A 121,896-nucleotide genomic window follows, 5' to 3' on the forward strand; every position below is an offset into this window, starting at 1 on the left:
ACACGAACATCCTCCAATTGGAATTGCTCCAAAATTCATCGGTTTGATCACTTTTTGCTTCAGTGGAAGTCAAATGTCCTACATTGAAAATATAATCTAAAGTATTAAAATTCTACCAAAATAACCAATAAATTAATTCTAAGATTAGGGTAAAATATATTGTATAATATCGACTCATCACAATTCATGGCAAATATCAAATTCACATCATTCAACAATTAAGGATATAATGCATACACAATTTATGTAGAATCTAAATTTCAAAAAAAGTACAGTTGGATCATGCATTATGGTGAATGTTGATGCTATCAGGGCTGCAAAAATATCGAGATAAAAACTATTGTTTTGAAAGAACCTGATTGCGTGATGATATTGATGAACTGTTTTGATGCAAAAAAATTTCTTCAATTTCGGCTTTCTATCTCCAATGCTTGTGTCATGTTCAACACAAAAAATTTAAATTGAATTAATAAAAGTATATGAATCAATAAAATCAAAAATTAATCAATTAAAAATAACTGAAACGTAATACTCCCCTGATTGAAGACGAATAATTTTCACGTTAGATTTCTAAGCGCAGCTGTAAGATCATGCTGATAACATGTTGTGACCTATATTTAACTGACAGGAGAAGGGGGCCGGCGACACAAAGAGATGTATTTGTAGGGTTGTGTAGAGGAATGTGTGTTATTCCCCATATGCAGTGCCTTTATTTATACTAATAAGAGAGAGAAGAAATTATTCTCCCCAAGGAATACAAGTCCATATAGGAAAAAATAACTAAAATAAAATATAATTTAAGATTTACACAATCACACTTAAACTAGAAGGTTATAACAGTTTTGTAAATAAAAAGGTTTATCCAAATTATACTTTGTCAGGATAAAATGTTGGCTCTTGACTTTAAATTGACTAATTAATATGGTCTTCGTTCTCTTATTACATGAGCCATACATACATTTTCGTACGCAAAAATGCATGAGTCGCACAGAGCTGAACCTTTAATACCATTTTCTTTTGTTAATTTAGGGTTACATCTCCTGACTTCCAGATAATATCAAATAACATCTATATTCCTAAGGAAAAAGAAAATAACACGTATGTTTTATTTTTATTTTTTATTTTTTATTTTTTTATTTTATTTTATGAAGAAATTGGCTGAAACTTCTCTAAATTATCTAGGGTTTTGGCCCATTTTGGTATGATGCATATAACTACTGTATATACAACATCAAATACCAATAATTCAAACCAAAGACCTGACAACATAAATATAGAAATTAATGACAGTTCGTGAGGATGGAGGCAGTTTAGGCCCACTGAGGGTAGCTACTCCACTAAAATTTTCTGTAGAGGAAATAAATGAAGATGCTTACCTAACTTCAATTTATCATATTTAAGTACTTTAATTGATTAGTTGAACATTTTAAATAATATGTATAATAAGCTATCATTATGAAAAATTATCTACAAGCTGGGCTAAGAAAATTTGAGAAGAAAAGAAAAACAATAAAAATATAGAAGAAATTCTACTGTCATGAATTTTTTTCTCAAGTCTGAAGATTAAGGTCTCTCCTACCAAAGAAATTTTTTATCTCCGTCCCTGACTGATTAGGAAGAAAAGTTATATACAACTCATGTATATTTGGAATTTTAGAGATTTGCTAATGCTACTTCGTGGCATATTATATTTGGAATTTTGTTGAATTCTTCGCAAAATATATTAAAATCCAGATCTAGCAACTAAAAACTCGAAGTACATCGGATTATTATAAACGTTCCGAAAGTTTCATCCTTGTAAATTGCATACGTAGAAAATGAAACGAATTATTGATGATTGATGAATGATATAATGCAGGAAAAAAATTGAGTGTCTCGGGAATACAGTCAAACAATTGGTTGATTTTGTTTTTTTTTTTTTTAAATATTCAATTACGTACGTGTATTATGACAGTTAGTGTATCGAGCCGTATCTTTGGCACACTGAAAAAATCTCTCCTACTGTAGTGGCATGGCCAAAAAAAGAGAGAGAGAATGGGAAGTAATGGATGCTAGTCGTGGGTAGCTAAGCATGACTTATTTGGTTGGCTGTTAGAAATTTCAGCAGAAGATAATATCATCAACTTGAGCTCATAACAAGAAATTTCAGATCTGTAGATCTCTATCTATCTATACATAAGATGCCGTTGTGCATTGGAAAATGGTAAACCTCGTCCCAAGTCATTTGCTCCTATTGTATCAATTGACCTCACATAATTCGGGCCATTCTCAGAAATGGACACGATGTTAGCATACATTGCTTTTATTTAATTAATGCATGTTAGCGTGATATTGACAATATTAGTAAAGCGCATGACTTTCTTTCTGGGCAATATTCAAGAACGTATGATAAATATCCAAATTTGTGGTCCGAGTGATTAAAAATTTATTGATCATTGGATTTGTTACTAATATAAACTAGGGTGGACGGTTAATTTAGTTTATGAATTATCATTGAGTGAAAATTAGGTCTATAAACTTTTTTTTTTAAAAAAAAATCATTCTTTGAATTATAAAAATTTGCCAAATATATCTCTAATATTAGGTTCGAAGCTACTATATTCAATTTTCTGTCAATATAAGTCACGTGTTTGCATGTGATACACATTGGAGGGTAGATTGATAATTTTTTTTTTTTTTTTTTTTTTTATAAAAAAAGGTATATGAAGTTCACTTTGGAGGGTAAATTAGAGATTGGATTCGCAACCTATATGAAATTTTAAGGACATATTGGCGAGAAAATGACGGTATTACATTCTAAAGTGTGTCCAGTGACTTAAGGTGACGAAAAATTAGATAGAATAGCTTTAAATATAATAGTAGGAATACAATTATCAATTTTTAATGAATTTAGAAACTTATTTTACCGAAAAAATAATTTAAAAACCTTATTTTCACTAAGGTGATAGTTGAGAGACTAAATTGACACTTCACTCTATAATCAAAATTTCAAGAGAGAAGGGTATCCCGCTGATTCAAAGGCAAAACAGCTTTTGGCACTTAGTGAGCGTTTGTAAAAATTCGGTTACTTGATACTCAAGATCGGAATTCCTTGCTTTGCCTTGTTTTTTCTTTTTTTTTTTTTTTTTTTTTTTTTTTTTTTCCTCTAGACCTTACAATTTTTTTATTAAACGACACATCATGTCAAGCAGTTGCCAAATTTAGACCCACATGAACAAATAATTCAATTCTTGTTTTGCTATATTAAATGAGGTCTAATGATCTCTGAATATACATGTGTGGCAGAGTGGTCCTGCTCCCACTTGGCAGTCCTCCCTCAATTATTATTAAAAATAATTTCAGCACATCGTCTTTCCTATTTCTCACATTTGCTTAATTTTTATTATTTAGTTCTCTTTTGTTTTAATCAATTGAGAAGTCTGGATGAACTAGGAGAAATTTTTCCAAGTGCCGGGAACACCATGACACATGGTGTTCCCTCACCCATTAGCATTTAGTTTTATTTATTTATTGAAATATAAAATTGAAGGATATCCAAGATGTCAAATGCTAATGGGTGAGGAAACACCATGACACATGGTGTTCCCGGCACTTGGAAAAATTTCTCATGAACTAGAGTGTACCAAAATCACTTTTTGTCAATTATTGAACGAGACAAACGGCGGGCAGGCCGATTTGATGGAGGCGTGAACAATTGGACATTGCTCAATTTAAGGCCATAGAAATTGAACTGTTATAGCAATGTGAGCATATCTGTTGTTCTAAAAATTGGCCATCCTCAGCACACGGTACAAACACAAAAACAAGAGGACGTGATGTCGTTTTTTCACGCTACGTTGTATTTTGGTAGTTTTACCTTGAGATGATTAGTTAAATCTAAAATATCTAATTTGAGGGAAAGTCAAAAGTTGTTTTGAAAGAGGAATATTTCACAGACATCCTAGCTAATTAAGAATATTTGAATATTTTGTATAACTTTTTTTTTTTTTTTTTGAAAAAAGGGGGACAACTATTATCCACCTATTTCAAGGATTGAAAAGACTCACAGAGCCATTTCATTGTATAACTATCATTTTGGAGTAGCTTCCATTGTACAAAAATTAGATTTCTACCGACAATTTGAATGACCTAAGGGAAGGATAATAATGAATTAGATGATCAAGCTATGCATAAGACTTGGTCATTGGTTTACCAAGGTAGCTTTACTCTCCAAACCCACACACTATATTAAAAAAAGAACCAAGACCTCAGGAATTAGCTATCAACTACAAAATTAGTCTACTTCCTTTTGCCTAGAGCAATTAGAAATGGTTAACTCCCCTATAGAAAAACCCCTCTGTACACTATTTCTGAAATTTTAATAAATAAAAAAAGAGCAAAAAAATAAAATAAATACAAGCGAGGGACGAAGCCAAAATTCGCGAAGAAAAGAACAATACAACATCAAAAAAGGAAAACTGGATGAAGAAAGAAAAAAATTCCTCAAACTATAATCCCAAACCGAGCCAGGGGAAACTGTTGATAAATCATTGGATGATCAACTCCATAATTAGCTAAGCAATTTGTCACCTGAAGTTGTGATACATATTAATTTGAGAAGTGGAAGTCAGGCAAGCCAGCAAAGTCTGAAAACAAAGCAGAATGAATTACCAACTTAGGAGAATCATGCCAAACTAAATTAGGAAAAGATAGGCCTATGGTACCAAAGTTATTTGGCAACAACATTCCCCTCTCGAAAGATGTGTGAACAACAAAAATTCATCTAATGAATGCGGGCCAAAAAAGTAAATCATTGCGTGCGAAGAAATCAAGGAGGATCAAATCATCCAAACCGAGAATATAAGCAACGCTAGAAGAGTCACTTTCCAACCAAAGACACGCCAACCCCTCTGAAAAGAAAATTTTACACTAATAATAATTCTATAAAGTGCAGCAAATGAAAGAATTGTGATGACCAATACCATGACAAAAACTACCAAGAAACTGACCATGACAATCCCTAAAACGCCCCACAAGCAGCAGGATCAGGATTTTCTTTCGACAAACCATCTGCATTAAGTTTAATCCAAGGATACCAAGGATGAGACCATAACATGGGAAAAATAGTAGGGGCCTTGAGAAAAATATGTTGAATCCCTAAGAAGAAATGATACCAGTATCTAAACCTTGAGAGTATCTTGTAATAAACCTCCCATTGTGGACGAGGTCAAAAATAATGGACATGCAAAGACAATGGAAATATATTGAATGGCCCTAAAATTAAACTTATTTGAAGCTTTCTAAATAGCTGAAATAGTAAAAAAAACTCGCAAAGACTCAAAGATTGTGCAACTGATGGGAAAAGTGGTTATGCAAGACTGTGCAACTAATGGGAAAAGTGGTTATGCACAAAAACATCCCAAAAAAATAGCCAAAGAATCTGAAACAAGCAAAGATGTACCAAATTAATATGCTAACCACTTCCAAAGTTGCTTAGAAAACTGGCAGCTGGAAAAAAAAAGATGAGCAGTACATTCATCATAAACATGACAAAGACAACAAATGGATGCCGAAGAAGTATCAAGTCGTTGCATTGTAACATCGCTAGGAAGTTTATCATGAAAAAAAGGCCGAGTCAAAATAGATAGTCGAGACGGAATGAAAGATTGCTAAATAACTTTTGCCCAAGCACAATCATTGTGTCTCATTCAAATTAGATCATAATCAGAAGAGAAGGAAAAACTCCTAGAAAGAGATGGCTTCCCAAATCAATTTGCCATCAGTCGTTGTTAAGGGTACAAGATGATGCAAAATTTCATTGAAAAATCTATAATGACCAACTCAGGAAGAATTGTAAAAGAAATGACTAGATATAATGAAGGGCGAATAATCAGCTTGTTCATCCATTTATCAAACTAAAAACAAACTGGTCTTCCATCTCTAATAATCCAACTACTATTGATATTTAGAACAAGTACAGCACCTTCAAACCATGCTACACAGATGACTACAAATAGACATCTTATTTTGTAAGGCGTGAGAGGAAAAATTTGGCGGGCAAAAGAACCTCACAAGGAAGAAGATTGTAAAGTAACCCCATCCAACATTGAGCAAAACCGTCAAGTTCAAAGTAGTTAAATCACAAGACCACCTTTAATTTTAGGCCCACAAACCGTATTCCATTTAATAATTACCAATTTACGAGAAGCCAAATCTCTAGACCAAATAAAGTATCGTAAAGGGAGAGATGCTTCAAAAGGCAAGCCAACCACTAATATATTGAGAAACTATGCAAAACTAAACTTTAATAAACTGACTGCACTAATTGAACTCGTCTAGCCATAGAAGGAAGTTTTCCTTTCTAACCTGAGAGACGGGCTTTAGCCTTATCAACCAAAGATTAAAAGTAAATTCTCCTTGGCTTACCACGAAAAATTAGGACACCAAGATACGTGAAAGGAGCAACATCTAAACGAAGCCCAAAATGTCTCGAGACAAAAGTCACATGATGAGAAAAGGTGAACCCTAGATAAAAAGTACTTTTATATGCATCAATAAATTGTCCAAAAGCACGACCATACTTGACAAGGAAATCCCGCAAAGACTGAAAAGATCGAACACTCCTATAAGAGAAAATAAATACGCCATCAGCGCATAACACATGAGTGGGAGGGCAACAACCCTGCGGAGTTGAGATAGAAGTAATTCGCTTAATAGAGTAAAGCAAATTTAAACCTCGGCTAAGAGCTTTTCTTGAACAGAAAGTTTGCAACTGCAAGTGGTCGTACTGAGTGATAGTGGTAGACACCTCGAATTTACAGATAAGCCCCACAAAGTTACAACTAGCATTGGATATAACCATCCACTTAAAGAAATCTTATACAAAAGCAATATTAGCCAATTCAATGCTATCCCAACATGGCTCATAAAAAAAACCAGAAAAACCATTAGGTCCGAAAGCACTCGAATGATCCATGAAAAAAAGAGCATTTCTAATTTCATCAACTGAGAAATATTAGAATTTTCATCTCCACTCACCATGGTAACACCACAAACATCCTCAATTCTGCAACAACATGTCCCTAATTCTACGATTTTATAAATTTTAAAAGTATGAATTGACAAAAATGCCCCTATAGTCAAGGATTTTGACTTCCATTAACCATTGTTTAGAGAGATGTATGACTCATTCTTTTAGCGTATTTGCGTAGTAATCATCACAACGAACGTGTGGGCACAAGGAGAATCAAAGGAGATTTTACGGGCTTACAAGGTTGAAGGGTATTATGGTAAATTCACAATTTTAGATATTTGACCCTTAGTTATTTTATTATTTTCTTATAAAATTTTTTGTGTTGTCGGTCCCACACCCACTTTCGACTCCACCTATCCCGTGTCCCTTATCTCTTTTTAACTCTCTCTTTTTAATTTTCAAACTTTTGGGTCCACTCTCTTGCTGCCATGTGTCATTTTTCTCCCTACATTCCCAGCTCCCTCTTTTCACTCACCCTCTCTTATTTTGCCACCTCATCATATCTCCCTCCTAATTCCCATAGCCTTCTTCCTCTGCAAACAATAACACCAAAACTGGCAAGCCCTCACTGTTCCGGCGAGCTTCACAACCACCAACAACCATCACCATCGACCTGCACCTCCCCTTTCCCTTCGTTGAAAACTTCATCACGCTCTCTTTCCTTCTGTACACGCTGCACACGAACACGAGAGAAAAATCTGGTGATTCCTCCCATTCTCGACTTGGTAAGGTCTCTATTGTTTTAGTTTCTTATCTCTAGCTCAATTTTGAGCTTACAAAAGAAATTTGGTGATGATTAGTACAAGTAACACCCTTAGAACACAAACCCATTTTTTTCAGTGAGAACCTGACGGCTTTCGATCCGTTTTTTGGCAAAATCCGACCACAACCGAGGAAACCAATGGTACTATTCGAATCTTTGTTCCCTGATCTTTGTTGTGGTATATTACATGACTAGGCTTGGTAAAGTGTGTGGTTGTTTGGAGTTGGGGGTTCATCTCGACCATCATTTTTCCAGATTTCAACCCTTATAGCGGCAACCAGCCGGAGAAGAAGAATGGAAGAAAAAAAGGGCCTTAGGCCCAAAACTCGATCCAAAACCTTTGGCCCAAATCCTTAGCCCAATTGGCCCAAATCTTTGGGTTGATGTTCTAGCCCAGCCCGGTTCCAAAATGGGCTCAGAATATTCCTTAGGCTAATTCCGACGTCCTTGGTCCATTTTTGGCATCCATTTGGTGAAATTCTAAAGTTTTAATGTAGTTGACCACTGGGGCGTCTTGGTTGACTTTTTAGGGTTGATTGTTGACTTTTTGTTAAATTTTTTAGGGACCCTCCTTAGCGTGTTTCAACATCTTGATTCCAAATCCGCACTCTGGTTTCCTAAATTTAGTTGTTTAAATTGAGTTTTACTAATGGGTCACAATATTATGCTTTCGGAGACTCCGGCTTCCTAGCTCGAACGGATGTGACATCGCAAGTAACTCGGAGTGGGTCCTTTCTTGTATGTAGTATATATAACTGCTAATTTCCATTTATACATTTCATAAAGAGTTTTCTACAATACGCCTAGATTAGTGTGATGTTTATAAGATTTAGCACATTGACAAAAATTATGAAGTTATGTTACATCTTACGGGATGTACAGGTACGCGTATTATTATTGATGCCATACTTATATTTACGGCTATGAATACTATTATGTTGACTAGAATTATAGAATCGCTATAGCATGACTATATTTATGTTATCTGCTCATCGTTTGCTTACCAGTGTTAGCACTCACCCGGGCTAGGGCCAGTCTTTCACATGTATGTACACATCGCACCGTATGCTCAATTTAGATCCATTATAGGTGTCAATGCTGTCCTAGATTGCTATGGGCAATTAGGACTTATATGTGCTGCGTATAGTGCTAGTCTTCACATGATTGTAGTACTAAAGCATATATCATTGTTACACCTAGTCCTATTCTTGTCAGATTATCTTTGCATGAACTCATGTGTCAGAATGTGTCGATGAGCACTCGAAATGATATGTTTACTTTTGCGAGCTTATGTGATTACGGACATCATGTGTTTACTTACGAAATATTATGCCGTATTAAATTCTTGAGATATTGCAGGCTACGGTAAGTATTTTCTTACTATACGTAGTATGTATATTTTGGAAACTATACTTGTTTTACGGCGAGGGGTTATTATGTTTTTGAAAAGGTTTTTACAAAGCTTTATTTTCTGTACTACTCACCTTTGTTTTTCACCCCTTTAGGTTTTAGTGCTAATTTTTCGTGTCGACGATGATTCTTGGCAAATCTTGGTATAGGTGGTTACCTTCAATGGTATAATTCTCATCCTACCTTACTGTACTTTACTTATGCTTTGATATCACGTGTGAAGTGGGTTCATTCCTGCTCACAAGCGCACTTGTACATTTAAGCACTTTTAGGTTCAAATTTATTCTCATTTTCCACATCACTAAACTTTAAGACTTTGTCACCTTCCTGGTGTCGGCCAGCATAACTCGATTCAAAGTCCAGGTAGACATTTTGGGTCAGGGTGTGTCAGCTTGGTATTCGAGCATAAGTTTGGGTAGCATTGTATTCATCACATGCGTGATGTGAGCATTCTTGGTTTTTGAACCTAAATGTCGAATCTTACCACCTCGTCAACACGAAAAACATGTTAGCTTTTTCTTAAGTTTTGGGTTACTTAGACAACTTATCAACATTCTAGAAGAACATTTTGGTGAACGCCTTTAGACTTAAATTGGAGAACATCCCTGCCAAGAAAAATCCCAAATTGAGATGAGTTGATGGCCCAAAGTTGAGAGTTACCAATCAATTCCACTACCTTTATCTAGTTATCATTACCAGTCATTTCGAGTTCGGAAACCAAGAATAGTTTTGATTCCTTGGCAATAGCCGTTAGTATACCCCATAGCAGAATTCGTACGAAGCTTACTTTCATCGAGATTCTAGAAATGTCTTAAGTGACAACCTGGTGCTAAGTGGTAGCACTCGATGGAAGAACATTTGGGGGATAACCAATTTTGGTCTTCGATGGCACTAATCTTTTCAAATGCACTAATGATCATTCCAGATCTTTAGGAGGAAGATCGACTTCGATTGAAGTCTGTTCTAAAGTAGATTATTAGCAAATTTCATTTTCTGACCTTATGACATTCCAACCAATACTAGTTTCTAGAATTTCTTTTGGTGCTACACTCGTCACTTCGATGAGCATAGGCACATGTGTTCAAGTTGTTATACCTACAGCTAGTAGGAATCCCCGAAGTAGTAAGTATTTTCCCTAGAATTATGAAACCACCTTATAGGATCAATTCTTAACCAATTGTTCGAAACCATTCACCCGAGCGGGCTCTAACCTGTAATCAGCCTACGGTGGCACTACTAATTGATGATATTATCCAATATCTTGGAATTGTCAACCAATATTCAGGTGGTATGATCTTTGATACCAGACACATGCTAGTATCTGGAAGTGATACACTTGGGCCAGAATGTCGGTTCACAGTCTTAGGATAACAAACAATATCAAAATATCTTAAATACGTTAATTAGCGGAGTAACTGATAGACTGATTAACAATGACTACCTAAGTTGAAGAAATTAAAATCATGGAAACTTAAGGCAAGCCTTGTAGGAGGACAGTGAACTCGTAGTTGTTTTAACCACATTACCCATTCCTGAGGTCACTTTCACAGACAAACATTAGAATTAGAGCATGAATTAATTCCCACTGGAAGAGTGAATGGAGTATCGAGAAAGCTCTAAAGACCTTTTAGTACGTGTTGTAGAGAAAGGAAGTAGTATGGTACGTTTCGAGGACGTATACCTTTGGCGTCATTTCTCAAAATTTTACCTAGAATATCACTAAATCTTGAAGTGAAGTACACCATCGATCCACTTTCTCGTACTACACCAATTTCCTTGCATCTTTTCGAACAACTCCCACATTATTGAGAGAACTTCATTACAAAATCTTATCAATTAGGAATTTATCCAACTAAACACCTTATCTAGGGAACCTCAAACCTATTTGCGAAGGCGAAACACTAAATCTTAGGATCATGCCTAGATTTTAACAACACAATCCGATGTTGATTAAAACCGTTAACCCATACTTCGAATTGTTGGTCTTTCTGATAAACTTCTTGAGCACTAGTTTTCTTCCATAGCTTGTCCAATTCGTAGTGGTCTTACTAATGACTTTCCCACCTACCCTAGCAACGAGAGCGAATTTTCTGAACACCGATATGCACCTTTATACCAAATTGCTCAACTGTTAACTTTGATTAAATTGGTACTTTTCTTGGGAGACGTGATCTCAGTAGATAATTTGGAATTGTACATTTTATCGACAATTTGTTAGCGATTTTTCGGCTACATTGTTTTTCCTAACTTATCGACCGAGGAAAGTTAGTTTAGTTTGGGATATTGGATATGAATAAAATTTTTGACAACTTAAGTGTTGTATATTCCCAAGCATTATTCTTACATTTTTCGAAAACGTCGATAATTTGGAAATCCACAATGACATTTTATCTGCATGATTTGGCTAGGTAGGTGTAGCATGACGGGATATCACTTATGTTTCCCAACAGTAGGAGCCATAAGAAATGAATAATATTATTCATGACTTAGAGTCGACAATTACCATCTTTACTTGAAAACCGGATGACACTTCTCTGTTGGGAAATGTGTCCAAAATTTTTATCAACCCTAGACCTCTCAAATACATATTCATTTGAAAAGATTTAGATTTCTGACAATGGCGATAGAAGAACTAAATCAACATCTATGATTACACCATCATGCATCATCCCGGTTGTGCAAATGTAATTACTGTTACAGCATCAAAAAACACATATACCCTTGCACACTTTTAGACTGTCCTATCTCATTTCAATTGGAATTCATGAGTATTTATATGACGTTACTTACAAATCATCAAGAAATCATTCGAGTGGTTATAATCACTTCTTGTATCCAAATGGAACTAGGGATATATCACCATAAACTCTTGGTACGAGATATCTTGTACCTGTGGAGATTATGATGATGTTTCGGTGATTATTGACTGACTTGACAAGTAACCTCACCTTTTGTTGATCCAGATGGACTACATTTTAGACCACTTGGTAAAATTCTTCATTCTTCAAATTATTAGATATTCTGATGTTTCGATCAATATCTACTCTGATTATGATTCCCTATTCACCTTCTTATGCTGGAAAGCATTTAAGTCAACCATGGGTACGTGTTTACTCTACTACTTGTCATATTATCTTTAAGGAAAATAGATTGTTCAGAAGAATTGCTAAGACATTGAAATTTTAGTTGTGACGATTAATTCCTTAATCACCTAACAAATACTTTGTTGAACGAATCTTTACCATTGGTGATTGAATATTCTAGAAGCTACCATTGTAGCGAGAAGTAATACATTTAGTCTAATTACCTTGTGTTTTAGATTTGATGGACTTTTTTTGACTCTCAAATTCTTGAATGTTCTTTTAGCCTTCTCGACATAATTTTTCACTAAATTTGAGAGAAATTCAATATGAATCTACTCACTATGGCATTGTTAACTACATTGTTTGGCTATATGGTATGTTTGTCACTATTATATCTCACCACGATGCGTGTTTTATTTCCAAGTATTGGGAAGCCTTCTTGAAGGCCATGTGTATTAAGTTTTGTCACATACCACATTTCATCCTCAGACTAATGAATAATCTGAATGAACTATCTGGACCTTAGAGAACATATTACTTTTGTATGTTTTACAGTTTTAGCTAGTTATGATAGACACTTATCTTTGTTAGAGTTGTATGTAACTACGGTTACATTTATGGTTTTGGGTATGGCACCATTTGAGACGTGGTGCATAAATTTTATGCATAATACATAATTGACAGGTGATTATTGCAAATAGGTATTCGAATAATTAAGATTGTGATGTAGCAAAATTGTGCGCTATTGACGATGTCACCTGAGAAGGTAATGCGTGAGCGAGATGGAGGCGTTAATCAAACGATGTATGTGTATTACCCAAGGAGGGGTAAGATGGTAATATTGCATCCTCGGGAATTATTTGCTTGCTTATCGTGACAACAGTGAGTTGTCGGTATTGCGGGATACAGACCATAATATTGATAACTTATTTGTTGGATTCGTTAAGCAAGTGAACAAATAGGCCCATCTATGTTAGCATTGGTAATTTTTTTATTTAATTATTTATTTATTGTTTGGGCTTGACCCAAAGATACTACATACTTATCTTTGGAGTACTTGACACAATGAGTGCGTAGGTGAAAAAAATTTTATGTTCAATTTTAATCTCAATGCAATTATTTTAACTTTACGTTATTGTATAAATGTATTTTGATAGGATGTTATTATACATATATAAATATTTTTGACTTTATGTTTTTATAAAAAAGTATTATATTATAGTATTGTACTGAAGGAGAAGGAAGGTTTGAGTTTGGAGGCATGGAAGAGGAATCATTGCAATCTGATCGCGATGAAATGGCATTCTTTTTTATGTAACCACTCTAGCTTGATTTCTTCCTTATATATATATATTTTTTTTTTTTTTCTTCCTATCTGTTGGAGTATATTATGTATAGCAAATTATTTCAAATTTTGGGGACGAAATTTTTTAAGGTGGGTAGATTGCAACAACCCATCCCTAATTCTACAATTTTATAAATTTTAAAAGTGTGAATTGAAGAAAATGCCGCTAGAGGCAAGGATTTTGACTTCCTTTGACCATTGTTTAGAGATGTATGACTCATTATTTTAGCGTATTTGTGTAGTACTCATCACTACGAACGTGTGGGCATAAGCAGAATCAAATGTGGAGTTACGAAGGAGATTTTACGGACTTACAAGGTCGAAAGGCATTGTGGTAAATTCACAATTTTAGATATTTGATCCTTAGTTATTTTATTATTTTCTTATAAAAATTTATGTGTTATGGGTCCCACACTCAATCTCCACTCCACCTATCTCGTGTCCATTCTCTTTCTCTAACTTTCTCTTTTTATTTTTCAAACTTTTGGGACCTCTCTTTTGCTGCCATGTGTCCCTTTTCTCCCTACATTCCCTGATCTCCCTGTCTTGTTCTGGCACCTCATCCCATATTTTCTCAATTCCCTCAGCCCTTTTCCTTTGCAAAGAATAACACCGAGACAGGCAAGCCATTGCCGCTCCGGCGAGCTTCACCACCAGCAATAACCATCATCATTGACTTGCACATCCCCTTTCCCTTCGTTGAAAATGTCGTCACGCTTTTTCTCTTTGTGCGCTTTGCACGCAAGCACCAAAGAAAAACCCAGCGATTCCTCTCATTCTCGACTCGGTAAGGTCCCTATTGTTTTAATTTTCAATCTCTAGCTCGATTTTGAGCTTACAAAAGAAATTTGGTGACGATTAGTGTAGGTAACACCCTTAGAACTTAAACCCAGTTTTTTCGACGAGAACTCGGCTACTTTCGAGCCTTTTTTTCGATGAAATCCAGCCACGACCAAGGAAACCAAAGGTACTACTCGAATCCTTGTTCCCTGATCTTCGTTTTGGTATATTACATGACTAGGTTGGATAAAGTGTGTGGTTGATCGAAGCCGGGGTTTATCTCGGCCATCATTTTTCCAGATTCCGACGGTTGCAACAGCAACCGGCCAAGAAAGATGAAGGGGAAAAAAAAAGGCCTTAGCCCAAAACTCGGTCCAAAACCTTTGGCCTAAATCTTTAGCCCAACCCACCCAAACCTTTGGGCTGATGTTCTAGCTTAACCGAGTTCCAAAATGGGCTCAGAATATTCTAGGAATATTCTCAGAATATTGTTTGGAATATTCTTGGAATATTCCTTGTGTTGACTTTTTTAGAATTTTCTCAAAACACCCTTAGGCTAATTCCGACGTCCCGAGTCCATTTTTGGCATCCATTTGGTGAAATTCTAAAGTTTTAGTGTAGTTAACCACCGGGGCGTCTTGGTTGACATTTAGGGTTGACCATTGACTTTTTCTTAAATTTTCTGAGGACCCTCCTTACGCATTTCGACGTCCTGATTCCAAATTCGCACACCATTTTCCCAAATTTAGTCATTTAAGTTAAGTATTACTAATGGGTCACAAAATTATGCTTAGGTGCGATTACTATTGGAGACTCCGGCTTCTTAGCTCGAACGAATGTGACATCGCAAGTAACTGTGAATGGGTTTTTTCTTTTGTGTAGTATATATCATTCTTAGTTTCCATTTATACATTTCATAAAGAGTTTTTTACATTACACCTAGATAAACTTGACGTTTATAAGATTTAGCACATTGACAGAAATTATGAAGTTATGCTACGTCTCATGGGATGCACAGGTATGCATATTATTATGAATGCCATAATTATATTTACGGCTATGAATACTATTATGTTGACTAGAATTATCGAATCACTACGACATGACTATATTTATATTATTTGCTCATCGTTTACTGCATCAATGTTAGTACTCGCCCTGGCCAAGGCCAGTTTTTCACAAGTATGTGCACATCACACCGTACGCTCACTTTGGATCCACTGTAGGTGCCAATCTTGTCCAGATTGCTATAGGCAATTAGGACTCATATGTCCTGTGTATAGAGCCAGTCTTCATGTGATTGTAGTATTATAGCGTATATCATTGTTGCACTCAGTCCTTTTCATGTCATAATATCTCTGCATGAACTCGTGTGTCAGCATGTGTTAATGAGCACTCGAAATGATATGTTTACTTATGTGAGATAATGTGATTACGAACATCATGTGGTTGCTTACGAAATATTGTGCTGTATTGAATTCTTGAGACCTGTAGGCTACGGCAAGTGTTTTCTTACTATACGTAGTATGTATATTCTGGAAACTATACTTGTTTTACGGTGAGGGGTTATTATGTCTTCAAAAAGGTTTTTACAAAGCTTTATTTTCAGGCCCACTTATCTTTGTTTTTCGCCCCTCTAGGTTTTAGTGCTGAGCTTTCATGTAGATGAGGATTCTTGGCAAATCTTGGTATAGGTGGTTACCTTCGATGGTATAATTCGCATCCTACATTACAATACTTTACTTATTCTCTGACATCACGTGCGAAATGGGTTCATTCCCGCTCACAAGTGCACTCTTACGTTTAGGTACTTTTATGTTAAAATTTATTCACATTTTCCACAGTACTACACTTTATGGCTTTGTCACCCTCCTGGTGTCAGCCAACATACCTTGATTCGAAGTCCAGGTGGACATTCCGGATTGAGATGTGTCAAATTCCACTCGGAGTGAAGGGAGAATTTTATAAAGAGGGTTAAAAGTTTACCACGTGATCAACAATATCAACAAGATAAGCGAAGACTATCACCATCTAAAAGAGTAGTAATTCTAGAAGAAGAATGCCTACCTTAGGCATAAGCATGGGAAAAAGTATGTTACGATCACCCTCAATATGCCATAACTCGAGCATCAAGGACAACCATCTTGGCCACAACTTCTTCATTAAATCTCCTTTGAGAGTTCCATTAAAAGAAACAATATTTAAGTTTTTCCATTGCAATAGTGACATTTTTATGGATATCACAAAATACATTAGGATTCCAATATTGAAGACAACGCTTAAGAATTATAAGCTTGCGTGACACAATAAACATAGGACACCCGTGAGCAATACTTGACTTCCAACACTTAGTCCTCATATCGGTGAAATTAGAATGTAAAGTCCACATGAACTAAAATAAAAAAGGTCGGGGTCCCCCAGGAAAAGCATCAAATGCTGAAAAAACAAGACAATTGTGATATGAGACAACTCTTAGCAAAGCAGAACAACTAGCAAGGTTCTAAAAGACGCTAGTCACTAGTTAGACGGTTGGTTGGGGCCTAGCACCTAGGCGGGACTTAGGCGGACTAGACGGATTTGAGTAAATTAATTATATAATATATAAATTAGTTAAATTTAAACATTAAATAATATGTTATTTAAAGAAAAAAAAAGTGTGTATATATATATACACACATATGCTATATGAGAGTTTTAGGTACATAAGAATATATTATGGATTTTATAGTATAGTCTTAAAATAAAATAAGAATAATAAAACATTACAAAAAATTAATAAATAAAAATTGATGTTGCGTTAAGAGAGGAAAGAAATCAAAGCATATAAACAAAAGTAGTAAAAATGAAAATGGTGGGGACCATGGCAAAAGAAAGTGTGCAACTATGAAATAGTGGAACAATTTTAAAAGAAACTAAGGGATTAAAAAGATAGTGGGAATAGCTCTGGTCATCTTCTTTCTCACAGAACCTCGACTTTACAACAAAAGAAATTCAGATCCCAAGGTTTTAAGATTTGACAGCCTAGCCCCCATCTAACCCTGCCCAGACCTGCATAGCTCCATCTAGTCCTGCCTAATCCCACCTAGGTGCCTGCCTAACATGTTTTCTAATTTTGTGGTTGCTTAGAAGTTAATCATGGCGGTCGTCCACTATCCAGCGCTAGGCACCGCTTAGGCCGATTTTTAGAACACTGATAGCTAGTGTGAGGTCGTATCTCTAACATGTGTGTTCCAAAAAGAGAATGGTAAGGACGCATTTACATGTGACCACAAACATCTCAATTATTAGTGTAAGTATAGAAAGAACCAAGAGTGTCCTTATGAGTAAAATCTCATAGCTCGGTAATATTATGAAAATCTTCACACATGAGCTCAAATGATAGCATTAAAATCACCAATTGTCATCTAGGGTGTAGTAGTATGAGAGTGAACTTTTCCAAAAGATCACACCACAAGTCCAACGACAACGACGACTAGAAGTGGTAACTGCATAGACAATAACGAAATGGGAAAGGACACCACAAAAAAAAAAGCTTGAAAAGTAATTTGTTGGTCTGCAGAAGAAGTCATAGAAGAAGCAACAATTCGTAGAATACAAAACCTAAGTATTAGTTAGCAAGTTACCTCTATTATTAATGGTAATTAAAAGAAGACCTAAAGAATCCCAATACGTAGGAGAAATAAAGTCAAAAGTAACCACAGGTTCAGAAATGCAAACCAGATCTGAATAATGAGAATGGAAAACATTGGAAAGCTTCTTACGGGTATCAGAATTACAAATACCATGAAAATTTCAGTAAAGTAGCTTCATTTTGAAGTAGAAATAACTTGTCTTTCTGCTCTAGTGATATAAGTTCCTCTAGCCTAGTAGCGTCAACTTTCTACTTCTTTTCAAGTTTCTTTTGTTGTGATTTACTAAGCACATGAGTAAAAGCATCATCACTAGTATTAACTAGTAATAAGAGAGGATCCCTATGAATAGTATTAACTAGGGGACATATGGTTAGGAAGATAAACTTGACATGTTCTTTAGCATCCTCGTTGATGAGCATTGTCCCTCTTTTCTAGCACCTCATTATGATCTTTCAAGTGTCTATATTTGTTCATAATATGACCTATAAGGGCGCAATGACCACAAGTCGGAGGTAGATTCTCATAAATAATGTCAACAGAAAAGCCATGTTTCCGTTCAAGCATAATAAACGTAGGTAAATCTGTAGAAAGATCCACATCCACTAGAAATCTAGGATAATATCCAAATAAGTTTTCCTTTTTAGCATGATTGAGTACCCATACCCCAAGCAATTTCCATACGAATACGAAGGTGCCAATCTTCTTGGCTTAACCCATCAATTTGAATCCATACATGTGCACTGAGTTTGAAAAAGGATGTCACTAGGTTGAAATCCGGTTGCCATTAAGATAACCTAAAAAGGCCAAACTGAAGCGTACAAGTTCCAACACCCCCACACACTCCGCATGTCTTCTTCTTTGGAGAAATGAAGATCAAAATATCCCTTAGGACGTTACCCAACGGAACCAATTGCCAAGAATTTGGAATCCTCCATAAAGATGCCAGATCATTCTGTTTAAGTGGATATTTAATGTTGGGTTAGTAAAAATGAAGGCCCAAGAATACATAAAACAAGAGAGAATTGGGCTCAGACAAATCGGCAACCCAGGAGGATTTAAAAATCATCATTTGCCAAAGAATAGGCAGTAAGCCTATGTGAGAAGTGATGGGCGATAAAGGGCAGCTCACCCCAGCAAGAAGTACTTTTCGAGGGCATGGATAGGTAAATAAGTGGTGGCTCACCACGTTCTGGTGGCCATCACCAAAAGGCAAGGCTTAGACAGTCAGGCTAAAAAGTCTATAAAAGTAGCAAGGGACACAAGAGACAAAGACACTCAACCAATCAATCAAAAGACATCCCACTTTGCTCTCAGACAAGCAAGAAACCAAAAAACTTTAGCTTGTCTAGACTTTGTTCTTCTAGTCATAAATTCACTACAGAAAGCCATCTTTTATCAAGTTTTAGAAGCTCTACTACTTTTTCCCACGTTGTAGTATCGAATACCTTTTGTAAACTCGTTTTACCTTTCATTCTCCAAAGATTACAACCCTTGTAAAATACAAAGAGAAGTGGTTGCAAGAGGATGAACCTTACCTGACAAGGTTATAATCTTGTCCGAGTCTCTTTTGTTTGTGCTTACATAAAGTAGATATGTTGTTTAATGCATCTTCGTTCATGTTTTAAACCATTTTCAATTGCTTTTTGTTCAAAGTTTTATTTCAATGATTAATTGGACTAAACTAATTAACCTTGCTTTTTAATTTTCACTATAATCAAAGAAATAGTTGGAAGGGCCTTGAACTCCCTTTATCTAGACATATAATATCATGAATAAAAGCCCTTGTTTACAAGGCAGGAAAAAGAAAACCTTATACAAACTTAACCCATCTGAAACAATCCAGTAAGATCAAGAAGTCTAAGTAACTTGTGGTGCAAGTAATTAACCCAGTTAAATAACCAAAAAGAATAATCTGTTACACAAAGATAACAGTGGCATGCTCAAATCCATATTAGTTTTGATTGTGAGCCTTAAGACCTAACAAAGGCCCCACAAAGACACCATTCAAACTAATAGCAAACTCATATTGCAGCACATCAAACAACAAACCTTGCCCGACAAGCTAGACCCTGGGAAGTTGTGGGATGGATAGATTTAGTTCGAACATAGTTTTTGGCATGCTCGATGGGACCCTATTTTGTGATATTGTATGCCAAGACGAACGAAGGATCAAACGTTCAGGTGGAAGGTTGAATTTGGGCAACCTCTTTATCCAACATAAGAATGCATGACAGATCACCCATAGGACTTTCCTTCACTACACAACCCTAGAATCTTAGAGAGCCCAACCTCTTCTGAGAAGTTGGGTGCCAAGGTTACTAATGAGGATCTATAAGGAACCATGGTGTAGGTATTGAGAAGTATGGAGAATATCCCTCTACAGACCAGATGAGAGGTTAGTAGGTTGTGTTTTTTAACAAGAACTCTACAAAGAAAGTTGGAGTTAGAGTACTCCACACCGAATGATGGTTACACCAGGGAAAGAATCATGGAGGCAAGCCTAAAAAAGGAAACAACAATTCCTTCATTCCCTTTACTTGAAGAAAAGAAGAACAAAGGGAAAATGAAAGAATAATCTGAAACCAGTCGGCGAGAAGAATAAGAGTTTCAGGAAATAAGCTTACCCAATCCTCGACCACCACCACCAGATGTTGGAAGGCATGTAAAATAGGAATGGATAAAGATTGATGCGTCTAACTCGATGAAAGAAACAAGCGGAAATAGCTTATCAATAACTGAGGGCAAGCCTCTTCCTTATAGGCCATCATTATTGGCAAATAAGGGAGAATGAGAAGCTAGATGGAGACAGCCACACACACAGAGGGAATCTTTCTATCCCCCGCACAATAATATGGCCAACCAACAACTCAGGAATGAATTGGCAGAATTGAGGAGGATGGTGGTACAAAATGCTCAACCGCAAGCTTGCTCGATGTTTAGGATAACATATCAAAAACCTTATCTTGAGTATATTGATGAGCAGAATCCTTTCTCTCTCATTTTCAAGAAGCCCGCATTCCCAACTTTTAGTGTGGAAGACTGTAATGTGTCTTCCAGAGATCTTACTTTCAAGTTTTCAAATCACTGTGCAGTGTTTAAAGACAACCCCAACTACAAACTAAGACTGTTTGGAAACTCACTGGTAGGCTTGGTTTCCCAGTGGTACTCTCTGTTACCCCTTAATTCCATTGCCAACTGGGGGCAGATAGAGATGGCCTTTCATAAGCTATAGGATGGAACCTGAAATGACCATTAATAATCTGGTGGAAGTGAAGTAATATGAGCATGAGTCTACAGAAGATTTTATGATGAGGTTCATGAAGACCAGGATGAGATGCCAGTTCCCAATCAACTATGCTCAACTCATAGCCATTGCTCAAAAAGCCTTGAGACGACCCCTGAGGATGAAGTTTTATGATGTACAGTTTAACGAACTTCAAGAGCTAGTGATTGTGGCCACTAAATATGATAAGTTGTTGGTAGAAGAATAGCAAGTGAAGCATTCATCTACAGTGACCCCTTTTATAAAAGTGAAGTACCAATACATCAGCTCGAGTTTGAAGGCCTAGAGGTGGGAGAAAATGATAACCTCTTGAGAAAAGGGATAAAGTTGTGTGCTGCAGAGATGACCACTCTTTTCAAACCTTTGAAGGTGAATGCATTGGTTCAACCTATCAAAAATAAAAGATTGTGACGAACGATGGATGTTTTGTACTTATGAAGCCTTCAAAGTATCAGTCATATTTCTTTGACTTAACCAAGGCCAAGACCCTATCAAGGAAAAATTATTGTTGGGGAAACCTCAAGCCAACATGATGATTGACATAGATCTATTCCCTAAAGCCCCAATCAATATGATAAATCTTAATTAGGTTGAGAAAGGGAAAGGAAAAGTTACCTCAGATGAAAGAGGAGAAAGAAAGCAAGCAGTTAGGCCAACATAAGGTGTCAGAAGGTTGCTCGACAGACCCCAAACAACTGTGGTCAAATGAGTGGTTTTGTGTAGCAAATGTCAGTGTGAGTGTGAGCTCGAGGTGCCATCATTGATCGAGAGTTGGTCAGAATGAGAGAGATAGAAGAACATGATGCTTGTATTAGTATTCTTCAGGCTGCTGAAATAAAGAAGGGGACTACAAAGAATGTGTTCCAGAGATAGAGAGGAGATTCAAAGCCTAAGGGTCTGTCTGAAGTGTTCAGAAATTTTGAAGCTTTAGAATAAATAGAAGATAAGGAGGCGAGGTTACCACGTTGGGTGGATGTTAAGGCTCTCTAACCAACCAGCTACAGCAACATAAGACAAGGAAGCTTGAAAAAACCATGAGCCTGATACCACCAGTTACAAAGGTAAACTCAGCTTGACTAGGTTGAAAGTGGTACGTGGTGGGCAAAAACGGACGACCAATCAGAGAGATTGGAGCATCTATGATAAAAAGGGTTCAGAAGCAACACAAGGCTCATATGAACTCACTTAAAATGCCTGTTGTTTCAGAAGCTTCTGAAAATGTTAAGTTCGAGAAGTTTACCTAAGAAAAAGAGAGACAACTCAATTGGAGAAGCAAAAAGGAAGTAGAAAGAGCTAATAGCAAGGCTGAAGGCGTATGGGAACATGTTCCTCAAACCCTCACCTAGGGAAGTACACAAAATTAAGAAAAGCCCAAGAGAGTATGATTATGGTACCCATACCAGGCTGTAATCCATTACCTATTTGTTTTGGAACTATTTCTCCTGAGATAGGGATGCATCCACTACCACAAGAGGATATTTCCTTTAGAACTCCAGGGCAGTTGTATGATTTTAATATCATAAGAGATCAGGCAATATTCGAGTTGATGTTAACCAAAGATGCTCAGGCATGGATGGATCAGTTTCTGTGCCAGATTAGGAAGAAAAAGGAAGGGACACCTGGGCCTAGCAACTTTCATGTGAACATGACCTATGTACTATCAGCCATGTTCTATGCAGAACCAGAACAACCATCAATAATTAAAGATGATTATGTGGCACAAGAGCCAATGATGGCATTTGTAAACATTGAAAAAGTTAGTAAAGAAGAGTTAAGCTTGGCAGACTCGCCTGATCGCACATAAAGAAAGCCTAAGAGAATTTATTTTGATAAGATGGGGTTCAAAAATCCAAGTCTAGCCTTAGCAAACCATCTAAAGCCTATATATATGACAGCTCATTTGGAAGAAGTTCATTTCAAAAAGGTGTTGATAGATAGGGGCAGCAATTAATGTGCTACCACTCAAATATAGAGACTTTATAGAGGTGAAGAAGACCTTATTGCTACTGATCTTATAACGTCTAGTTTTATTGGAGCCATCAACAAAACTCATGGGATACTGCCCTTAGAGGTAGACTTCAGGTCCAAGAAGATTATGTTGGCATTCTTTGTCGTAGACATCAACTCTACTTATAAGGCGTTGCTAGGAAGGGATTGGATACACCAAAGTTTATCATTCAAGAGAAATGAGACATGCTGTTTATCATGAACCTACCACCGCAGAACAAGGATTTTGGGAAATGGTGGAGGACGAGTCACGGTCATTTCTCCCCATAACTAGTGTTATTGAGGCTAATTTTTACAATCCTAATGTTGGGATTCTTTAATATCTAGGTGCTGATCAGAACGGCTGCCCTACCAAGGTGACGGCCCAAAAGCTCTTAGAACAAGGATTGTCTCTCACTCAGGAGGAATGGGACATGCCTCATGTTGTCCTTGCCTGACAACATCTATGATGACGGACCAAAAAAAAAAAAGGATCAAGTAACAGTTGTTAGATCCTTAATCAAGGTTTTGCTAAACTACGAGAAAGAACGAAGAGAGATCATGGAAAGCTCAGCCAAAGAAATGGCTGAGTGGGGAGAAGGAACTTCAGGCACCAAAGATGACCAAAGAAATGAAATTTTGGAAGAATAAGTGAAGGCAGCCTATGCATATAGCAAAATGTATATATGACTTTTTTTCTACAAAGCCCGATAAACTAGCACCTGAAGTTCAAGATCTCTTGCAAACCATTAATTTAGGAACTGAGGAGGATCCAAGGCCAATACAACTCAGTGGCCTGCTAAAAATCAGAGATCGAGGAAAGATAGTTGATCTTTTGCATGAGTTCGAAGACTGTTTAGCATGTCATTATACAGAAATACCTGGATTAGACTCTGGTTTAGTGAAGCACATAATGCCTATTAAAGAGGGGTACAGACTTGTAAAACAAGCACCAAGAAGGATGTCGAAAGAGATAGGAGAAAAGTTCAAAGAAGAAATTAAGAAGCTAGTAAATGCAGGCTTTATTAGGCCTGCAAAATATGTAGAGTGGTTGGCCAACATTGTACCTGTAGTGAAGGCTGTAATTAATGTCATTCGATGTTGTGTTAATTATAGAAATATTAACGAAATAACTCCTAAAGAGGAATACCCTATGCCTATGGCGGACCTATCCATCAATCCAGTTGCAAAACACAAAGTTTTATCTTTTATGGATAGGAATGCTGGATATAATCAGATAAAAAAGGCTAAAAAAAGACATACATAAGACAAGATTCAGGTGCCCAGGACATATAGGAACTTATGAATACGTTGTCATGCCCTTCGGGCTGAAAAATGCTAATGTTACTTACCAAAATCCGATGAATGCTATTTTTCATGATTTGATCGGGCATAGCATGGAGGTATACATTGATGACATCGTGGTGAAGTCTAGATCTGAAAATCAGGACCTGGAAGATCTCAGAATGAGAACCCACAAGTTGAAGATGAATCCTAGAAAGTGTGTCTTTGGGGTTCGATTGGGCAACTTTCTGGGTTCCTGGTCCATCAAAGAAGTGTGGATGTGGATAAGGACAAGGCTAGGTTTATAATGGAATCACCTTCCCCCATTAACAAAGTACAATTGCAAAAGCTGCTAGGGAAGATTAATTTTTAAGGAGATTCATTACTAATCTAGCAGGCAAGATCCAACTGTTGACTCCTTTGTTGAGATTGAAGAATCAAGACAAATTTGAGTGAGGCCCTCAACACTAAGAGGCCTTTGACAAAGTGAAGACTTGTCTAGCCTCCCCTTAAGTGCTCATGCCTCTTCAAAAGGGGAAGCCTTTAAAGCTCTACATCTCAGCATCTGAGAAATCGAAAAGGAGTCTATTGGCTCAAATAATGAAAGGGGAAAAGAACATGCAATATACTACCTCAGTAAAATCCTCATTGAGGTAGAAACAAGATATACCTTAATTGAAAAGCTATGACAAGCCTTGTACTTCACTGCCATCAAATGAAGGCAATATATGTTGCCTTCCTATATCCATATAATTGCCAAAATAGATGTGATCAAGTACATGCTGTCCAAGCCAATACTAACTGGAAGAATTAGGAAATGGATCCTAGCACAATCAAAGTTCAACTTTCAGTATGTACCTCAGAGGGCAGTAAAGGGACAAACAATTACAGTCTTCCTAGCTGCGCATCAAGAATCCAAGTAGGAACTTGTCAATAGCCCTGGAACTCTAGAAGTGGCTAGCCTCTAGATCCCACCTAGAAAAGCTCATTCGGGCAAGGAGGAATTAATCCAACAAGAAGTAAAAAGAATAACTAGATTATTGATCACTTCTTGGAGGTTATATTTCGATGGATCTTACACATAGTATGCTGCAGGAGCAGGAATTGCCATCCTTGATCCAAAGGGATTCAACATTGCTACTCATTCCTTCTGGATTACAAGGATACTACCAATAACAGGGTAGTGTATGAGGCACTGATTATTGGCTTAAAGATTCTAATAGAATTGGGTGCAGCTGAACTAGAAGTATATGGTGATTCTGAGTTGGTGATTAATCAATTAAATGGATAGTACAAGTGCAGACATATCACAATGGTAGGGTATTACTTGGCGGCTACTCAATTGTTAGATTATTGGGGCAATGAAGTAACAGTTAACCATATTCCTAGATAAGAAAATTTGAGTGCCAACAAATTGGCACAGATGACTTCTGGAGCATAGGTTCAAGAGAGATGGCCTGAGCTGAAAGTAAAGATCCAAGGGAGAAGTCTCTCTTCCATCTTTGAAAGGGGATTTAGCCTAGATATAATGGTTAAAGAAAATGAGATAGAAGACTGGAGAACAATTATCATTCAGTACTTAAATGACCCTTATTTTCCCATTAGTAAGAAAATCATACAGGCAACTAAGTTTGTTATGTGGGATAAAACTTTGCTGAGAAAGACTCCAGATGGGCTTTTGTTGAAATGCTTGGGTTTGGAAGAATGATGCGAGCATTATACGCATACAAATTAAACCCTATTTGTGACAATTGTAGTAATGATGTAAGTAGGGATCGTTCTAACCGGGGATTAACTAGGGATGCTAAACACTTGACTTAAATAAATAAAACTAATTTTTAAAAGACTAAGACAAACTTAAAAGACTCAAAACAAGTTCAAAAGACTCCAAATACTTTAAAAACATAAAATAAGACAAATCAAATGATTAAGACTTAACAAAATAAGGGGGGGAAGTTTGATTTGACGAAAATTGAAATAACAAAACAAGTTAATAAACTAAGCAAATTGTAAAACGAATAAACGTAAATATGAATGTGATGAAAATATGGATGATGGAATAGCCAAGGGGTTCTTCTCCACACATGTTACACTTGCAATACAAGATTGATTTTCGGTTGGTCTTTCGATAAATTATAAAACTCAATGCTCCAAGTTAATTAGGTTCGCTTAAATTAACTTTCAGATTTCCCTAGATTCATTGGATTGAATGGAATACGCATTACAACCAAATTATTCTTAATCAAAGTCCCTAACTATGGAATACGCATGATAGAGACATTCAACAAAGATCATTAAGTCCAACGGAAATCATAAACATTGACGAGGCATTCGTTACTATGGAATACGCATGAAACTTATGCCAAGAATTCGTTTAACGCGATTGTTTATAAGCGTCATATTCATGCATGAAAATTAAGCTTGCAATCTCAATGAACATACATAAATACGTTATCAATCAAACAGTTAAACGAATTGAATCCACAACTTATGAAATTCCAACCAAAAGTAATCAATTCATATTGCAAATATAAACATAGTTTCGAATCACCCCCTAGCTAAAGGGGGTTTAGCTCCTCATAACCTTGAAATCAAAGAGACAACTAAACATTCCAACAACTCAAACTTGAATTGTATGAACGTTTAGGCACTCTTCTCTTCCATTACAAAACAAAGAAAATTGAATTTAAACTTTGAAATCAAAGAAACACCTAAACATTCCAACAACTCAAACTTGAATTGTATGAACGTTTAGGCACTCTTCTTCTTCGTTATTATGGCACAAGGTCTAAGGGATGTTGTTGGTGTGTTGAATGGATTGGGGAATTATGGAAATGGATGAGGAAAGATAGAAAATGGAAAGAAACCCACGGCAAGGCTTGGAATTTCAAGATGTAAAGATGGTGTGTGTTTGTGTTGTGGTGTGAGAAATGGAGAGATATGTAATGGGGAGTGAATGAGAATGAATTGAGGTGTATTTATGAATGAGAATGCAAGGGTTTTTATAGGAGGAATGGAGGTGTGAATTAGTATTTGTTTAAGCATGCATGTGGATGGTTAATGATGAAAAACAACAAGGGAAGCATGTGAAAATGGAATTGCATGTGAAAGCCACGGCAAGAATGTTTTCTTGCTGAAAAATGCATGTGAATGCATGGCTTTTGCATGTGAAAGCCACGGCAATGATGTTTCCTTGCTGAAAAATGCATGTGAATGCATGGCTTTTGCATGTGAAAGCCACGGCAATGATGTTTCCTTGCTGAAAATTCATGTGAATGCATGGCTTGAATGATGAAGAATAAAGGGTGCATGAGTGAATGATTGAATGTGCATGTGTTTTAAAGAATGAATGGTGGTATAATGATGAAGTGTGATGAGTGATAAGTGTATGATATGTTGAGTGATAAGTGAATGGTTTGATAAGTGATAAATGAACTAGTTTAAAGGGCTAGGGTTTAAGTACATAGAATGGGCCTAAAATAGGTTGGTTTGTATGGCATAATGTGTTAAGCCCAAGGCAAGGTGAATGTAATTGGGTTAGGGCCATTGTTTTGTGTCTTCAAGTGCATACAAGGCCTTCAAATTCGTCCATCCTCTTGGCTCCATGGATAAGCTATCCAATCCATGCCCAAAAATGCTCCAAATGGCCTCAAAATGCACTTTCTTGCTCCCTAGGCCCTTAGAACCTGAAAACACACAAAAGAAGCATAAAGGACTAAAATAACGAGAGAAACATAACGTAAATGCACGAGAACAAGCCATTTAAGTCGCATGAATATGCTCCTATCAAATACCCCCACACTTAGCTTTTGCTAGTCCTCGAGCAAAACAGAATAAAAACAAATAAACAAAACGACACTAAACACGTAAAACACAACCTAAACCTTCCAACAACCGTCTTAGGGATTTCCAATGCACATGACATGTTAAAAATCATCATTCTCACAGATTTTAGTCATCTTCATACTTAAGTACATTCTTAATCATAGTTACCATATACTAGTTCACAATTAAGCATTTAAAACCATGTTTTGAATGTAGTAACATGCTTTAGAGAATTTGCTCACTTTCTTTCAAGATATGCACTCAATTTTTACTCAGATTCTCTAACTACACACCCTAATCTAGTCATATGTGAGAAGATTGATGTAAACATGAAAACGACACTCACATATATGTATCACAAAGAACGCAAATTCTGGAGTTAATAATCAAGTTTAGATATGATCTCATGAATGGAATGCTACTACTTAGACGCGAGAACCAGTGACACCATAAGCTCATACCAAGTTCAAACTCCACAAATTGAAATACACAACACTCAAGATAGAAGTCAAGGGTTGTAACGGGGCTTGGGGTATGTGGATAACAAAGAAGGGATATGGAAAACAAAGGTTCTTAAAGAAATAGTGAGCAAAGCATTTGAATCAACTTAGAATTCACTTTTGAATGAAAACTCAACTTTTGAACAAAAAGGGAGAATTTAGACAATTTACGCCCAGAATTGGTGTTTTGGAACCTTTCTTCAATCACTTATTCTTTTCCTTTTTTTTTTTTTTTTTTTTTTTTTTTTTTTTTTTTTTTTTTTTTTTGTTTTTTGAATCTCAAAACAAAAACACTTAAACATTCTCTCCCCCACACTTATTTTCTTTCATAATGTAACTCAAAAGGAATTCAATTAAGTCATGCTCACTATCTTTTAAGAACAAGGGTAAGGACGGTCATATTCTAGGTTAGGCGAAGATAAAGTGGGTTAACAAAGAACATGGGTTAACATGGCTCAACGGGGGTAAAACTTACAACATATACGAAATGTGGGAAGCGAGGCTATTTGGCTATGGTGGCAACTACACAACTTCATCTTGATATATGTTATGCAAATCAATAACATGCTTTGAATGAAATGGGCATGAGTTCTAGCATTTGGAACTATATGATGAAACGCCTTCTAAGCAGTAACCAAGCAAAGAATAATGAGATCATGCAACGATTTTAGAAAACAAGAAATCACAGATTATACTCTCCAAAGAACGTTATAGGCTCAAGTCTATCAGGATTGTAGCATTTGTTTGAGTTCCTTCCTTCAGGCATGTTACAAAAACTAAATTTTCTTTTATGATTGCATGTGAAGTCATACATTATAACCATAACCAAGCATATACCAAGAGTAAATCAAACTTTTCTCTATGTTTATAACTCTTTTTAACAGTCATGTAATTACAAACCAAATCCTTATCATTGTGTTGGAAGGTATTCTAAGACACAAACACACACACAAAAACAACTCTTTTTGGGTTTTTCAAAATAATTTTTCAAATTTTTATGGGATTTTCGAATTTTTAAGACAAAACACACTAAAACAGTTTTTAAAACAGTGAGAAACAACATGTGAAGTGATAGGTGATAAAATCCAACGAATTTGTATCAAATATACTTAGTTACCCCCCCACACTTAAATCAAACATTGTCCTCAATGTTTTAAGCATAGATTCACACAAAGCATAAGTAAATACACAAAAAGCACTTAAACATACTAAACATGGCATAATATAATTAACAAAGAGAAGAGTTTAGGGACGCAAATCTGGTTATGGAGTGTAAATTCCATCTTCTCTTTGTTGATTGCAATGAGGCTTGATCTTGATGATTCCACAGGTTTACTCTCGAACTGGTTTCCGCCCATCATTGATTTTCCTTTGTGTTACTTCTTGAACTGGGCAGCAGGATGGTTCTTTTGGTCTCCCCCGAAGGTCTGAGCTTATCCCTTTTATCTGTTTCTTTGTTCAATCTTTCCAATTCGTATTGAAAAGGGTTGGAGGATAACTCAGCCTATGTTTGTCTCCACATGCTTCAATGTATCATTTGCACTTGCCTTACTCGCTCCCCTTTGCAGAAGTGGTCCCTTCTCCGGAAGTGTATCAACCGTTGAAGATGACTACTCAAGAGCAACGCTAGGTAAGCAATCAGGAATAGATTCCAGGCAGTTGGCTCCAGAACGGAAGACTGACTCCAAGTGCCGGCTGATTGCTTGTTTTACTTTGCCATGCGAGTAAGAACAAGGACAAAGAAAAAGACAGGGAAAGAGCATGATATGAGATACTTTTGCTTTTGACCTTGATGATATGAGATACCTTTGCTTTTGAAGAAGCGGTGAATGAATCAGCACATGTATTTGTTGTGCTGCTTCCTCCTGGGTCATATGTACTCCAGGCATCTGGTATCATCTTTGGGGAAGAAGAAAGAATTGAGTCTTTCGAAAGGCTTTGCTGGGAGTACGCCCTCAGAGGTGAGGGAGGGTTGGGCATTTTTCTTCAGGTTTGCCCTGCCATAAAAGACGAAGGTCGACATATATAGAGATAATATCAAGTGGTGGTACTTTTTACCTTTGTCGACAAACGTTTTTGATCCCGCAAATCTGGCTTTTTGAAATAGTGGCGCCTCTTCGATCTCTGAACACCCCTCTTCGATTTCTGAACACGCCTCTTCGATTTCTGAGCAGGCGCCCCTTCGCTTTCTGAACGACACGTGGTAGTGCAGATGCGGCTCCTTTTGACAAAGCTGCACGCGTCTTCCGAAAAGCAGAGAAAGCGTCGCCGAACTTTGCGCTTGTCGGCTAAAGATGTGTAGTTGTGATGATGGCCTCCACGTGTTGTCTGAAAAGAAGAAATCTTTTGACAAAGTTGAACGCGCCTTCTGAAAAGCCGAGAAAGCGTCGCCTAAATTACGCCTGAAATTCCGGCTTTTTGAATTTGTGGACGCGTTGCCTTGGCTTTTTTATTGAGCTATCGATCACCACAACAAACACACTCTGAAGACTTCCCATTCTTGAAAATCGACTCCGGCCCTTTGAAATTTAACTCCATCCCTTCTCTTTGAACACTTTTGAAAAATGGCAAACTCATCGAACCTTAGCTTGGAATTGAGCCTTAGCAGTGATACGGGCGCGCCGCGTCAAGGTAACGTATGGCGCCCTTCTTTCTTTTCTTCTAACGGTCCTCTCACAGGTGAAGACTCCGTGATGCAGGACGCCACAAAAGCTACAATAGTAGCTAGGAACCTCCTCACTCCGAAAGATAGTAGGCTGCTGTCAGGACGGTCCGATGAGTTGGCCGTTCAAGAGTCCCTCGCACTTAGTGTTCAGTGTGCGAGTTCTGTGTCCAACATGGGCCAACGCCTGCTTGCCCGCTCCCGTCAGGTGGAATCATTGATGGCAGAGGTGGAAAGTCTCAAACAGGAGATCCAGCAGCTGAAGTATGAGAATAGAAGTTTGCACGTGCTTGCAAACAACTATTCGTCGGGCATGAAGAGGAAGCTTGATGAGCTGCAAGAGTCTGAAGGTCGGATTCACAGTGACCGTCAAAGGTTTTCGTCTTTCCTCCAGAGGCACCTTTTTCCTGGCTCATCCAGCGCTTGGCCAAGTATTGAGGCCTGGAATGCTCTATCTTCGATGCCTCCCGCTCCGATGCCTTCTGCTCCTACGCCTTCCGCTCCGATGCCTTCTGCTCCTATGCCTTCCGCTCCTACGCCTTCCGCTCCAAGAGTAAAGCCACGTAGTGGGGCCTCAAGCAAACAACCTTTATGAAGCACCATCTTTCTTTATTTAGCAGTGCCTATCAATAAATCAAACATTTTCTCAATGTTACAATCATAGACTCACACAATTAATAAACAAACAAACAATAATAACTAAACAACCTAACAAGGCAGAAACGAAATAGCAACAAAGAAAAAAAAAATTTTTTTTTTTTTTTATTTTTTTTTATTTTTATCAAATTTTCGGAGTTTTATACCAAGACACTATAAAACACACTAAAACACTCTAAAAATGCTTAAAACAGCAAGAAACAACATTCTAAGTGATAGGTGAATAAATCCCACGAAATTCATGCAAATACAAATTGTTTACCCCCCCATACTTAAATCAAACTTTGTCCTCAATGTTTTAAGCAGAAAGTCACAACAGAGCAAGCAAATAAACAAATACGAGAAAGAAAGCAAAGTAAAGGCAGTAAAGAAAAAGAAAGGAATAAAAATAAGTCTCTTAAAAGGGGTTTCCAAGTTCTTCTCTATTCGGATGCATGGGTTGCCTCCCACGAAGCGCTTTCTTTTACGTCTTGCAGCCGGACGGTACCTCCGTTTAAGCTTGACTAGGTTCCACGACATGGAGGGGTACCTCCTCCACGACATGCTCCTCAAACGTCTCGTAATAGGGCTTCAATCGATGCCCATTCACTTTGAATTCTTGCTGCGTCCTTGAACTTTTGATTTGCACTGCACCATGAGGGAAAGCATTAGTAACAACAAACGGGCCAATCCATTTGGAACGCAACTTACCAGGAAACAAACGTAGGCGAGAGTTAAAAAGTAACACTTTCTGCCCAACTGTGAAGGTCTTGGTTCGAATCATTTTATCATGGAATGCTTTGGTCTTGGCTTTGTACATCCGGGCATTCTCATAGGCTTCATTCCGAATCTCCTCAAGTTCATTCAATTGGAGCTTCCTATGAACTCCCGCTGCATCTATGTCCATGTTGAAAATCTTCACGGCCCAATGTGCCTTGTGCTCTAACTCTACGGGCAAATGACATGGCTTACCATAGACGAGCCGAAAAGGTGACATCCCAATGGGTGTTTTGTATGCCGTACGATATGCCCACAGTGCATCATCTAAACGTAAGCTCCAATCCCTCCTTGTTGGTCCAACGGTCTTCTCCAAAATTTGTTTGATTTCTCGGTTAGACACCTCGGCTTGGCCATTTGTTTGAGGATGGTAAGGTGTGGAGACCTTATGGTTGACATGGTACTTTCTTAGCAACGCCTCAATGGTCCGATTGCAAAAGTGAGACCCTCCATCACTTATGATTACTCTCGGCATTCCAAACCTAGCAAAAATGTTAGTTTTCACGAAATCTGCAACCACCTTAGAATCGTTAGTACGGGTAGCTTTTGCTTCCACCCATTTAGAAACATAATCAACGGCTAGCAAGATATAAGTGAAACCATAAGATGGAGGGAAAGGGCCCATGAAATCAATGCCCCAAACATCAAAAATTTCAACATTAAAGACAGGGGTTTGCGGCATTTGGTCCTTGGTACCTATGTTACCCATTCGTTGGCAACGATCACAAGACATACAAAAGGTTCTAGCATCCCTAAATATAGTCGGCCAATAAAAACCACACTCTAGAACCTTGAGGGCAGTGCGTTGTGTGCCAAAATGACCACCACATGCATATGTGTGACAAAAGCTTAGAATTGAGTGAAATTCAGAATCATGCACACATCTACGTACAATTTGATCTGAGCAATACTTCCACAAATACGGGTCATCCCAAACATAGAAACGTGCATCATTTTTAAGCTTATCACGTTGGTGCTTGTTTAGTTCATTTGGAAATTGTTTAGCCACCAAGTAATTCACTAAATCTGCATACCATGGTTCACTTACCTCAATGGATAGCAGCTGCTCATCGGGAAAAGTTTCAGGGATAGGTACGGCATGTTCATGCTCCTCGTGGATCATTCGGCTTAAATGGTCAGCCACTACATTCTCGCTTCCTTTCTTATCCCGGATTTCAATATCAAATTCTTGAAGAAGAAGAATCCAACGGATAAGCCTCGGCTTTGCTTCCTTTTTCGTGAGCAAGTACCTCAAAGCTGCATGATCAGAATAAACGATTACTTTAGTACCAATTAAATATGAACGGAATTTATCTAAAGCAAAAACCACAGCTAGAAGTTCTTTTTCCGTCGTGGAGTAATTCAATTGGGCATCATTGAGAGTCCGAGAGGCATAGTATATGACATGCGGCCGCTTGTCTCTTCTTTGTCCTAGAACAGCTCCTAATGCATAGTCGGATGCATCGCACATGAGCTCGAACGGAAGGCTCCAATCTGGAGGTACAATAATGGGGGCCGAGACTAGCTTCTCCTTGAGTTGGTTAAATGCCGAATTACACTCTTCATCAAACTTGAATGGCACATCTTTTTGAAGCAATCGGCAAAGAAGGTTGGACATCTTGGAGAAGTCCTTGATAAAACGCCTATAGAACCCTGCATGGCCAAGAAACGAACGTACCTCTCTAACCGAAGTAGGAGAGGGTAAGTGACGTACAAGGTCTATTTTCGATTTATCTACTTCAATTCCTTTTTCTGAAACAATATGTCCTAAAACTATACCTTGTTTCACCATAAAGTGACATTTCTCCCAATTCAAGACAAGGTTAGTTTCAACACATCGTTTCAAAATTAAGGTCAGATTATCCAAGCAATTATCAAATGAACTCCCAAATACACTGAAATCATCCATGAAAACCTCAATGATCTTTTCAACAAAATCGGAAAATATACTTACCATACACTTTTGGAAAGTGGCCGGTGCGTTGCATAAGCCAAATGGCATGCGACGATAAGCAAATGTTCCAAAGGGACATGTGAATGTGGTCTTCTCTTGATCATCCGGGGCTATCACAATTTGGTTATATCCAGAGTATCCATCAAGAAAACAGTAAAAAGCATGACCGGCTAACCTTTCGAGCATCTGGTCGATGAATGGCAAAGGAAAGTGATCTTTCCTAGTCATGGCATTTAGCTTCCGGTAATCGATACATACTCGCCATCCAGTCTGAATGCGTGTAGGCACGAGCTCATTCTCATCATTCTTGATAACAGTTACTCCGGACTTCTTGGGAACGACTTGAACTGGAGAGACCCAATGGCTATCGGAGATAGGGTAGATCACTCCGCAATCCAAAAGTTTGATTATTTCCTTCTTCACCACTTCCATCATCGGAGGGTTGAGACGGCGTTGAGCCTCTCGAGTTGGTTTAGCCCCCTCCTCAAGAAGTATACGGTGCATGCATGTGGTAGGGCTTATTCCTTTAATGTCGGCCAAAGTCCACCCTATGGCCGTTTTGTGCTCTCGCAGCACCCTCACAAGCTTCTCCTCCTCCATTACCGTGAGACTTGATGAAATGATGACGGGCAATGTTTCGCCTTCTCCCAAAAACACATACTTCAAATGGTCCGGCAACGGCTTAAGTTCAAGCGATGGTGCCTGAACAACAGAAGGTAGCATCTTAGTGGAAACTAAATTTGAAAGTGAGAGTGGAACCTTACCATATTGTTGTGGCAATGACTCAAGGGCTGCCACAACCTCAATTATTTCTTCACTAGAACCCATTGCAAAGAATTCCTCCTCCATGCCGTGGCCTTGCATTGGCCCAAATCCTTCATTTTTGCGCTCTATGGCCTTAGTGATGGTTGTTTCCAAGGCGTCCTCGTTCAATTCTTCAAGGTATACCTGCGCCAAAGAATCGATAACATCAATGGAAAAACAAGAATGGTCATCAACGGGATATCTCATAGTTTCAGAAATATTAAAATCAATCACTTCCCCATCGAATTCCATTGTCAAGGTGCCTTTGTATACATCAATCTTCGTTCGGGCCGTCTTCATGAATGGCCTACCAAGGAGAATCGGCAAAGATGTAGAATGGGCTGAATCTTCCATGTCTAGGACGTAGAAATCAGCCGGAAAAATTAAATGGTTCACCTGCACAAGCACATCTTCCAAAACTCCTTTTGGATACGCGTTAGAACGATCGGCCAATTGTATAATTACACCATCTTGTTTTAATTCACCCAAATTCATAGATGCATAAATAGAATAAGGCATGACATTTATGGATGCACCTAAATCAAGCATGGCATGTTCAAAATGATTATGTCCAATCACACAAGGAATCGTGAAACTACCGGGGTCTTTGCACTTGGTAGGCAGTTTACGTTGCAAAACAGCGGACACATTCTCGCTTACCTTCACTACCTCTTTGTTTGCCCTTCTTCTCTTTGTATTGCATAGGTCCTTGAGGAATTTAGCATACTTTGGAACCTGTTTGATTGCATCGAGAAGCGGTATGTTCACTTGCACCTTCCGGAACGTTTCAAGAATGTCCTTCTCGCTTTCTTCCCTTTTTTCTTGCATGAACCTGCGAGGAAAAGGTACATTGGGCAGATTAGGACGTGAAGTACATGAATTTGAACTTAAATTACCTGATTTGGCCGAGTTAGGGTGATCTGCCTCAGGATGTGTCGTCTCTTCATCTACTTTCTGGGTAGATTTGGGATTATTTGGCTCGGTCCCAACTTCTTTTCCACCCCTTAGGGTGATGGCCTTGGCGGATTCGAATCCTCCCTTTGGATTGACTGTGGTTGAGCTAGGAAGCTTTCCTTGCTCTCTAATCTGTCCAAGGAACTCAGAAATCTGCCCTATTTGTTTCTTCATATCCATCATCTCCTTTTCGTTATTTTCTATCCGGTTGTTTTGATTTTGCAACCCCTGCGAAATAGAGGTTAGTAATTGCATAGCTTGATTACTTTCCAAAGATGTACCTGAATGAGATGATGCCGAAGGTTGTTGGGATTGTTGGGGTGCATACGGCTTGGAATAAAAACCAGGGGGGTTTGGCCTAAATCCTCCTTGTTGGGCAGCTTGTTGTGGCTCCCTCCATTTGAAGTTTGGATGGTCCCTCCATCCTGGATTATATGTGTTAGAATATGGATCGTTCCTTGGTTGGTTTTGATTCCCATAGCCCATGGCATTGGCAGATTCCCACCCACCATTCTCGATTAGTTGAGGGCACTTGTCGGATGGATGCCCTTGAATTGAGCACACGCCACAAACTTGGTGTTCTTGTGCTTTTGGACCAATCACAACCTGAGAAACAAGAGAAGTAAGATTAGCAAGTTGTGATTGAATTTCAGAAATAGCACTCACCTCATTTACACTTTGTTGCCGTGGTGCTTCCCTTTGGCCCACTCCTTCATATTGTTGGGCGTTGAGCGCTCGGTTGGCTATGAGATTCTTGGCATCCCTTGGTGTTTTGTCCACCAATGCTCCTCCCGCTGATGCATCAAGCATTTGACGTTCGATAGGAAGGAGGCCCTCATAGAAATATTGAAGGAGAAGTTCCTCCTTCATTTGATGTTGAGGACATGAAGCTACAAGGCCCTTGAAGCGCTCATAATAAGCCGGGAATGTCTCACCATGATTCTGTTGAATACCACTAATTTTCTTCCGTAGGAGAATCACTCTCGAAGTAGGGAAGAATTTCTCCAAGAAAGCACACTTCATACTCTCCCACGAAGCCACAGTTCCCGGGGCTAGTTCGTAGAGCCAATCTTTGGCCTTGTCCATAAGTGAAAATGGAAAGGCCTTCATCTTCAATATACTCCCATCCACATTGACGGGGGTCATGCTCGAACAAACCACCTCGAACTCCTTCAAGTGTTTGTTGGGGTCTTCCATAGACAAGCCATGGAACTTCGGAATATGGTGTAACAAACTGGATTTGAGTTCAAATTCATCGGTCTTGCCTTGGGCAGCCGCGGGGTATTGAATGCAAAGAGGGTCTGCATTGGCCAAACCCGAGGCCGAAAGCTCCTTGATGGTTCTATTATCTGCTGCCATGGCTTGTTCTTCTTCAAAAATCTGATCCGTGGGCTTTTTTTCTACACCTACTTCGTCTTCTTCAAGCCCAGGTTGTGGTGGAGGTTGTGGTGGCTCTTGTTGACTCCTCGTTCTCCTCAAAGTGCGTTCAAAATCACCGTCAAAGTCGGAGATGTTCTCTATAATAGGACGAGAGCTACGAGTCATACACAGTAACTAAAAAAAAAAAAAAAAAAAAAAAAAAACAAGGAAACAAACAAACTAAGAATATGAAATAAGAATGCACGACAAACAAAATATAAAAATAAAGACAAGGGATTAGCAACTTTGCTAATCCCCGGCAACGGCGCCAAAATTTGATGCGAGCATTATACGCATACAAATTAAACCCTATTTGTGACAATTGTAGTAATGATGTAAGTAGGGATCGTTCTAACCGGGGATTAACTAGGGATGCTAAACACTTGACTTAAATAAATAAAACTAATTTTTAAAACACTAAGACAAACTTAAAAGACTCAAAACAAGTTCAAAAGACTCCAAATACTTTAAAAACATAAAATAAGACAAATCAAATGATTAAGACTTAACAAAATAAGGGGGGGGAAGTTTGATTTGACGAAAATTGAAATAACAAAACAAGTTAATAAACTAAGCAAATTGTAAAACGAATAAACGTAAATATGAATGTGATGAAAATATGGATGATGGAATAGCCAAGGGGTTCTTCTCCACACATGTTACACTTGCAATACAAGATTGATTTTCGGTTGGTCTTTCGATAAATTATAAAACTCAATGCTCCAAGTTAATTAGGTTCGCTTAAATTAACTTTCAGATTTCCCTAGATTCATTGGATTGAATGGAATACGCATTACAACCAAATTATTCTTAATCAAAGTCCCTAACTATGGAATACGCATGATAGAGACATTCAACAAAGATCATTAAGTCCAACGGAAATCATAAACATTGACGAGGCATTCGTTACTATGGAATACGCATGAAACTTATGCCAAGAATTCGTTTAACGCGATTGTTTATAAGCGTCATATTCATGCATGAAAATTAAGCTTGCAATCTCAATGAACATACATAAATACGTTATCAATCAAACAGTTAAACGAATTGAATCCACAACTTATGAAATTCCAACCAAAAGTAATCAATTCATATTGCAAATATAAACATAGTTTCGAATCACCCCCTAGCTAAAGGGGGTTTAGCTCCTCATAACCTTGAAATCAAAGAGACAACTAAACATTCCAACAACTCAAACTTGAATTGTATGAACGTTTAGGCACTCTTCTCTTCCATTACAAAACAAAGAAAATTGAATTTAAACTTTGAAATCAAAGAAACACCTAAACATTCCAACAACTCAAACTTGAATTGTATGAACGTTTAGGCACTCTTCTTCTTCGTTATTATGGCACAAGGTCTAAGGGATGTTGTTGGTGTGTTGAATGGATTGGGGAATTATGGAAATGGATGAGGAAAGATAGAAAATGGAAAGAAACCCACGGCAAGGCTTGGAATTTCAAGATGTAAAGATGGTGTGTGTTTGTGTTGTGGTGTGAGAAATGGAGAGATATGTAATGGGGAGTGAATGAGAATGAATTGAGGTGTATTTATGAATGAGAATGCAAGGGTTTTTATAGGAGGAATGGAGGTGTGAATTAGTATTTGTTTAAGCATGCATGTGGATGGTTAATGATGAAAAACAACAAGGGAAGCATGTGAAAATGGAATTGCATGTGAAAGCCACAGCAAGAATGTTTTCTTGCTGAAAAATGCATGTGAATGCATGGCTTTTGCATGTGAAAGCCACGGCAATGATGTTTCCTTGCTGAAAAATGCATGTGAATGCATGGCTTTTGCATGTGAAAGCCACGGCAATGATGTTTCCTTGCTGAAAATTCATGTGAATGCATGGCTTGAATGATGAAGAATAAAGGGTGCATGAGTGAATGATTGAATGTGCATGTGTTTTAAAGAATGAATGGTGGTATAATGATGAAGTGTGATGAGTGATAAGTGTATGATATGTTGAGTGATAAGTGAATGGTTTGATAAGTGATAAATGAACTAGTTTAAAGGGCTAGGGTTTAAGTACATAGAATGGGCCTAAAATAGGTTGGTTTGTATGGCATAATGTGTTAAGCCCAAGGCAAGGTGAATGTAATTGGGTTAGGGCCATTGTTTTGTGTCTTCAAGTGCATACAAGGCCTTCAAATTCGTCCATCCTCTTGGCTCCATGGATAAGCTATCCAATCCATGCCCAAAAATGCTCCAAATGGCCTCAAAATGCACTTTCTTGCTCCCTAGGCCCTTAGAACCTGAAAACACACAAAAGAAGCATAAAAGACTAAAATAACGAGAGAAACATAACGTAAATGCACGAGAACAAGCCATTTAAGTCGCATGAATATGCTCCTATCAAAGAATCAATGAGGTTGATGGCTGAGGTGCATAAAGGCATTTGTGGAGCACACCAAGCCACGACAAAGATGAGATGGTTGCTGAGAAGATATGGTTACTTCTGGCCTGACATGGAGAAAGATTGTGAAGCTTATGTTGAAGGATGATTGTAAAGCTTGTGCTAGAGGATGTGAAGAATGTCAAAGGCATGGACTTCTCCAGCACACACCATCAATGCCCTTAAATCTAGTAGTAAAGCCATGGCCTTTCAGAAGGTAGGCCATGGACTTTATTGGGCAAATATACCCAGCTTCCAACAAAGGACACACCTTCATAATTATGGCAACTGATTACTTTACTAAGTGGGTTAAGGCTTCAGCTATGAAGACCATTAATTTAGCCAATGTGAAAAGATTCATTAAGACCAAAATCATGCACAGATATGGGGTGTCGAAAATGATTGTTGCAGACAGAGGGCCATCGTTCATCTCAAAAGAAGTAGAAGAGTTTGTAGCTAAGTTCAAGATAAAGATGATCCAATCTAACCTTTATTATCCCTAATCTAATGGTCAAGCAAAAATTAGCAACAAGATTTTGGTGAACATCATTAAACGGATGGTGGCAGAGAGCCCAGAAAGGTGGCATAAAAAGTTAAGAAATACTCTTTGGGATTATAGAACCTCAAAAAGAGCGGGAACTAGGATCACTCCTTATGCATTGACATTCGAGCAAGATGCGAAGCTCCCTATAGAGATCAACGTGAGTTCTGTAAGGCTTCAAAACCAATTTGGTCTACATAGTGATGAATTCATTCAGTCCATGTGTCAAGGAATTGAGGATTTGGATATTGGCCGAATTGAAGCTCTAAACAAGATCCGAGAAGGGAAGAAGGTTGTGGCCCAAGCCTACAACAAGAAAGTAAGGTTGAAAACTTTTAAAGAATGAGAATTGGTGTGGAAAGCAGTTCTACCCTTGGGAGCTTAAGTTAGAAGTTTTGGGAAGTGGAGTCCCACTTAGGAAAGCCCTTTTACAATTACCAAAGTATTAGATAAAGGATGAGGTATTACTTGATAGATTTAAAGGGAGAATAACATAAACATCCAATCAATGCTAAATTCCTAAAGAAATACCACCCAACTCTTTGGGATGTTAGAGACTATTATATTAGTGAGGTCTAATACTTGGAGAAGAAATAAAGGTCATTTTTGTATGTTTGAAGCAGTTGTTGATGTTAGAAAAGAATAAATAAGTAAAATTAGTGAAGCAATGAGAGATCTTTTCATTCAATAAATGGGAGAAGTACATAGGCACTAGCCTAACAGGTTTACATCTTTAGCCAATGCAGCTATCCTAGAATGATAAGTCTGCATGATGGTGAAGATGCGACCCAACTTTTCTAAGGCTATATTGATGTTGGCTAACTAAGCTTCAGACTCCTCCACTTCATGGTTGACTCTTTTCACTTCCACGATTTTTTTTTAAAACCTGCTTACGAAGGTCATTTACTTAGCCTTCAAAACAAAGAGTTATTCATCAAGCTTCTAGATCTCAGCAACTACCACACTTATTCGATCCTTCATGGCCGAACCTTCTTCCACCAGCTGTAGCAGAGTAATGGAGGTCCTAGTGTGCTTCTCCTTGTAGCACCTCACTCTATTTGCTTGCCTCTCGGCCTTGAGATGTTGACCCTTCAAAGCCTTCAGATGTTCGAAAAATGAGATGAAAGACTCATACTGCATCTTCGTCGTCCGATGGGCTTGGTATAAATCAGTGAGAGCTCTCTCAGCATCTTAAAGAGCTTTGAGGCTGAATGAGGTAGAAAAGTCCCTCTGCATCAATTCTCTAAAGACCCTGCGTTGATCTTGAAGGTGTTGAGGTTCAAAGGGTTGCCTTGGTTTCAAGTTCACTATGCTAAAGCCAGCTATAAACATATGCACAAACACTCCCTCTATGGTACACTTGCCTCTAAAAACCTCCACATTGCCCCGAGCAAATGCGGCTAAGTTAAGAATGACCATCATTGTTAGTGGCACAAACATTGCCAACGGAACTTCGAACTCAATGGTTGCTTGTTCATATTGTTTGCTTTGATCATCATCGAGAACTTTACTTGTCACATTAAATCCATGTGAGGCAATGCCAATGGATTTGAGAAAGAGCTCAATGGTTCCAAACAAGAAGCTTGAGAGTCCCCTAATCAACCACATCCTTTGGTCATTCCACCACGTTTGGACTGTTCCACCAGCTAACACAAAATCTAAGAGATCTTGAATGTAGGCTCCAAGGAAAAGAAACACATATAGGAGAAACCATGGCACTGAAACCTGCATTGAGCACTTCAATCTTTAAAAAATCAGAATAATGTTATACTTATCACATTTTTCATACCACATTTATATGTTGGAGAATGAGGTATGAAAAATGTGGCAAGAGTAACTTTTTTTTTTTTGGAAAAATCATGAATTGTTGTAGCACATCTGGTAAGACTGACATGATTGCCACCCGTTCATGACACGTCGTCAGAATGTTTTGAACATGAAATACATTGAAATTTCGGAATATATATAACATGTCAAACTATCTGATAATAAAATGAGTTTACTCATTATCCAGAAAAACAAATTGCGAAGGGTGAATGTACATTAATTACCTTTTGAAATGTAGTTAGTCCGTTGAAAAGAGCTAGCTGGGGTAGAAAAGCATATGTGGTGATGGGGATAGGCCAAATCGGCCAAAATGCGTAGTGAGCCTAAGACAAGCCCATCAAAGGACCCATGGCACAGGTTCCATATGTAATTGGCCTATACTTAGAGAAGGCCACTTCAAGGTCGCCTATTGCCCATCGCTTGTTTTGGTCCAAGACATCAATAAGGTTCATTGGGGCATCCCCATAAAATGCTGCCCTAGTTGGATGGCAGAATATCGACTTCCATCCCTCACAATGCATACGATAACCCGTGAAAAAATCTTCCACTAGTGAACCATATCTCACACCAATCTACACAATATTTACACTAGAACAAGAAGCAGTTTTAAGTTTTTCTGTTAAACACTACAAAAGAACTTACCTTCAAAACTAAATCTGAAAGCTGCCCTCATTAACGTACCTTCGAGCCCTAGTTGGTACTAATCTCAAAACTGCAAGCAGCAACACGGTGTGCTAACTCTGTAACCTCTGGAGACTGAATGGGATTGCTCACTACATCGGTTGGGCAAAGTTGAGGGATTTCAGGAGGTAGATGATGGTTCTCCAAAGAATGCTCGTCTAGAGAAAAAGCTCCCAGTCCCTAAATAATTTGGTCCCAGTAGCCCATCCATTCCTACTGGGTTAATTTTATACAAACGCTTGTGTTCGCATGCATATATGTCGTTCTTGTTGATTCCGTGAAACCGTTGAGGAAACTGCACAAACCCCATTTCGGGATCTGATGATAAGTAACATAATGCACGATGAGGTGTTTGTGAGTCATTGGAGTAGGTATCACAGTCTAGGGTTAATATTATTGGAGCGTTGGTCACGGTAGCTGAAACTCGAAGCTTTGTTAACACCAACAAAAGACACAAAATGGTTAATCAGCTAGTGAAGAAGGTTAATCGTAAAAAGATGGTTTTATGAGAAAATTATGTATAGATATGAAAGCTTACGAGGGCATTAAGCGCACCAGCTTTAAAATGATGGAGTGACGTCCTTCTTTTTTCTCTAGAGACGTCTATTAGGTTTGGCATCAAATGGTCTGAGATGTCTTTGTCTTTGCTATTGTCCAAAGGGAGATTATATTCACACATCCCAAATTACTTCTCCCACACATTTTTAATCTTTTTAATATTTATTTATCAAGTGCTAGTGGTGTGTAGAAAATATTAAAAAATTAAAAAAGTGTGGAAGAAGTAATTTGGGGTATATGAATATAATCTCTCTTGTCCAAAACAACCTGCTCATGGTATTGAGACACACATCTCAGCACTAATGGGTTACATTTGTGCCGTACAAACTTTTAAGGATTGTGTTAACAGACTTAAGCGTTAGGGAGAAAAGTGACATAAAAATTGAATTTTAGTGCATGTTGCCCTAAATAAGTATTATATAAATAACTACAAACTCAATATATTAGAATCTGATGGATGATACGTCTTTAGCAAATTGTCTACTAAAAATATACCATAATTGTAATTTTCTTTTGGGTAGAAGATGTTGGGGGCATAACTCCACGGAAAGTAAATAACTGTGCCAAATAGAATAATTACTGTTGCTTTTGAGGTAAGCCTTTTGTTTTTAATAATTCAGAGGAGGGGAGATGAAGAATCAAAGTATTCTTTCCAGGTCGTAAAAGTGCTTTCACTTGAGTTAGAAAATACTTGGATAACTGTGGGATGATCTGGTTTGATAAATTTATCCGTCCATTTGCTAAAAGCTTGAATTTCCCACTCTCCCGTTATATGTTCAGGACCAACCGTGCCGATCTCAATTACATTGTTTATCATTACTTTCACACCTTGGTACATATCCTATGCCATGATTCAGAACATGTAATTAATCAATCTAGTATTGGTAGTTGCTCCATAAAGTAATCTTATTGATCCTAAAAATTACAAAGCCTACGTGGCGCGCAGCCCAAGTAACTAATGAGCTAATTACGTCATTCGGTTGATGCGGGGCGTGCCAACTCGTCGGCCGAGCTTGGTCAAGGAGTATAATTTGTTGATATTGCATTGAGCGCGTTGCTAACTTCTTGATCTTGTGACTGCAGTTGAGGAAAGAACAAGTCTCGGTCTTTGGGTTCTCGAGCTTGAAGACAAGGCTGCTAGTTCTGCGAGGTTCACGAATCGTCGGCACCGGATTCGGTCACAGTGATTATATTCGTAAGAGTTTAAGCACATCCAATCGACACCAGACTATATGGACACAAATACTTAAATGAGATGTATGTCTTAATGGTAAATGTGGTTCGGCCGTCGGAATGCCGAACTCTGAAGCTCACTTGTGAGTATCCAATCATAAAACCACTTGGCACAATGCATCGAATGTAGTAACTTGTAACACCTTACTTCGATGGGAAGGCTAATAAGATGACCTCTGCCAATAAGGATTCAGAAACCCTTCTCGACTGAGACTTGGATAGGTAACCAGTCGGCCTCGACGCAATGCTGTTTATCCAAACTAAAGGTGTTCGCCGGTTGCCTTCACAATGCTGTTTATCCAAACTGAAGATGTGTTGGTGGAAAAAAAAAAATAAAAATCTCAAGATGTTTGAGAGGTTTGCGCAGGGCAGTTGTGTGTTGAATTGGAGGGGGCTTGAATGATGCACTATGCTTTTTATTTATAACAACAAATCCTCCTTACGATCGATTCACACACGGACTAGGACCCCTTATTCTGATCTGACTCTATCTCGACCAATCCTACTCTTATTAGGACTTTGAACTCACCCCCCCCCCTTTCAGGCCGTATCCACTGCCGGCCGAGAATCCATATTGCATTAGGACCCCTTATCGTACTGGGACTTTGACCCATCACTCTTTCTTGCAATAGGACTCGACCACCTTCACTGAACGACCTAGGACCGCCAGGCATTGGAAAAGCTTTGGGCCGAACCTACGCTCGGCCCAATAATTCTATTTTGGGCCTAAACATTGCCCCCTCACTTCTGAGGTCTTCGGCCTAAAATCTTTTAACTGATTTTTGACCTTGAAGAAGCGAACCTTACAAGATAATTATGGGATAATGAAAAGCCTCACACACCCCAACTGTCGAGCGCATTTATGAAACACGATCGTACGATCTGAATTCCCCTGCACATCTTGTCGCGTATCAATCCCTTGGTTAACCTAGCAGCCCTTAATCATGACCCTCGAAAACATGTGCCAGCCGAAACGTCTCTTCCAGATTAATGCAGTAAATCTGCCGCAACACGCAATCGTATGCCCTTAAAGCACGAAAAAACTCGATCATATCCCCTAGATTCCCAAGATATCTATAATGATTAGTGATTTCCCGATTGATTTTGCCCTAAAATTTGAAAATCAAACAGTTTTGAAGATCAAACATGTGACCTTCCTCTCGAAATGCCTATAAATACCTGAGTCCCTTCCATTTGCATTTTACGCCTTCAGAAACTTTGAAAATCCTCTTGCCATTTTTGCCTTCAAAATCCCAGAAAATCTCTTAAACCAGCAATCATTCCTTCAAACCCAAACAATTCTAATCTTCATCAATGGCTTCCTTCATCTCACAACTTTCTGATGAGTGCAACAAATGCAAAGCCTTCATCGACTGGAGTGCCATCAAAACTCTGCGCTTCAAGAGTGATTTGAGCACCACTCATCAAATCTTGGGGCCACTCTTCAAGGATGCAGTACCATCGTCTATCACCACGCTCTTCAAAGGTCACTGCCTGACACCCTTGTTGCAAGAATTTGATTGGTCAAAATGGGACATAACAAAGCCTCAAGAAGCCTGGCCTATGACCAATGCCAACTGGGCAGCCTGGGTCATTCGGATGGAAAACTTTTTCGGGCAAGAATGGAAGGCTTTTGGTATCTATGATGCCATTAGACTCTCGACCATAGAGCTAGCCATGAACAAAGAACTTCTTATGGTAGCACTAAGTCTCTGGTGCTCGATCACCAATACCATGATCCTACCCTTTGGCCCTCTCGGCCCCACCATCCTTGACGTCTTAGCTATTCTTGGGACTTCTCCTTCTGGCATCCTGATAGATGCCGCCCTCTTTGGATGCCCATCGAATATCGACCTCAAAGCGCTTTTCGACGAACAGGCCGTCGAGACGCTAAGTCGAGATGGTCAAGACCCTTCAAAAGAAGAGGTTCATAAGTTGTACAAGAACTTCTATAGCTACCACACCCTCATCCTCCACTTCGTTGGCCGAGGGGAGGTGAGTCTTCGGAAGGGGGAACACGAAGCCTTTCTATTTTACTAGTACAACAAATTTATTTGTTGTACCAAGTCAAACAAGTGCCTGGTCGAAAATATGCCAGTGGCTAAAGCCCTGGCTAATGGTCACACCTTGGCGCTCAGCTCGCCCGTTCTCGCCAATCTTCTTCGCTGCCTGGCCAAGGCGACCATTAACAAAATTGACCCAAACTAGAACGGTCATCTCTGGATCTTTCAACTCTGGCTACAGGTCTACTTCACCACATTTCGACTAGAGATTGCCAACTTCCAACCCACTACATCACTTGCCCTTCAGTTAGCATCCCGGCCGGCACCTCCCTACTAGGCCGAAGAAGTCTTCAAATATTTCTTTGGCCTAGATGTCCTCTCTGACGACGAGTGTTTAGTGTGTCGTCGTTAAGAGTACCCCTCTTCCATCAAGCTTTAAACATTAGCATAGAATGAAAGTAAAGATGCTGATCTTCGTCAAAATTGAGGGTCGATCGTGTTAACACGTGACTTTTCCCTTGGTTGCGACTCTTGCCGAGCGAGTTAAGAGGTCTACCACCCCCATTTCATTGCCCAACAACTCGGCTACCTCCAAGGTTGTCTGATGCTTCTCCTTACTTCCCGTTCCCTCCTAAACCAATAACGTCTTTCTGGCTCTTCAGAGAGGGACAGTGCAAAACATTCTACCTCCAACCAACTTTTCCTGAATCTCTCGACACTGACAACTTTGACGATTGCTGGGAAGAGTATACTCAGGCCTTTTTTGGGGTTTCAGTCGAAGGCGTGGTCAACAAAATTTTCGGCAATTGACCTAAAAAAACTTCTGCCCCCAATATAAAGAGACGACCCGAGGTATACGGCTGACTTTACCTCTATTTTTTTTGTATTGTCATTAAACCTCTTTAATCTCGCTTTCTCAGATGGTCGAGGGTCTAAGAAAGCGAACATGATTGCCGTAACTACGGCCAGAAAAAATCTATCCTCTCCTAGAAAAACAAAGTCGCTGTGCAACCCCCGCAAAGCAAACGGCCTCGGCCGAAAGCCGAGACGGCAGGTGAAACTCCTCGATCCTCAAAACGTGTTAAGAAATTGGCGAAGAAGGCAGAACGAGAGATTCACGTGATCTCCAGTCACACTACGGGAACAAATGCTCCTAGTGTCTCTCCTCCCGCTCCGGTCGTCCAGGCCTCGACGGAAGAATGACCAACACCAACCTGCCAAGCAGCCCGACCAGTCCTTGGGGCCGTGGCTGATCTAGTGGCTGCTCTGCTGGTCGAAGAACCTGCAGTTTCGAGGTTAACAGTTACGCCCGTCCTGGAAGAAATGGCCTCATCTGTTAGGACAAATCTCCCGAAAAAACAATCAATGATCATCTTGGAAGAGGTATGATTATGTCGCTAGTAACTCTCTTCATTTCATCAGATTCACAAGTATTAACTGCTTTTTATTTCAAGACAACGAAAGCAACGAAATTCTATTGGTGAACCGTCATCGACCAGTCAAACTCCTACCATTAATCCCCCTCCATTGGTTGAGGAGGCTGACCCAATCCACCCTCCTGCAGCAGATCACGGGAAGAGGCCACTTGTTGAGCCTAAAGCGACGGCTGAGACATCGATCCATCCATATGATCAAAACCTCGACGTTCCTCCTCAAGAGGTCACTTCGGCTTTTGTAAGGCTCAATCCCATTCTCTCGTTAAGTTTACTATAACAAATCTGAACCTAGAAAATATTAAATGTCAGGTGCCCGACTATTCTTTTCACTGACAATTTTACGTGCCGAATGGTGTTATCTATATTTCTTGGCCACCTCAGTGGCCGTCGAACGTGGATACCATCTATCGGCCACTTGAAGAGCAACCTTAAACACTGGGCTTAGCCATTAAGCTCTCTGGGTTCGAGCAATGAGCCAGGAGACATGGCCGAAATCTCCTGTCGGCAGGTTTAAAGCAAATTCCTTTATGTTATGTTCCTTATAATTTTTTTCTTCTGCTTAAAATCCTTTTCTGTGCAGCTTTCCTAGGAGGTTGAGCTTGAGGGTCTTTTTCTGAGCATTTCTGGAGCAGTTAGTTCTTCTACTGCGTCGCCTGAGCTTACGGAGACCACAGCCGAATCCCTTGCTTTTGCCAAGCTGCAAGAAATTCTATCTCTCTCTGCCTCTCAGGTCCTTCACTGCAAGGGCCTCGATTCTGTAAAGGAGTGCCTGAACGACCTTGCGGACGACGATTTCTAGATCACTGAAAATGTCGTCTATTTGTCTGATCTTTTAGAGCAAACCCGGCATCATTTTACCACTTTTGAACAAGCTCTACGGGCCGATGACAAGCTTAAGACCGCAAAGATTGCTCATGAAGCCAGCCGGTCAGAGGTGGAGGCAATAAAAATGAAGAAGGCGTAGCTGACCGATTTTGATCGCCAAATCTATGACCTTCAATGTCAAATTGCCGAGCTTCAACAACAAAGGTCGGTTGTTGCTTTAGAACTCGAGAGGGATTTCGAGATGAATAAGGCTCGACTGTCGAATTTTACAGCTGGCATAAAGCAGATCCAGCAGCTCCAACTTAACAAGAAGACGAGGCAAGCAGAGATCATACTTAGCGAAGTAAGGTGGCTGAAGTTGAAAGCCGCCCTTGAAACCTTTTTCCCCTCGACCCCCTAGAATTTTTAGGAACCCTTTATAAATGTATTTGTACGTCCTTTTATAAGTTTAATAAAATGATCTTTATTCTCGCATCTCCTATGTGATCGGATAGTATTTCTTCAAAAATTTCCCATTGATTGGTAATTTGTGAATTAAGCCAGTTCGATCTTTGAGATGGTAAGCCCCCTTGCCGAGGACTTTATGGACTACAAACGACCCTTCCCAATTCGGTGAACACTTGCCAATTCTGGGGTCTTTAGTTCCCACAGGCAACACAGTTTGCCAAACCAACTCTCCTTCGCCAAACATTTTTTGTCTGACTTCTTGATTATAAGCTCGCTCGGCAATCTTCTTCTGCGCCACTAATAATTTATAAGCGTCAAGCCAAATTTCTTCTAAGTCTTCCAACTCTTATCCCATGGCTTGACTATATTCGGCACTGAACAAATTACTTCGTTCGATCACTCGCAATGAGTTTATACTTAGTTCGACCGATAACATAGCGTCGTGTTCATAGGTTAACGCGTATGGAGTCATTCCGGTGGCTAATCGGGGTGAAGTTCGATAGGCCCATAATGCTTCATTTAGCTTCAAATGTCACATACCAGGTCTCTCTCTTACCATTTTTTCAAGAATGCCGATCAAAACTTTATTACTTGCTTCGGCATGCCAATTCGCCTGTAGATAATACAGCATAGATTGCTCGAGTTGAATATTTAGATTTGCCATGTACTACTTAAACCTGTCGGCTATAAAGATTGTCCTGTTGTCAATTATGATCGTTTCTGGTACGCCGAATCTAGTTACAATATTTTCTTCAACAAAATTGCAAACTTCTTTGGTTGTTAACTCGATGTATGATTTTGGTTCGACCCACTTGGTGAAGTAATCGGTTGCCACTAGTATCCACGCATGTTTTGCTGCTCCAGAAGACGGCGTGATTTTGTTGATTACGCCCATTACCCATCCTCTGAACAGCCATGGTTTGGTAAGAAAGTGGAGTAATTCGGCCGGGACTCTCTGTCTAGGTCCGTGAATCTGACACTGTATCCATCCTCGTGCGTATTCAATGCAATCCTTCAATATACTCAACCAGAAATAGCAATGTCGACGAAGTAACCAACGCATTTTATGTTCGGATTGGTGAGCCCCACAAATCCCTTCGTGTACCTCGGCAATTGCTTGGGCGGCCTCTTGTGGGTCGAGGTATAATAACAATAAACCATCCTCACCCTTTCGATATAACTCATTCTGGTATAACACGTAGTTTGTGGCATGGACTCTTGTCATATGGCCATGTTTGTTACTAGGGTTGTCGAGATATTGTATAATCGCCCTTTTCTAATCATCTGGCAATGTCTCGACAGCACATACTTCAACGGGGTCTCCTTGTTTTAGTAATGATGGTAAAGACATCACTCGTGTGCGTATTACATGGTTGCGCTGGAGAACTTGCTGATTAACCAAGGCTGGGTAAGATCGTCGTTCTATCGGTGTTACCCGGCTTAGCTCACCCCCTAGGAGTTGTGCTCCGGAGGCTATTTGGGCGAGTTCATCTACGTCAGTGTTTTGAACACGTGAAATGTGCTCAAATGTAACTCCCTCAAATGACTCAGCCAAATAGGTGGCGACCATGTGATAGGGCGCCAAAGTACAACTCATGCAATGAAAAATATCGTTGAGTTGGTTAATCACCAGTTCGGAATCACCAAGGACAATGACACGGGATGCTCTTAAGTCATGAAGGACGTGAAGGCTGATGATAAGAGCTTTATATTCGGCTTGATTATTCGTACAGCTGAAGTCCAACTTGAGAGATAGATACCAACGGTAATGGTCGGGAGATTGAATAACGATATCGATACCAACCGAGGCTGAAGTGCTAGAACCATCAAAGTGCATCGTTTAGTAGTTGTCTCGTGTTTCGACTAATCCGATGTCGACTTCGCTGCCCCCGAAACCATAAGGAGAAAGGTGTTGGGCCAAAAAATTGGCTAAAGCTTGACCTTTAATGGCTTTTTGGGGTACATATTGCAAACTGAACTCGGACAAAGCCATTATCCATTTCCCAATTCGGCCTTTGACTATAAGCCAAGTAAGCATGTAACGAATAACATCCGTCTGGGTAATGACTTGTGTAACAGATGGAAGCATGTAATGCTGAAGTTTTGACATTGCGAAAAACAAAACCAAGCAAAGTTTCTCGATAGGTGAATAATTAATCTCAGGCGAATTCAAATTTCGGCTTAGATAAAAAATAGCTTGTTCACGCCCAGCATCGTTATCTTGCGTGAGGAGGTAACTGATGGATTCGTCGGCCGCCAAAATGTATAGTTTGAAAAGCCTTCCGCATCGAGGGGGTACGAGTACAGGTGGCGTTGTAAGGGAGACCTTGAGTTGCATGAAAGCTACCTGATGTTCGTCTCGCCACTCAAATCTATTTGAGTTCTTAAGTTTCAAGAGCATAGAGAACGCTTTCATTTGACCCGCCGAATTAGCAATGAAACGGCAGAGAAAATCTATGTTCCTGAGTAACGACTAGAGTTGCTTCTTGGTTGCCGGGGGTGGGGCGTTAATGATTGCGCGAGCTTTATTTTCATCTACTTTGATGCCACGATGATGCACAAGAAAACCTAAGAAGTTACCGGCCGATACACCGAAAATGCACTTGGCTGGTTTCATTTTGAGATTATGCTGGTGCATACGAAAGAACACTTGCCGAAGATCATCCAGATGTGTTCGGCGACTCTTCAATTTCATTACCTCATCGTTGATATATACTTCTATAACTGTACCGATCAAATCATGGAAAATGGTATTCATGGCTCGTTGGTATGTGGCATCGGCGTTTTTTAGGCCGAATAGCATGACGACCCATTCATATATGTCAAGTGCCCTCGGGAAATGGAAAACGATTTTGTGAAAGTCAACTTCAACGATAAAAATCTGATTGTAGCCGGCATGGCCGTCCATGAAGGACAATATTTCATAATTGGCTGCAGCATCAATTAACAAATCTGAGATCAGCATCGGGTATTTATCCTTAGGAGTGGCCATATTCAAATTACAAAAATCAATACAGATGCGTAGGGCGCTGTTCTTCTTGAGCATCGAGACAATATTGGCTAGCCACTCGACGTATTAAGCGGTCTAAATAAACCCGACTTACAAAAATCAAACTAGTTCATCTTTTATGCCGAGCTATACTTCAGTCGAGAATCGACGCGAGAGATGTCGGAAAGGCTCATAACCAGCTTTGATACGTAATTCATGTTCAACGAGGTTCCGATCGAGGCCCGGCATCTCATGGTAACTCCACGCAAAGCAATCTTTAAACTCGTGTAGCAATTCACAAAGTTCGATCTTCATGGAGTGAGGTAATAACACACTAATGAATAACGGCCGAGGGTCCTCAGTCGTTCCAACATTTATTTCTTCTAACGGATCCTTGACTTGGGGTCGACTGTCTTCGAGTTTGGCCGGTGCAGCCTAAACTTTATCTAACGATAATACTGGGCCGTTGTCTCCCTTGGCCAAAAATTCGATTAAGTTTATGCCTGAGTATGGATGCTTGGAAATAGCATACCAATAAGCCAACAGACGTTCCATGGTGGATGAAATCGCGACCCGACGCCTTTCTTTTTGGGCGTCAGTCATCGTTGTTGGTAATTAAGTCTGCCAAGCCAAGTCTTGCCGAATCCTGGTATACAATCTCGGCGTCTACCTTGATGGCTTTTTGAACAGAGATTCGAGTTGACCGTCCATCCTTGTTGAAACCCTATAGAGTAATGTAGCCGACGTGATCGTCATAATAGCGGGCCTGAATCATGTTGGTCTCAAATGGCTAATTATCGGCTGGGTGGACCATAATCGATTTACCATCCCAAAAGATGAGAACCTGATATAAAGACGAAGGAATGCAATTCGTCTGATGAATCCATTCATGGCTAAGTAATACATTATATTCGGTCTTTGAGTCAATTATAAAGAATGCAGCCATGTGGTTGTAACCTGCAACGCTTACCTCTAACGGAAGCACTATTTTGGTTTGGGACTTGTCGCCAACGAAGCTGCTCATTGTTATTCCTGACGGTATGAGCTCATCATTGGAGCGACGTAATGCCTTCATGATGGATATAGGCATGATGTTGACTGTGGCTCCACAATTGACAAACATTTTAGAAATTGGGTATCCTTCAATATGAGCCATAATGTACAACGGCTTTAGATGTTGGAGATTAACAGAAGATGAGCGGGGGAACAATTCGGCCAGGGCTGTTTTAAGTTTGTCGTCTTTACTAGCTTGCCCATCTCCTTCAGTGGCGATGAAATCGACTTGTGTTGCTTCCTCGGCAACCACGTCCCCGTCCAAGAAATTTAGCTGGTATATAGTTAGTAGAAATTTAACAGGTAAAATGTGAACATGCTAATTTCCATGTTTTCAAAGATTGAGGAACCCATCGGGTCCTGATCGTCTTCCTCCGGGTGATCGAGGGCAGTATCATGCTTTTGAGCATTCTTGTCATGGTCGTCTTCTGCCTCATCGGATGCTTGCTCCTGGGGAATAGCACCTGGACTTGGTTTATTATGGTTATCGTCTTCGAGGACGCTTGAAGTTGAGGTTTGATTCTGTTCTAGCAACGTTTTACGGGCTCGTTCTTCATAGGCGATTCGAGCGTTCCTCGTGTCTAAATATGCATCTAAACGTGCCACACGATCTTTCTCATCGGTCGTAAGGCTAAAGAGGCCGAGAAAACTTTGAAATGATATCGCAAATGCTGGAGATCTTCAAGTGAGAAAGGAAGCTCAGCGATATATATGTCTGTGTATAGGTCGACCTCAAGACTGAGGACTCAAGCCTCACGTATGTGCTGGAATCTAGCTTTTATTGTTGGATCAGTGGTTTTCTGGATAATTTGTTCAGCGTCGGGACAAGTTAGTGCCAGGTCGAGAGCTTTTTAGCACTCATTAGGCAGGCCGTACAAGTCATTGGCGGAATGTTTCTTGTGAAATTCTCACATGTACTCCAAGGATTCACCGAGGAATAGAGGATGTAAATTCTGCCGGACTTTTATTAATGGTTCCTGCAGGGGTAAAGGGGAAGCTTGCTGTCGACTTCTTGTCTGAAATGCTCAAGACGAGCCTTCATCTCCCCAGGGCGAAGAAGGAGTTTGATGCATTTTTTGGATTATGCAATGGTGGTTTCAAAATTATGATCAACTGTTTTTTTTCTCTTGAAGTAGTTCAGCCATAATGGTCGGGGTTGGTCAGCCGTCGTCGCTTCCCGCCGTATCTTTTGGTTACCACCTGGTAGTCGAATTGGCTTGTGCTTTCTGTCGTCGGGCCATGCAGTCTATTCGCTGGCGACGACGTTTCTGGGATTTAAATAACACCGTATACATGCCAGTGAGAGAATTATAACTATACCAGCATTGGTTGTGTGGCTTAGGCGGCTTGAAAGTTTTTTGACTTGCCGATGAACTCAAACCGCTAGAGTTACGTGAGTAATAGTCCTTATTATAAAATGATGCGTCAAAGTCAAGATGTCGTCTAACTAAGGTTAGACCATGTGGTCGTACTTGGGGGCTGAGTCTCTCGAATACTTTCAGGCGTTGGCTAGCACTAAGTTCCTTTGGAGGTGTCGCTGCGGCCGTGGTCGGTCGCCATGAAATTTGAGCTTGAGGTGTTTTCTCTTTAGGTTCGGTTGGGACAATGCGTGTCTTACAACGGTTGCACAAAACCATTAGCCCATCAACTTCTTTGGAACCGGAACCTAACATGGATTCAACTATGGCCGGCCCCGAAAACTTCGTGAGTGGTTTATTGGAGAATAAATCAATCTTGAGTCGCGGTTGGGAGTTCTGCTTAAGGACATATTGTACTGGGACAAACTCGGCCTTTCCTTTCCTTTTGTTTTTAGGTAAATGAACATCTACCATGCCAATTGTTGTCGAGGGAAAGGGATTAACGTCAACAACCATTTGTTTCTCAGGAAATTTTAACTTACCTTTATCAATCCAGCTTTGAATCGCATCACGGAACACGACGCAATTGTTGGTGGTATACTTGTTTGAATTATGGTACTTGCAATACATTTTGCCTTTCAACTCTTCGACCTTAGGAATGTTATGTCCTGGCTGAAGTTTTATGATTTTACTAAAAACAACTGGTCGAAAATTGCATCAGCCTTGGTGATATCGAAAGTATAGACTTTCGATGTTTTAATCACCTCTTCAGAGGCCGAGCGGGTTTTGGCATCCTTGGAATTGATTTGAGCTAATGCCTTGCAAACGTATGGTTTGTCTATTACTATCTCAGCTGCGTCTACATTGGCGTATTGGGAATCCTCGCTTTCAGCCAATGCGTAGCTAACCGTAGGATTCTTGTATATCATTCCCCGGGACAGGGACTTTGAGATCTTTTCCTCTCAAAGCAAATAATCATACTGTTCAACGTGCTGAGCCAGTTTGTACATATCTTGGATATTTAACCCCAGGAATTTCTTTTTGTATTCCACGTCCAGGCCGTTTAGAGCGATTCTGACGAATTCAACTTCAAGGAGAGATACTCAGCACCAATTTCTGGATGACTTGAACCTTGTTAAGTATTCTATTGGTGATTCGTCTGAGGCTTGAGCCATCCTAGCTAATGATGAAATTGACATTTCCATCCCCGGTCAATAGAATTGCTCATGGAATTTTTCGACTAGTTTCTCCCAACTTTGGACGGAGTTACGTGGGAGGTTGAAGTACCAAGCAAATGCTAAACCTGTTAGTGAGAAGTTGAATAGTCATAGTTTATGAAAATCGATATTAACGTCTCCACATTACGCAATGAACCGAGCCACATGTTCTAATGAAGATAAGGATGATTCTCCAGTGAAAAGACTGAAGTCTGGGATTTTGAAGCCTTTAGGATATTCAAACATCTCCACATAAGTCGGGTACGGATGGATGAACTTTGGGAACTTCGGCCCCTTTTTTAAAGCCGAATCGATCATCCTTTGGACCTCGGTCATATTGATAGATGCTGTTTCCACTTCATGGTCGGGTCCGTCTGATCTACTGCTTGATCATCCTCTTTTTTCCAAGTTAATTGGTTGGAGCCGAGTGGATCCTATCTCGGCTTGTCGTGGAACATTCTTTAATGGAAGTTGTCGAGGTTGGTCGACATAGCCATCTTCGAAGGCTTTGCTGACCAATAGTTTAAGCAATCTAGTTTGCGTATCACTATTGCTTTGTATTGCGTCGAGCAAATTGTTCATTTTCTGGCCAATTGATTGTTCGACCTGCCGAGATTGCTCATCAAGTCGTCTTCGAAGAAACGACCTAGTCGGGGGATCAGAACTTTCCCCCACCATCTTTGTCGCAATCTTCCACTATTTCTTCGATGAAAATGCCTGTAGTTTTGTTGGGAATTTCTAGGTTGCGAGGCTGGCCATCGAGACAAACTTCCTTTTCTTGGTGTGTTGCACTTGCGGCCTTGGGTGGCATAGTAATGAAGGGATTTTGTACCTGTGACAAATCTTGGCCAAGGCCCTATACTGGCAGGTCGGTCATTGACTTTCCCATGACTGTTTTCTTTTTTACGGACCATGTCTCAATGGTCATGAACTCCGAAGTTTTAGCACTAGGTCCCACTGGGCATGCCAAAATGTTGACACCAAAAATTACAAAGCCTACGTGACGCACAGGCCGAGTAACTAATGAGCTAATTACGTCCTTCGGTTGATGTGGGGCGTGTCAACTCGTCGGTCGAGCTTGGCCGAGGACTATAATTTGTTGATATTGCATTGAGCGCATTGCTGACTTCTTGATCTTGCGACTACGGCCGAGAAAGGAACAAGTCTCGGCCTTTGGGTTCTCGGGCAAAAAGACAAGGCTATTAGTTCTGCGAGGTTCATGAATCGTCGGCGCCAGATTCAGTCAGAGTGATTATATTCGTAAGAGTATAAACACGTCAAATTGACACCAGACTATATAGACACAAATACTCAAAGAAGATGTATGTCTTAATGGTAAATGTGGTTCGGCCGTTAGAATGCCGAACTCTTAAGCTCACTTGTGAGTATCCAATCATAAAACCACTCAGCTTTCAATACACTGAATGTAGTAACTTGTAACACCTTACTTCGCCGGGAAGGCTAATAAGATGACCTTTGCCAATAAGGATTCAGAAACCCTTCTCGACCGAGACTTGGATAGGTAACCAGTCGGCCTCGACGCAGTGTTGTTTATCCAAACTAAAGGTGTTCGCCAGTTGCCTTCACAATGTTGTTTATCTAAACTGAAGATGTGTTGGCGGAAAAAAATAAAAATAAAAATCTCAAGATGTTTGAGAGGTTTGCGCAAGGCAATTATGTGTTGAATTGGAGGGGGCTTGAATGATGCACTATGCTCTCTATTTATAGCAACAAATCTCCTTACGATCGATTCACACTCAAACTAGGACCCCTTATTCTAATCTGACTCTATCCCGACCAATCCTACTCTTATTAGGACTTTGAACTCACCCCCTTTTCAAGCCGTATCCACTGCGAGGCGAGAATCCATATTGCATTAAGACCCCTTATTGTACTGGGACTTCGACCCATCACTCCTTCTTGCAATAAGACTCGATCACCTTCACTAAACAACCCAGGACCGCCAGGCATTGGAAAAGCTTTGGGTCGAACCCACGCTCAGCCCAATAATACTATTTTGGGCCCAAACAATAGGTTATGTCGAACTCTCCAGGCTCTAAGAGTACTTCGACTCCTCTCGACCTTAATCTTGAATTCTTCCCGTTCATTAACTCCGGTGTTCTTTTTCGTTTCAGCAACCATTTCTAGCCTCCAGACCTCGACGCCTCCAATCGTCAGGGGTCAGTTGGTCTCCAGAGTCCTCCTGACTCCTCTCGACCTCGAATTCTCCCAGACCTCGTACGACAACATGAAATCCTCGCAGGGAGTGTCATATGTCGTCGTAAGACACTGCTCTAATTGCAGAATCGATACTCTGTTGTGCAGCACTTCGGCAAAGTAAAAGGCGACTCTTTCGATTGGATCTTCCTGGTCTAAGACTGATTCCCTGTGCCAAATTAGTGATTTGACGGTGCGTTCGGTGTCCGACTCGGTAAGCCTGGTGCAATCGAGTAGGTTTTAAGCAGTCGCGGGGCTAACTCAATCTCGGGCGACCCTAACGACACCCCTACGGTGTTATATTTGAGTGAAGGATGGTCTGCTGATTTGGATTCTTTAAGCAAAACCTGGTGTAGTTGTTGTGGCAACAACAGAGTTCACGTTGGTAATTAGTTCTAGGTTTCGAAGAATATGACTCTGTTAAGATCGAACGGTGGAGAGCAAGTGTTGATGAGTCGACTCGGGAATTGGGGTTGAAACGGATTGGAGGCATAGAGACCGAAATTAGCATTGTTCCTCTGCCACGTGTCTGGGCTTTTCTCTTGGGTTGGGCTTTTGTTTAGTGTTGGAGAAAGCTAGCTAACTTTTTGTTATGTGTTTAAAATGTATTTGGGCCCTTTCATACCAATTAAAAAAATGGTTATAGGAACCGTGGACCTGCCCCGTTACATTTTAAAACGGGTAGGGCCAATTCCTCCAAATTTAGGCCCGGCCCGGCCCGTGCCCAGCCCTAACTTTGGCTTTTTTTTTCTAACAAGTAGGCATTTTTATATTTATATCAATTGCAATTTGACATGTGTGTTAATTTTTTATTTTTGTATTTTTAATCAGTTACTTATGTGTATGAAAAAAATTGTTATTTACATAAATAAAAGAATAGTCAAGCAATGACCATGTTAGTATTATTTAGAATGTTTTTAAGAAAAATATGATGTTTCATTCATTGAATAAAAGACATTACATAGACCCATTCATGAAAAGTTTAGCCCCAAAAGGTCTTTGCAAACTAGAAAATGAATAACAATTAAATATAACCAATTACAAAACAATAAGCAGACTTCAAGCACTTCTTCAAAAGCAAGCACACCAAAAACCAAAAATTACAAGAATCAATAGAACATCTAAGTTTCGTATTACACATTATTTTGCTATATATATATATATATATATATATTAATATCTACATAAATTTCAAGGCCGACCTTAGAGGTATGCCAGGGCAGCCACCGTACAAGAAGAGGTTCCCAGCATAGGTAGTATTTCATGACAAATAAGTTTGAACAGCTTATTGTTCTCCCACCAACTATTTGGAAAATATGATATCCTAATCATAAGCATACGTATATTTGACAAACATAAATATGGTAAAATAACATTTATTAACATATATACTGGCTATTACGTACCTTGATCTTCTTAGCCTCAGAAAACCGAGAATGATCGGTAGCAAAATAAGCTTCTGGGTTACACTCCACAATCTTGTTCTTCCTGCAAAAAGGCAACCAGTGGCTTGCATATAGAAACTGAAGGTTACTGTTTCATTCAATATCCTAAATAATTACAACAGATTTGTTATATATAGTCTGGAACCATCAAAGGGACCAAGAGAAAGCTTGGATTGAAGATATAAGAATTTTTGCCGAGACAAAACTTTGTATGAATGTCTGCTAGTTGATCTTGACTACAAACGTATTGAATCTTGATAATTCGAGCAAGAACAAGTTCACGAATGTAATGGTAGTCAATTTCGGTGTGTTTAGTCCCGGCATGGAAGATAGGGTTAGAAGCTAGAGAGATCGCATAAATATTATCACACCAGAGATGAGGAATCTGTGGTAATGAAAGACCAATATCTCTGAAAAGTTTACATATCCATGTGATTTTTGCAAAAGTCTGAGCTAAAGACCGATACTCAACTTCAGTTAAGGATCGTGCAATAGTGGACTGCTTCTTGACACTCCAACTAATTAAATTAGAACCAAGAATGATGCAATAACCACTGGGGACCTTCTGTCAAAGGTACACCATCCCCAATCAGCCTCAGAGTACGCAATAAGATGCAAAGTTCCTGGTTTGAACCATAATCAATGTGTAAAAGTACCTTTAAAAACGAAGAATCCTTTTCGCAGCTTGAAGATAAGAGTCTTGTGGAGCATGCATAAATTGGCATACTTGGTTAACCGCAAAGGATATGTTTGGTCGAGTCCAGGTAAGATCTTGCAAGGCACCAATGATGGATCTATACTCTGTGGGGTTAAACAACAGTGAAGCTGTGTGATCGAGCTTAGATGTGCCTAAAGGAGTGGAACAAGGTTTAGCTTCATCTATATGGTTTTCTGAAGAAGGTCAAGTAAGTACTAGCCTTGATGTAGAAATATGCCTTCAAAAGATTTGTGCACCTCAAGTCCCAAAAAGTAATGTAACGGACCCAGGTTTTTGACTAGAAATATAGTGCTTAGTTTCTGGATAAAATGTTAACAAAGAGTGGCATTAGGAGCGGTGACTAAAATGTCATCAACATATACAAGAATGATAACCAAGGTTGGAGCTTTTAAGACAAAAAAAAAAGTATCAGAAGATGTTTGCTGAAAACCAAAAGAATGCAACACTTGGAATAATCTGTCAAGCCAAGCCCTGAGAGCCTGTTTAAGGCCATACAGGAACTTTTTAAGTATACAAACATCTTCTTGTAGATCCCCATGTAAAAAGGCATTATTGATGTCTAATTGGTTTAAAAATCATTGAAATTGAGATGCAAGGGACAATAAGATTCTGATGGTAACAGGTTTAGCAGTAGGGCTAAAGGTTTCCTTATAGTCAATGCCCTCTTGCTGACGAAACCTTTTTGCAACGAGCTGAGCCTTGTATCAGTCGATAGAACCATCAGGATGTTTCTTAATCTTAAACACCCATTTACAACCAATAACATTTTGATTTGGATATGAGGGAACAAGAATCCAAGTTCCTGTAGATTGCAGAGCATTAAACTATTCTTTTATGGCAGATCTCCACTGAGCATGCTTTGAAGCTTGTAAATAAGTAGATGGAACAAAGTCTATGGAAGATTGAAGAGGATGCTTAGTTGCTAAGAATGCCTTTGGCTTGAATATCCCTGCTTTGGACCGTGTAAGCATAGGGTGAGTATTTGGTGCAGTAAAGGGGACAATAGGGTCAACAGTGGGAGCAACATTAAAGTCAATAATAGCAGCTAGTGAAGCAGCATGTGAATTAATAGTTGGTGCAAGGGAATTAACATGTGCATCAATAGACTGAACATATGAAGTAACAACATTTGAATTAGCATTGGAAACACTATGGATAGAGGACAGTGAACCAACTCAAGAACCAGCATTTGAATCAGTTGATGTAATAGTGAAAGATGCCTCAGACCTAGAAGAACGAGGAATAGTGAACTGCAAATCCATTTTAGAAGTATCAGGGATAGATACAGCAGACATAGGAGCTGCACTTGTGGGAGAGAACTGAGATTGATGAAACGAAAAAGTAGATTCATCAAACACCACATGACGAGATATATATTCCCTCTGAGTCAATGGATCCAAGCACCGATATCCCTTATGTTGGAGACTATACCCTAAGAACACACAATACTTACTCTTGCTGTCCAGTTTTGAAATTGTATAAGGCTTAAGCCAAGGGAAACAACTACAACCAAACACCTTCAGTCTACTAATTAGGTGGAATGTGAAACAATAATTCCCAAGGAGACTACAATATGCCAAAAATAAGGAGTTTATTGATCAAATAAATCGCAGTGAAAAATGCCTCCACCTAGAAAACATGAGGAACATTAAAAGCAACCAATAAAGTTTGAGCAATCTCTACAAGATGACGATGTTTCCTTTCTGCACAATCATTTTGTTCAAGTGTGTGCGGACAGCTAAATTGATAAATAATGTCATGTGTTTTAGGAAAGGACTGTAAATCATTGATAGTAAATTCACCCCCTAAATCTGAACGAAGAACTTTGATTTTATTGCTAAAGAGATTTTCTACAATAACTCTTGAACTCAACAAGTACATAATACACTTCAGATTTTGACTTTAAAGGAAAGAACCAATTGTATTTACTAAAATCATCAACAATCAACAAATAATACCGATAACCACTCACTGACATAACAGGAGCTGGTCCCCAAAGATCACAATGTAAAAGTTCTAAACAAGAAGAGGAATAAGAACTAATATTACTAAACGATTACTTGTAACTTTTTGCAAGAGCACAGTTGGAACAAAAGAAATCCACTGAAGTGCTTCCTTGAAAAGTAAGCTTATTATGTGAAAGAAAACGCCTAAAGATGGATGAAGATGGATGACTAAGTCTGCTATGCCATACTCAAACCGGTGCTTTAACACTTATTAAGGCAGTAGATGACGTAGCATAGGAGGGAGATGACTGAGATGAACACTATAGGGGATAGAAACCACCCTTAACCGATCCCCGCAAAAGCGTATTCCCCGTAGAACAATCCTTTACAAAGGATCCATCAATATTAAGTGTCAAAGAACAGTAATTATCCTTGAGAAATTGATATACAGAGAGTAAATTATGATGCATTGATAGGAGCATATTTAGGCGACTTACTTTGCTTGTTCTCGTGCATTTACATTGTGTTTCTTTAGTTATTTTAGTCCTTTATGCTTCTTTTGTGTGTTTTCAGGATAATAAGACATGTTTGACGAAAGGATGCATTGTGGAGTGTTTTGGAGCACTATTGGGCTAAGGATGGATAGCTTATACTTGGAGCCCAAGTGTTGGATGAAATTGAAAGCCTTGTATGCACTTGAAGACACAAAACAATGGCCCTAACCCAATCACATAACACCTTGCCATGGGCTTAACAGAAACACCATTCCTTGCCATGCAAGGATGAGCAATTTGGGTCCATTTCATGTACTTAAACTCTAGCCCAATCCACAATCACTTCAAAGCCATGCAAAACCTTTCAACACCCTTTAATCATCCCCCTTTAAGTTATGATTTTATTTCCTAACCCTACATGCATTATTTATTAGCATCTTCACATGCATTCACACACACTTTACACATTCAAACACTAGCCAAAACCGTGAGCTCCCATTCCCTTATGCCATTTTCAGATTTCCACCCACTAACCTAGTCATCAACACATGCATTCCCTTCACATTCACCCACATGCACTCCCACTCTTTAATCATATGCACTCCCATCATAAATCCATCCCATTTTCAGCCATTACACTTCATCATTGCAGCCATATTTCCAACCCACATGCACATTCAATCATTCACACTTGCACCCTTTATTCTTCATCATTTCAGCCATGTATAAGTAGTCTTGCATTTACAGAAAATCCACTTCCTTTACACATGCATTCATCATCATCACTCTAGTTTTAATTCACATGCAAAACCATCAACACATGCACCCATCACCAAAACACTTATCTTTGCCGTGAGTTCCCTTGAAATTCCAGCTTTCCCATTCATCATTTCACCAACAATTCAGCCACATTCCACATGCATAACCAACCTAGTGTCACTCCCATTCATTCCCTTTAATCATTCAGCCACCATCATACATTTATTCTCTTCCCAAACACATACACAACCTGCCATCATTCCAGAAAACACACTCAATGCCGTGGGCTTTCAATGCAATTCCAGCATCTTCACATGCAATTCCAGCTTTCACATGCTTTCCTAGATGTTTGTTCATCATTAATTAGCCACTTGCATGCTTAAACAAACAGCCATTTACACCTTCATTCTCCTATAAAAGCCCTTACATTCACTCCCCATAACATCTCATTTTTCATACACAACACACAACACAAAATCCTCCATTCTTGCCGTGCATATTGATAGGAGCATATTCATGCGACTTAAATGGCTTGTTCTCGTGCATTTACGTTATGTTTCTTTAGTTATTTTAGTACTTTAAGCTATTTTCGTGTGTTTGTAGGCCAAAAGGGCTAAAGGAGCAAAAAGATGCATTTTGGAGACGTTTGGAGCACTTTTGGGCTAAGGATGGAAAGCTTATGCTTGGAGCCAAAGTGTTGGACGAAATTGAAAACCTAATTGAAGACCAAAGTGTTGGAACCTTGTTCCCTTTAGTTTTAGGATATTTAAACCTTTCCTATATCCTTAGTCGTGCATAACATTCCAACATTCCACTCCTTCATTCACCACTTATCATATCATACACTTATCTTATCATCACCACATATCATTCATTTATTACTTATCATATCATTCATTCATCTACATATCAATAACCACTTATCATTCATTTATTACTTATCATATCATTCATTCATCTACATATCAATAACCACTTATCTTATCACTCAACATATCATTCATTTATCACTCAACATATCATTCACTTATCACTTATCTTATCATTCACTTACCACTCAACATATCACTCAACATATCATACACTTATCACTCATCACACTTCATCATTATACCACCATTCATTCTTTAAAACACATGCACATTCACACACACTTCACACAAACAACATTCACATGCAAACACAAGCTTTAACCAACAAACAAAACATACACACACATGCACTTACTCCTTCATCATTACACCACCTTTCACCATTCACACACACATGCACTTACTCCTTCATCATTACACCACCTTCTCCATCTTTATTCCACATGCATTCATCATAATTCACCCTAGCTACCACCATTCACACACACATGCACTTATTCTTTCATCATTGCACCACCATTCACCATTCACACACACATGCACTTACTCTTTCATCATTGCACCACCATTCACACACACATGCACTTACTCTTTCATCATTGCACCACCAATTCAACACATGCATTCACACACCAACAACCTAGCTCTTTTTCCATCATTATTTCATCCACATGCACTCTCAATCATAACAACCACATTCACTCTTAAACAATCACCCACATATTCTCCCATTCCCCCTATAAAAACCCATGCATTCATACACAAAAATCACATCTCATTTCATACACAACACACCACAAACACTTCCATTCCTTCTCTTTGCCGTGAGTCCCCTTAGAATCCAAAAACCATTTTTCCATTCCCCTTCCACTTCTCCACCACTCCTCTTCCATTCCACACTTCCATCCCCCAAACCAATTATCCCTAGACCTTATGCTACAATAAAGAGGAAGAGAAGAGGGCCTAAACGTTCATACAATTCAAGTTTGAGTTGTTGGAATGTTTAGGCGTTTCTTTGATTTCAATGTTTAATTTCAATTCTCTTTGTTTTGTATGAGGAACTAAACCCCCCTTTAGCTAGGGGGGGATTCGAAATATATGTTTATGCTTGCATTTTGATTTGATTACTTCTAATTGCGTTTCATAAGTTGTGGATTCAATTTGTTTAACCGTTTGATTGATAACTTATTTATGTATGTTTATTAAGAATGCGCGCTTAATTTTCATGCATGAATATGACGCTAGAATATAAGTGAGTTTCACCTAATCGTTATGAACTTATATTCACAAGTAGTGAAGGTTGCTTATAAACAATCGCGTTAAACGAATTCTTGGCATAAGTTTCATGCAATCATAGTAACGAATGCCTCGTCAACACTTATAGTTTTCATGATGCTTAATGATTCTTGCTTGTTTCTCTATTATGCAATTCATGTAGGGAACTTGTGAGGAATGCTTTGGGTTGTCGTATGCAATCATCCAATTCATTAACTTAAGGAAAACTTGACGGTTAATTTAAGCGGACCTAATTAACCCGGGGTGTTGAGAATTCATGGTTTATTGAAATGCAATTGGAAATCATTTTATTATGCAAGTGTAACATGTATGGAGATGAACCCCTTAGCTAGCCATACCATCCATTCATTTCCGTCAATTTCATATTTACAATTTGTTTTCTTTACAATCTATCCATTTTAGTTTAAATTCGTCCAAAATCAATCCCCCCATATTTCGTTTAAAGTCTTAGTCTTAATCTTTCTTATTTTTAATTTTGAATTCTTCGAGTTTAGTATAGCATTTTAGTTTGTGTTTTTAAAAGCATTTTGAGTCTTTTGATTTGTTTTAGTGTTTTAAAGTTTAGTTTTACATTCTTTGAGTCTAGTTTAGTGTTTTATATTATGTTTTTACGTTTTTAAGTCAAATCCAAGTGATTAACAATCCCTCCTAATCCCCGGTCCAGAACGATCCCTACTTATACTTATACTACAATTGTCAAAAAGAGGGTTTAATTTGTGTGCGTATAAATCTCGCATCAAATTTTGGCGCCGTTGCCGGGGATTAGAAAATTTGCTAATCCCTTGGATTGTTTGTTTCTGTATTGTCTTTTAGATGCTAATCCCTTGGATTGTTTGTTTCTGTATTGTATTTTAGATTTAGTTTTTTTTATTTTTTTTTTTATTTTTTTTTTATTTTTTTTTTTATTTGTGTTTTGTTTGTTAAGAACAAGATGGCACTTGATAATGCTTCTCTTTTGTCACAACTCATGGAAAGGTCCCAAATGCAAAGAGTTGATATATTTAATCTTCAATCAAGGAATAACGTGTTTTCCAATACTTACAATTCGGATTGGAGTGATCATTCAAACTCTATGTGGTGGGAACCTCAAAATGCTCAACATGGAGGATATTGGCAGCCACCACAACCTCATATTCAATATGCCCAACCAAATTTAAGTTCGTCAATAAATTATAACCAAAAGCTTGATGAATTAATTTGTTTGGTGCAGGGCTTACAAAATCAAGACAATGAGGCTCAACAAGAAGGATATTGGCAGCCGTATGAGGAGTTCTATTCAACACCTATGCAGCCACCACAACCTGCCCAAAGTAATGTAGGTAATTCAAATGATAATGATACGATTTTTCAATTACTTACTACTCTGGAAAAGCAAATTGGGCAGATAGCGGAGTTCGAAGGACAATCTTGCGACCAAGGCGAACTCCCTAGTTCAACCATTGCAAATCAGAAGGGAGAATTTGAAACTGCCAAGGAAATCATGTTGAGAAGTGACAAGGAGGTTGGAACGGACCCTCAACCATCAAAATCAAATCACAAGGAAGAGGAATACACCCAACCCACGGAAAGGGTGGAAACACCTTTACCGGAGGCTCCTATTGCTCCTATGCCATCTAATACAGGTATGGTTGTTCCAAATTTCATTATTTTTAACCCTATTCCTTGCAGATTCATGACTTCCAAGGAAGAAGAAGGTGAAAAAGACATCTTGGAAGCCCTTCCAAAGGTGACAAGTAGGGAATGTCATGAATCCATCAAAGAGGACGTTCTTGAAACCACAAAATCCAAAGAAGTTAAATTTGATGACATTGGACAAGTAATAACCATCACTTGCAATCTGGCCAAGTCCAATATCCCTGAAACTTTCAAAGGAGTGGTATTTGTCATTGAGTTCTTGTCGGACAAAACAAGTAAGTATTTTTTTCCAAATTCCATTAGATTTTATACTAACTTGCTATTTTTTTTGAATCAGGCACCTACACTAGAATTCAAACCAATGCCGGTTCACTTCAATTATCACCTTCCATTCAAGGACCAATTTCATGCCGTTTGATTTTATTTATGTTAAAAAAAAAAAAAAAAAAAAAAAAAAAAGAAAAAAAAAAAAAGAAAAAGAAAGAAAAGAAAGATACTAAACATGGAGAAAGGTGGAGCTTCACAAAGGTTGTTTGCGTGAAGTCCCACTACGAGGCGCAGAAGCGGAAGGCGCAGAAGCGGGAGGCATCGAAGCGGAAGGCATCGGAGCGGGAGGCATCGGAGCTAGAGCATTCCAAGCCTCAATACTTGGCCAAGCGCTGGATGACCCAGGAAAAAGGTGCCTCTGGAGATAAGACGCAAGCCTTTGACGGTCACTGTGAATTCGACCCTCAGATTCTTGCAGCTCATCAAGCTTCCTCTTCATCCCCGACGAATAGTTATTTGCAAGCACATGCAAACTTCTATTCTCGTACTTAAGCTGCTGGATCTCTTGCTTAAGTCTTTCCACCTCTGCCATCAACGATTCCACCTGACGAGAGCGGGCAAGCAGGCGTAGGCCCATGTTGGACACAGAGCTCGCACACTGAACACTAAGTGCGAGGGACTCTTGAACGGCCAACTCATCAGACCGTCCTGACAGCAGCCTACTATCTTTTGGAGTGAGGAGGTTCCTAGCTACTATTGTAGCTGTTGTGGCGTCCTGCATCACAGAGTCTTCACCTGAAAGAGGACCGTTAGAAGATAAAAAAGAAGGGCGCCATACGTTACCTTGACGCGGCGCGCCTGTATCACTGCTAAGGCTCAATTCCAAGCTAAGGTTCGATGAGTTTGCCATTTTTTTAAAAGTGTTCAAAGATAGGGGTTGATGGAGTAAATTTTCAAAGGGTCGGAGTCGATTTTCAAGAATGGGAGTTCTTCAGAGTGTGTTTGTTGTGGTGATCGATAGCTCTATAAGAAGCCAAGGCGACGCGTCCACCATTTCAAAAAGCCGGAATTTCCGGCGTAATTTAGGCGACGCGTTCTCGGCTTTTCAGAAGACGCGTTCAACTTTGTCAAAAGATTTCTGACAAAGCTGAAAACACGTGGAGGCCATCATCGCAACTACACATCTTTAGCCGACAAGCGCAAAGTTCGGCGACGCTTTCTCTGCTTTTCAGAAAACGCGTGCAGCTTTGTAAAAAGGAGCCGCATCTGCACTACCACGTGTCGTTCAGAAAGCGAAGGGGCGTCGTTCAGAAATCGAAGGGGCGCCTACTCAGAAATCGAAGAGGCGAATTCAAAGATCGAAGAGGCGCCACTATTTCAAAAAGCCGGAGTTGCGGGATCAAAACGTTTGTCGACAAAGGTAAAAAGTACCACCACTTGATATTATCTCTATATATGTCGACCTTCGTCTTTTATGGCAGGGCAAACCTGAAGAAAATGCCCAACTCTCCCTCACCTCTGAGGGCGCACTCCCAGCAAAGCCTTTCAAAATACTCAATTCTTTCTTCTTCCCCAAAGATGATACCAGATGCCTGGAGTACATATGACCCAGGAGGAAACAGCGGATTGAAGCATGTGCTGATTCATTCACCGCTTCTTCAAAGCAAAGGTATCTCATATCATCAAGGTCAAAAGCAAAAGTATCTCATATCATGCTCTTTCCCTGTCTTTTTCTTTGTCCTTGTTCTTACTCGCATGGCAAAGTAAAAGAAGCAATCAGCTGGCACTTGGAGTCAATCTTCCGATCTGGAGCCAACTGCCTGGAATCTATTCCTGATTGCTTACCTAGCGTTGCTCTCGAGTAGTCATCTTCAACGGTTGATACACTTCCGGAGAAGGGACCACTTCTGCAAAGGGGAGCGAGTAAGGCAAGTGAAAATGATACATTGAAGCATGTGGAGACAAACATAGGCTGAGTTATCCTCCAACCCTTTTCAATACGAATTGGAAAGATTGAACAAAGAAACAGATAAAAGGGATAAGCTCAGACCTTCGGGGGAGACCAAAAGAACCATCCTGCTGCCCAGTTCAAGAAGTAGCACAAAGGAAAATCAACAATGGGCAGAAACCAGTTCAAGAGTAAACCTGTGGAATCACAAAGATCAAAGCCTCAATGCAATTACCAAGGAGAAGATGGAATTTACACTCTATAACCAGATTTGCATCTCTAAACTCTTCTCTTTGTTAATTACATTCTGCCATGTTTAATATGTTTAAAGTGTTTTTTGTGTAGTTACTTATGCTTTGTGTGAATCTATGCTTAAAACATTGAGGACAATGTTTGATTTAAGTGTGGGGGGGTAACTAAGTATGTTGATGCAAATTCGTTGAATTTTATCACCCATAACTTCAAGTGTTGTTCCTTGCTGTTTTAAAAATGTTTTTAAACTGTTTTAGTGTGTTTTGACTTAAAAATTCGAAAATCCCATAAAAATTTGAAAAATTGTCTTGAAAAACCCAAAAAGAGTTGTTTTAAAGTTGTTTTTGTGTGTTTGTGTCGTAGGTCACCTTCCAACACAATGATAAGGATTTGGTTTCTAATTGCATGACTGTTAAAAAGAGTTATAAACATAGAGAAAAGTTTGATTTACTCTTGGTTTATGCTTAGTTATGGTTATAATGTATGACTTCACATGCAATCATAAAAGAAAAATTCGTTTTTGTAACATGCTTGAAGGAAGGAACTCAAACAAACGCTACAACCCTGTGAGACTCGAGCCATTACCTTCTTTGGAGAGTTATTTTCTGTGATTCTTTGTTTTCTAAAAGTTGTTGCATGATCTCATTATTCCTTGATTGGCTGCTACTTAGAATGCAATTGTATCATGATAGAACTAAATGCTAGAACTTATATCCATTTCATTCAAAGCATGACATTGAATTGCATAACATATATCAAGATGAAGTTGTGTAGTTGCCACCATAGCCAAATAGCGTTACTTCCCATATTTCGTATATGTTGTAAGTTTTACCCCCGTTGAGCCTTGTTTAGCCTTTATTCTTTGTTTACCCACATTATCCTCACCTAGCCTAGTGTAGGACAGTCCACACCCTTGTTCTTAATTGATAGTGAGCATGACTAAAATGAATTCCTTTTGAGTACATTATGCAAGAAAATGAGTGTGGGGGAGTAAAAGTTTGTTCTTACGTTTATATGTATGTTTTGAGATTCAAAAGAAAAAGAAGAAAAAAAAAAAAAGAAAAAAAAAAAAAAAAGGAGTGAAAATAAGTAAGAATGAACTCACGAGCGTTGATGGTTGAAGAAAGGGTCCAAAAAAGTTGAATATGGCCCTAAGTTTTGTGTGACTTTCCCTTGGGTGTTCAAAGTTGACTTCTGCGTTCTTAAGGGAATTCTAAGTGCCTAATTCAATACTTTGCTCACTATTGCTTTAAGAATGTTTGTTTATCCTTCACCTTTCATTGTTAGCCAACACCTTTAGCCCCGTTACACCCCTTTGACTTCTATCTTGATCGTTATGTGTTCAATAATGTGGAGTTTGAAATTGATATGAGCTTATGGAATCACTGGTTCTCATTCTAAGTAGTAGCATTCCATTCATGAGATCATATTCATGTCATTATCGTAAATCCAGAAAATGCTTTCCTTGTTATAACATATGTGAGTGTTCGTCTACATGTTTACATCAATCTTCTCACATATAACTAGTGTAGGGTGTGTAGTCAGAAAATCTGTGTGAAAAACGAGTGCATATCTTGTAAGGATTTGAGCAATTTCTCTAAGGCATGTTACTGCATTCGAAATGTGTTTTAAATGTTTAATTGTGAACTAGTATGTGGTGACTATGATTAAGAATGTACTTAAGTGTAATGATGGCTAAAATCTGTGGGAATAATGATTTTTAACTTGTCATGTGCTTTGGAAATCCCTGAGACGTTTGTTGGAAGGTTTAGGTTGTGTTTTACTTGTTCGTTTTGTTTTGTTTCTGGTTTCTTTTGTTTTGTTTTGCTCGAGGACTAGCAAAAGATAAGTGTGGGGGTATTTGATAGGAGCATATTCATGCGACTTAAATGGCTTGTTCTCGTGCATTTACGTTATGTTTCTTTAGTTATTTTAGTACTTTAAGCTATTTTCGTGTGTTTGTAGGCCAAAAGGGCTAAAGGAGCAAAAAGATGCATTTTGGAGACGTTTGGAGCACTTTTGGGCTAAGGATGGAAAGCTTATGCTTGGAGCCAAAGTGTTGGACGAAATTGAAAACCTAATTGAAGACCAAAGTGTTGGAACCTTGTTCCCTTTAGTTTTAGGATATTTAAACCTTTCCTATATCCTTAGTCGTGCATAACATTCCAACATTCCACTCCTTCATTCACCACTTATCATATCATACACTTATCTTATCATCACCACATATCATTCATTTATTACTTATCATATCATTCATTCATCTACATATCAATAACCACTTATCATTCATTTATTACTTATCATATCATTCATTCATCTACATATCAATAACCACTTATCTTATCACTCAACATATCATTCATTTATCACTCAACATATCATTCACTTATCACTTATCTTATCATTCACTTACCACTCAACATATCACTCAACATATCATACACTTATCACTCATCACACTTCATCATTATACCACCATTCATTCTTTAAAACACATGCACATTCACACACACTTCACACAAACAACATTCACATGCAAACACAAGCTTTAACCAACAAACAAAACATACACACACATGCACTTACTCCTTCATCATTACACCACCTTTCACCATTCACACACACATGCACTTACTCCTTCATCATTACACCACCTTCTCCATCTTTATTCCACATGCATTCATCATAATTCACCCTAGCTACCACCATTCACACACACATGCACTTATTCTTTCATCATTGCACCACCATTCACCATTCACACACACATGCACTTACTCTTTCATCATTGCACCACCATTCACACACACATGCACTTACTCTTTCATCATTGCACCACCAATTCAACACATGCATTCACACACCAACAACCTAGCTCTTTTTCCATCATTATTTCATCCACATGCACTCTCAATCATAACAACCACATTCACTCTTAAACAATCACCCACATATTCTCCCATTCCCCCTATAAAAACCCATGCATTCATACACAAAAATCACATCTCATTTCATACACAACACACCACAAACACTTCCATTCCTTCTCTTTGCCGTGAGTCCCCTTAGAATCCAAAAACCATTTTTCCATTCCCCTTCCACTTCTCCACCACTCCTCTTCCATTCCACACTTCCATCCCCCAAACCAATTATCCCTAGACCTTATGCTACAATAAAGAGGAAGAGAAGAGGGCCTAAACGTTCATACAATTCAAGTTTGAGTTGTTGGAATGTTTAGGCGTTTCTTTGATTTCAATGTTTAATTTCAATTCTCTTTGTTTTGTATGAGGAACTAAACCCCCCTTTAGCTAGGGGGGGATTCGAAATATATGTTTATGCTTGCATTTTGATTTGATTACTTCTAATTGCGTTTCATAAGTTGTGGATTCAATTTGTTTAACCGTTTGATTGATAACTTATTTATGTATGTTTATTAAGAATGCGCGCTTAATTTTCATGCATGAATATGACGCTAGAATATAAGTGAGTTTCACCTAATCGTTATGAACTTATATTCACAAGTAGTGAAGGTTGCTTATAAACAATCGCGTTAAACGAATTCTTGGCATAAGTTTCATGCAATCATAGTAACGAATGCCTCGTCAACACTTATAGTTTTCATGATGCTTAATGATTCTTGCTTGTTTCTCTATTATGCAATTCATGTAGGGAACTTGTGAGGAATGCTTTGGGTTGTCGTATGCAATCATCCAATTCATTAACTTAAGGAAAACTTGACGGTTAATTTAAGCGGACCTAATTAACCCGGGGTGTTGAGAATTCATGGTTTATTGAAATGCAATTGGAAATCATTTTATTATGCAAGTGTAACATGTATGGAGATGAACCCCTTAGCTAGCCATACCATCCATTCATTTCCGTCAATTTCATATTTACAATTTGTTTTCTTTACAATCTATCCATTTTAGTTTAAATTCGTCCAAAATCAATCCCCCCATATTTCGTTTAAAGTCTTAGTCTTAATCTTTCTTATTTTTAATTTTGAATTCTTCGAGTTTAGTATAGCATTTTAGTTTGTGTTTTTAAAAGCATTTTGAGTCTTTTGATTTGTTTTAGTGTTTTAAAGTTTAGTTTTACATTCTTTGAGTCTAGTTTAGTGTTTTATATTATGTTTTTACGTTTTTAAGTCAAATCCAAGTGATTAACAATCCCTCCTAATCCCCGGTCCAGAACGATCCCTACTTATACTTATACTACAATTGTCAAAAAGAGGGTTTAATTTGTGTGCGTATAAATCTCGCATCACATATCCCTTCATTTTCTGCATATTTTCTCTTCATTCCAACCACTCCAACCACTCCTCATCCCCCAAAAACTCACCTTAGACCTTGTGCTACAACAACGAAGAAGAGAAGAGTGCCTAAACGTTCATACAATTCAAGTTTGAGTTGTTGGAATGTTTAGGTGTTTCTTTGATTTCAATGTTTAAATTCAATTTTCTTTGTTTTGTAATGGAAGAGAAGAGTGCCTAAACGTTCATACAATTCAAGTTTGAGTTGTTGGAATGTTTAGGTGTTTCTTTGATTTCAAAGTTATGAGGAACTAAACCCCCCTTTAGCTAGGGGGTGATTCAAAATACATGTTTATGCTTGCAATATGAATTGATTACTTTTGGTTGGAATTTCATAAGTTGTGGATTCAATTTGTTTAACCGTTTGAATGAATATGACGCTAGAATATAAGTGAGTTTCACCTAATAGTTACGAACTTATATTCACAAGTAGTGGAGGTTGCTTATAAACAATCGCGTTAAACGAATTCTTGGCATAAGTTTCATGCGTATTCCATAGTAACGAATGCCTCGTCAATGTTTATGATTTCCGTTGAACTTAATGATCTTTGTTGAATGTCTCTATCATGCGTATTCCATAGTTAGGGACTTTGATTAAGAATAATTTGGTTGTAATGCGTATTCCATTCAATCCAACGAATCTAGGGAAATCTGAAAGTTAATTTAAGCGGACCTAATTAACTTGGAGCATTGAGTTTCATAATTTATCGAAAGACCAACCGAAAATCAATCTTGTATGCAAATGTAACATTTGTGGAGAAGAACCCCTTAGCTATTTCATCATCCATCTTTTCATCACATTCATCTTTACTATCTGTTTTAAATTATAATCTGTCCGTTTAATTTAATCTCGTCCAACCACAATCACCCCCCCTTATTTTGTTAAAGTCTTAATCATTTGATTTGTCTTATTTTATGTTTTTGAGTATTTGGAGTCTTTTAAACTTGTTTTGAGTCTTTTAGTTTGTCTTAGTGTTTTAAAAGTTAGTTTTATTTATTTGAGTCAAGTATTTAGCATCCCTAGTTAATCCCCGGTTAGAACGATCCCTACTTACATCATTACTACAATTGTCACAAATAGGGTTTAGTTTGTGTGCGTATAAATCTCGCATCAAATTTTGGCGCCGTTGCCGGGGATTGGCAAATTTGCTAATCCCTTATCTTGAGTCTTGTTTAAATTGTTTAGTTTCTGTTTTGTTTTAATTTTTTTTTTTGCACCGTGTGTATGTGTTTTGTTTTTTTTTTTTGCCAAGTCTATTAAGTTGATTACTTATCTTGTTTACTCTTGTGTGTAGGTACTAGTTTATGACCCGTAGCTCACAACCTGTTCGTGAGCATATCTCCGACTTTGACGGTGATTTCGAGAGGACTTTGAGAAGGAAAAAGAAATCACAAGCATCTAATCCTCCTAGTCCCGAACCTGAATTTAAAGAAGAAGTACCAACCATGGCAGTGGACAATCGGACCATCAAGGAGCTCTCTGCCTCAGGTATGGGCAATGCCGCTCCTTTATGCATACAATACCCTACGGCAGCTGAAGGTAAGACAGAAGAATTTGAACTTAAGTCTAGTTTATTACATCATATTCCTAAATTCCATGGGTTGTCCATGGAAGATCCTAACAAACATCTTAAGGAATTTGAGGTAGTTTGCTCATGTATGACACCCGTCAACGTTGATGGGAGTATTTTGAAGATGAAGGCCTTTCCATTCTCACTTATGGACAAGGCCAAAGATTGGTTGTTTGAATTGTCTCCTGGAACTGTAAATTCTTGGGAAAGTATGAAACGTGCATTCTTAGAGAAATTCTTTCCCACTGCAAAGATCATTCTCTTGAGGAAACGAATTAGTGGCATTCAACAAAATCAAGGTGAGTCGTTCCCATCTTATTATGAACGTTTTAAATCACTTGTTGCTTCATGTCCACAGCACCAAATGAAGGAGGAGCTGCTCATTCAATATTTCTATGAGGGACTCATTCCCATGGAACGTCAAATGCTAGATGCTTTGGCGGGTGGTGCATTAGTGGACAAGAATCTAATGGATGCCAAAGCTCTAATTGCCAACCAAGCACACAACGCTCAACAATATGAAGGTGTTGGACAAAGAGAGGGGCCACGACAACAAAGTGTGAATGAGGTAAGTGCAATTTCTGATATTCAGTCACAATTGGCTAATCTTACTTCTCTCGTGTCTCAGGTTGTCAAGGGGTCAAAACCACAAGAAAACCAAGTGTGTGGCGTGTGTTCAATGCAAGGGCATCCATCGGAGACGTGCCCTCAGTTAATAGAGAATGGAGGTTGGGAATCTGCCAATGCCGTGGGTTTTGGGAACCAAAATCAACCACGCCATGATCCATACTCTAATACCTACAATCCGGGTTGGATGGACCATCCAAATTTCAAATGGCGGGATCCTCAACAACCCCAACAACAAGGAGGATTTAGGCAGCAACCACCGGGCTTTTATACAAAGCCATTCATCCCCAATCAAAACCAAGTGCAATCTACCCCAACAACCTCAGGTATGTCTTTGGATAATGATCAAGTTGTTAAGTTACTTACTACTTTGACGCAGGAAGTACAAACTCAAAATAAGGAGAGACAAATCCAAGACAAACGGGTGGATAATTTGGAGAAGCAAATGGGTCAAATTGCCGAGTTTATGGGGCAAATTAGAGAACAAGGCACATTGCCTAGTTCAACCATTATGAACCCGAAGGAAGGATTTGAAACCGCTAAGGCCATCATGTTGAGAAGTGGTAAACAGGTTGGAACAGACTCAAATACATCCAAATCAAGTCAAGACGAGGAGGACAAGTTGCTGCAAGAAGAAGCACGGGGAGCAAAGCCCACGGCCAAGGATGACCAAACCTTGCCGAATTCATCTAGTCCTCCTAAACCATTCCAAACCACCAAGGTAAGTCCCAATTCAACTTTTTCTAGTTCTATTCCACTAAATGTGCCCTTTCCTGGCAGGTTTAGGCAATCAAAGAAGGAAGAAGCTGAGAAGGACATTCTAGAGACCTTTCGGAAAGTTCAAGTTAATATTCCGCTCCTTGATGCGATTAAGCAAGTCCCGAGGTATGCTAAGTTTTTAAAAGAACTTTGTACAACAAGGAGAAGGATTTCAAACAAAGAGGTGGTTCAAGTAAGTGAAAATGTCTCTGCTGTGTTACAAAGGAAATTACCCCCTAAATGCAAAGATCCGGGTAGTTTTACAATTCCGTGCGTTATAGGTAATACTAAGTTTGAACAATGCATGTTAGACTTAGGGGCTTCGATTAATGTTATGCCATACTCTATTTATGCATCTATGAACTTAGGTGAGCTTAAAAATGATGGAGTGATAATTCAATTAGCCGATCGTTCTAATGCATATCCAAAGGGTGTTTTGGAAGATGTTTTGGTACAGGTTGGTAACTTGATTTTTCCAGCGGATTTCTACGTGCTTGACATGGAGGATTCACCCCATTCCACCCCATTGCCGATTCTATTAGGGAGGCCCTTCATGAAAACAGCCCGCACCAAGATAGATGTGTTTAAAGGAACTTTAACGATGGAATTTGATGGGGAAGTCATTGATTTCAATCTTTCTGAAAGTATTAAATTTCCTAAGGACGATCATTCTTGCTTTTCTATTGATATAATTGATGATTTGGCGCAGGATTTTCTCGATTGTTTGGAGAGGGATACACTTGAAACAACAATTTCACAAGGAATTGGGCAAAAATCTGGTTTTGCCGTGCCTAGAAGTGTGGAGGAGGCCGAGATAGTGGCTGCCCTTGAGTCACTACCTCAACACCATGGTAAGCCTTCTAACCCAATTTCAATTTCAGTTTCCACTAATAAGTTGTTACCCTCAGTGATTCAGGCACCCGTACTTGAGCTTAAACCGTTGCCCGATCATTTAAAGTACGTCTATCTGGGAGACAACGAGACATTGCCAGTCATTGTCTCCTCATCACTCACCGCCATAGAGGAGGAGAATTTGATCCGAGTGTTGAAAGAGCACAAGACGGCCATTGGGTGGACTTTGGCCGATATTAGGGGAATTAGCCCGACTACGTGCATGCATCGCATACTTCTAGAGGAGGGGGCTAAACCAACTCGAGAGGCTCAGAGCCGTCTCAACCCTCCAATGATGGAAGTTGTGAAAAAGGAGATTATCAAACTTCTTGATTGTGGAGTGATTTATCCGATCTCTGATAGTCGTTGGGTGTCACTGGTGCAATGTGTTCCAAAGAAGTCCGGAGTGACAGTGGTGAAGAATGCCGAGAATGAGCTTGTGCCAACCCGTATCCAAACAGGTTGGCGTGTGTGCATTGATTATAGGAAGCTCAACGCCACCACAAGGAAGGATCACTTCCCTTTGCCGTTCATTGATCAAATGCTTGAAAGGTTAGCCGGTCATTCTTTTTATTGTTTCCTTGATGGTTATTCTGGATATAATCAGATTGTCATAGCGCCGGATGACCAAGAAAAGACAACTTTCACGTGCCCCTTTGGTACTTTTGCTTATCGTCGCATGCCTTTTGGTTTATGCAATGCTCCGGCCACGTTTCAAAGGTGTATGGTAAGTATCTTTTCAGATTTTGTGGAAAAGATTATTGAGGTATTTATGGATGATTTCAGTGTGTTTGGTGATTCATTTGATGATTGTTTGGAAAATCTCACAATAATTTTGAAACGATGTGTAGAAACTAACCTTGTGCTTAATTGGGAAAAATGTCACTTTATGGTTAGACAAGGCATAGTTCTAGGGCATATTGTTTCTGAAAGAGGAATTGAAGTGGATAAATCGAAAATAGATCTTGTGCGCTACTTACCCTCTCCTACTTCGGTTCGAGAGGTTCGTTCGTTTCTTGGTCATGCAGGATTTTATAGGCGATTTATCAAGGACTTCTCCAAGATCTCAAACCCTCTTTGCCGTCTCCTCCAGAAAGATGTGGCATTTGACTTCAACAAGGAGTGTGAGAAGGCGTTCAATCACCTCAAAGAAATGCTAACTTCGGCCCCTATCATAGTTCCACCGGATTGGAGCCTTCCTTTTGAGCTTATGTGCGATGCTTCCGATTACGCATTAGGAGCTGTTTTGGGGCAAAGGAAGGAAAAGAGGCCGCATGTTATCTATTATGCCTCTCGGACTTTAAATGATGCACAATTGAATTATTCTACCACTGAAAAAGAACTTCTTGCTGTTGTATTTGCTTTAGATAAATTTCGTTCTTATTTGCTTGGTACTAAAGTTATTATTTATACTGACCATGCAGCATTGAAGTATTTGTTCACCAAGAAAGAGGCCAAACCACGACTCATTCGTTGGATGCTTCTTCTCCAAGAATTCGATATCGAAATCCGGGACAAGAAAGGAAGTGAAAACGTGGTGGCTGACCACTTGAGCCGTATGGTGCATGAGGAGGATGCCGTGCCTATCATAGAGACATTCCCAGATGAGCAACTGATGTCCGTCAAGGTAAGTGAACCCTGGTATGCTGATTTGGTGAATTATTTAGTGTCTAAACATGTTCCTAGTGAATTACTTAAACACCAATGTGATAAATTGAAGAAAGAGGCACGGTTTTATGTGTAGGATGACCCGTATTTATGGAAATATTGCCCTGACCAAGTTATACGTAGGTGTGTGCACGATTCTGAGTTTAATGCTATTCTAACCTTTTGTCACACTTATGCTTGTGGGGGACACTTTGGCACTCAAAGAACAGCACTTAAGGTGTTAGAATGTGGTTTCTATTGGCCTACCATTTTTAGGGATGCTAGAACATTTTGCATGTCTTGTGATAGATGCCAAAGAACGGGCAATATTGGTCCTAAACAACAAATGCCGCAAACCCCCATTTTTAGTGTTGAAATCTTTGACGTTTGGGGTATTGATTTTATGGGTCCCTTTCCTTCTTCACATGGGTTTCTGTATATATTGCTTGCTGTGGACTATGTGTCGAAATGGGTGGAAGCAAAAGCCACCCGAACTAATGATTCTCGAGTGGTTGCAGATTTTGTGAAAACTAACATTTTTGCAAGGTTTGGAATGCCACGAGTGCTAATCAGTGATGGAGGTTCCCATTTTTGCAATCGAACCATCGAGGCATTGCTCAAGAAATACAATGTCATGCATAAGGTGGCCACACCTTATCATCCTCAAACGAGCGGGCAAGCCGAGGTTTCGAATAGGGAAATCAAGCAGATTCTTGAGAAGACCGTGGGGTCTACAAGGAAGGATTGGAGTTTGCGCTTAAACGATGCATTGTGGGCGTATCGCACTGCCTACAAAACCCCCATTGGGATGTCACCTTTTCGGCTCATCTATGGGAAACCATGCCATCTTCCCGTCGAATTAGAGCATCGTGCACATTGAGCCGTCAAAACATTCAATATGGACCTTGATGCTGCAGGTTTACATAGGAAACTTCAATTGTGTGAGCTTGATGAAATCCGAAATGAAGCATATGAGAATGCCCGGATTTACAAGGAGAAAACGAAGGCATTCCATGACAAGATGATTCGTGCCAAGACGTTCTCTATTGGGCAGAAAGTGTTGTTGTTCAATTCTCGCCTTCGGTTGTTTCCGGGTAAGTTGCGTTCCAAATGGGTTGGTCCTTTTATTGTCACTAATGTTTTCCCTCATGGTGCAGTACAAATCAAAAGTTCAAGGACGCAGCAAGAATTCAAAGTGAATGGGCATCGATTGAAGCCCTATTACGAGACGTTTGAGGAGCATGTCGTGGAGGGGGTACCCCTCCATGCCGTGGAACCTAGTCAAGCTTAAACGGAGGTACCGTCCGGCTGCAAGACGTAAAAGAAAGCGCTACTTGGGAGGCAACCCATGCATTCAACAAAGGAAGACTTAGAAAGCACTCCAATTCCAGATTCCTAAAAACTCTTCTCTTTGTTGCTATTTCGTTTCTGCCTTGTTAGGTTGTTTAGTTGTTATTGTTTGTTTGTTTATTAATTGTGTGAGTTTATGATTGTAACTTTGAGAAAATGTTTGATTTATTGATAGGCACTGCTAAACAAAGAAAGATGGTGCTTCACAAAGGTTGTTTGCTTGAGGCCCCACTACGTGGCTTTACTCTTGAAGCGGAAGGCGTAGGAACAGAAGGCATAGGAGCGGAAGGCATCGGAGCGGAAGGCATCGGAGCTAGAGCATTCCAGGCCTCAATACTTGGCCAAGCGCTGGATGAGCCAGGAAAAAGGTGCCTCTGGAGATAAGCAGAAAACCTTTGACGGTCGCTTTGAATCCGACCCTCAGATTCTTGCAGCTCATCAAGCTTCCTCTTCATGCCCAACGAATAGTTATTTGCAAGCACATGCAAACTTCTATTCTCGTACTTAAGCTGCTGGATCTCCTGCTTGAGACTTTCCACCTCTGCCATCAATGATTCCACCTGACGGGAGCGGGCAAGCAGGCGTTGGCCCATGTTGGACACAGAACTCGCACACTGAACACTAAGTGCGAGGGACTCTTGAACGGCCAACTCATCGGACCGTCCTGACAGCAGCCTACTATCTTTTGGAGTGAGGAGGTTCCTAGCTACTATTGTAGCTGTTGTGGCGTCCTGCATCACGGAGTCTTCACCTGAAAGAGGACCGTTAAAAGATAAGAAAGAAGGGCGCCATACGTTACCTTGACGCGGCGCGCCCGTTTCACTGCTGAGACTCAATTCTAAGCTAAGGTTCGATGGGTTTGCCATTTTTCAAAAGTGTTCAAAGAGATGGGATGGATGGAGTTAATTCTCAAAGGGCCGGAGTCGATTTTCAAGAATGGGAAATCTTCAGAATGTGTTTGTTGGCGGTGATCGATACATCTATAAGAAGCCAAGGCGACGCGTCCACCGATTCAAAAAGCCGGAATTTCCGGCGTAATTTTGGCGACGCTTTCTCGGTTTTTCAGAAGACGCGTTCAACCTTGTCAAAAGATTTCTTCTTTTCAGACAACACGTGGAAGCCATCATCGCAACTACACATCTTTAGCCGACAAGCGCAAAGTTCGGCGACGCTTTCTCTGCTTTTCAGAAAACGAGTGCAACTTTGTCAAAAGGAGCCGCATCCGCACTACTACGTGTCGTTCAGAAAGCAAAGGGGCGTCGTTCAGAAATCGAAGAGGCGCCACTATTTCAAAAAGCCGGATTTGCGGGATCAAAACGTTTGTCGACAAGGGTAAAAGAACAATACCACCACTTGATATTATCTCTATATATGTCGACCTTCGTTTTTTTTTTTTTTGCAAGGCAAACCTGAAGAAAAATGCCCAACTCTCTCTCACCTCTGAGGGCGCACTCCCAGCAAAGCCTCTTGAAACACTCAATTTTTTCTCCCCCAAAGAAGATACCAGGAACCTGGAGTACAAATGAGGCAGAAGGTAACGGTCGATCGAAGCATGTGGAGACAACCACAACAAATACATGTGCTGCTTCATTCGCTGTTTCTTCAAAAGCAAAGGTATCTCATATCATCAAGGTCTAAAGCAAAAGTATCTCATATCATGCTCTTTCCCTGTCTTTTTCTTTGTCCTTGTTCTTACTCGCATAGCAAAGTAAAAGAAGCAATCAGCCGGCACTTGGAGTCAGTCTTCCGATCTGGAGCCAACTGCCTGGAATCTATTCCTGATTGCTTACCTAGCGTTGCTCTCGAGTAGTCATCTTCAACGGTTGATACACTTCCAGAGAAAGGACCACTCCTGCAAAGATTGAACAAAGAAACAGATAAAAGGGGTAAGCTCAGACCTTCGGGGGAAACCAAAAGAACCATCCTGCTGCCCAGTTCAAGAAGTAGCACAAAGGAAAATCAACAATGGGTGGAAACCAGTTCAAGAGTAAGCCTGTGGAATCACCAAGATCAAGCCTCAATGCAATCACCAAAGAGAAGATGGAATTTACACTCCATAACCAGATTTGCGTCTCTAAACTCTTCTCTTTGTTAGTTACATTCTGCCATGTTTAGTATGTTTAGTGCTGTTTGTGTGTTTACTTATGTTTTGTGTGAATCTATGCTTAAAACATTGAGGACAATGTTTGATTTAAGTGTGGGGGGGGTAACTAAGTATATTTAATGCAAATTCGTTGGATTTTATCACCCATTACTTCAAATGTTGTTCCTTGCTGTTTTAAGGTGTTTTTAAGTTGTTTTAGAGTGTTTTTAGTGTGTTTTGTTTTATAACTCCGAAAATCACATAAAAATTTGAAAAACATGTTTTGAAAAGCCTAAAAAGAGTGTTTTGAGTCGTTTTTGTGTGTTTGTGTCTTAGGGTACCTTCCAACAAAATGACAAGGATTTGGTTTGTAATTGCATGACTGTTAAAGAGAGTTACAAACATGGATGAAAGTTTGATTTACTCTTGGTATATGCTTGGTTATGGTTATAATGTATGACTTCACATGCAATCATAAAAGAAAAATTCGTTTTTGTAACATGCTTGAAGGAAGGAACTCATAATAACGCTACATCCCTGTGAGACTCGAGCCATTACCTTCTTTGGAGAGTTATATTCTGTGATTCTTTGTTTTCTAAAGTTGTTGCATGATCTCATTATTCCTTGCTTGGTTGCTACTTAGAATGCAATTGTATCATGATAGAACTAAATGCTAGAACTTATATCCATTTCATTCAAAGCATGACATTGAATTGCATAACATATATCAAGATGAAGTTGTGTAGTTGCCACCATAGCCAAATAGCCTTACTTCCCATATTTCGTATATATTAGTTTTAACCCCGTTGAGCCTCGTTTAGCCTATTTTCTTTGCTAACCACATCACCCCTTACCTAGCCTAGTGTAGGACAGTCCACACCCTTGTTCTTAAATGATAGTGAGCATGACTTAAATGAATTCCTTTTGAGTACATTATGAAAGAAAATAAGTGTGGGGGAGAATGTTTTGTTCTTAAGCGTTTATGTATGTTTTGAGAGTCAAAAGAAAAGAAAAAAATTGTGAAAAACATATGAAAAAGAAAAACAGAAAAGAAAAGAAAGAAAGAAAGAAAAAAGAGCTTGTTCTCCCTTTTTGTTCAAAAGTTGAGTTTTCATTCAAAAGTGAATTCTAAGTTAATTTAAATTCTTTGCTCGCTATTTCTTTAAGAACCTTTGTTTTCCATATCCCTTCTTTGTTAGCCAAACACTTTTTAGCCCCGTTACACCCCTTTGACTTCTATCTTGATCGTTATGTGTTTAATAATGTGGAGTTTGGAATTGATATGAGCATATGGTGTCACTGGTTCTTGCATCTAAGTAGTAGCATTCCATTCATGAGATCATACCTAAACATGCTTATTAACTCCAGAAATTGCTTCCTTTGAAATACATATATGTGAGTGTTCATTTTTATGTTTACATCAATCTTCTCACATATACCTAGTGTAGGGTGTGTAGTCAGAAAATCTGTGTGAAAAACGAGAGTATATCTTGTAAGGATTTGAGCAAATTCTCTAAGGCATGTTACTACATTCGAAATGTGTTTTAAATGCTTAATTGTGAACTAGTATGTGGTGACTATGATTAAAAATGTACTTAAGTGTAGAGATGGCTAAAATCTGTGGGAATAATGATTTTTAACTTGTTATGTGCATTGGAAATCCGTGAGACGATTGTTGGAAGGTGTAGGTGGTGTTTTGTTCGTTTTGTCTAGTTTCGTGTTCTTTTGTTGTTTTGTTTTGCTCGAGGACTAGCAAAAGATAAGTGTGGGGGTATTTGATAGGAGCATATTTAGGCGACTTACTTTGCTTGTTCTCGTGCATTTACGTTGTGTTTCTTTAGTTATTTTAGTCCTTTATGCTTCTTTTGTGTGTTTTCAGGATAATAAGACGTGTTTGACGAAAGGATGCATTGTGGAGTGTTTTGGAGCACTATTGGGCTAAGGATGGATAGCTTATACTTGGAGCCCAAGTGTTGGATGAAATTGAAGGCCTTGTATGCACTTGAAGACACAAAACAATGGCCCTAACCCAATCACATAACACCTTGCCATGGGCTTAACACAAACACCATTCCTTGCCATGCAAGGATGAGCAATTTGGGTCCATTTCATGTACTTAAACTCTAGCCCAATCCACAATCACTTCAAATCCATGCAAAACCTTTCAACACCCTTTAATCATCCCCCTTTAAGTTATGATTTTATTTCCTAACCCTACATGCATTATTTATTAGCATCTTCACATGCATTCACACACACTTTACACATTCAAACACTAGCCAAAACTGTGAGCTCCCATTCCCTTATGCCATTTTCAGATTTCCACCCACTAACCTAGTCATCAACACATGCATTCCCTTCACATTCACCCACATGCACTCCCACTCTTTAATCATATGCACTCCCATCATAAATCCATCCCATTTTCAGCCATTACACTTCATCATTGCAGCCACATTTCCAACCCACATGCACATTCAATCATTCACACTTGCACCCTTTATTCTTCATCATTTCAGCCATGTATAAGTAGTCTTGCATTTGCAGAAAATCCACTTCCTTTACACATGCATTCATCATCATCACTCTAGTTTTAATTCACATGCAAAACCATCAACACATGCACCCATCACCAAAACACTTATCTTTGCCGTGAGTTCCCTTGAAATTCCAGCTTTCCCATTCATCATTTCACCAACAATTCAGCCACATTCCACATGCATAACCAACCTAGTGTCACTCCCATTCATTCCCTTTAATCATTCAGCCACCATCATACATTTATTCTCTTCCCAAACACATACACAACCTGCCATCATTCCAGAAAACACACTCAATGCCGTGGGCTTTCAATGCAATTCCAGCATCTTCACATGCAATTCCAGCTTTCACATGCTTTCCTAGCTGTTTGTTCATCATTAATTAGCCACTTGCATGCTTAAACAAACAGCCATTTACACCTTCATTCTCCTATAAAAGCCCTTGCATTCACTCCCCATAACATCTCATTTTTCATACACAACACACAACACAAAATCCTCCATTCTTGCCGTGCATATCCCTTCATTTTCTGCATATTTTCTCTTCATTCCAACCACTCCAACCACTCCTCATCCCCCAAAAACTCACCTTAGACCTTGTGCTACAACAACGAAGAAGAGAAGAGTGCCTAAACGTTCATACAATTCAAGTTTGAGTTGTTGGAATGTTTAGGTGTTTCTTTGATTTCAATGTTTAAATTCAATTTTCTTTGTTTTGTAATGGAAGAGAAGAGTGCCTAAACGTTCATACAATTCAAGTTTGAGTTGTTGGAATGTTTAGGTGTTTCTTTGATTTCAAAGTTATGAGGAACTAAACCCCCCTTTAGCTAGGGGGTGATTCAAAATACATGTTTATGCTTGCAATATGAATTGATTACTTTTGGTTGGAATTTCATAAGTTGTGGATTCAATTTGTTTAACCGTTTGAATGAATATGACGCTAGAATATAAGTGAGTTTCACCTAATAGTTACGAACTTATATTCACAAGTAGTGGAGGTTGCTTATAAACAATCGCGTTAAACGAATTCTTGGCATAAGTTTCATGCGTATTCCATAGTAACGAATGCCTCGTCAATGTTTATGATTTCCGTTGAACTTAATGATCTTTGTTGAATGTCTCTATCATGCGTATTCCATAGTTAGGGACTTTGATTAAGAATAATTTGGTTGTAATGCGTATTCCATTCAATCCAACGAATCTAGGGAAATCTGAAAGTTAATTTAAGCGGACCTAATTAACTTGGAGCATTGAGTTTCATAATTTATCGAAAGACCAACCGAAAATCAATCTTGTATGCAAATGTAACATGTGTGGAGAAGAACCCCTTAGCTATTTCATCATCCATCTTTTCATCACATTCATCTTTACTATCTGTTTTAAATTATAATCTGTCCGTTTAATTTAATCTCGTCCAACCACAATCACCCCCCCTTATTTTGTTAAAGTCTTAATCATTTGATTTGTCTTATTTTATGTTTTTGAGTATTTGGAGTCTTTTAAACTTGTTTTGAGTCTTTTAGTTTGTCTTAGTGTTTTAAAAGTTAGTTTTATTTATTTGAGTCAAGTATTTAGCATCCCTAGTTAATCCCCGGTTAGAACGATCCCTACTTACATCATTACTACAATTGTCACAAATAGGGTTTAGTTTGTGTGCGTATAAATCTCGCATCATGCATTTGGGGAATATGAAGAACATTTTGTAGTTTAAATGTGGCAGATGGAGTATTTAAAAAGGAAGAATCAATGTTGTTAATGTTCAAACCTTTACCATCACCAATGTAGACCTTGTCTTCAGCATGATAAAGAGTAGGAGATGAAATGTTACAAATTTCATTGGTGATGTGTGAGGTGGCACCCAAATCACTGATCTAAGAAGGAGAAGACTTTGATGAGAAATGAGCACATATAGTAGCTAGTTTGGTAGGAGGAACTTTGCCAAAGATATCCGGATTCATTCGATCAAAACAATCAATAGCCTCATGACTGCTTGATCCATAGATTTGACAATAATACCACGGGAGCCTTGAGAATTTCCATGAGAGCCTTGATAATTACCACGAAATTTGTTCCCTTTGTAATTTCCACGATGTCCACGAGCATTGCCTCTGTAAGTTCCTCAATGATTGCCTTTGTAATTACCACGATGAGGTTGGGACTAAACAACAAAGGCTTGATGGTGCGGTGGTGTAGGCAAGAGATGAGGCTGTGATTGAGCAACAAAAGCATGAAAAGGCTTTGTGGTGCTAGAGGAGGCAAGTTTCTTCCTTCAAGACATTGACAACTCTGTGGTGAGTAGAAGGCCATGCAATTCATCCAACGTTGTGGTTGAGATACGAAGGAGAATGGAATTAGTGAAGGACTTAAATTCATCAGGCAAACCAGCCAGTGTAGCAGCAATTAAGTCACGATCAATGACCGAAGCACCAGCAGCCATCAAGGCATCAGAAATTTCCTTGATTTGTTGCAGATAATTGTGAACCTTTCTGAATTGATTGGAGACAAGATCGTAACTGATGAATGTGAGCATCTAAGACTCCTCCAAAATGCTGCCATAAATCCCGAGATGATGAAACGCCAACGGTGAACGGAATCACTTCTTAGACATAGTAGAGTTCAACCAGATCAAAAGGTTCTGATCTTTCTCATACCATATCTCAAATGCAGGATTGAGAGATCGATTAGGAAGAAGAGGCGATGGACAGACTTCAATACCATCAACGATGCCAAGAAGCTTATATTTGCGTAGAATGGGAGCAAATAAAGCACGCCACAGAAGATAATTGGAGTGTTTGAGTTTGATTTGCACCATGCTTCCAATGTTTTGGATCATAAGAGAGGCATACGAATTCAAAGAGAACGAGGAATTTGAGGAATTAGGGTTTGGAGCTTGCACCGACTCACTTGGAGAAGACGAAGCAGACGTTAACGCCATTGACAAATTGCAGAGAGAGAAATACCAATCGACTACAAAAAGGTTGGGATCGAAGAAGGACAATGAAGAATTTCAGCAAGATTGATGAAGAAAAATCAGAGATTGGGAGTGAAAGCGAAGAGGATGGAGGGAGAGAGAGCTGTGAGGTGAGACAGGCGTGATACCATATAGAAACTGAAGGTTACTTTTTCATTCAATATCCTAAATAATTACAATAGATTTATTATAGATAGTCTTGGGCTTTTCTATCAGATTGCACTAATACCCTTAACTAAAATAACAATTTACAACAATGACACTAACAAACTCTAACGAACTCTTATCAGCACTTTGATGACTATATTTAAGCTTCTTTATTGCAAACTTGGCAGCCTCCATGAAAGAAAAGAGAGTCAGCGCCGAGCCCCCTTCATCCTAAACATACACCGAAAGCTTCTCTGTCAGGTAATCATAAGCCATGATCGACAAGGCCGTGTTCACCACGTTCGTTGGTGGCTCCTTGTACGGATCGGCAGTGCATATGAACACGTCCAATGCAGGAACATCCAATTCTTGTACAACCCTTTTCAGGTTTTTCATCACGGTATATCGGTCGGCATTCGAAAAGATATATTGTGTGGTGGTGAACATGAAAGCAAGAATAGAGTCGAAGACAAGGAAGGTGAGGGTAATGAAGAAAGATGTTGCGGTTGTGGAGTTGAAGAGAGAGAGTGAATGGTGATAGAGAAGGGTTAAGATGGCACACGAATGAACCACCGCGAATAAGCGGTTTGCGGTGGTTTGACGAGAGGGCTTGGACGTGTGGAGTGGGAGGTCGTCATGAGTAGTTGTCATGGTATCTTTGCTGATATGTCACACGCATGGGAAGGAGTTTTAGTTATAGGACTTATACCAGATAGATCTGAATATATTAGAAAATCATTTCACGGTACATGCATATTCCAAATTCCAATTTTATGCTCGTCAAGCATATGAATTATTGTTTTGGCAAGACAAAAATCATTCTTCGGGACATGTGTTTTAAGTGGTCAAGAAAGACTAGAATTCGACTTGATTTTCTCATTTTTCAAATTGATGAACTTATAAGTAATATCGTAAAAACAGATTCAGTGTATTATAATAATGCTAGGTGATAAAATTATAATAATATTGTATAATAAACTTGATACTTATAGTTCAATTTATTTTTATTTTTTCCATATCAATAATTTTTTAAATGTTATGTATTACCGCACTGCGACTTGAATAACATGCATATGATAAAGTTAATATTTTATAATTGAAAAATAATTAAAGGTTCAAATTTTTTCATGGTTCTTATAGTGACTTTATTTTTAATGTGACCCTTATAGTGAAATAGTTGTTAATTAAATACTAGTGGTGAACTCCCTTAGCAATTAAAAGTCCAAATCAAAACTTATGTTAGTATTCTTTTTAAAAACGTGGTTAAAATCGTTATTTTAAACAATTGACACAACTCATAAGCCTAAATCATCTATCCTATGAGTTCTCTAATAACTTTCCATTTCTCAATGATCATCTATGTGCTTTCTTGGGACAATGATTGATGATAATGGATATGTGGACAACCAATGAGGGATGGTCATAATAAGGTTTATAAGTCGTTTTCAGATGTAATTGAAGAAAAAGAGGAAAGATTTCGTGAGAGGCGTATAGATGATCATTTAGAAATGGGATTTCAAACACATACAATTCGCTCGGCTTCTTGGGCTTTTCTATCAGATTGCACTAATACCTTTAACTAAAATAACAATTTACAACAATGACACTAACAAACTCTAACGAACTCTTATCAGCACTTTGATGACTATATTTTAGCTTCTTTATTGCAAACTTGGCAGCCTCCATGAAAGAAAAGAGAGTCAGCGCCGAGCCCCCTTCATCCTAAACATACACCGAAAGCTTCTCTGTCAGGTAATCATAAGCCATGATCGACAAGGCCGTGTTCACCACGTTCATTGGTGACTCCTTGTACGGATCGGCAGTGCATATGAACAAGTCCAATGCAGGAACATCCAATTCTTGTACAACCCCTTTCAGGTTTTTCGTCACGGTATATTGGTCGGCATTCCAAAACATATATTGTGTGGTGGTGAACATGAAAGCAAGAATAGAGTCTGAGACAAGGAAGGTGAGGGTAATGAAGAAAGATGTTGCGGTTGTGAAGTTGAGGAGAGAGAGTGAACGGTGATAGAGAAGGGTTAAGATGGCACACGAATGAACCACCGCGAATAAGCGATTTGTGGTGGTTTGACGAGAGGGCTTGGACGTGTGGAGTGGGAGGTCGTCATGAGTGGTTGTCATGGTGTGTGTTTGCTGCTATGTCACACGCATGGGAAGGAGTTTTAGTTATAGGGCTTATACCAGATAGATCTGAATATATTAACAAAGCATTTCACGGTACATGCATATTCCAAATTCCAATTTTATGCTAGTCAAGCATATGAATTATTGTTTTGGCAAGACAAAAATCATTCTTCGGGACATGTGTTTAAGTGGTAAAGAAAGACTAGAATTCGACTTGATTTTCTCATTTTTCAAATTGATGAACTTATAAGTATTATCGTAAAAACAGATTCAGTGTATTATAATAGTGGTAGGCGATAAAATTATAATAATAGTGTATAACAAACTTGATACTTCTAGTTCAATTTATTTTTATTTTTTTCATATCAATAATTTTTTTAAATGTTATGTATTACCGCACTGCGACTTGAATAACTTGCATATGATAAAGTTAATATTTTATAATTGAAAAATAATTAAAGGTTAAATTTTTTCATGGTCCTTATAGTGACACTGTATTTTTAATGTGACCCCTATAGTGAAAAAGTTGTTAATTAAATACTTGTGGTGAACTCCTTTAGCAATTAAAAGTCCAAATCAAAACTTATGTTAGTATTTTGTTTTAAAACGTGGTTAAAATTGTCATTTTAAACAATTGACACAACTCATAAGCCTAAATCATCTATCCTATGAGTTCTCTAATAACTTCCCATTTCTCAATGATCATCTATGTAATCTGTGGACAACCAATGAGGGATGGTCATAATAAGGTTTATAAGTCGTTTTCAGATTTAATTGAAGAGAAAAAGGAAAGATTTCGTGAAAGGCGTATAGATGATCATTTAGAAATGGGATTTCATACACATACAATTTGCTCGGCTTCTTAGTTAAGAGAATTGTTTGAAATGATGATTTTAACCACGTTTTTAATGAAATACTAATAGAAATTTTGATTCGCACTATAATTGTTAACGAAGTTCACCATAAATATTTAACTAATAATTGTTTCACCACAAAGTTCACATTAAAAATAAAGTGCCACCGCAAAAACCACGAAAGAAATTTGGCCCTAAAAAAAACATTATAACATAAACGCTTTGTTAATACTACATAACGACTACATTGGAAACTTACTTTTCAAAACCTCAAACCCTACACCTCTGAGTACACCCCATAAAATATCATTTATGTTTCCTTTTTCAGTAAAGTTATTCACAAAAGTAATAGAATAATCAAAATCTGTTTTGCAGTCGTGGGCGACATTTCCTTATGGATATATGTAAATCCGATTGGACCATATGAAGTTATAGGTGTATCAGATTCAAATCCTCATCATCAACAAATTATTTAAACGAAGATAGGGTCTGATTTCATGAGTGTGTGTTCTCACGTCGCGCTCCCTCAAACTTGGCCATAGCTTTATCATTTAATGATGAGGATGTTGGTGGAAGGCCTTATACAACGTGCAGCACTGCACATGAATCACTGACCTTGGAATTTTGGAAAATGGACATTATCCTAATATTGTTCAACCCATGTCAACTTGGCAAGATGCAAACTAAAATGCTCTTAAACTATCGGACTATTATAAAATGTGTATTATCAAATTCATCGTGCGTTAATATAAGTTTTTCATCGTGTTTGATAAATATTAGTCTAATATATAATACATTCACCATAAACTTTGAACAACGCATGGCCTACTTAAAGGAAACCTAACACAATGGACGGAAAGTGGTCCAAAATACAAATTTTATTTTGCAAATTGCAAAAGAAGATTGGTGGTGTAGATAGTAGAACCCTAAGAAATATGTGGGGCAGAGAAAGCACAAAACTGCCTTAGACCCCTAAGGCTAAATACACTTTTGAGGTGTGATCATCATCAGTTTCTTAGAGTGACATAAACCACTGCGTAAAGAGCAAATGCCAGAATTGTTGAAACCAGACTAGTTTTTGTAGGAATTTTTCCCTTATCATTCCTACTGATCATGGCTTCATAAATTGGTACGCAATTCACTATGCCAAATCCAGCTATAAACATCTGTACAAACAATCCTTCCAAGCTACCGCCATCTCGGAAAATTTCTACATGGCCCCAAGCAAAGGCAGCCAGGTTGATAATGGCAGCCACTGTAAGTGGCACAAAGAAGAGAGATGAGACTCCAAACTCCATCATGCCTTGTTCATATCTTTTGCTTTGGTCCTCATCAAGGACTTTGCTAGTCACATTAAACCCATGTGTGGAAAAGCCTAAGGACTTGAGAAAGTACTCAACGAATCCAAACGGGGAGCTTGAGAGTCCCCTAATCATCCACATTCTCTGGTTATTCCACCACTTAAGGAATGTTCCTCCAGATAATACAAATTCAACGAGTTCTTCACCATAGGCTCCAAGGACAACAAACACATATAAGAGAAACCATGGATCCAAAACCTGCAATAAGCACTTAAATCTTAGTTTCAAAAGTGTAGCAGGTCTTGTTTGACCAGAAACACTTAGACTTGCACAAGATCAAACCCGAAATGTTGTCATTATATCAATTTGAATCTTAATCGTGTAGAATTCTATTTAAATATGTGGTATGAAGTCACAAGCTTAAAACAAAATAAGTCTGACAATAGAATATTGTCCAATTTTCTCAAGACAACAAACTAGTAAAGGGTGAGTGTGCATTACCTTCGGAAATAGGGTGAACCCATTGAGGAGCGCTAGCTGCGGGACGAAGGCATATGTGGTGATAGGAAATGCCCCAAAGGCCCAAAAAGCATAATAGGCGAAACCAAGGCCCATTAAAGGACCCATGGCCCGAACACCGTATGTAACTGGACTATATTTAGAGAAACCTACCTCAAGGAGGCCTACGGCCCATCTCTTGCTTTGATTCAACGCATCAAGAAGGTTGATCGGGGCATCCCCTAAAAATGCTGCCCTTTCTGGATTGCAAAATATGGCATTCCATCCCTCGCAAAGCAGGATATAACCTGTGAAGTAGTCCTCCACTAGTGAGCCATATCTTACTCCCATCTACACAATTTAACCAATTTCATCTATTAGGTTTCAAATTATGTTGTCATAATGTCATTGATTTGCAAGAAAAATGGGAGTTGTTAATCACGCAACTAAAAGGTCATGTTACACTATTGAATGATCGAGCTAACTACAAGGAACGTTGGATGATTTTTTTGAAGTGTGAACAACGGTTCCCTGATTAGAAGATACGTAGCACTAATTAGCCTATTTACATACCTTATATCCCCAAGTGGTATTGTTCTCATAGTTGCAAGATGCAACATGGTTTGCCAATTCCAAAACCTCTGGATTCTGAAGGGGCTTGTCAACTACATTGTTAGGGTGTAGTTGGGGAATTTCTGGTGGTAAAAGCTCTGATGGCCCACCGAAGAATGCTCGTCGGGAGAAAAAGCATCCGGTTCCTACATAATTTGGTCCTAATAGTCCATCGAGTCCCCATGGGTTGATAATGAATAGATGCCTGAACTCACTTGCATATATGTCAGTCTTGTTGATTCCTTGAAAACGTTGAGGGAATTGGACATACCCTACTTTGGATCGAAGTTTAGGGTCTGATAGGTAACATAGAGCGCGAAGTGGCGTTTCAGGATTATTGGAGTACATATCACAGTCTAGGGTTAAGACTATTGGAGCATTGGTCATGGTAGCTGAAACTCGTAGCTTTGTAACACAACACCAAAAGATAAACAAATTAGTTAATTTGTTTATTAATGTAGAAAATTAATTAATAAAATGCTGGTTAATGAGAAAACTAGCTAGGGTTTTGAGCTTACAAGGGCATTAAGTGCACCAGCTTTGAAATGGTGGGGTGATGTCCTGTTTTTTTCTCTAGAGACATAAATTAGGTTTGACATCAGATGGCCTGTGATGTCTCTGTCTTTGCTATTGTCCAAAAGAACCTGCTCATAATTCACAACATTCATATGCATGAATATTTGGTTGCTCATAAGTTATGCACTTCAGTATCTAACATGGGGACCCAATTTGACGTTTTATGTTAGCAGCATAAACGGTTGCTTGCAAGATTATTAATTGCGTGATAAGTTTCGGTTAAAAACAGCTATCTTATGATCGTGCATGTTCTAATCACGAGGAGAAAGTGCTATATCACTTGAACGAGAAAAATACCTGAATGACAGCGGGATGATCTTGCCGTGTAAATCCATCCGTCCATTTGCTAAAAGCTTGAATTTCCCGTTCTCCAGTTAGATATTCCTGGTCGACTTTGCCTCTCTCTATTACATTGTTTACCTTCACTTTCATGCCTTGGTACATAATCTTGTGCCATGATTCAGAAGAACATGTAATTACTTAATTAATTATCTCTTAATATGGTGGGATTGATAATTTCAATTCATAAAGTTAACCCATTTACCCAAACCGGAAAAGAAAAAGTATTGATATGTGTACTCACCTGTCCTATTTTCTCACTTGAATTTATAATTAAAATATAAATGACAAATCAAAATAAAACATAGGACATGTAACTTACATAGTCATCACTCCATGCTTTTTGTATGGTGATACAATAACTACATAGTCATCACTCCATGCTTTTTGTATTTAAAAATTAAGGAGTTTTGAACAAAAAAAAATAGGATTTCAGATAGGTGCATACCATCACATTATGCTTCATGTTGTTTTTTTCTTTATATCAATTTAATCCATAATAAAAAAAAATATATAAACTATAAAAGAAAATGTAGCAATAAAATTTTAAACCATGTAAGGGCCCTCGTTTAAATCCCGCACAGGGCCTCCAAAATTTCAAGACCGGGCCTGCATGTAAGTTGTCATAATATACCAGAAAAGGCTAAGTGATCTTGAACTTTACATTGCCCGTGTATAACAGTGTTGGTTGTTTATGTATGAAAAGGATAGGGAACAAAGAAGGTGACAAACTAGTTCCTAGTCCTTCCGTATTAGCTGATGCGTGTTTTATTTTCTTTATAGCTCACATAAATATATTACCCCTTCTTTTGTCTTTGTCCCTATATACCTTATAAATATATGTTATACCTAGTCGCTATCCTGCTGAATATATAGATGTGTATGTAATGTGTTGGGTTTCTATAGCTTTTGAAGCACTCCTTTTAATTTAGAAAAAGGCTCGACTCTTCTTCAAATAGTTACCTATACGTTATGTTTGGATAAATAGTTAATTAAATGAAATTTATACTACTTTTGAAGAAAACAATGTGCTACAAATTTATGGAGAAACTTAATAAATAACTAGATGCAACACATTTGTGAGAACTTTAAAACGACAATTTTCAAGATCTCATAAAAGGCGTTACTTTGAAAGTTTTTTGTCTAGTGTTTTTGAAGTACATCTTTTGGTCAAGTTTAGTATATTTATAGTGCTTGAGTAGTAACTTAAGTAATCTTTGAGTACATAGTTCATTAGTATCCTTGGAGTGCATTTTTAACAATGAACTATGTTTTTGAATCTCGAAAGTCCCATCCAAAGTTATTTTCCCTGACACTATATATGGTCTAGGGATGATTAAAAATTAAACATTATAGCTTAAAAGAATATTGTCATATATATATATATATATATATATATATATATATATACATATACATATACATATATATGTATGTATGTATGTATGTATGTATGTATGTATGTATGTATGTATATATACATATATGTATGTATGTATGTATGTATGTATGTATGTATGTATGTTTGTATGAAATGTAGCTGAACATACTTTTAGCTAATAGTTTCGGAAAATTGATATATATCACTAGAATTTTTTTACCTTTATCTTCTCAGCTTCAGGAAACCGAGAATAATCCGTTTCAAAATAAGCTTCCGGGCAGCGTTCCACTATGTTGTTGTTCCTGCAGAAAGGTAGCCAGTGGCTTGCAAATTTGGCAGCCTCCATGAAAGCAAAGAGAGTCAGAGCTGAGCCGCCATCGTCTGAAACATACACCGATACCTTCTCGGTTGGATAATCATAAGCCATGACCGATAAGGCCGTGTTCACCACGTTCATTGGTGGCTCCTTATAGGGATCAGCTGTGCATATGAACACGTCCAGAGCTGGAAAATTAGGTTCTTGAACAACACTTTTGAGGTTTTCAGGGAATTCGGTGCGATAAATTGGTTTCATGCGAACAGATTGTGTAGTGGTGTACATGAAAGCTAGAAGAGTGTCTGAGATGAGGAAGGTGAGGGTGATTAAGAAAGAGGTGAGGGTTGTGGAGTGAAGGAGGAAGAGTGTATGGCGATAGAGCAGGGCTAAGATGGCACTAAAGTGAACCACCACAAATACACGGTTTGCGGTGGTTCGACGAGAGGGTTTGTGGGTGTGAAGTGGCGGGAGACCATCATGGTTGGTGGTGGACATGGTGCTGCAAGTGGAAACTCTTTGAGTTTGAGCTTCCCTGTATTTTGGAGCTTTACTAGGTTATAGGCATGGCATTAGGTTTATAGGGTTTCATACAAATGATTAAGGTTTTAGTCTTGGGCCCGTAAATAAAGATCTCGTTGTTTTTTTGGTACTTGGTAAATGGTAATCCGCCAATCTCTATCTACTGACTTGTATTATTGTTGGGATTTACTGTTGTCCAAACCAATACACATACAATGAAGCATTTCTCTATCAATCGACTAGTTCGTTCTTTCCTTAAATTAATCAATCATGAGGGCGAATCAAAACAATATTAAACAATTATACTCAAACTTAATTAAGAAATTACAGTTAGCTCAGTGGTGAGAGTCGTTACGGTGATAGGTTAGAATACTCTAGAATTCAGGTTTAAAATCCTTTTTGGTAAATAAAAAGGTTTATCCAAATTATACATTGTCAGGGTAAAATGTGAGCTCTTGACTTTAAATTGACAAATTATTATATGGTCTTCGTTCTCTTATTACGTGAGCCACACATGCATTTTCGTACGCAAAAATGAGTCACACAGGGCTGAACCTTCAATACCATTTTCTTTGGTTAATTTAGGGCTACACCTCCTGACTTCCGGATAATATCAAATAACATCTAAATTCCTAAGGAAAAAGAATATAACACATATGCTTTTTTATGAAGAAATTGGCTGAAACTTCTCTAAATTATCTAGGGTTTTTGCCCTTTTTGGTATGATGCATATCACTACTGTATATACAACAGCAACTACCAATAATTCAAGGGATCTTTTGATATAGGTGCCTCAATTTTGAATTTTCTAGATCAAACATCCATGCCTTTTAGTGATTTGATTAAACTTTTTTTTGTTTGTCATAGTTTTGGTGCTATATGTACATTATACTGTAACAAATTACCTATAATCTAACCTTTTGATTACACTCTCCTCCATTAGAGATAATTGTAATAAAAAAATTTTAAAAATAAATAAATAAAAAAGTTGGTTAGATTCAAAATTATTTTCACTATAATGTTACAATTTAGCAATAATTATCTACAATTTAAGATATTTTCTTTCCAAAATATTTTTAAATCCCCCAAAATCAAACTTACTGAAATAAAATTTTCTTTTAGTACATTAAAAGAAAATAGGATTGAGAATAATATAAATTTACCAATACAAAATGTGTACAAAATAAAACGTATCAAAATAAAAAAGGGATAACTTGATATAGATCCAATTTTGTGAGCCATTAGTATAATTAGTCCACTTCATTGAAATAGGTCCAATAATTGAGATTCCATGTATGTTTATTTGTGGTTTGTACCATATTTGCCCTTTAGGCTTACGAATTGTAATAAATACACAAAATTTCTTAATTATAAGATAATTTGTGGTTTAACTAATCCCTTAATTGTAGGATTAGTTATAGCCATATAATCACCTCAACCCCCAGTCCGTTTCATCCCTCCTTTTTTCCTTCTTCCAAACAATTCCCTTTATCAATCCTCCTCTTTTTTGTCTTTTCTTTTCATGGGTGATATTTTTGTGTTATTCCCTCCAAATTCGTTACTTTAATAGAGGTATATTATATCATATTTATATTTTTATGTACCGCCATGTAGGTTCCCAGCATTTTTCTTCCAATACAATAGGTAGTTTATTTTTGTTTTGCAGGTAGATTATATCTGCTTTGTAGGTATAAAGCATTTTCTTCCTATACAATAGGTAGGTAGTTACTAGATTATATCGGTTTTGTTTTCTTCATAAATAGTAGGTAGTTACTAGATAATATTTTAGTTTGAGTATTTAAATATTCAAAATTTAAAAACTGAATAAATGATAAAAAATTAAAGAATTTAAATATTTTTATCTAAAGGGGCAAAATTGATATCAAAATATGTAATTGGATAACTGGACTTGGTCCCAAAAACTACCTAAGTTTTTGGACCTAGATCCAAAAGCCCCAATAAAAAATAATGTACCAATATAACAATATGTATTAAATCAAACATACCAAAATTGCAAATAAACATACTAATTAATGATTTTTGTAAATTCAAATGTACCTGCAGATAATATATATATATATACACACACACACACACACACATATATATATATATATATATATATATATCATGTATTGCACCTAATAATAATTCATCAACAACTATACTTTAAAAAATAGCAAAAAAAAAAATATAATTTCACAAAAAAATTGAAAAAATTACACGGAGCTTTTATGTTGATCACCAACTATTTGAAAATGAAAAAACCATTTGGAAAAAAGAAATAATATTAAATGTTTGCAAAAAAAAAAAAAAAAAAAAAAAAAAACTGTGATCGAAAAAACATATTTGGAAGAAGAGAAAATATAGTTTAATTAGTAATATCTCCACTAAATAAGAAAAAGTGCATCATGCAGATGAAAGGATAAATTCAAAAATTATTTTAATTTAAAAAAATAGAGGTGATTATTGGTCAAAGTACTTTTAATCAAATTTTAAAAAGGCACAAATGTTTAATCTAAATGATATAAAAAAAATTGTAGGGGATTCTAATTTTCCCATAATTTTATTCAAACCAAAGACCTGGCAAGTAAAGATAGAAATTAATGACGGTTCGTAAGGATGGAGGCAGTTTAGGCCCACTGAGGGTAGCTACTCCACTGAAATTTTGTGTAGAGCAAAAAAATCAAGATGCTTACATAACTTCAATTTATCATATTTAAGTACTTTAACTGATTAGTTGAAAATTTTAAATAATATGTATAATAAGCTACCATTATGAAAAATTGTCTACAAGTTGGGTTAAGAAAATTTGAGAAGAAAAGAAAAACAATAAAAATATAGAAGAAATTCTACTATCATGAATTTTTTTTTCTTCTCAAGTTTGGAGGTTAAGGCCTCTCCGGCTAAAAAAAAGTTTTTATCTCCGTTCCTGACTGATTAGGAAGAACAGTTATATACAACTCATGTATTAGCCGGTTGTAACATTGTCCAGATAGTTCTAGAGATTTGCTAATGCTACTTCGTGGCATATTATATTTGGAATTTTGTTGAATTCTTCGCAAAATATATTAAAATCCAGATCTAGCAACTAAAATCTCGAAGTACTTCGGATTATTATAAACGTTCCGACAGTTTCAACCTTATAAATTGTATATATAGAAAATGAAACGGATTATTGATGATTGATGAATGACAAAATGTATAGCTCCTCTTTAGTCCACTAGCTAGTCTATTGCAAGAAAAAAGTTCGGTGTCTCAGAAATACAGTCAAACAATTGGTTGAATTTTTTTTTAATATTTAATTACGTCTATTATAACAGTTAATGTATCGAATCGTGTTTTCAGCACACTGAAAAATCTCTCATAATGCAGTGCCATGCATGGTCGAAAAAAAGAGAGAGAGAATGGGAAGTAATGGATGCTAGACGTCGGTAGCTAAGCATGACTTATTTGGTTGACTGTTAGAAATTTCAGCAGAAGATAATATTATCAACTTGAGCTCATAACAAAAGATTTCAGATCTGTATCTCTATCTATCTATACATAAGATGTCGTTGTGCATTGAAAAATGGTAAACCTCCTCCAAAGTCATTTGTTCGTATTGTATCAATCGACCCCACATAATTTGGACCATTCTCATAAATGGACACGATGTTGCCATGCATTGCTTCTATTTAATTTGTGCATGCTAGCGTGATACCGACAATATTAGTCAAGTGCATGACTTTCTTTGTGGGCAATATTCAAGAACGTATGATAAATATCTAAATTTGTGGTCCGAGTGATTAAAATTTATCGATCATTGGATTTGTTATTACTATAAACTAGGGTGGACGGTCCATTTAGTTTTTGAATTAGGCCTATAAATCATTTTTTCAGAAAAATCAGTCTTTACATTAAAAATCAGTCAATTACATCTCTTATATTAGATTCGAATCTACTATATTCAATTTTCCGTTAATTTAAGTCACGTTGCTTACATGTGATATACATTGGAGGGTTGATTGGTAATTTTCCATAAAAAAATAGTAAATGGAGTTAAATTTGGAGGGTAAATTAGAGGTTGGATTCGCAACCTATATGAAATGTTAAGCATTTATAGGCGAGAAAATGACACTATTACATTCTAAAATGTGTCAAGTAACTTTAATTGACGAAAAATTAGATAAAATATCTTTAAATATAATAGTAGGGATGAAGTTAGCACTTTTTAATGAATTTAGAGACTTATTTTACCTAAAAAAATAATTCAGGTACCTAATTTTCACTGAAATAATAGATCAAAGACTAAATTGCCACTTCACCCTATAATCAAAATTTCAAGAACGAAGGGTATCCCGCTGATTCAAAGGTAAAACAATCTTTGACACTTAGTGAGCGTGTCGTAAAAATTCCGTTAGTTGATATTCAAGATTGGAATTCCATGCTTTGCCTTGATTTTTTTTTTTTTTTTTTTTTCTCTAGACCTTACAATTTTCATATTAAACGACGCATCATGTGAAGCAACATAAACAAAAATTACTATGAAACGTCGTTTACCAAATTCAGACCCACATGAACAAATAATTCAATTCTTGTTTTTGTACGTTGGCTATAGTAGACGAGGTCTAATGATCTCTGAATACATAAGTACATATATATACATATATATATATACATATACATATACATATACATATACATATACATATATATACATATGTGTGTGTGGCAGAGTGGTCCTGCTCCCACTTGGCAGCCCTCCCTCAATTATTATTAAAATGAGTTTTGATATAGATGTCTCAATTTTTATTGAAAGTAAAACTACCAAACTGGGGATGGCCAATCAAAAAACGACAGATATACTCACATTGCTATCACAGTTAAATTTCTAGGGATAGGATCCTCTCCAGACCTCGGGATCCTTCTTCTTCTTCTTTCATCTCTTCAGTTTTGCTTCTGCTTCCTCTTGTTCTTCAATCTTCTTCTTCAGTTCTTCTACTTCTTCTTCAATCCTGCTTCTTCTTCTTCACTTTTTCTGCTTGTTTCTGGGGAACTTCTACGCATCCTATTTTTCAGAACGACGAGCGGAGTTCATCGTTCCAGACGACTGTGACATTGCCGGTTACCAGCGCCGGGGAAGCCACCACGCCGACTCCGGGGAAGCCACCACGCCAACTCCGGGGATGCTAGGATGCCGACTCGGACTGTAAAGAAGAAGGATCCGGATGGGTATGTGCTCGGGAGATGATCCTATCCCCAATTTTCTATGGCCTTAAGATAAGCCATGTCCAATTGTTCACGCCTCCATCTAAACTGCCTGCCCGCCGTTTGTCTCGTTCAATAATTGACAAAAAGTGATTTCGCATACTCTAGTTCACTTTTCGATTGATTAAAACAAAAGAGAACTAAATAATAGGAATTAAGCGAATGTGAGAAAGAAGAAAGACGATGTGCGGAAATCATTTTTAATAAGGATTAATTAGATAAAAGCGCTTTAATTATACATCTTATTAATTAAAAATTTATGGGTTTTCAACTTTTTATTAAGACGTTTTGTATTTTGATTAAGGTGCTTTCGTCTTTATCCATGTCATTTTTTTTAATGTCCAACTCATCATTTTAAGTAAACTTTAAAGAAAACAAAAAAAAAATGAAAATAAGAGCTATTTATATTGAAACTGATCATATCTAAAATCCCTAAATTCGTGGAAAGAAAATAAGTTTGAAAATTTTGATTGAGTCATTATCCCAATAATTAATTGTTAAGAATTTGATATAATTAATTTTCAACACAAAGTTTTAATATGAAAAATTCTCTCTTTTTTTAAGGATCATACGTACTATGTACATACCAAAGTTAGGTTAACACATTGTACCAATATCATGGTACATACTAAAACAAGAATCACATAACATACCAAAATTAGTAATTTGTAATGTACCAAAATATTAATACGTACCAAAACTAAGATTATATAATGTACCAATTATGTACCAAGTTATTGGTACGTTATGTTTAATACATATGTGCATTCATATATTGTAAGATCCCACATCGCCCAGAGGTGTGAATCCTGTAAGCCTTATATGTATATTCCCATCTCTACCTAGCACGAGGCCTTTTGGGAGCTCATTGGCTTCGGGTTCCATAAGAACTTCGAAGTTAAGCAAGTTCACGAAAGCAATCCCAGGATGGGTAACCCACTGGGAAGTTCTCATGTGAGTTTTCAGAAACAAAACCGTGATGTGATGGGGCCCGAGCCAGGATGTGACATATATCATGTCCATAATTGGTACGTTATTTTTAATAGGATGTTAGTTGTATTTTTAGAATTTTCATGATATTTTTTATTTGAGTAATGAAAAGTGTCGTTGGAAATGAATTATGGGATAATATATCTCCTAGATTTTAGGATTTAGGTGATATTAATTTGTCATTTGATTGGTAGACCAAATATATATATATAATTTTTGTTATTAAAAATTAGATTAGAATGTTTGATCAAAAGTCTAAAATCTACCCAGCCCTTCCGGGAGCTGGGAAGACTCAGATGGGCATTTCATTGTATAACTATCATTTAGGAGTAGCTTCCATCTTTCGTATATGAAAATTAGCTCTATGCCGACAATTTGAATGACCTATTAAGTTTTTAGTTATTTTGTTAAGGGAAGGATAATAATGAATTAGATGATCAAGCTACACATAAGACTTGGCCATTGGTTTACCAAGGTAGCTTTACTCTCCAAACCCGCACACAATGGTAAAAAAAGAACCAAGACCTCAGGAATTAGCTATCAACTACAAAACTTGGCTACTACCTTTCCGCTCAAAGTGATTAGAAAGGGTTAACTCCCCTATAGAAAAACTCATACGTCCACTTTTTTGAAATTTTATTAAATAAAAAAAAGAGCTAAAAATAAATAAATACAAGCAAGGGGAAGAAACCAAAACCCGCGAAGAAAAGAACAATACATCATCGAAAAAAGGAAAACCGGATGAAGAAAGAAAGAATTCCTCAAACTACAATCCCAATCCGAGCCAAGGGAAACTGTTGATAAATCACTGGATGATCAACTCCATAAGGGTTATTATACAAAATGGTCCCTGAGATTTGCATGATCAATAGAAATGGTCCCTGAGATTGTCCACCATCCAAGATTTTGGTCATTCCGTTAAAAACTCTTTGGGCAATTTTCAAAGCTTCGTAACTCAATCGATTCTTAACCAAATTCGACTCATAATATGTCAAAATAAAGAGAAGAAAGTATAGAACAACATTATACTATTTGGAAGTCCAATGATTGCCAGAGATGGCCGGAAAATAGCCTGAAAGGTGACTGGTCCGCAAGAAAACTGGAAAATTCGCCATAAGCTGGGTAAATTTTAAACATTCATAAATTCTTCAATACTCAAAGAAATCGAGTGATTCAAAAACAAAAATCATACTTCTCGACGAGAAAAAGAGAATGGTATATTTCTTTACTGCTAACTCACCATGTTTTGGCTGAAAAACTGCTCGAAAGTGGCTAACTCAAAAATGGTTAGCCACTTTCGAGCCGTTGTCTGACCAAACCACGGCGAGTTAGCCTTCACAAAAGGAACCATTCTCTTCGTCTTGTCAAGAAGTATTATTTTAGTTTGTGAATTACTTGATTTGGTTGAGTATTAAAGAAGTTATGAACATTTAAAATTTACTCAGTTTCAGTTGAGTTTTCCAGTTTTCGCTCGGACCAGTCACCTTTCAGGCTATTTTTCGGCCATCTTCAGCAACCATTGGGCTTCCAAATAGGTATAATCTTATTCTAAACTTTTCTATCTTCATTTTGATATATTATGGGTCGAATTTGGTTAAGAAACGATTGAGTTACAAAGTTTTGAAGATTCCCCAAAATCGTTTTTAACGGACAGACCAAAATCATGAATGGTGGATAATCTCAAGGACGATTTCTATTGATTTTCAATCTCAGAAACCATTTTTATTGATCATGCAAATCTCAGGGACCATTTTGTATAATAACCCACTCCATAATTAGCTAAGCAATTTGTCACCTGAAGTTGTGTTAATTTGAAAAGCGAAAGCCAAGCCAGCTAACAAAGTCTGAAAACAAAGCAACATGAATTACCAACTTAGGAGAATCATGCCAAACTAAATTAGGAAAAGACAGGCCTATGTTAGCAAAGTTATCTGCAACAACATTTCCCTCTTGAAAGATGTGTGAACAACAAAAATTCATCTCAAGAATGCGGACCAAAAAAGTAAACGCATGCGAAGAAGTCAAGGAGGATCAAATCATCTAAACCTATAATATAAGTAACACTAGAAGAGTCACTTTCCAACCAAAGACACGCCAACAACTTTGATAAGAAAATTTTACACTAATAATAATTGTATAAAGTGCAGCAAAAGAAAGAATTGGGATGACCAATACCATGACAAAAAAACACCAAGAAACTGACCACGACAATCCCTAAAACGCCCCACAAGCAGCAGGATCAGGATTTTCTTTTGATAAACCATCTGTATTAAGTTTAATCCAAGGATACCAAGGAGGAAACCATAACATAGGGAAAATAGTAGGGGCCTTGGAAGAAATATGTTGAATCCCTAAGAAGAAATGATATAAGTATCTAAACCTTGAGAGTATCTTGTAATAAACCTCTAGTTGTCGACAAGGTCAGAAATAATGGACATGCAAAGACGATGGAAGTAGATTGAATGAACCTAAAATTAAACTTATTCCAAGCTTTCTAAATAGCCGAAATAGTAAAAAAAACTCGCAAAGACTCCAAGATTATGCAACTGAAGGAAAAAACAGTTACGCACACACAAAAACATCCCAAAAAAATAGCCAAAGAATTTGAAACAGGCAAAGATGTACCAAATTAATACGCTAACCACTTGCAAAGTTGCTTAGAAAACTGGTAGTTGGAAAAAAAGATGAGCAGTACATTCCTCATAAACATGACAAAGACAACAAATGTCATGCCCCGATCCCGACATACGTCCAGGATCAACACGTGACATCACCAAATACCCGTCTCTAACGTACCCCACCTCCGGAAAAAGGCAAAACATAACTTAAGATCCAACTGCACAATAATTCTTCGTAGACTTTATGGCTGCATCTAACATCCTCGTTAGACTGCCTACGTACCCTAAATAGGGATCAAGCCATCCATAGTTCATTACTTCACTACACTCGAACATTCATCACATAAGTCGTTATCTCCCAACAAAATACCACAATGCATATCATGCAATATTTCAAAGACAAACGACAAAGCACAATCATATTCTCTCGCCATATTTATCAACAAGTCTAATCATAACAATAACAATGATATCCAACATAATAATCCCACATGATGAATAACATTTCCGCTTCATCCATCACATAAATCATCACGTTTCCCACATAAAATCACAATGCATAGCGTGTAACATATTAAAGAATTAACAATGCACAATATTATTCTCTAGAAACATTAATAAACTAAAATAATCATAATAACAACACTCATATCCAACGTCATTTCACAATCCCGTCAATTAATCAATTTGTGAATCAAAGATACACAATCCTAGCATTTGATTACGTTAATCAAACAATGCGATAACAAAACATTTCACGAATTTAACCAAGGAACTCTATATAATTCCCCACTTGGATTATGAGTAATAACATGGTAATTCTAATTTATATTCACAATATCTATTGTGGGTAATTCCCATCCACGCGAATTTAGGATTCTAAGATAACCTTACGGAAATGAACAAGAGCAAGGATTCCGGACCACTCAACGGAATCCAACAACATCAGGTTCTAGACCACTCAACGGAACCAAAATATCAAGCGGTTTCTCGTAATCTACCCAGACCTGCCACATGTAAAATCAATGCCTACATTATAGGAATGGTACACTGGCAAATCAGGCACTCATATAAGCTGCGAGGCTCAGGTGAGTGACAATAATACAAGTATGGGATATTCAATAAAAATAAACCAACGATCACAATCTATAAATATCAAGTATAGAATTATACTTTATGGAATCATAATCAAGTCGCTGAAAACTCCATAGAAGACACTCAAACATCCAACAGTTTTTCCAATTCAAACCACAAGATTCCCAAAAACCATCTTTCATATATACATTAAAAACTAGGCTAGAGGAACGCAGTTCGACCGAAGACTACATCTCTGGAAAAGGGGAGTATGAGTAATAAACATGGTAATTGTAATTTATATTCACAATATCTATTGTGGGTAATTCTCATCCACGTGAATTTAGGATTCTAAGATAACCTTACGGAAATGAACAAGAGCAAGGATTCCGGACCACTCAACGGAATCCAACAACATCGGGTTCCAAACCACTCAACGGAACCAAAATATCAAGCAGTTTCTCATAATCTACCTAGACCTGTCACATGTAAAATGAATGCCTACATTATAGGAATGGTACACTGGCAAATCAAGCACTCATATAAGCTGCGAGGCTCAGGTGAGTGACAATAATACAAGTATGAGATATTCAATAAAAACAAACCAACGATCACAATCTATAAATATCAAGTATAGAATTATACTTTATGGAATCATAATCAAGTCGCTGAAAACTCCATAGAAGTCACTTAGACATCCAACAGTTTTTCCAATTCTAACCACAAGATTCCCAAAAACCATCGTTCATATATGCATTAAAAACTAGGCTAGAGGAACGCAGTTCGGCCGAAGACTACATCTCTAGAAAAAGGGGATTATGAGTAATAAACATGGTAATTCTAATTTATATTCACAATATCTATTGTGGGTAATTCTCATCCACGCGAATTTAGGATTCTAAGATAACCTTACGGAAATGAACAAGAGCAAGGATTTTGGACCACTCAACGGAATATAACAACATCAGGTTCTAGACCACTCAACGGAACCAAAATATCAAGCCATTTCTCGTAATCTACCTAGACCTGTCACATGTAAAATCAATGCCTACATTATAGGAATGGTACACTGGCAAATCAGGCACTCATATAAGCTATGAGGCTCAGGTGAGTGACAATAATACAAGTATGGGATATTCGATAAAACAAACCAAGGATCACAATCTATAAATATCAAGTATAGAATTATACTTTATGGAATCATAATCAAGTCGCTGAAAACTCCGTAGAAGTCACTCCAACATCCAACGGTTTTTCCAATTCAAACCACAAGATTCCCAAAAACCATCGTTCATATATACATTAAAAACTAGGCTAGAGGAACGCAGTTCGGCCGAAGATTACATCTCTGGAAAAAGGGGATTTCGGACCACCTAATGAAACCAAGACACCAAAGGGGATTCCGAACCATCACTCAACGAAATCCAAACCAGGATACAATTCTGGACCATCACTCAACGGAATTGCGGAGTAGAAGGGATTCTGGACCATCACTCAACGAAATCCAAACCAGGATACGATTCCGAACCATCACTCAACGGAATCACGGAGTGGAGTAGGAAGGATTCTGAATCATCACTTAACGGAATCCGAACCAGGACAAGATTCCAGAGCATCATTCAACAGAATCATGGAGCACAATGCATAACATCCAATCAACGAAACAACACATGAATCAAGTTACTCAAGTTATAAAGGCTCAACGAAACAAGAAATGAAATAATGAAACGAGGGGTGAAACACATTTCGAAGCAACAAACCCCATGACAATGGTTTAAAGGTCCACCACTAGCCCTCACCTTTCATCAAATCAAGCCAATCATACAAAACAAACCATATTTCCAATATGCGCGTCAAATCACATATCATGATCATCATCAATACGCAAGCCCAATCATGTTTAATAAACATAGGTCTATGGCTAAATTTATATATATATATATATATAATCACATTTCAATAGAAATCACATTATAAAACCAAGTCATATTCACAAATGATACCAATATAAGAATTCAAGGTAATAACCATATCACATATGTTAAAGTCACTCACCGAGATAAGCCGTAAAGCCTCATAGGGCTTCCATTAATACTAATCTTAACTAAAAATAATGTTCTATAATGCATTGAGGTTTGGTGACGATCCAACGGTCGGATTATTGTCAATCACCCAAACAAGTGGCGGTCCAATTTGATCACCACACCAAACAATGGAATTTTGGGAAACCGAGCTAGACATAGGTTCACAAGGTCACTAGAAGGTATTTCGTACCTAGACAACACTCGTGGACGGTCCCACGCACCGCCACACGTGGTGGTAGTTAAGGTGGAGTGTTTAGAAACCCTGAATTTTTAACATTAACTAAATGAGCTCAAATTTACGTGGTAGCTAGGGCTCAACAAAGGAAGCACTTTTCAAAACTAGGCCGATGAGAAATTCTAATTGGAAACCATCCAAATTCACCGAAGAAAGCCTGATTTCTAGGGTTCTAAACACCCCACTCTAAAATGAATACGAAAGCACAAACTAAGCATACCAACTTGAAGATTATGAAGAGTAGATGAAGTTTCATACCTCACTCGAAGGAAATGGTTGCCAGAATCACCGGAAAAATGATAAAACCTCCGGAAAAAGTCGTGGGCTTTATGGCTTCAAACTGCAAAGATGGAAAAGAAAATGGGAAATCTAACACTACAGAGATGTAGGCTCATCAAGAGCTTTCGATGAACAACAAGATCACCCAAAACGGAGCTCGAATGAAGGAGATACAAGCGGTTCAAGTTTGCGGGTTAACGGGTCCAATTCACCCCCAAAAAGGGGTTAGTAGCAGCCCCTTTTCCTTCCCTTTTTTTTTTTTTTTCAGAAGCCTTCCGCGCCCGCCATCCCTCTCCCCCCGTTTTTATTTGATTGGTCCTTTTATTTTTGCTTAAATCTGATAAGGCTTCTTCCTTATGGAAGTTTAATCGATTTTAAATCTGTAGTTTAGTAAGATAACTTCAAATGTCCGTAACTATACCGTTATAATTCGGACTCGCAAACGGCTTTCGCCTATACGTTCATGGTTTCAAGATCTATTCAAAAATATAAATGGTGATCTCCAAAGGTCTACGGATTTTAAACAATTAATTTTCAAACTTCAAACTTTGTAACTAGTTAGTTAAAATCTAAATTCAAACAAATTAAAAAATTATCGAGAAATAATATAAAATCTCAATAATACAAATACGTAGATTATAACAATGAAATTCAGGAACGGGATTTCACAACAAATGGATGCCGAATATGTATCACGTGGTTGCATTGTAACCTCACTAGGAAGTTTATCGTGAAAAAAATGCCGAGTCAAAATAGATAGTCGAGACAGAATGAAATACTGCTAAATAACTTTTGCCCAAGCACAATCACTATGTCTCATTCGAATTAGATCATAATTAAAAGATAAAGAAAAACTCCCATAAAGATATGGCTTCCCAAATCAATTTGTCATCAATCATTGTCAAGGGTACAAGATGATGAAAAATTTCATGAGCTTGAAAAATCTATAATGACCAACTTTGAGTTTTTATTACCTTTGAAACCCGAGGAAGAATTGTAAAAGAAATGACCAGCGATAATGAAGGGCTAATAATCAGCTTGTTCACCCATTTATCAAACTAAAAACAAACTAGCCTTCCATCTCCAATAATCCAACGACCATTGATATTCAGAACAAGTAAAGCACCTTCAAACCACGCTACATAGATGATTGCAAATAGACATCTTGTTTTGCAAGGCGTGAGAGGAAAATTTTGGTGGGCAAAAGAACCTCACGGAGAAGAAGATTGTAAAGTAACCCCAGCCAAAATTAAGCAAGGCTGTCAAGTTCAAAGTAGTTAAATCACGAGACCACCTTTAATTTTAGGCCCACACACCATATTCCATTTAATAATTACCAATTTACGAGAAGCCAAATCTCTAGACCAAATAAAGTTTCGGAAAGCAAAGAGATGCTTCAAAAGGCCAGTCGACCACTAATATACTGAGAAACTATGCAAAACTAAACTTTAATAAACTGACTACACTAATTGAACTCATCCAGCCATAGAAAGAAGTTTTCCTTTCCAATCCGAGAGACGGGCTTTAGCCTTATCAACCAAAGATTAAAAGTAAATTCTCCTTGGCTTACCACGAAAAATTAGGACACCAAGATATGTGAAGGGAGCAACACCCAAACGAAGCCCAAATGTCTCGAGTCAAAAGTCATATGATGAGAAGAGATGAACCCAAGATAAAAAGTGCTCTTATGTGCATTAATAAATTGTCCAGAAGCACGACCATACTTGTTAAAGAAATCCTACAAAGACCGAAAAGATCGAACATTCCCACAAGAGAAAATAAATAGGTCATCAGCGCATAACACATGAGTGGGAGGACAACAACCTTGCGGAGTTAAGATAGAAGTAATCCACCTAGTAGAGTAAAGCAAATTTAAACCTCGGCTAAGAGCTTGTCTTGAACAGAAAGTTTGCAACTGTAAGTGATCGTACTAAGTGATAGTGGCAGGCACCTCGAATTTAGGGATAAGCCCCACAAAGTTACAATTAGCATTTGGATATAACCATCCGCTTAAAGAAATCTTGTACAAAAACAATACTAGCCAATTCAACGATATCCCAACATAATTGATAGAAAGAACCAGAAAAACCATTAGGTTTGGGAGCACTCGAATGATCCATTAAAAAAAGAGCATTTCTAATTTCATCAATTGAAGTCAAACAAGAAATAGTAGAGTTTTCATTTTCACTAACCATAGTAACACCACAAACATCCTCAATTCTACTCGGAGTGAAGGGAGAATTATATAAGGAACAATAAAAGTTTACCACATGATCAGCAATCTCTACAAGATAAGAGAACACACTATCACCATCTAAAAGAGTAGTATTCTAGAAGAAGAATGCCTACCTCGGGCATAAGCATGGGAAAAAAAGTATGTTACGATCACCCTCAGTAAGCCATAACTCGAGCATCAAGGACAACCATCTTGGCTACAACTTCCTCATTAAATCTCTTTTGAGAGTTCCATTAGAAGAAACAATATTTAAGTTTTTCCATAGCAATAGTGCCATTTCTAGGAATATCACAAAATACATTAGGATTCCAATATTGAAGACAACGCTTAAGAATTTTAAGCTTGTTCGACATAATAAACATAGGACACCCGTGAGCAATACTTGACTGCCAGCCCTTAGTCCTCACATCAGTGAAACCAGAATGTAAAGTTCACATGGACTGAAATAAAAAAGGTCGAGGTCCCCTAGGTAAAGCATCAAAGGCCAAAAAAATAAGACAATTGTGATCTAAGACAACTCTTAGCAAAGCAGCACAACTAGCAAGGTTCTAAAAGATGCTAGGCGGGCTAGTCGGATGGTGGGTTAAGGCCTAGCGCCTAGGCAGGACCTAGACGAACGCCTAGCTGGACTAGGCAAATTTGAGTAAATTAATTATATAGTATATAAATTAGTTAAATTTGAACATTAAATAATATGTTATTTAAAGAAAAAAAAAGTATATATACATATGCAATATGAGAGTTTTAGGTACATAAGAATATATTATGGATTTTATAGTATAGTCTTAAAATTAAAAAGAATAATAAAACATTACAAAAAATAATAATAAAGAAACACTGATGTCGCATTCAAAGAGGAAAGAAATAAAAGGATATAAATAAAAGTAGTAAAAATGAAAATGGTGGAGACCATGGCAAAAGAAAGCGTGCAACTATGAAACAGTGGAACAATTTTAAAAGAAACCGTGGGATTAAAAAGATGGTGGGGACTAGTTCAGGTCATCTTCTTTCTTGTGTAACCCGGACTCTACAACAAAAAATAAAAATTAGATTCCAACATCTTAACATTTGCCAACCTACCCCTGTCCAACCCCGCCCAAACCTGCATAACTCCATTTAGTCCCGCCTAAGCACCCGCCTAACATGCTTTCCGATTTTGTGGCCGCTTAAAAATTTCAAGACACATTTATATGTGACCACGAACATCCCAATTATTAGTGCAAGTATAGAAAGAACCAAGAGTGTCCATATGAGTAAAATCTCATAGCTCAGTAGTATTATGAAAATCTTCACATGTGAGCTCAAAGGATAACATTAAAATCACCAATTGTCATCTAGGGTATAGTAGTATGAGAGCGAACTTTTCCAAAAGATCACACCACAAGTCGTGCTGACGACTAGAAGTAGTAACCGCATAAACAATAACAAAATGAGAAAGGACACCACAAAAAAAGCCTAAAAAGTAATTTGTTGGTCTGCAGAAGAAATCATAGAAGAAGCAATGATTCGTAGAATACAAAACCTAAGTATTAGTCAGCAAGTTACCTCTATTATTAACGGTAATTAAAAGAAGACCCAAAGAATCCCAATACGTAGGAGAAATAGAGTCAAAAGTAACCATAAGTTCAAAAATGCAAACCATATCTAAATGATGAGAATGGCAAACATTGGAAAGCTTCATACGTGTATCAAAATTACAAATACCATGAAAATTTCAGTAAAGTAGCTTCATTTTGAAGTAGAAATAACTTTGTCTTTCTGCTCTGGTGGTATAAGTTCCTCTGGCCTAGTAGCGTCAACTTTCTACTTCTTTTCAAGTTTCTTTTGTTGTGATTTACTAAGCACAGGAGTAAAAGCATCATCACTAGTATTAACTAGTAATAAGAGAGGATCCCTATGAAAAGTATTAACTAGGGGACATATGGTTTAGGACGATAAACTTGACAAGTTCTTGTGCGTTTGAGCGTCCTCGTTGATGAGCCTTGTCCCTCTTTTCTAGCACCTCATTATGATCTTTCAAGCTCTATATTTGTTCGTAGTATGACCTATAAGGCCGCTTTGACCGCAAGTCGGAGGTAGATTCTCATAAATAATGTCAACAGAAAAGTCATGTTTCCGTTCAACCATAATAAACGTAGGTACATCTGTGGAAAGATCCACATCCACTAGAATTCGAGGATGATATCCAAATAAGTTTTCCTTTTTAGCATGATTGAGTACCCATACCCCAAGCAATTTCCATACGAATAGGAGGGTGCCAATCTTCTTGGCTTAACCCATAAATTTGAATCGATACATGTGCACTGGGTTTGAAAAAGGATGTCACTAGGTTGAAATCCAGTTGCCATTAAGATAAACCTAAAAAGACCAAACTGAAGCGTACAAGTTCCACCACCCCCACACACTCCGCATGTCTTCTTCTTTGGAGAAATGAAGATCAAAATATCCCTTAGGACCCTCCCCAACGGAATCAATTGCCAAGAATTTGGAATCCTCCATAAAGACGCCAGATCATTCTTAATAGCATCGATTTCCATTGGTACCCTCCCTTCCTTTAATAAAAGCCTTCCAATGACATTGGTTCGACATGAACGGCTGCTCCCGAAAAAGATTCTCACTAATCTTGCCATAACTCACTTCACCACGAACAGCGGGCGCAGGAAGTTGTCTAAGATTAAGAACTGAGAAATCTCCATGGACATAAGGGGTTGTTTGCTGGGCTAGCAAGTAACATCTTGGACCATAAAACTTGATTGAATTGGCTCAGTTGGATTCGTCATTTGATCCAATCATATCGGGATTCGAAATTTAGTGATCCAATCAGCTACACGAAATTAACAACCGAGTAAAATTAGATTCGATTTATTGGTTTCTAACTCATTATTTACAAAATTCAATCGAATTTGATCGGTTTGTTTGGGCAGATTGGAATTAGTGATCCAATCCGCTTAACCTAACCCATGGAAATGGAACAAGAGAATAAGAATTCATTTGAAGAGTGCTTTTAAACAATTGAATTTTTTTTTTTTAAATATTTTTTTAAAACCAATCATTGGTAAAATACAAATCAATTTTGAAAAAAAAAAAAAAACACTTAAAGTGCTTCTTGTAAGCCGCACATAACTAGTGCTTCTTAAAGGAAGCACATAATGTTTTTGGTCTAAAATCATTCTCTCAAAAAACGCTTTCAATCATTTAAATACACTTTTCAAACGAGTTCTAAACCACCCACAGATTAGGCAAATGATCATTAAAAATCATTCAAAGCCTAATATTAATTAATTAACCACGAGCTAGTGGTACAGTGGTAAAGGACGGATTACAAAACTGGAGGTCACGAGTTCGAAACCCGCTACTGGTGTGAAAGTTAGACTTGTGACCAGGAAGAGACTGAAATGCTTCTGTGAGTCTTCCCAAGGAAGAGGTAGATAATCGTGACTTACTATTAGTTGTCCCCCTTTTTAATTAATTAATTAACTAACTAATACAACAGTGTGAAAGTTAAGACTTGTGACCAAGAAGAGACTGAAATGCTTCTGTGAGTCTTCCCAAAGAAGAAGTAGATAATCGTGACTTACTATTAGTTGTCTCCCTGCCCGGCAGGCCATCCGGTGGGCCGCCGACTACCACCTCAAAGTTACTGCGCAACCAGGCACCATTTATATTCAGGTAGTTTATTACCCACCCACAGCATTCTTCAAATTTCTCTGGTTTTCTTTTAAAAAATAAAATATTATGAGCTATTTTTGTGGTTCTTTTGGAAGATGCGGAGGCTATAAGCTCAGTGGCATTTGGAAGAAGGATTGGCGACTCTGGTTCCATTTGTTTGGATGTGAGTGGTCAGCGAGGGACTAGAGTCTTCAGAGGTATATGCTGGTTAAGAGGGACTGAGATACTCAGGGAGTCGTGGGAAGAGGACGAACTTGGCTTGCGGCTAACAAAATTGGATATTTTGGTCGTGGAATAGGATTTAAGGTTATATTAGTATTTTCACATCAATTTTTTATTATAATTATCATAAATTTAAAGGTGTGACTATAATTCTATATGAGATCCAAATTTTGATTACTTTTCCAAATTTTCCGACACTATCCACCCAAAACATTTCACTGCCAAAAGTACATATATTTACAACAGCATCATATGGAACAAGATACCCTAAAAACACCCAACTCCGACGACCCACCACAATGAATATTCACAGATTCCTAATCCTACCCACTACCAAACACAGGACAATGACATAATTGCCATTGCACCTTTTTTCAATTTCCAGTCAAATGTAGTCTAGCTAGCTCTAAAAAACGAGCTACCAATTAGCCGATGTCCTCTTCTCCTCCTGCTTCCAACTTCAATCTTCTCTTCCTCCTTTTTGCCCAAAAATCAAGTCTTCCCTCCCTCCCTCCCTCCACAAACAAACGACCAAAAGACCTGCCCCGAAAATCAACAAAACCAACGCGTATTTAAAAAATCAACAACCTGACCGATGTTAGTCCGAGCTGATGACCGTCCCCCCTTCGACTTCTAGTGACGACATTGGAAGTTCGCAGCCTGCGCTGATTTTCTTCACGTCTTGACTCGAACAAATAAAGATCCTTTTCACCATGTCACAGAACTCCCTGCAAAGATAACAACGCAAAGGTTTTAAACTAAACAAGGAAACATGTTAGGAAAATCCAAATACAAACTCCTTGATTTTTTTATTTTTTTATTTTTTTTTTTTTTTTTGTAATAAAGTATACTTACGACCACGGGTCATCGCCCATAAGCATCATATCTCCTTCATTATCAGTAAAGACAATTTGCCACATGTTGCCGGGGCGAATCTGTCCCTTAATGTCAAACATCTCCTCCAGTTCATCTATAAGCTGATCATATCCTTCCAACATCGTCAAGTCCACTGCTCGGCCAACAGCTATCCCCTGCATTTGAACCTTTTGGGATATACAAACGCCACAACTCAGCACTTGAGCTCAAGACTTCAAATCTATAACATGAATACTTGATATTTCAGAGTAAAAAACAAACAAAAATAATTCTACTGTGAGCACCTTGGTGCGACTTCTGGCAGAAGTAGAGCAACTCTGCTTGCTTTGTGTCTCCTTAGGTGACACTTGCAACTGTCCAGGTTTGCTTTCTTTAGAAACCTTTGAAAGGTCAGATTTCTGGTCTGACTCAGCAGCTAACATGTTACTAACACGTCCTTCAGTGGTTCCAGTAGATCCACTGATTGGTTGTGGAGGTGCCTTCTCCATGGCAGGGAAGCATGTCGAATGACTAGTAAAGTCTATACCAAAAATTCGGCAACTAGTACCCATCTCAGTTTTCTTCTCTTTTTCAACATGGTCAAACATTGAGTCATTTTTAGGCTTTGATGAGTTTGGAGTTGAATATCCAGAGAAAACAGGCCAAGCAGAAACACTTTTACTATCCTCCATTGTTTCCTGGAACTTGTGCGGAGAGCCACCTGCCTGAGAAGACAACCATCCCCCATCAGTCTGAGTCCTTGGAACATTGTTGTTATTGCTGATCACGTCAGCCTGTTGATGATGCCATACAACATGATTTTCACTTCTTTTGCCTTCAGCAGCGACACTCAGTGTTGACATGTCATGGGGCTGTGTCAGCCCAGAATTCCACATAGCTGACCCTGTTGAACTCATTGCATCTAATATCCATATAAGTTAGAATACTCTGGCCCAAAAAACCTAATCCAAAGCAAAGGATAAAAAGGGGGGAAATGTTGCTGTTTAGTTGGTTACTAGGAAACAGAAAGAAAAAGGTTCCTACCTAGAGCTGGGATTTCAGTGGGTGGTCGGGGCCTTTTGTTCTTCACCACAACAGATGGTTGAGGAAGGCTCGGAATTACAGACGCCACAAAAGGTTCAATCTCCCAAGGCGATACCCTATCAGGCCTTGGAATGGATGCAGACTCATCCCAGTGAACCTGGAAGATATTTCAGAAGAGCAAATTTATGTCAGAATTTTCATTTAACGTCCAGTACAAGGAGAAGGGGAAGAAAGGAGAAAGGAACAAGATAACAAGAAAAAGAAAAGGAAACCAGTACTAAGAGTTTACTTTAAGTGACCGCCATTTTGAATCTGCCCAGTGAGGAGATATATCTTCAAGACCAACTATTGTGCCTGAAAACCTGGAAAAATGAAAGAACATAGAACAAAATAAATTAGAAAGCCCATAAACAAATTAAACCGAGTAAACATGCTATAGCACTGCTGCGTTTGACTTCTACCTTCTCTCGGGAGCATCTTCCCCCTCAAACCTCATTTTGAACCTCATTCCGACTGAAAACTTATTGTTGACAGCCTCCAAATACTTGTTCAAACCGATAATGAACTGACTTGTCCTGGACATTTCAAAAGGAAATCAAGATATAGACCATGAGAAATCCTGTGTTAAATGATTCAGCGCAACAAACATTTTAAATTCTGCGGGTTAATATAATACGACATACCTTGGCTTATAGTACACGACAAAAAGAGTTTGGGTTGCAACTGCATGAGATGCAGTTGCAAGAACCCCTACATGCATGCTTTGACTCGAGATCACTGATGATGGCATGCTGCTTTGTTGACGAGCAAGACGTCTAACTCCAACACGTAACTCCCCGTTGCCCCCTCTAGGAAACCAATTTTCTACAGATTAGTGAATGTTTGACCGAAAAATATACATGCCTCACGTACGATATGCAAAATTCAATTTTCCAGGCTACACTGTTAAATTTAGTTGACAAAAACAGTAAGAGAGAAGGGACAAGAACAAATGGCAATGTTTACCTGAGAAATACAAAGGAATCCCCAGCACTTAATCTCTTGGAGGTGACAAAAGTACTCCATCCCGTTGTAAGCAAGTGCCTCCGTGGTTGACCTGTTCAGTTAATCACAGATAGATGAACCGTGAGCAACAATCGATAAAGTTAATTGATACATCATTCACCATATTTGAATTTTTTTTCATACAAGATGTCCAACTCATGATCTCCTAATAATTATGAAATCCCGCATTTGGGACAATTGCAAGAGTGCAGGGAAAATGAAGTACATCACCTCTGAAAATATGCTTAAATCGCCACTCGTAACCATGAAGATCCTTGGCAACCAATTCCTGAGTTGGGGTTGCCTGGGTCATGTCCTGAAAAAGAAATTGACCCATGGTGAAAAGGTACAGACATGAAATCAAATGAAAGAAATAATGAGACCAAGAAAGAACAGCCAAAACAAAAGCTAGAATAGAAAATACATATACCAGTGCAGGAAGGCATTCAGTGGCGTGTTTCCGGAGAACAGAAAACCCACCATGGGTGCTTGTATCAGAGGCAGTTAAGACCTTGCAGAATGAGTGAACTGCAGGTTTTTGAGGTTCTGGAAGGCATGGATCAGGACTAGTAGGCTCCGTTTGCTAAACATATAAACGTATTAATGTTAATAATGACAAAAAAATATTGCTCAGACAGCGAAAATCTAATCAGGAAGTTCATTTGGTTCTTACATTTGCATCCGGAATTAAAGTAATCTGTGCATAAACCTCATCTGTTTCCTGCTCAGCCTAAAATTGCAGACAACTAAAGGTAAGATACAGAACAATTTCACAAATTATTCCCAACATGTTTGGTTACTGAGAAAATCCAGGAAATTGAAGATAAAAATTCTAAAAATTTTAAAGTTGAAGACTTTCCAATCATTAGACCCCCTATCAGCTGGAGATGAAATCAGCTAACAAATCCAGCTGATCTGAGTTATCATTTTCCATGAATCAGAAACAAAAGTTTTCTACTTCCAATCTTCCATTTTCTCAGCAACCAAACACAAATTAAAGAAAACAAAGAGGAAATACCAATAGGGTCACGTTAACAACGCGGCAAATAATCTTCGGGGGAAGATTGAACTGCGGAATCCCTTGATTCAGTTCCTGATTTGTTGGTGTTGACGCCTCCAGCTAAAACATAATCCCCAAAAATAGCAAAAAAACCTTCAATTTCGACGAAAAGATTATAATCCCATAAGCAGAAACACAAAATTAAATAAAAATAAAAAAGGAAGATGGAAAACTCACTTGTTCCATGTGCCCCTGTGGAAAGTAGAAGACTGTCTCCTGGACGCGAGGCACATCGACTAGTGGGCCCGCGCAGGCCTTCCATAGCTCCGGATACAGATCGCCGCCTGCAAAACAAAACACCCAAACAAAAATGGGAAGGAAAAAAGGTTTAATTTTCCGGGAAAATCCGAGAAAGTGTGAGAAAACCAACAGCCATTTCACCTTCCCGATTCGCCATCGTTGAAGTCGTACCCTCCCGAGTCAACAAATTTCAAAATTCCCACAACAAAAGCTCAGATAATCTCTCGATTCTGATTCTCTCTCTCTGTCGCTGTCTCTGTCTGTGTCTCTCTCTCTCTCTTTCTCTCTCTCTCTCTCTTCGGTCTAAGCAGATAAAGCTGAGCTGAATGTATAGATATAATTAAGCACACTAATGACTCCTTAATAAGCCGTTAATACGATTTTAATCACACAAAGCTCCCACCACTTCCACTCTTTCTCGCTTCACACACTCTTCGTGTAACGATCGCTGATCGATAAGAACCGTTACGCCGAAACCACCAAACCGTTACAATACCGCTATCTCTGCTCGGAAAACCGCCTTTCTCCCTCCCTCTCTCTCAAAAAACTCTCACACCCCCCTCTCTCTCCAAAAACACTCTCACACCTCTCGACAGGAAATCCAGTAGAAGAAAACGCCGTTACAGAGGATCCCAAATCGCTTTGCGCGCGTCTTATTATACGCGACTTTGTGTTGGATTTAACACCTCCACTGTTCTCTCTCCTCCTTTCTGTAACTGAACTAACCGTAGTTAGAGGATTAAACGGAGGGGTGGGTTAACCGGACGGAAAGGTGGGGCTCTGCGGGGTGTAAAGGATCAGAAACACAACGGCGTTTCGAAACGGCCGGTTTTTTTTATAAAAAAAAGTTTTAATACATAATGTATTATATAGATAATGCTATAAAGACCAAATGATATAGTCGTGAATAATTGAATTACATTAAGTTTGGTTAACGTATTTATTTTCTATTGCCGACGTATCATTTGGTTTTTAAATTGGTTTACCACGCATTACCCTATTTATACTATGCAATGGAGGAATTGACAAG

General features: G+C 38.3%; 2 protein-coding genes and 2 pseudogenes across 2 annotated transcripts; all 4 read right to left on the reverse strand.

Moving 5' to 3' along the window:
* Nucleotides 1-41,990: 41,990 nt before the first annotated feature.
* Nucleotides 41,991-90,379, reverse strand: LOC148691182 (cellulose synthase-like protein G3; annotated as a pseudogene).
* Nucleotides 90,380-91,000: 621 nt separating this feature from the next.
* Nucleotides 91,001-91,567, reverse strand: LOC148691183 (cellulose synthase-like protein G3 pseudogene; annotated as a pseudogene).
* Nucleotides 91,568-93,284: 1,717 nt separating this feature from the next.
* LOC137713892 (cellulose synthase-like protein G3) lies at nt 93,285-98,167 on the reverse strand. The gene is made up of 6 exons (XM_068453243.2): nt 97,352-98,167; nt 95,709-95,858; nt 95,354-95,479; nt 94,797-95,240; nt 94,227-94,574; nt 93,285-93,983 (listed from the first exon to the last, which is right to left on the reverse strand). The coding sequence occupies exons 1-6, from the start codon at nt 97,940-97,942 to the stop codon at nt 93,432-93,434; spliced, it is 2,211 nt and encodes a 736-aa protein (XP_068309344.2). The 5' UTR covers nt 97,943-98,167; the 3' UTR covers nt 93,285-93,431.
* An 18,606-nt stretch (nt 98,168-116,773) lies between these two features.
* LOC137712637 (auxin response factor 9) lies at nt 116,774-121,500 on the reverse strand. Its single transcript, XM_068451750.2, has 14 exons — nt 121,008-121,500; nt 120,804-120,910; nt 120,585-120,686; nt 120,240-120,296; nt 119,997-120,149; nt 119,798-119,882; nt 119,528-119,618; nt 119,206-119,370; nt 118,984-119,097; nt 118,812-118,884; nt 118,523-118,679; nt 117,784-118,400; nt 117,479-117,666; nt 116,774-117,351 (listed from the first exon to the last, which is right to left on the reverse strand). The coding sequence occupies exons 1-14, from the start codon at nt 121,021-121,023 to the stop codon at nt 117,222-117,224; spliced, it is 2,055 nt and encodes a 684-aa protein (XP_068307851.2). The 5' UTR covers nt 121,024-121,500; the 3' UTR covers nt 116,774-117,221.
* Nucleotides 121,501-121,896: the final 396 nt, after the last annotated feature.

This window comes from Pyrus communis, chromosome 14 (genome assembly GCF_041283825.1).
Source record: "Pyrus communis isolate YQ-2024b chromosome 14, ASM4128382v1, whole genome shotgun sequence".
In the NCBI taxonomy this organism is placed as follows: domain Eukaryota; kingdom Viridiplantae; phylum Streptophyta; class Magnoliopsida; order Rosales; family Rosaceae; genus Pyrus; species Pyrus communis.

Bases quoted from the DNA above. Each gene is read 5' to 3' on its own strand.
- LOC137713892 (XM_068453243.2), bottom strand. From the start codon at position 97,942: ATGTCCACCACCAACCATGATGGTCTCCCGCCACTTCACACCCACAAA. The intron at 95,241-95,353 runs GTAAGCTCAAAA...TGTGTTACAAAG, and splicing joins CTGGTGCACTTAATGCCCTT to CTACGAGTTTCAGCTACCAT. The intron at 94,575-94,796 runs GTATGTAAATAG...TAAATTGTGTAG, and splicing joins ATACCACTTGGGGATATAAG to ATGGGAGTAAGATATGGCTC.
- LOC137712637 (XM_068451750.2), bottom strand. The intron at 119,883-119,996 runs GTATATGTATTT...TTTCTTTTTCAG, and splicing joins CTGAATGCCTTCCTGCACTG to GACATGACCCAGGCAACCCC. The intron at 118,680-118,811 runs GTAAACTCTTAG...AATATCTTCCAG, and splicing joins CAAAATGGCGGTCACTTAAA to GTTCACTGGGATGAGTCTGC.